Genomic DNA, 121,896 nt, shown 5'->3' with positions numbered 1-121,896 from the left:
TGAGACGAGTGCTAAAAAATGCAACCCGATATCACGGCAAGACGTGAACATGTGAAGATTTACCCTGCTGGGAGACGTGAAGACAAGATGTCACGATTTCGTCCCTTCAAACGTGACAGTTAAACGGCATTGTAAACCCATGTTAACCAGTGGAGAAATACCCGGAAATGCCAAGCAAATGCTACCTCGACGGTCGTTGTCATTATTAATATAATAGTGATTTATTTTAATAGTCACACTCGATTACGCCAATTTTCTTGTTGTCAAATTGTAATTAAGAAAGTCATGGTATGGTATGTCGGAAAATCATAACAAAACAGTATGGTAGGTCCAATTTGTTAAATATTGATTAAAGTTATTGCATGATATGTAAAACAAATATGAAAAAAGGCCAAAATGTAGTTAGTATGTTGGAATAAAAGTTATTGTATTGAATGTTGAAAAATATGACCAACTATTGTATCATATGTCAAATATAAAATATAATTTAAAAAATCATATTATATAGGCCTATCTCTAAAACTGTAATAGTAAAGTAATTTTAAAACACTATGAAAAAAAATCATATATATACTGTATATGATTAATATATATACATACAGACCTGTATTTAGTATATTATGTCGAAAAAGTTTCATAGTTGGTAAAAAAAATCAAAATCTGAATCAGGCTTATAGAGTGGCGTCCTAAAACCCGGAAGTAAGCGGCGCATGGGTTCCCTCGATAAAAAAGCAATGCAATTTCTCCATAGGATTTTGGAAAATAGCTTGAAATAAGGTCTGTGGTTGACACACATTTAAGAGACGGATCACGTTTTGTTCAGTCGGATAATCTCCACATGTCTACCCTACTTTTATAATCGTAAATCAAATCGCCGGAAGAAAAATGCTAACGTTATGCTATAAACGAACTACAGCCGTGTACAGCAGGGTCGCACTACTTCAACGTGACACCAACTTAAGATCCATATTAAAAAATACAGATTCTAAATGGTATGAGTTGAAGCGTTTGTTTTAACAGTTTGCAGGAGGCAGGTATTGCTTTCAAGCAGAACAGGGCAAACTAACTTAGAGGAGTGTTTACGTCTTCGGTGTAATGACGTACAACGGCCTCGACAACTTCTGTAGTCCTATTCAGCCACTTGTTAACAACCATCGTTTTTCAGACACGTAAACTCTTCAGAAATCACCATTGGGGTCACTGCTGATGTATTTAATGTCGTAGAACAAAACGTGATCCGTCTCTTAAATGTGTCTCAACCACAGACCTTATTTCCAGCTATTTTCCAAAATCCTATGGAGAAATCCCATACAACAAAATACAAGAATTATGCAAAAAAAATTAAAAGGCTTATAAGAGTTGAATACTTTATTGAGACCTCTAGATGAAATACACACGATGAGTAGTGAGGCGTATTCTAGAAAAACACTAAGTGTCTCACAATCTTTACCCTCAAAAGTTTTCAGGATGTCTCAGTGTGTAGAGAGCCAATCCAAGGGCAGCATTACATTCCAATTAGCAATAGATCATTGCAGAGACCCTGGTGAAAAACAAAAAACAATATAATAAGAAATGAAAACAAAATATGGTAAAATACAAATGCATGAAGACAAGCTTTAATACAATGTGTTTCTTCAAAAGGTATATTCAGAAATAACACTCACCAATCCTATATCAACCTTATGGCAACCTGAAAACATGGAGAGAAAAGAACAACACTGAAAATGTGGAGCTGCTAAAGGCTACATTAGCCACTACAAACAAATAAACATTCAAATGACTGATTTAACTCTGCGGCTGAGTTGCTTTGTGGGTAATGTAGGCAAGTGTTGACTGTGAATTTGATGGTGTCACTTGAGTACAAAGCCAAAACTGAAATTATCTTTGAAATAAATTGTTTTTGGGATTAAAGAGATCAACTTCATTTGCTTAAGCTAAACATAGCTAGCAGGGGTTAGCTTCTCTTAGCAGGAAGTCAACCGGGGTGGGAAGTAACTAAGTACATTTACTCAAGTACTGTACTTCAGTACAACTTTGAGATACTTTTACTCTCCTTGAGTATTTCCATTTTATGCTACTTTGTACTTCTACTCGACTACACATACAGGGTTATTTTGCGCCTCTTCTTCTCCCACATTCCACATCGCAGAATGTCAGCTCAAACATCAAAACGTTCAGCTCGTTCGGAAATCAATGGCTATTACTTTTATCATTCATAACTTTCAGAATTCCAGAGATACATCCCATAATACATCCCATTTTTAACATGGAAGTCAATGGAGAAACTCTCCAGACTTGAACAATCTTCATGAAACTTCAACTGCTAACTGCTCCTTCATACTTTCACTCAGAAACCTCATCCCAACTTTAAAATGTCACACATTTCTCTGACATTATTCGTGTAACACAACTTTTAAATCTGATTCTTACTTTTACAGATATTAAACATTGTTCAGACCTTGGTAAAGAGGCCTTCTTCAAATTTTAGAGTGTGTGATGTCACAGCTAGAGTGGAGGACAGATTTAATTTTGTCTTCATATTTTCTTTTAAACCTGCCATAATTCCCAAACCCTACATTCCTGAGACATCATTTTTTCATGAGAAACGTAGGAAAACATCTCGTAGCTTGAACAATTTAAAAATAATTAAAGGTGACCTTTCATGCAAAATGCACTTGTGTACGTCTTTTATACATGAATATGTGTCCCCGGTGTTCCAGGGAACTCACCAAGTGTCAGAAAACACAACCCTCTCTATTTTCCTCCATACCCAAATCTCTTAAAAAGGGGCTGCAACGGATCTGATACAGACTGATCCAGATTTAAACACTTCTATGACGTCACAGAAATGGCGCTACGGCTATTGGGCCAACTCCACCAATCAGGAGGAGACAGCCACGGACATTGCCGTAGGAAAGCGCTGGAGACGCTGTAGTACATATGCCAGGCCTGTAGATGGTGCTGTTCTCACAGAATCAGCCCATGATGCAAAGACAGTGTTAATTTGAGCGAAATGAGGAATGGCTAAAATGCATGATCTGTTTGGTATTTTGAAAAATAAAAAGTATAAATATGCCTTATATAGGTATGGTCCTACACTATATTATTTAAATATAGCATGATAGGTCCACTTTAAGCAAAAATAATCAAACAAAATGCCTCTTGAGGGCATGCAGTGACAAAAACCTTCAACATGTCTCCATTAAACTCCATTAGGCGCGTTCACACCAAGTACTTTTCCCACAAAGGTTCATGAGAACTCTTTAGTTCTCATGAACTAAGTACAGATCGCGTTCACACCGGAAATTAGTTCCTGGGGGAGGATTAGGCAAATGAAGCCGCTGACGTTACTTCATCTTCTTCTGCTTTGGGTTTACTGGCAGGCCGCAAACAACTTCACGGCGTATACTGCAACCCAAAATCCCCGGCCGGAAGTCCCCGGAGTAAGGGACTGGCTTCAGTAGAAGCTGCTGGGACTCCCAGCAGCTTCTACTGCTTCTTTTATACATGAATATGTGTCCCCGGTGTTCCAGGGAACTCACCAAGTGTCAGAAAACACAACCCTCTCTATTTTCCTCCTTAGTCAAATCTCTAAAAAAGGGGCTGCAACGGATCTGAAAAAAACGGATCCAGATTTCAACACTTTTCTACGTCACAAAGAGGTGCTCCGCTTATTGGTCAACTCTCCACCTATCAGGGGAATGAGCCACGGTCACGTGCATTGCCAAACCTTTCATTCGCATATACTGTAGGATGGATTTCCGTCCATTTGGCTATTCAAATGTTAACGTGCTAGTGGATCGACGGAGCTGTAAGATAAACATTAACATGCTTATTGTAGTTGTAAGTGCACTGCCTTGCGGCCTGTAGCACCGTCCTTGATGGAGCATATGTGTGGGCTGGACCTGGATTTTACAGGAAAGGAGTGAGCAGAGAGTAGAGTAGTTGTCGATTCTTGTTCTGTTTTCTGTGAATATCTGCCTCACCCTCTCAGACTTTGAGTTGCGCGCGCTACTAAAGAGACGTGTTACCATGGAAACCAAACAATGGTGTAGCTGTATTAAAGTCAGAGTGGAAACAGCCGTGAGTAAATCTGATTTTGTCAGAAATCGGGAGAAATGCGGGAGAAATATGACCCCGGGAGGAAACCGGGAGAGGGCAATGAAATCGGGAGTATCCCGCGAAAATCGGGAGGGTTGACAAGTATGTTGTCAACTAACCATTCAGAAACGTCCTGCTGCAACCGAGATGTTTGCACCTCCACCGAAACCTCCGCTGCTTCAAGGTCAGTTTCTGGATCAACTTGATAATATGCTTGAACACATGCATTGCTCTGAGATGACATGGTTATTCCACACTCGTAATCACAGCAAACATGGTAACGTGACTCTCGCCGGCTCATGCCCCCCTCTTCTGCAGGGGGGCGTGGTCAGCTGCTGCTCAGAATTTTCAAAGACAGGCTTGGAATAGAGTGAAAATGAGCGAAATGAGGCATGGCTAAAAAATGATCTGTTTGGTATTTTGAAAAATAAAATGTATAAATATACCTTATATAGGTATGGTCATACACTATATCATTTAAATATAGCATGATAGGTCTCCTTTAAGTTGGCGTGACATTGAAGCTGTAGTTCTGCTGTCGTTCGTTTATAGCATAACGTTAGCATTTTGCTTCTGGCGACTAGATTTATGATTCGAAAAGGATAAAAGTAGGGTAGACATGTGGAGATTATCCGGCTGAACAAAACGTGATCCGTCTCTTAAATGTGTGTCAACCACAGGCCTTATTTCCAGCTATTTCCTCAAATCCTAGCGTTTTTGTGGAGGGAACCAGAAGGAGTTTACTTCCGGGTTTGAGGACACGTCACTGTGGCACTCTATTGACTGCAGTATCTTTGGTGGTGTGGTCTTACTCGGGACTTGACCAAAAAGCAAAAAAACTGAGAAGCTGCTTGGGTATTCGACTAAATTACTTAGTTCTTACTTTCTGTAAGTTATGTCTTTTAAACAACAATGTTCAAAAATATTTTAATGGCATTGAATATGTAACAAGCTTTAAATTATACTTACATTCAGAAAGCTTAACTTTCCCACGAGAGCACCGGGCTTCAGAAAAATGATAAAAAAACCTGCCATGCCTGGAACATTCCAAATTCTCTTCTTCACCATCATTTATAAATCTGACTCCAACAGATTTTACGTGAGAAAGTCTATCAGTGTCCACAGAACAGAAGGTGGCTGGAAAAAGAAAAAGCACATTTATTTACACAGCCAAGTTCTCTGAATGTTAGAGTGGACTTGTTTTTACCTTTGCAGGTGGGTGCTTCGGACCACGTGCCATCGCTGTAACATTCCACCATCCTCGGACCCACTCGTTCGTAATGAGCAGCGCATTGGTAGCGCAAAATCCTTCCACTGTTTTTCACAACGTCACCGTTAGCAACCAGGGGGGGAGTTCCACAGATGTCGACTGAAATAGATTTAATTTTTTGGTTATTTCAGAAATACTTATTTCAAGATGTCATAGCAGAGTAAATCATCTCAAATGTAAAACCTTCTTTGTCATTTTAACTGTTGTTCATTTGTGTCAACCAGTACAATTGTAATTTCAAAAGTATTGTATATGAGGGTTATGTTATACTATAACAGTCCTATTACATTTCTCATACAAATCCAAGCCTACCTATGGAGACAGGTTTCCTCACAGTAGTGTCCCTCACACCTGCAGAACCACCATGTCCAGTAGAAGAAGAACAAAAAAAATACATACAACATGTTCACTTTTATGAATCACAAAATATGGTGGTTTTCTTTGAACAAAAGTTCCCTGGTCTCTCACCAAAATGCAGTTTTGGATTATTTATCTGTTATTGAAATTAAACATGTTTTTATAGTTCTTGGTCTTTTTTACTACTTGAGGGCAGCAGAACAGCACTGGCATATTATCACCTTATAAATTGAATATGGTGGATTTGTTAGAAAAAAGTGGCCTGTTTACACAGTCAGCTGACACAGAGCAACATGAGCATTCATCTCAACAATTCTTAGCAGAGTATTTTTATTGTAGTAGTTCAATAAGAAATAGCTAAATGCGCTAACAGTGAAAATAAAGAACTATTAGCAAGTTGACAAAAATGTGAAAAATGCTGATTTACATTTTTCACTACACACGTTCACAGATACTCACCAAGTATGGGGGGAATGAGTCCTAAAACATGGAAATGAGTTAGCATTTCACCAATTGATGGGTTAGATTTTCACGTTTTGTCCTTCGACAAAAAATATCTGATATTACCCCACTAGCAGGGAATATCCAAAGCTTTTTTGGCAGTTGATAACAAGAGGCTAAATACGACTACTGAACGCCATCCTGCCGGACATTAGCCGCCTTTAGCTTAGCGGTTGTGACACGCAGCTATGCAGTGATGGAGCTTGTAGTTATGAGGTGTGATTTGTGCCAAAGACTGAACTAACTGAGCAGCCAATCGTGTCGATCGTCGCCTACCATGCCGTGAACTATGCCGCGATAGAAGTAACGTGACACTCTCGTCGCCACCCCTCTCGTCTGAGAAGCTACGTGACGTCTGCGTCTTAAGTTACTTTACTTTGGTAGTTATCACCAAATAACCCAGTAATGTTACAGCTACGTAGCTGCTGTTCAAGCTAGACTCTATTTCAATATAGTTTTGGTATTAAAATAATGTTACACCTCTTGTATGCCCTGAACGCCAAAACAACCACAGACAAGAATATATATTTGTAATTATCAAAATGATAACAAAGGCTGAAAAAACAGGAGAAGCCTGTCTTGTGATGTGCTGCAATGTCTGTGTGTTTGTGAAGAATGCCAAGTAAAAGAAGAAAGTAATAACTCACACTGAGTCTTGATACATTACTTTATTTCATTTTTTCCCCCCTTCATTTGAGAAACACTAACGAATAATTTATTATGTTTGTGTTAGACACACACCATTACTGAATTAATTCTAAAACCAAGAATAACCTACATACAAAAATAGAGAGCCCTGGCTCAAGGACGGACAAAACAAGGACACCACACTTGATTTCCAATTACAGTATATTTACAACCATTGCGAATGTAATCAGTCCATTAAGAAGCCGTCATCAGCTGTTTCCAATGTAAGGCAGATGGGCAACTGTAGCTACGAGTGCGGTCTTCTTTCAACCTCAAGGTCGTGAGTTCGATCCAAGGCCATATAGTCAACATGTTGATTAATCCTTGAGCAAGATACTTGCAGTATAGACTGCAGTATCTTTAGGGGTGTGGTCTTGCTCGGTTAATGAATAATCATTATCAAAACATATCATATATATTATTCTGAAATGGACCAATCTGCAGAATGATTACTTTTACTTTTGGTACTTTAACTATATTTTAATGCTAACACCTTTGTACTTTTGCTTGATGAACATTTTGAATGCAGGACTTCTACTTTTACTCAAGTACAAGATTTGAGTACTTTCCCCACCTCTGGAAGTAAATACTATCTGCTTAAATGTCTGGCAACCATTGCGAATGTTATCAGGCCTTTAAGAAGCCGTCATCAGCTGTTTCCAATGTAAGGCTTCAACAGGGGCACACTTCACCCTCACACAGCCAACACTATGAACGTTTTACAGATGTATACATTTGAGCTTCATTAGATTGAGCAAGTTACCATTTTACCACTTCCGGTTCCTCAACCAAAAAGCAATTGGATTTCTCCACAGGATTTTGGAAAACAACTGGAAATAAGGTCTGTGGTTGACACACATTTAAGAGACGGATCACGTTTTGTTCTACGACATTAAATACATCAGCAGCAGTGGCGTAACTATCGACGGTACAGCCGGTGCACCAGGGCCCAGAGCCGGCAAGGGGCCCATGCAAAAAATAAATAAAAATAATAATAATTATATATATTTTTAAAATATTTTTTTTTTTTTTTTTTTTTGGGGCTCCAATAGAGAACCGCAGTGATGCGTCCTAAAACCCGGACGTAAGTTAGTATTTTTACCACTTCCGGTTCCTTCGACAAAAAGCAATGCAATTTCTCCATAGGATTTTGGAAAATAGCTCGAAATAAGGTCTGTGGTTGACACAAATTGAAGAGACAGATCGCGTTTTGTTCTACGACATTAAATACATCAGCAGTGACCCCACTGGTGATTTTTTAAGAGTTTACGTATCTGAAAAACGATGGTTGTTAACATGTGGCTGAAAAGCACTACAGAAGTTGTTGAGGCCGTTCTACGTCATTACACCGAACCATGGGCGTAGGAAGCATCCTGAATGTGGGGGGGACATTTTTAACGGGGGGTTTGGGGATCCCCCCACAAAAAAATAAAATAGATTTCCTGTATTCTGGTGCATTTTAACAGGTGGTTTGATACTTTTATGTGGCTATACTAGCATGAGGAAAATGATGGGTACATTTTGTAATTTCATCCATGTAGTAAAGAAAGGAAACATATTTGATTATTAATTCAGAGCCGTCTTTGAATGAATAAAGAGCAGTTCAAATGCCCATTTTTTGTAAATTTATATACAACAATAAATATTTGTGAGTGCATTGAGAGATATTGTTGTGGAGAGTCATTTATATATAAATCGCAAAATACATTTGTGAATCCTTCTGTGAGCATGTATTAATATTGAGACTGATCTGACTCCATAGGGATGTTAAGTTCACCTAGGAATGGTATCATTGACTAAAATGTTCAAATAGATGTTGCTCTTCTTCTGTCTATATTGGTCATATGATGCCCCTTGACTGAAATGTTTCCTGTTCAATATCCCCACTGATTTCCTTACAATTCTGGGATGAGAGTCCACATCACAATTTACTCTAAACTGTCATTTCCCTTTCATCACTCACCTCAGCAATGGACCTCTCTCCACTGTCCCTGTGTTCTGCCTCTGACTCACTCTCAAGCGCCTAGATGTCAAGAGAGGTGGTGAAGTGATCATTATTTATTGAGCAGTATACTCTTTCACATTGAATCATAACAAGTCATACTGAATGTAAATACAACTGACTCTAAAGTAAGTCCCAGTCTGTGACATTGGACATTTTGAAGACTCAAAGTCCCAAGCAGTAGGTAGAATATTAGCTAGTCTATGTAATGTGCACAGAAAATAAATAGTTAACTGAATATTGGGATGGAAATTGCCTATAAGAACTCAGTAAAACATAAACACACAAAAAAAGCTTCTTAATGATAAGAAGTATAATTAAAACATAACGCACATTACCATTTTGAGAGAGAGTACCTTAAAGAATTCAGAAAATAATCTCTTATCGAACTGAGGCTCCAGTAAAACACACTACATGGACATCAGTAAGCCGTTTATGAGTATTATCCCGGTTATGATCATTTTGGGAATATGGTGTTTACATGAGCACATAGAGATCGGGTTATTCATGTTCCCTGTTTACATGATAAATACTAGTAACCTGGCATTTCGATGCCTTTTCTCATCTAAACTATTCAGTATTTGTCTCTCTCTATCAGTGGTGGCTCAAGAGTATTTTTGTTGGGTAATCTATGGTAGGGCTAACCCATGCAGTGGTGGGGCTCAAGTCAGTATTTGCAGTGTGTAATTACATACACGGTATATCGCCCCCCTTGACAGTGAAACGCCACGCGTGAGGTTTAGATTATTTCCTGTCTCAATCCAAATTGAACTGTATGAAATAAGAAGGCACATTTGTCTTGTAGTAAATAAAAAGGGCGACCTGGAGCCAATCCTGCAATTTCTCCACAGGTGAAAGAGTTGAAAACCCAACCCCTGCAGGAGGGTGTGGGGGGATTCTCCCGCAGGAGATTTTTTGAAATACTAACATAAAATACACATTCTGGTACTCTCTTGAGAAGAAAAATAAATACATCTATTACTACTGATTTAAAAAAAAATGAATGGCATTTTAGTTTTTTGTTACTTTGTTCTGAAAGCTGAACCTGCTGCTCCTCACAGAGAGAAGAGGGAAGAGGCTGTGTGGATTACTTTACATTGTGGATAAGGGGGGATAGCCCCCATTGTTCTGTGTGTCAAAATGAAAGACAGCCCACACACCTATCAATCATCAAACCGTGGGGTCTTATTTCATATGTTGTATCGATGTAGGCCCAGTGCTTGAATTGGGCTGGTACTCACCGGTACGCAGTACCGGCACTTCTGATGTTTACCCATGTGGTACCGGCACTTCTTACTGAGTACCGGCAAGGTGCCGGTACTCAGTAAAATGCCGGTACTCAGCCGCCGGCAATATACGTATATATTGTAAACGCAACGCAGCGCAAATGTGGGTCTGACTCTGCCTCACAGAGGGTGACTGGCTGTCTACATGACGTGGCCTGCCGACATTGCCACTTTCATACAGATCATACTAATGCCCTCGATTGGTCTCTGTGTGTCATTCAAGCTCGGGAGGGTGTGTGTTGGTGTATGTGTGGCGCGAGCGAACGAGAAAGCGCGCGCACCGGTTACGTGTATTGTTGTTAGCATCTGGTGCTAGCTAGCTGCGCTAACGGATATAAGGAGCTGTTTCAACAACAAGGTGGAGGGAGAGTCCTTTGCTGTCAGACTTAGAGGCTGATAACTACAGCTCTGGTGAGGTAAATTACTCTCTGAGTCTTTAGATAGTTAACTTAGTTTAAGTTATCTCAGTGGGTCTCAAACGGTTCGGTCACCATTTATGTAAACACATATTTCCATTTGAGGGGGTAGTGATTAGTAAAATATGCATGAATAATACAAACAAAATGTTAACTAGGTGAAAAAAGGTAAGATAAACTTGTTGAGAGCTAAAACTAGTCTTTGCTGTTGCCTCAAAGAGGAGCAGGGGGGAGAGGAGGGAGACAGGAGAGGCCGATTCAGGAGCCCAGACACACTCACAACTATAAATGAACCAAAAACAAATAAATAAACAAGTTTCAATGTTTTTTCATATTGGATATTGTATGTTATTGGTTATGGCCATGTACTTATGATTTTATGATTATTTAAATGTATACATTTTTGTTTCATATGGGTGTAGTCTCTTTATTTCCCCCTCAAAATGCACCAGATTGATGCATTTAAGTCCAACATTTAAACAAAAATCTTACCGGGGGAGCATGCCCCCGGACCCCCCTATAGGATTTGAGGCCCGGCCCCACTGTTCCCAAATAGATTTGCAATTTTTTTTAAATAGTAACCCATCTCCATATGTTTCTTTTTGGGTAGTAGATTTAAACTAGAGGGCTATCACTTTGTGCAGCAACGCTATTGACAAATAAATCCAGCAAAATGGCACAAAAAACTGGTAGTGGCCTCAGGGACGAGGAGTCATTTAACCAGCCAGTAGGAGTCAAGCTTTACTTTCTTTTATATCCATAAAGAAAAAGTAAATCTGTTTACAGTTGTTTCATTATGGATGTTGAGAGGTATCCATATATCTCTTCATTTTGCTCTCAAAGTGCACCAGATTGATGCATCTAACTTCAATATTTTAAAAAGAGACAAACCCACCAGCATTATAGGATATACTATGACTTTGTGCCAAATACTTGTTGCTGATTTAGAGTACTGGCACCTTTTTTATTCCAATTCAAGCACTGTGTAGGCCTATATAGAGATGTACTACAGCAAAAGTATTCTCCGTCGGGACTTCCTGCAACAACACCACGTCTTTATCTTGATTCTGATTGGCAAGAAGACATTATCAAAGATGTTCTATTGAGAAGACGATCACTACGTGACAAAAGTTTTCAAAACCGTTTCTAGTCTTCGGTATTTCCAGACAAGTGGCTACTGAAATCAATCTTACTAACTGCTGTCTGTGCAATTTACTCCGCGCGATTTGGCGGACTTTATTTTGCTTACTTTAACATCATTTTTCATGGTGGGGCTAAGGTGGGGCTAAGCCGTTTGCATTTCTTGGTATGCCTGTAGCCTACCCCAGCCATACCCTGGAGCCGCCACTGCTCTCTATCATGACATAAAGACGAAACTCCTCTCAAGAAGTGAGACGCTTTTGCCGCCGCCATCACTGTTAACTGATTAACTACTACCAGCTGAAGACTTACTTTCCTCTTCTTTGAAAAAAATGTTGTCTGGGGGAGAAAACATATCAAACATATCAGCTTTGATTTTCGCTGTATTAACAATGTCCTGAACACTTGCTGTGTGTGCCTTACCTCTGCTACCGACATCGCTTCATACAACAGATCTGAGCTGTCCAACTATGGCAACACTCCTTGAACATGGCGCACTATGGGAGAATCTGCCTTGGTACAAAGTAGCAGTGAAAACATGGTACGGAGTTTCATTGATTTGGGCATTCTCTCAATAAGCAAATGGAATGGATTTGATAGTGAAGCACTGACACAGCGCTCTACAAAGTGCGGCAAGTGGATAGACCGATTCACAGACTTTCCACATGGTAGAAGTGGGGGGGTCTGAACTAATCATTTCAAAAAGTAGGGGGGAACTTGTCCCACCCTCATATAATGGCTGCGACGCCCATGCACCGAACACGTAAACACTCCCGCTAAGTTTGTTTGCCCTGTTCTGCTTGAAAGCAAGTACCTGCGCTGTTGCAAACTGTTAAAACAAACGCTTCAACTTGTACAATTTTGAATCTATAGTTTTGAATATAGATCTGAAGTTGGTGTGACGTTGAAGCAGCGACCTTGTTGTAGCTCGTTTATAGCATAACGTTAGCATTTTACTTCTGGCAACTAGATTTATGATTAGAAAATTATAAAAGTAGTGTAGACATGTGGATATTATCCGGCTGAACAAAATGTGATCCGTCTCTTAAATGTGTCTCAACCGCAGACCTTATTTCTAGCTATTTTCCAAAATCCCATGGAGAAATTGCATTGGTTTTTGACGAAGGAACCGGAAGGAGTTTACTTCCGGGTTTTAGGACGCGTCACTGTGGTTCTCTATGGCATTGACCGGTTCACACAGTCTTCAAAGTAACCAAGCAACCTAAATTAATTTGTAATTTGTCTGTCCAGACCTTGCTCCCTTTCATGTCATGTGATACCTTGCGTGACGAGCGAACCTGTATTGTTAATGTAGCTAGCAGGAGCAAGTTCGGCAGTATTATAAAAAATGTAATAGCTTGAATTTATAATGTACAGCAAACGAAAGCACAAGAGCAGTGCTCAAAAGAGAAAGGACAAGAGAGAACAAGGAGATGTAACAGCTAAACTGACAAAATTAGACCGTTTGTTTTTGTCATACATCGTCCTCGCTAACGTTAGCAAAGCTGACGTGCAGCAGCAGCCGGAGGCTAATGATATCTCACCTGCCTCACCACCATCATTGCCATCTAGCTCCACAAGTGAAGCTCTATCCGTGGCACTGCGACTTATCCAGCCAGCCAGGAGGAGAGGCTGGATTTGGCTTTGCCCGGCGGTGGTCCAACAGTTCCCCCAAGGGCCCCAATCGATAGGGGACTCTATGGCGCTATTGAGACCCCTGACGCCATGATCAAAAGCTATATTATAGCAACCGGTCCATGTAGGCCTACCGGCCCATTCCCCAGAGACAAACATCAAAGAAACAGGTTTAATCCTCTTCTTAGTTCGCTGTGCCGTTGTCAGGCTGTGGTGGTCTGAGGCCAGGGCAGGCTGTTGTTAATAGCCTACATGTGGCGCTTCTGAGTGGTTGTGTATGTCCGTGCGTGTGCGTGCGTGTGCGTGCGCTTATGTTTGGGGAGATGGGGGGGGGGGGGGCCTCAAAACAATATTTGCACCGGGGACAATCACAACCTTGTTACGCCACTGATCAGCAGTGACCCCACTGGTGATTTCTGAAGAGTTCACGTGTCTGAAAAACAATGGTTGTTAACAAGTAACACGTAAACACTCCCGCTAAGTTTGTTTTTCCCCGTGTTCTGCTTGAAAGCAAGTCCCTGCCTCCTGCAAACTGTTCAAACAAACGCTTCAACTTCTACCATTTTGAATCTGTATTTTTGAATAAGGGATCTTAAGCTGGCGTGACGTTGAAACAGCGACCCTGCTGTAGTTCCTTTGTAGCATAACGTTAGCATTTTGCTTCTGGCGACTAGATTTATGATTCGAAAATGATAGAAGTAGGGTAGTGTGGATATTATCCGGCTGAACAAAACGTGATCCGTCTCTTAAATGTGTGTCAACAACAGACCTTATTTCCAGCTATTTTCCCAAATCCTAGCGTTTTTGTCGAGGGAACCAGAAGGAGTTTACTTCCGGGTTTTAGGACACGTCATTGTGGCTCTCTATTGACTGCAGTATCTTTGGGGTTGTGGTCTTACTCGGGACTTGACCAAAAAGCAAACATACTGAGAAGTTGCTTGGGTATTCGGCTGAATTACAGCACTTTCACTATCCAACGTGTTTATGATGCGCCAGTGGAGGTCATAAATGTGCGTCTGCTGCTGTGGGGAAACTAGAAACTACAGTTTTCTATACAGCGGACTACAACATGGATGTATAATAAGAACGAGGGACTACTGTAAGCTCATCTAGAGACTCTGCACCGTGCTCTGATGCTGTTGTTTTATGCTTTATGAATGTGGACGACAGAGAAACATATTCTTCATGACCAAAGTTGGAATTGAAATAAAAAAGGAAATTGAAACTTATGCTCGTTGTCACCCTCTCCCTTCGGTCCACATTTATACAAATGATCCCAATACGTATGTTTGTATGAACTATGAAAAGATCTTAAAATCAATACAAATGTATTTATTATAAACGTTAGTCCTTAACATCTATCACTGTGTATATCACCATTCAAACATCTTTTAAAAGTTGAACAAACCCCACACAGCTCAGTAAAGACTGTGGAATGTTGACTTTATTTAATAATTTCAGTAAAAACTAACTTTCATATTTCTCTTTTTGATTATAATACTGATGAACGTTCAAAACAAAGCACTTTGGCAACTTACAACACACGTTTTAAAATGCTTAATAAGCACCGTAACTTTCATGATATCATTTCTCGGTCATAATCGGTTGTTTCCGTGAACGGCCGACTGTTGTGTGACGGCAAATGCCGCGGCTGCAAGGCATTGTGGGGCAGCATTTTCTCCTCTCCTTTCGTCAAGGGAGGTCCAGTGGTTCCTAAGCTAAAGGAGGTTATAAAGGAAGTTTGAAACCTCCTTTCCTATCATTCTAGAGAATTCGAACGGCACTTATCATGGCTGCCACTGAGGGACTTCCGGGTTATTTCACTCCGTTAGGAAGGCTCCTAAGCTAAATGGACTATTGGACTGCAGCCTAAGTCTTTTAAACAATAATGTTCACAAATATTTTAATAGCATTGAATATGTAACAAGCTTTAAATTATACTTACATTCAGAAAGCTTAACTTTCCCACGAGTGCACCGGGCTTCAGCAAAATGGAAAGCAGAACTGGAACATTCCAAATTCTCTTCTTCACCATCATTTATAAATCTGACTCCAACAGATTTTACGTGAGAAAGTCTATCAGTGTCCACAAAACAGTAGGTGGCTGGAAAAAGAAACAACACATTTATTTACACAGCCAAGTTCTCTGAATGTTAGAGTGGACTTGTTTTTACCTTTGCAGGTGGGTGCTTCGGACCACGTGCCATCGCTGTAACATTCCACCATCCTCGGACCCACTCGTTCGTAATGAGCAGCGCATTGGTACTGCAAATACCTTCTAGTGCTTTTCACAACTTCACCGTTAGCAACCAGGGGGGGAGTTCCACAGGTGTCGACTGAAATAGAAAAAAAGAACTGGTTATTTCAGAAATAATTATTTCAAGATGCCATAGCAGAGTAAATCATCTCAAATTAAAAACCTTCCTTGTCATTTTAACTGTTGTTCATTTGTGTCAACCAGTACAATCGTAATTTCAAACGTATTGTATATATGAGGGTTATTATAATATCTAAAAGGAGAAAGGAATAAAATGTTGCTTTCAATTTCTTCATCCTTTTTGGAGCTGCTCCTGAAATATAAAGCGACCATTTCGCATGGGATGTTGATTTTAAGCATTTATTTTAGAAAGCCTAAACATTTTAGCTTTCTCAATTTTAAGGTAATTTGTTGTCTTCACAAGCAGAATTATATATATATAGATATATATATATATATCTATATATATAGATATATATATAATTCTAATTGACATTTAACAGATATAACAGTCCTATTACATTTCTCATACAAATCAAAGCCTACCTCCGGAGACAGGTGTCCTCACAGTAGTGTGTCCCCCACCTGCAGATCCACCATGTCCAGAAGGAGAAAAAAAAATACATACAATATGTTCACTTTTAAGAATCACAAAATATGGTACAACAACAACACAGTCTCACTCCCTGAACGTCCAGGAGCAACGCTTGGTCAGGGTCCTTTGGCGTGCAGTTGTGACGCACTGAGTCTCCTTCAGCTTCATAAACGGACGCAAAGACCTTTCAACTGATTGCAATGTATTCCCATCGGCGGTGGTATTTGACGCTCACCCCTCGATTCCACCGGGTCCGTCTGCGTCGCGTCACGGCTGCGCCGCGGTTTTGGTCCGGCCTCCTCCGGCGTATACCCTACCGGGCGCATTTCAGAAGCGGAGCGTCTTGCCTGCCGGCTCGCAGTTTTTGTTGATTTGGGCATATTTCCTGGACAGGCTACTTTGTAAAGACAAAGTTAATAAAAATGGTAATATTCCAGTTATAAACGACATGAATCAAAGATGTGTTGCTGTATTTTAGTGGTAAAAAAATGCATTCATCATCATAATTATTCTATATATATAATGTATACAGTGCCTGTAAACCGGAGGAGAACGCTGGCATTTCTCCTCCTACTTGAAAGACTGCGGAGGGATAGGGTCTGCAAAATGTGTTTATTTTGGGGATGGGCCGGATGCTCTGACCGGTTCATTTCCTGCCCGACGCTATGCAACGCCTCGCGTCAAAAATAGTATTCATCCTATTTTTAGAGGAGCCCTGCGCCGAGACGCTTCTGGGACGCTTCTAGCCGTGACACGGCGCGTGTGGTGGAATAGCACCCATCTACTAGAGTGGCCGCGATTGCTGTGAACGCCACGGCGCAGCCGTAACGCGCCCGAAACGCGCCCGTAACGCGGCGCAGATGGACCCGGTGGAATCTAGGGGTCAGGGAAGCACCGCATCGGTCCATGTCGGCGGCAGTTAAAGGCAATGTGAGCGTCCATTCCCATTGGATAACGGAGGATTTTACACCCAGAAGTAAGAATTCTCCTTACTTTCGATTGATTTTACAGTGATATCTGCACTACTCATCAACTCAAAAACACCAGATTATCCTTACAACATTGATTGGTTTAAATTGTGTATAATGCTTTTGTATTTTTCCCCTTCGATTCGGAGAAACAAATATTTTTTCAGAGTTCAGGATGACCGAAGACACTACACTACCCAGAATCCTCAGCTATCGTTCCTCTTTGCTCGACAAACCCCGTGATTAGTCCTCAAGCTCTGTGATTGGTTGACCTCCAACTGCATTCCATATAAAAAAAAACGTTTCTTAAAAGACAAAATCATAATTTATTCAGCAGTGTTTCCTTTACTCTTTGAAAGTCATCACATGAATGCATCGTAATAAATGGTTCGGTTGCATTAAATATTACATATCTGTCGTAGTTCTTTATTTTTATTTATCTACAGAGATCGGGATCAGAATAGACCGGAAACTATTCTTTTACCGTTCTGTTTTAATTTCACAATAAAGTTAGTAGTAATAACTTGTTTTGATATTATTGTTTTTTATTAACTACTAGACCGCTGGGTCATGTTAAGACCATCTTTTCTGTGTTGCTGTGGGTTTTTTCCATCGCTTTTGGGTTACAAATGTCAAAACAATAACAAAATATATCCGTCGTAAACCAAACCAGAAACAGCAGTATATTTTATTTTGTTAACACTGTAAACTTGACAGCTTTTTAACCCAAACCACCTACTGGTTAAAAACGTTATTACACGTTTAGAGTAATGCAATGCAGGAAGATTGTGTTGCTTTTTAATGACTGTTTTAAAATGCCTTTTTCTTAATGTCTTTCATTTTTGTAAAGCACTTTTGAATGTGTTATATTTGATGAAAACATTTAAATATTAAGAGTAAATACAACATAATGGGAAAGTAGAACGTCAATGATATAAATATAGAATAGAAAATATCAAGAAGATACTGTAAGTGATCTCTACAATAAAACAGTTTAGTTCCTGATATCAAAAAATATATTAATAGGAGGAGGTGCAAAACAGACAAACTAATAAGGCTTTATTTAAACATTAAAGAATACTTTAGTTTAAGGTCTACTTTTAAATAAGAAAAAAGCTTTGGGGGTATCTACAGATAAATATTAAGCCTGACAAAGTACTTAAAGTCTAATATGTTGCATGGTTTGTTTTGGAACTTGACAATCAACTTTCCTGCAATGTTAACAATGTTGAAGCAATTATTTTAACCGATATTATACATATTTATTATACTCTTATAAGATGTATGTAGATAGAATAAGAAATGTGCAGAATACGACAGTTTAATGGTGGAGGTATACACACATATTGATAGATGTCTTGTAATGCACTGTTGAGGAACCTGTGACCCAAGTCTTTTATTCATTGCATAACTACACCGTAATTGTGTATATGATATGTCAATAAACCTTAGAAAATCTTGAAATATTGAAAGGGATGTGCAAAATAGTCATTATAGTATTTAATTAACTATTAGTAGAGAATAACGAGTAATGAAAATGCTTTATAGGCAGTGTTCGAATTACCCATTTGCTTTCGGGGGAGCCCTATGTTTGTTTTTTAAAGGTGCACTCCGGTGGATTTTTCTGTGAGCGGCAGGGAGATCAATATACTTTTTGCCTCTTTGCAAATCTCACATCCACATTTTTTATGAAAAGCCATGGATACCTTTCATTCCACTCACTCCATCTTTTCTGTGTCCAGTTAAAAGGCAGTTCATGAGCATCGTCAGGTTCGCTAGTGCAGGTGGCACCGGCGGCTGTGGCCGTTGTTGAAGCCTCTCTTCAGGCTCCGCATCGGCCGGCCTCTCCCTCGCTAAGAAGCTGTCAAACTCAAACCTAACGCCGCTTACAGCCGGCCAACTAAAAGTTGTTCCGTTCACGTTGTCATTTTTAGACTCCTTCGCTTCTTTGCTTGTGAATCCAAAAGCTGCAAAGATTGGCTGTTTTCGTTTCGCCATATTTTTTATTAAAAAGCCAGAGTTAAAAAAATATCAATATGAACATTTCAAATACCGCGCCGGCATCGCCACCATAACCATAGCAACGTAAGTAGCGTAAAAAATGCAGCGCCGCCACGTACAGATGGCAACACCCAGGCATATTCACAAATATAAAACAAATATTCAGAAACTGTAATGAACAATGACTATTATTTATTTACAGAAACTCAACATTTCTAATCTGTCTGACCCAAATATTGTCACAAGTTAGACACTTCTATTATTGTTTGTTTGGTGGCTCATCTAAACTCTCCTGTCATTTCAGATCCCGCCTTCCTCCAGGCCCTTGTAATCAGCTCACTTCCCTCACCTGGTCTCCCCAGCCCTTCCCCTCACTTACTTACTCATTCCCTCAGCACTCCACAGTATTTATACCACCTCACTATCACTTGTCCTTTGCCAGATTCTCTTGTCGTTTCCGCCAAGCTCTCCAGTGAGTGTTGTTCTCTAGCCTAGATTTTTGTCCTGCCCGGTTTTTGATCCCTGCCTGCCTGTTTACGGATCTCGAGTTCCTGCCTGCTCCCTGTCTGGTTTTGGTTGCCTGTCTGACGGATTTCCTGGTTTTGACCCTGCCTGTCCCTGACCGGAATAAACTGAAAATTGCTATACACTGGTTGTATCTGAGTCGTGCTATTGGGTTCTGATCTGTACCTGTGATCGTGACAAATATGCATGATTTTTTTGGGCTCCCCCTATTTATCTCAAAGTCGGCCTTCAGGCGAGCTCCCCCCCTCTTTAGGGGAGCCAAGCTCCCCCTGGCTACCCCCCATTTCGAACACTGTTTATAGGGATCTGCAGATAAATATTTAGTCTTCTCAAGCACCAACTACCAAATATCTCACCTGATTGTTGGCACTTGACAATCACCTTCACTGAATTTTACTCAGGTGTAAATAAAGTCGGATTTAATGGTTGTTTATATTTCACATCATTAATCCAAATCTGTAAAGTAACTAAAATAAATGTAGTGGAGTAAAAATACCACGTTAACCTTAAAGAAAGCCCTCAGGAATATAAAAGATGTAGGACACGTTCGATTCCTGTTTTGGATAGTGTGCCGTCAATGGGTTTCATTCCATTTCAAAGTGCTGTTTGATGCTCGGCGTAAACTTTGTGCACTGCCACTCCAACATCCAATCACAGAGCTTGAGGACTAATCACGGGGTTTGTTAAGCAAAGCACATGGTGTAGTCCCAAACGATAGCTGAGGATTCTGGGTAGTGTAGTGTCTTCTGCCATCCTAAACTCTGAACAAATATTTGTGTCTCCGAATCGAAGGGGGAAAATACAAAAGCATTGTACACAATTTAAACCAATCAATGTTGTGTAATTTACAAGGATAATCTGGTGTTTTTGAGTTGATGAGTAGTGCAGATATCACTGTCAAATCAATCAACAGTAAGGAGAATACTTACTTCCGGGTGTAAAATCCTCCGTTATCCAATGGGAATGGACGCTCACATTGCCTTTAACTGCCGCCGACATGGACCGATGCGGTGCTTCCCTGAGTGTCATACCGCCGCCGATGGGAATACATTGCAATCAGTTGAAAGCTCTTTGCGTCCGTTTATGAAGCTGAAGGAGACTCGGCGCGTCACAACTGCACGCCAAAGGACCCTGACCAAGCGTCGCTATTGGACTATCAGGGAGTGAGACTGTGTTGGATATAACAGTCCTATTACATTTCTCATACAAATCCAAGCCTACCTCCGGAGACAGGTTTCCTCACAGTGGTGTCTCCCCAACCTGCAGAACCACCATGTCCAGTGGAAGAAGAAAAAACAAATACATACAATATGTTCACTTTTATGAATCACAAAATATGGTGGTTTTCTTTGAACAAAAGTTCCCTGGTCTCTCACCAAAATGCAGTTTTGGATTATTTATCTGTTATTGAAATTAAACATGTTTTTATAGTTCTTGGTCTTTTTTTACTACTTGAGGGCAGCAGAACAGCACTGGCATATTATCACTTTATAAATTGAATATGGTGGATTTGTTAGAAAAAAGTGGCCTGTTTACACAGTCAGCTGACACAGAGCAACATGAGCATTCATCTCAACAATTCTTAGCAGAGTATTTTTATTGTGGTAGTTCCATAAGAAATAGATAAATGCGTTAACAGTGAAAATAAAGAACTATAAAAAAGTTGACAAAAATATGAAAAGTGCTGATTTACATTTTTCACTACACACGTTCACAGATACTCACCAAGTATGGGGGGAATGAGTCCTAAAACATGGAAATTAGTTCGCATTTTTCCACTTGATGGGTTAGATTTTCACGTTTTGTCCTTTGACAAAAAATGCATCTGATATTACCCCACTAGCAGGGAATATCCAAAGCTTTTTTGTGTCATAAAAATGGTGGTTGATAACAATAGGCTAAATGCGACTACTGAACGCCATCCCGCCGGACATTAGCCGCCTTTAGCTTAGCGGTTGTGACACGCAGCTATGCAGTGATGGAGCTTGTAGTTATGAGGTGTGATTTGTGCCAAAGACTGAACTAACTGAGCAGCCAATCGTGTCGATCGTCGCCTACCATGCCGTGAACTATGCCGCGAGAGAAGTAACGTGACATTCTCGTCGCCACCCCTCTCGTCTGAGAAGCTACGCGACGTCTGCGTCTGAAGTTAATTTACTTTGGTAGTTATCACCAAATAACCCAGTAATGTTACAGCTACGTAGCTGCTGTTCAAGCTAGACTCTATTTCAATATAGTTTTGGTATTAAAATAATGTTACACCTCTTGTATGCCCTGAACGCCAAAACAACCACAGACAAGAATATATATTTGTAATTATCAAAATGATAACAAAGGCTGAAAAAACAGGAGAAGCCTGTCTTCCCTTGGTCTCCAGCAGAACACGCCACTGTATCACCAAGTTTTCATATACTGCTGAGAAAGGCTGTTCAAAGACCTGAAACGATGTGCTGCAATGTCTGTGTGTTTGTGAAGAATGCCAAGTAAAAGAAGAAAGTAATAACTCGCACTGAGTCTTGATGCATTACTTAATTTCATTATTTTCACCCTTCATTTGAGAAACAATATCCAATCATTTATTATTTCTGTGTTAGACACACACCATTACTGAATTAATTCTAAAACCAAGAATAAACTACATACAAAAATAGGGAGCCCTGTCTCAAGGACGGACAAAACAAGGAAACCACACTTGATTTCCAATTACAGTATATTTATTTAAAGAGAGTAACTAAATTGTGATATCAGTTTAATCAGTAATGTGTTATGTGTCAGTCTATGGTGTACTGTATGGGTGTGTTATGTGTCAGTATATCAAGCAAAGAGAGAGAGAGGGTGAGAGAGAGAACACCTTGCGTTTTATGCAATAAAAAGAAGAATTCACATTAAAATTCCAAAGACACAGACCACATACAGCAACTGCAACAAGTTAATCTGTAGTACACATAGACCAGGGGTGTCCAAACTACAGCCCGTGGGCCAAATGCCCAATAACTTATTTACATAACAAGCTTTAAATAGACCCATATTTAACCTTAATATAATCCCCCTATGGCTTCTGTTTTAACACTAGAATCGCAAACGGGTACATTTTACCAGCAGCTTTTTCTTGATTGTATGTAACTTTTTTTCAACAAAATATTCAAGTCTCCCAGTCTGTGACTTTTCTTGAAAGTGTGTTATGTAGCACACTCTGTTGTTAAAAATGGTCAATATGAAGTCGGATTGAAGCACCGTCCTTGATGGAGCATATGTGTGGGCTGGACCTGTATTTTACAGGAAAGGAGTGAGCAGAGAGTAGAGTAGTTGTCGATTCTTGTTCTGTTTTCTGTGACTATCTGCCTCACCCTCTCAGACTTTGAGTTGCGCGCGCTACTAAAGAGACGTGTTACCAAGGAAACCAAACAATGGTGTAGCTGTATTAAAGTCCGAGTGGAAACAGTCCTGAGTAAATCTGATTTTGTCAGAAATCGGGAGAATGCGGGAGAAATATGAGCCCGGGAGGAAACCGGGAGAGGGCAATGAAATCGGGAGTCTCCCGCGAAAATCAGGAGGGTTGACAAGTATGCCCTGTACCGGACAAAACGACTGTAGGAGCGGAATCATCCGACCAATATAATACTAGGATAATGCTATACAATGCTGACGGAGACGAGACGTACGTTATTTACGCGCTTATCCACACGCACGCTATCAACACGCAAAGCATAAGATATCACTTTCTAAGCTACGCCGCCGCCACGTGAGCGCGTACTTTGAGCGCACCTATGATACGTCGCCGTGACGTCTAACGCCTGACATCGTCGTGACGTCGCCTGTATTCTACGTCAACCCAATCAAAATTGATGGAGGCGTTGGCACACGGTGACACGTTAGTTCTCCGCTCAGTTAGCTTAGTTGTCCGGTCTTTGGCACAAATCACACCTCATAAAAGTTCTAGATGTAGCTTGTTTTTCTCCTAGCAACAAAAACGTCATCATCTTAGTTTCTGCAATATTCCTAAATCCAATGGAAGAATTCCCATTGTTTTTGTTGAGGGAGCCCTTGCGATGTTACTTGCTTACAACAATACTTCATAACTGCACCCCTCTATTTGATGCAATGATAATTTAAAGCAAAAAGTGAATGTATCAGTACTCCACCCTGTCTCCTTTAATGACAGCATATTGCACTGTTTTCACTTACTGCATGTTGGGCCTTCAGTCCAGCTTCCTGAGATGCAAAAGATTGGTTTGGTGTCTGCATCCTTTGCAGCATATTCATCTTCACACTTATACCGCAGTTGTGAGTTTTCAGCAAACACCTCCTGGTATCCCTTACCAATGATGACTGCATGGGGGATTTTAGGGGGATCACCACATGATTCGGTACTCCCTGAGAATGAGGTTATTGTGTAAAGTGGATTTAAGATTTAGACACTGATTTGATTCTGGTAACTGATTTAAAAAAAAACTTAGACAGACTTACTTTCACAGATTGGCACAGTGGACCATGCTCCGTTTATACACTGCGCTGTGGCGTCATGGTCTTTGTGTTCATATCCTTCGTCACATTTTACCCTGATTTTTTCTCTATCCTTATACCAACCAACTGTGCTTGCATCGTAGTTTCCATTTGGGATTGTCAGTGGCACACAGGCTTTTTGCTCTAATGAAAAAAAGAACAAACATTAAGTGAAAATGTTCAAATATTAGTTTTGTTCTTTTCTAATATATATGATAGTTCCTGATTAGAAAAGCAAAAATAATTTGGACCCCTGATCTCTGGTTTAAAGTTGCGAACAGCTCAATTTGGCCCATTTCACACAACCCAGTCTCACGGCATTTCGTGTTATAGTCACGAAATGTAATCTATTGATTTGTGTTGACCGCGATTTCCCCCTTTTTTTTGTGTCACACAGAACTATTTTAAAAGCAATGTATTTATATTGGTAGTAGCCTATGTTTCGTGCCTGCACCACGTCTTTTTGTCCGGTCGGGTCTTGGAAGACCGGAAGCTGTGTGGTTCATAAAAACATGTTTTTACTCAATATCAAACCACGATTATTGTTTTTATTTTAAATTCTATAACGTCAAACTTTTTTTGCCGTCCGTGAGGAGAAGAAATGGGGCTCAGAATACTGAAATATGTATTTTTTAAATATTTGTTTCCTTCTAATTTGTTATTCTTTTCTAAATAACACACTCTTATTTACTCAACAATAACACACAATTATCCTTGTTTTTATTTATTTGTTTAATTCTATAATCTCGGGCTTTTTTGCCGTCCATCAGGAACTGAATTTCAACATAAAGTAATTTATCAGGCAACAGCTTGGGGTGAAAACAGTATTTCCGGTCTCTAAATGTTCATAGTAATCTGTAGTACTCATCTCATCAACTAAAAACATCAGTTCATCCTTGTTAATTACACAACATTGATTGGTTTAAATTACAATGCTTTTGTGTTTTTAACCTTCAATTCGGAGAAACAAATAGTTTTTTCAGAGTTTAGGATGGCCGAAGACACTACACTAACCATAATCCTCAACTATCGTTTGGGACTACAACATCCGCTTTGCTTGACAAATCCCGTGATTAGTCTTCAAGCTCTGTGATTGGATGTGGAGTGGCAGTACAGACTCGAACGGAACTACACATGCTGGCTACTAAGCTTGTTTGAGACAAGCGAGACCTGCGCAGACCTGCGCAATTTCGATCAACGTCTTGCTCGTGCGTTGCATGATGGTTAGTCATTTTGTCCGACTTGCTCTGGAGGCTCGCTCACATGAGAAGGTTGAAATCTCGCGGGAGAAAGAGGCCCGTAGCCTTGAGAGCGAGGCGCGGCGAGGCGCCGCAGTTCCTCTCCACGGGCTGCGGAGGCGAAATGCTTGATGGGAAACGACTCGCTGGTATCTCGAGCTGAGCGCTCATTGGTGGTTTTTACCCCGTGCTGCTGATGAAGCTCTCTATTGGCTCGGCAAAAGTTTGTTGTTGTTTTGTGTCAGTTTTACGTCGCCACTTCCATTCACATTTTTCATCATTGTTCCACAATGTTTATCATCATGAAATTAATATCTATATATGTTATACTATACTTGCACTGCTTACCGTTTTCATACTTTATATATCTTAGCATATTCATACACACTGTTCATACTGCTCACAGGCTGCTGTGTATATCTAGTGTATTCATACCCCTCACTGTTTATTCATCATTCAATTCATTCTATATTTTATTCTATAGATTGTGTACATTACTTTTCACTTTACTGCTTGTTGCACTCCTGGTTGGAAGCTAAACTGCATTTCGTTGTCTCAGTACCTGTAATATGTGCAATAACAATAAAATGTAATCTAATCATGAGCAGGAACAAATGTATTTACTTAGTACATATCTGACATTAACGATTAAACACATAAATGCAAACCGAGTCAAGCCGACTCCGGAGGTGGCGGTATGCACCGTAAAGTGGTTTGCAATCCGCCAAAAAACCGAAAGAGGAAGAAGAAGAAGGCGAAGAAGTAGAAGAAGAAGAAGAAGCCGACTCGGAGCTGTCCGACTTCAGGCGAGCTTTTTGAGACCTCCCCCGGCTGCGATCGGCTATTCTCGTCTACTTTCGAGGCGAGCCGCAACGCGTCTCAAACAAGTTTCGCAACGTGTTCTATGACACGTCTCTACTGGGAATTGTATTTTTAAAAGACGTTTTCGTATTTCCTATAATTAGAAGTTGCCATTGTTAAACTGTGTACATCCCTGGAGGTTTAGGGGACACATTGGTGTTATCAAATTTAAAACCTACATTTAATAAATGGGTGAAAATTGCTTGTGTCCATACTGGGCAGCGTTATACCCACATGACAGCTCAGGTCAGAAGAGCTTTATTTAATAGCTGGTCTTATGTCTGTGACCCCTCCTGTGGTTAATTGATAAGCCTGAAACATGCACTTGTCAAGGTTCAGAGGCTAATTTAGAAAATATGGCAGTAGCTATAGATCATCTTAAGATAAGATAAGATAAGATATACTTTATTGATCCCAAGTACACAGCAGTATGTAAAACATGAAATGTATTGTTACTTTGTAATTCTACTCCACTAATTCAAAGGTTAACCTGGTATTTTTACTCCACTACATTTATTTTAGCTACTTTGCATATTCTGATTAATGATGTGAAATATTAACAATCCTTAAATCAGACTTTAGTTACACCTGAGTAAAATTCAGGGAAGGTGATTGTCAAGTGCCAACAATCAGGCGAGATATTTGATAGTTGGTGCTTGAGAAGACGAAACATTTATCTGCAGATCCCTATAAAGTATATTCATTCATCGTTATTCTCTATTAATAGTTAATACAAACTGTATATAATTGCTATTTTTCACATCCCTTTCAAGATTTCAAGATTTTCAAAGGTTTATTGACATATCAATATGGTGTCTTGGGTCGCAGGTTCCTCAACAGTGCATAACAAGACATCTATCAATATGTTAAAATAATTGGGAAGGATGAAACCCTCTTTAATGGTCTCACATGCAGAGCACACAGCACACACAGTTAAATGTGGCCTCTGCTTTTAACCCATCCTAGTACCAGGAGTCTAGTACTAGGAGCAGTGGGCAGCTATTGTAGAGCGCCCGGGGAGCAATGGGAGTGAGGGGGGAAGGGGGATGTTGGGTGCCTTGCTCAAGGGCACCACGGCAGGGCAGGAGGTGAACTGGGACCTCTCCAAGTAGCAGTCCACATTCCATATATGTGTGTACCTCCACTGTCAAACTGTCAAATTCTGCACATTTCTTATTCTATCTACATACATAAGAGTATAATTAATGTGTATAATATCAGTTAAAATAAGTGCTTCATAGTTAACATTGCAGGAAAGCAATATATTAGACGTTAAGTACTTTGTCAGGCTTACTATTTATCTGTAGATACCCCCAAAGCCTTTTTCTTATTCAAAAGAAGACCTTAACCTAAAGTATTCTTTAATGTTTTAATAAAGGTTAATTCGTTTTTCTGTTTTGCACTTCCTCATATTAATATCTTTGTACATCCGGCACTAAACTGTTTATTGAGATCACTTACAGTATCTTCTTGATTTTTTATATTCTATATTTCTATCATTGACCTTCTACTTTCCCCCTATTTTGTATGTACTCTTTATATAGTTTTCATCAAACATAATTCAACAAAAATATGCAATAACATGCTTTAACCACTAAGCCAGGGGTTTCAAACTAAATGTAATCGCGGGCCACATTATTATTATGGTTGCACTCAAAGGGCCGGTTGTAACTTTAAGACTATATAAAAATAGGGGGAGTTTCTCTCCCGAACACTAATGACACCCCACCCTCCTGAAACACCTTCATTTGACTTCTTTGATTACTTCAGTAACATATAGACATCACTATGTAACATTTGCCCTTCTATTGCATAGCGCTCCAACACATTGTACATTATAGGCTAAGGGGCGACAGATCACTAATACCCCTTTCCAACCAAACCAGTTCCAGTTCTAGCTCCGCTAGTGCTGTTCTGGTTCTGAACCGGTTCTTCTTTTTAGCCCCAGTTGTGCCCCCAGAGCCCCATTGGTTCCGCATTAAAGCATGGAGACATGTCAGGGCGCCGTAAGGGGGTGAAAAGTTAGGACGATTCTAAGGGCCCGTGACTGACAGGGGCCCAAACAATTTTAGAACATTAAGGCAAGGCAAGGCAAGTTTATTTATATAGCACCTTTCAACATAAGGCAATTCAAAGTGCTTTACAAAAAATGAAAGACATTAAGAAAATGGCATTCAAAATCAGTCATTAAAAAGAAAGGATAATAAAATAAACATTAAAAGAAGAAATACATGGATAAAAGTTAGAGTGCAGAAAAAAATGTTTAAGTAACCAATGTGATATCTTTTCATGGGGCCCAAAATCTCTGGCCTCGCCCTGGTCACAGTAGAGGCACAGAATACAAATATGAATCTGAAAATGTGCGTAATATGTCCTCCTTGTATGATACAAAACATGTGGTCACTCCTTTGTGAGCATATTATTATTAGTTATTTTTTAAAGTTAGACACTGGCCCCTTGGAAAATCTAACTACGCAGCAACATAAAAACATTTTATTCTGATGATATATTCTGTATTTCATTGAATCCATCCATCTACTTCTTCTTGTAAGCGTTCAATTAATACATGTATTCCTTTCAAGCAGACAAATAATTTCAGGACCACTTTGACTAAAACTCAAGATATTAACCAAACTCTTACCTATGCATTGTGGTGTAGGAGACCATTGGTCATTTTGACATATGCTTGTCGCCCACCAGCCCTCCACTGCAGGTTTACGTCCGTTATCACAGGCGTAAGTGAGCGTTGTTTCATTAGGGTAAACTGAGTGTTCACGGACAAAATAACCTCCAGTCAGAATGGGATCATCACAGGACTGAACTGCACTTTGTGCTGAAATAAAACATCAGACAAAGGTACATATCAAAGGACAAAGAATTAGGGGTGCATCGAAGTGGCAGAATTGTATGTTCTTACCATTCAGCACTTGTGGAATCCAAACCAGGAGAACAAATCCAAGATATCTCCCACACATGGTGTCAGCAATGAAATCACAGAGACAAAACAGAGTGAAGTCTTTCAGTCCAGTTAATAATTGTTTAGGGCATTCCCCCAAAGAGAAGTGAAGAAATAGTAAACACTGATTTACCGTCACAGTACAGCATACATGCCAACCTTTCCAAATACAAAAGAGGTTTGCGCGCGGCAAATGTGCACGCCCAAATTAGGTAATCAGAAGAAATGGAACCCCAGTAGTTACATGTATAAACCATGTATTTAACATATATTGCATCATTTAAAGCATTTTTCAGAAAAAGTGGTAGTTTGGTAAACAGTGACATCAACGACATGTCTGTAAAATGCCCGAAAAGTAAAAGAATGGGAGATAAATATACCACAGTCTCCACATTTTATTATATTTGTAATGTGTTTCTGGTCCTCTTTCAGTTGAGACAGTGTAGATGAAGGATGTGTCAGGATGTAGAACTCTTGTGTGAACATTGGATAAAGCCAGGTTCATATTCTTGTTTTATGTTGATGACATATTAGAGTCAAAGGTTTGCACGGAGCGAAATATCTTTGTGTTGCGCCATAAATCAGAAAATTGTAGTGCCGAGGATATGGAGTCAGAGGCGGTGCAAGGAAGGTGCAGAAATAGTAATTTATTAACAAGCTGCAAGGGACATGTTGTCGGGTCGCAGCCTGGGTCGACAAGAGAGAGAGCCAAGAGGGCACACACTATATATAGGTAACCCCTAACATGTCCGTGTGGGAACAATAACCGCATCTGTAGTTCCTAGTTTGAATTGTGTCCCAGTGGTTAAATAGGTGGTCACCACAAAATACTGCATTAAAAAAGTCATTTCCTGCATGTTTCTACTGATAAAGTGTGATATAAATAATGTACAGGCTTTCAGATTGCTGTAGTTCACTAAACAGAGACATTAACGACAAGTGTTGAAAATGTCAGAAAAAGTGAAAGAATGGGAGATAAATATCCCCAAATCTCAAAATGGTATTATATTGTGTGTGTGTTTGTGGTCCTCTTTCAGTTGAGACACTGTAGGATGCTTCAGGAAAAGACCAAACACTGGATGTCTTTCAGTCACCAACATGTGTTTTCGAGACACTGATACTAACAGGGAAATCCTTCAGGACTCAAATGCCTCGTCTCAGTTCCCATACTCATTTGGGAGCGATTACCCATCAGCCCCGGGGGTAACACAGAGGAAAGTCAGCGTTACCCCCGGTCTGCACGTTGTTTCTCTTTCAGAAACACAGAGGACTGTTTGTATGATCTGATCACAGACACGCTGCAAACGGTGTCCGCCAAAAGTCGAGTCCAGTGTCTATGGAGAGTCATTTTGATTTGTTATAGTTTGGGCAGATTGAAAATCGGTAGGGAAAGCCAGCTAAGTCGGTAGGCGGTAGAAACATGTCAAAAGCGTTAGACTACCGCCCAAATCGGTAGAGTTGCCAGGTATGGACAGTAGGCTACTTACAAACAGGCTCTGTGTGCTGCAGTCAGATCAGTCACGTTTTACAAAAGCATCTTTAATAAGGATTGATATCAACAGTCTGTACAGCTTCATTTGTTTTTACTGCAATTGTACACACTGCAGTGAATGGATGTAAGAGGAGGGTGAATGTTCTACATAAAACACAGGTCTGTGTTTAGCCCCAAAATGATTAATTGGATTGCTCAAGACAATGTTTTCCACAAAGTCCATGAGATTGTTTACAGTCCACATTTCAAATTGATTACCCGGAAGACTGTGATCAGAGGTCCGTGTTGTGAAATAACAAAAACACAGACAGGTCAGGTAAGGACACATTTGTGGGGGACATTTCTGAAGCAATTGGGAGTCAGGACTCAGAGAGACACGAGGAGAGCTGGAGCTTTGATGGCAAACACTGAAGGTTTATTTGGAGCTTCGGCCGGAGAATAAACAAGACATGTCACGGGCCACGAGTTGACCACACGGTAGAGATGCCACAATCAAATCAAAAGAACCCTTCTGTAGTTTCAGGCTTTATAGTTCGGAGTGTAATAATCAACATTCTTTATCAGCGGGACTAAACAAATATGGACCCTGAATCTAACTAGAGCTGTCGTCCATAGAAAAGAATGTGCGCCAGGGAACCTACGTTCCTAAAAAGAAGGGCTTCTAGATGTCCCTGAACAGTAAACTCTCTTATGTCAGCTTGTGCCTGGTCATAAGCTGGCAACAACAATGCGTGCCGTGGGAAAGGAGACAGTGAGAGAATTATGATCTGTGTCAAAAGGTTGAATTCATATGAAGCAAACATAGATGGATAATCATGGTCCAGGTGAGCTCTTAGTCACGTGATCATGAAGTCACGGTCTTATAGTCTGCTTTTAGGTCCATCTTCAACTCTGGAAGGCTTCTGCTGGATCTCCATGTGCACAAATTCATTTTAAATGTGTAATTAGTTTGAAAGAATAAGGAAATTGAAATCAATAAAAAAATGCAAATCTGTAAGCTTTGAAGCAGAAAGCAAATGATTTGTGACATGGCATCTCACAGCACCTATAAGTTACTGTAAATCAATTGTTTTTATTATTTATTCATGGCTTGTTATTTAGTTATTAAATGTATTTTATTTTTAAATGTTTGTCATTTTTTTATGTATGCCCTGCAACAAAATCATTTCTTAAATTGCAAAGTGAGAGGAGGCCAGTTAAAACCTTGTCAGGGTTGAGTGAAGCAGGCAGGACCCAAACGCAGATTTAAACAGAACATACCTTTATTTCAAGGCTAATGAAACAACAGAACTCTTCCCAGTGAACACAGTCAAGACTAACAACAATCCAACAATGACAGACAGAAAAACCAGAACTTAAATGCACACAAGACTAATCACACAAACAAGACACAGGTGAGGAGGGAGGAGAAAACACAGGGGCACCAGGTGAACACAATCAGGAAATCAGACACAGGAGGGCAAACACAGGGACAGGAAGCAACAGACGAGACAGGGGGGTGAACACTTTTCAAAATAAAACAGGAAACCAGAGACAGACAAAACACAACACAGACAGACCGTGACAAACCTATAACATGGCGGCAGTGGCTCAGTCTGTAAGGACTTGGCCTTGGAACCGCAGGGTCACCGGTCCATGTCCCAGTTGGACCAAATAAAACACGGAGTGGACTGGTAGCTGGAGAGATGCCAGTTCACCTCCTGGGCCCTGCTGACGTGCCCTTGAGCAAGGCATCGAACCCCCAACTGCTCCCTGGCACAGGACCGACTTGCTGCTTCTCCTCTCTGGACCTCTCCAAAATGCATGCGCTTGTGTTCACCTGTGTGTATTTGTACTGCATCTTGTATAACACAAAAATGCATGCTCATGTGCACCTAAATACTTGTACTGTGTGTGTGTATGAAACATCTGAGTGGGGATAAATAAAGGGTCTTCTTCATCTTCTTCCTCTGTCGTTTAAGCAAAAAAACATTTAGCATCAAACACTTCTCCCTTTGTGTGCATGGATTTATTGTATGAGTAGAAATGTTCTTGAGTGAGCTTCTTCCGGTTGTCATGGTGTCACAACCAAACACATTTTCAAAACAGAAAACTCAACTTTCCAATGAATATTTACAGTGTTTCTGGCAAATTAGCATCTGAACTATGTGTTTTTGTGTTGATGGGCCCTCAGCTGCTTAGCCAACACGTACTGTATATAAAAGTGCACATCTTGAAGGTTTATTGACAGAATCATAACTTTACTTATTATTTAATCATAGCCAGTCACACCAGGAGCAGATGGAGGTAATTTAGTCATACCATACATTAGATGATACAATGTTCAACTTGAGTGTTTATAAAATGGGATTATCCTGTAAAGACAATGCTCCGGCCGATAATGGAAAATGTATATTATTATGTAATATTCGGATAATGAAGTTATAGTTGATAAACTCTTGGACCATAATACAAAGCCAAATTCCTTTTATTTACTTAACAAGCGCTTCATTCAACACTTTTAAAGTTGGTCTGACTGACAACACAATAGTAATATGTAATACTAAGTTTTAGATGAAGATACAAATGAATAAAACATGAGGTTGGGAGCATATGGCAGGCAGAAGAAGCTCAATACAGAATGTTTGTCAGCATAAAATGTGTCCTTGAACAGGAAATTGCAAAGAACTAGTGCTCACTTCAAATCATTTTTCACAAAATAAGTAAGGGGTATGATTCCAATGATATTTAGCATACATATTGGAGGAGGATTTAATTTGGTAAAAAAAAAGAAATGTGTTTGTTGATCTCAACAAAGCAAAGTGCTTTTGTAAAATGCGACTGATCTGACTGAAGTCCACGGAGGCTGTTTGTGTGTACAGCATGATGACCGTAACTCAGCTGAATGTTGACTATTTCTTAATTTCTTTGCTTTTTGGCTGATTGCCCTCAACAATTATTAACTGGTCCTGATCTAAGCTGAAACCCTTTTGGCATTATTATTTCATTCCTGACAAAATGTGTGTGAGATATCTTGGAGTTTTTCTCCTGGTTTGGAATCCACAAGTGCTGCATGGTAAGGGAATTCAACTCTGTTGCTTAGAAACTTCTGAATTTGTCTGGATATATATTATCTGAAAGTTATGTTTGTCGTTATATTTCAGCACAAAGTGCAGCTCAGCCTTGTCCTGCTCCCAGTCTGAATGGTGGGTTCTTTTCCCCTGGACAATCAGCTTATAATCATGAAGCCACGCTCAGTTATACCTGTCATGACGGACTTAAACCAGCAGTGAAGGGCTGGTGGGGGAGCAGCAGGTGTCAAAATGGCAATTGGTCTCCTAATCCCCAATGTATAGGTACGTTTTCTAGAGTTCTTCTGGTGGTTTGCTTAAATGAGTGTTTTTCAGTGTACAGTTTTATACTTTTTATTTTTTTATTATCCCTTTTGGAAAAACCTTTCAGTACTGCAAGATTGATTTTCATTTCATTCTGATTGGGATTTAAAGGATAATGTCCTGCTTGTACCTGTATGACACTTACTTGAGAGATTTCTTTTAACGAAACATTTGTTGTACATTAGTCAGCTTTTTGTTACATGTCACCAACAAACAGATATAAATTATACAAACACCAACACAACCCAGCGGCACACACATATTTTAGCATAACATTTAAAGAGTTGGCAAAGATTCCTTTTTATTTCAATTCTGAATGATGCTGGTTCATTTTGTGCCGAACTTATTTAATATAAAACTATGAAATAAATATAATATTGTGAGGGAGGGATGAAACCCTCTTTAATGGTCACACATGCAGAGCACACAGCACACACAGTGAAATGTGTTCTCTGCTTTTAACCCCCCCTAGTACCAGGAGTCTAGTGCTAGGAGCAGTGGGCAGCTATTGCACAGCGCCCGGGGAGCAATGGGAGTGGGGGGAAGGGGGGTGTCCGGTGCCTTGCTCAAGGGCACCACGGAACCACAGTTCTGGTTATATTTAACAATAATGTTTGGTTTAATAAAACCTTAGAGATATTGTTCACTCAAATAATGACATTTTAAAAATGAAAAGACTGTCAAGATGGTATAATGTCTTCTTCTTCATTGTTGATCTTGAAAAAGTTTTTGGGGGCCCTAAGGTCCACTGAATAAAGGACAATGCATCGGAGCTGTAGTGTGCTGCACTTTATTTCAAATTGTATTAATTTATTTTCCAACTCAGATGAAAAAGCCTGTGTGCCACTGACCATCCCAAATGGAAACCATGATGCAAGCACAGATGGTTGGTATCAGGATAGAGACAAAATCAGGGTAAGATGTGACGAAGGATATGAACACAAAGACCATGACGCCACAGCGCAGTGTATAAATGGAGCATGGTCCTCTGTGCCTATCTGTGAAAGTAAGCCCGATTTTTAAATCAGTTACCAGAATCAAATCAGTGTCTAAATCTTAAATCCACTTTACACAATAACCTCATTCTCAGGGAGTACCGAATCATGTGGTGATCCCCCTAAAATCCCCCATGCAGTCATCATTGGTAAGGGATACCAGGAGGTGTTTGCTGAAAACTCACAACTGCAGTATAAGTGTGAAGATGGATATGCTGCAGAGGAAGCAGACACAAAAACAATCATTTGCATCTCAGGAAACTGGACTGAAGGCCCAACATGCAGTAAGTGAAAACAGTGCAATATGCTGTCATTAAAGGAGACAGGGTGGAGTACTGATACATTCACTTTTTGCTTTAAATTATCATTGCATCAAATAGAGGGGTGCAGTTATGAAGTATTGTTGTTAGTAAGTAACATCGCAAGGGCTCCCTCAACAAAAACAATGGGAATTCTTCCATTGGATTTAGGAATATTGCAGAAAATAAGATGATGACGTTTTTGTTCAGCAGGATAATCTCCACATATGAACACCACTTTGTGATTTTGGAAGCCTAGATGTAATCACCAGAAGTAAAAAGCTAACGGTGAAAAACAAACTACATCTAGAACTACAAGCTCCATCACTGCATAGCTGCGTGTCACAACCGCTGAGCTAAAGGCAGCTAATGTTCGGCGGGATGGCGTTCAGTAGTCGCATTTAGCCTCTTGTTATCAACCACCATTTTTATGACACAAACAAGCTTTGGATATTCCCTGCTAGTGGGGTAATATCAGATGCATTTTTTGTCGAAGGACAAAATGATAAAAATCTAACCCATCAAGTGGAGAAATGCTAACTCATTTCCATGTTTTAGGACTCATTCGCCCCATACTTGGTGAGTATCTGTGAACGTGTGTAGTGAAAAATTCAAATCAGCACTGTTCGCATTTTTGTCAACTTACTAATAGTTCTTTATTTTCACTGTTAACGCATTTATCTATTTCTTATTGAGTTACCACAATAAAAATACTCTGCTAAGAATTTATGAAATGAATGCTCATGTTGCTCTGTGTCAGCTGACTGTGTAAACAGGCCACTTTTTTCTAACAAATCCACCATATTCAATTTATAAGGTGATAATATGCCAGTGCTGTTCTGCTGCCCTCAAGTAGTAAAAAAGACCAAGAACTATAAAAACATGTTTAATTTCAATCACAGATAAATAATCCAAAACTGCATTTTGGTGAGAGACCAGGACATTTTGTTCAAAGAAAACCACCATATTTTGTGATTCATAAAAGTGAACCTATTGTATGTATTTTTTTCTCCTTCTGCTGGACATGGTGGATCTGCAGGTGGGGGACACACTACTGTGAGGACACCTGTCTCCGGAGGTAGGCTTGGATTTGTATGAGAAATGTAATAGGACTGTTATATCTGTTAAATGTCGAATAGAATTATATATATATATATATAATTCTGCTTGTGAAGACAACAAATTACCTTAAAATTGAGAAAGCTAAAATGTTTAGGCTTTCTAAAATAAATGCTTAAAACCAACATCCCATGCGAAATGGTCGCTTTATATTTCAGGATCTTAGCAGCTCCAAAAAGGATGAAGAAATTGAAAGCAACATTTTATTCCTTTCTCCTTTTAGATATTATAATAACCCTCATATATACAATACGTTTGAAATTACAATTGTACTGGTTGACACAAATGAACAACAGTTAAAATGACAGAGAAGGTTTTACATTTGAGATGATTTACTCTGCTATGGCATCTTGAAAGAATTATTTCTGAAATAACAATTTATCTTTTTCTATTTCAGTCGACACCTGTGGAACTCCCCCCCTGGTTGCTAACGGTGACGTTGTGGAAAACACTGGAAGGAGTTTGCGGTACCAATGCGCTACTCATTCCGAACTAGTGGGTCCGAGGATGGTGGAATGTTACAGCGATGGCACGTGGTCCGAAGCACCCACCTGCAAAGGTAAAAACAAGTCCACTCTAACATTCAGAGAACTTGGCTGTGTAAATAAATGTGTTGTTTCTTTTTCCAGCCACCTACTGTTCTGTGGACACTGATGAACTTTCTCACGTAAAATCTGTTGGAGTCAGATTTATAAATGATGGTGAAGAAGAGAATTTGGAATGTTCCAGGCATAGCGGGTTTTTTTATCATTTTTCTGAAGCCCGGTGCACTCGTGGGAAAGTTAAGCTTTCTGAATGTAAGTATAATTTAAAGCTTGTTACATATTCAATGCCATTAAAATATTTTTGAACATTGTTGTTTAAAAGACGTTTGGCACTTTCACTTTTTTTTTTTACTTTTCCCACTTTAGTTCCGATATAGTTCTGAAAATGTGCGTTCACACCAAAAAAATCCGGAACTAGAACTTAGTTCTACTGAAGCCAGTCCCTAACTCCGGGGACTTCGCTCGGGGACTTTGGGTGGCAGTATACGCCGTGAAGTTGTTTGCGACCTGCCAGTAAACCCAAAGCAGAACAAGAAAAAGTGCCGTCAGCGGCTTCATTTGCCTAATCCTCCCCCAGGGACTTAATCCGGTGTGAACACGATCTGTACTTAGTTCATGAGAACTAAAGAGTTCTGATTAACTAAGTACGGCAAAGTACTAGGAGTGAAAGCTCCTATAACTTACGGAGAGCAAGAACTAAGTAATTTAGTCGAATACCCAAGCAAGTTTTTTTGCTTTTTGGTCAAGTCCCGAGTAAGACCACACCCCCAAATATACTGCACTCTATACTGCAGGTATACAGTCTCATAAACACAAAAAACATAAAATATTTTTGAATTATCAAAAATGTAATTCATTCATTTAGACATGCATCAATTCAGGTCACAATTCTTTAACAAGTCCAACTCGAGTCCATGTCACAATGTTTTCTATGCACATTTCTAAACCAAATCAACCTCACAGAGATGATTTACATAAAGTACGTAATAGTTATGTATATAAAATCAAGGCACACTTATTTGAACCCAAAACATGATGTTTTTCCTAAACATAACCACATACTTGTGGTCCCTCAATCTAACGTAGCTAAAATGTATACATCTGTAAAACGTTCATAGTGTTGGCTGTGTGAGGGTGAAGTGTGCCCCTGTTGAAGCCTTACATTGGAAACAGCTGATGACGGCTTCTTAAAGGCCTGATAACATTCGCAATGGTTGCCAGACAGTTAAGCAGATAGTATTGACTTCCAGAGGTGGGAGAAGTAGCAGATCTTGAGTAAAAGTAGAAATACCAGAGTGTTTCTAGTCATGCATTCAAAATGTTCTTCAAGCAAAAGTAAAAAGGTGTTGGCATCAAATATAGTTAAAGTACCAAAAGTAAAAGTAATCATTCTGCAGATTGGTCCATTTCAGAATAATATATATGATGTGTTTTGATTGTAATTATTCATTAACCGAGCAAGACCACACCCCTAAAGATACTGCAGTCTATACTGCAAGTATCTTGCTCAAGGATTCATCGACATGTTGACTACATGGGCTGGGATCGAACTCACGACCTTCTGGTTGAAAGAAGACCGCACTCCCTCGTAGCTACAGTCGCCCATCTGCCTTACATTGGAAACAGCTGATGACGGCTTCTTAATGGCCTGATTACATTCGCAATGGTTTCCAGACAGTTAAGCAGATAGTATAGACTTCCAGAGGTGGGAGAAGTACTTAAATCTTGTACTTGAGTAAAAGTAGAAGTACCAGAGTGTAGGAATACTCTGTTACAGTAAAAGTCCTGCTTTCAAAATGTTCCTCAAGTAAAAGTAGAAAAGTATTCTCATCAAAATATAGAGAAAGTAGCGACAGTAAAAGTAGTCATTGTGCAGATTGGTCCATTTCAGAATAATATGATATGTTTTATAATGATTGATCATGAAAGTGTTCTCAAAGCTGGTAAAGGTGCAGCTAGTTTGAATGACTTTGTATACTGCAGGGTACTAAACAAAATGACTCAGGGTGCATCTGAGATTAGACGGGGTGCCGTGGTAAAGTGCTATTTTTATAAGTGGGGAGTGGACCAGTCACCCTCTAGGGGGGTCCAGGGGCATGCTCCCCCGGGAAGATTATTTTTTAAATATTTAAATTCGATGCATCAATCTGGTGCACTTTGAGAGCAAAATGAAGAGATATATGGATACCTCTCATCATCCATATGAAACAACTGTAAACAGATTTACTTTTTCTTTATGGATATAAAAGAAAGTAAAGCATGACTCCTACTGGCGGCTGGTTAAATGGCTCCTCGTCCCTGAGTACACTCACCATCTTTCAGCAGGAAAGGAGAGAGGGAATCGCTGTCCGGCGACAACCGCTGTCTTTTCGTACTATTATTAAGCCACGCTAACATTTTCGAAATGCTAACGTTATGTGATGTCTTTTCTGCTCTAGTCTATCGCTGCGGCGCGTCATAGATGCGTCATGAGATGCCGCCGGCTGGGCATATTTGCCGGCCGCTGGCTGGGCATATTTGCCGGCCGCCGGCTGGGCATATTTGCCGGCCGCCGGCTGGGCATATTTGTTGTCATGCGTCATGACGTGCCGCCGGCGGCTGAGTACCGGCATTTCACTGAGCACCGGCACCTTGGAGCAAGTTTCATGAATGTGAGACTTTTATTTTGTAAGATAGCAAGGGGTGCATAACGTGGCAAAAATATGCTGACAAAGACTAACATTTGTAAACATATATAATTTTTTATTATACGACAAATATGCAAGACAATAAATGGCAAAGATATGTAGAAAATAAACCTATTTAAAGGTCCCATGTCATGGCCATTTCCACTGATCATAATTCCATTGTTGAGGTCTACTAGAATAGATTTATATTGTGCAATTTTCCAAACTCACATTGGTTTCTCAAACAGCATCTCTGTAAACTACGTGTATTCACTGAATTTCACTCTCTGCCTTTAACGGCTCGTTGTAGCTCCAGTAGCTCCAGCCCCCACCCTCCCTGTGAGCACAGTTTGCTCTGATTGGTCGGGACGTTGTGAATCGCGCTAAGCTCCGTGGAGGTGTGGTTTCCTTGTTTAGCGATAACACAGCCAAACTCATCCTGAGCACACACAAAGTCACAGCCGAAGTAAAAACAATAAGTGTGGCTTGATATTGAGTAAGAGAAAGGTTGATAAACGCTGTGAGAATGGGTCTGCAGAGAGAATTTCACCGCGATCCCAACTGTCTGTTATCAGCCTGCAGCCAGGTAGGAGAAATCAGCAGAGCTGCCTGCACTGAGTGTGTGTGTGAGGAAGCCCGTGGATTGGTCAATTTGGACCAATCAGCGGGGGCTTAACGTATCGGCTCTGCGGATTGGTCCATTTCGTTCCGGGTAAGGTTGACATCCTGCGTACCCTGAAGAATCAAATGGACAATGACGTATCTCCAACGAGGCGTTTTGGGGAGGTATTTGCTGTGTTAGAGTTTTACTCCCTACAGGGTGTACTTTGAGGGTTTGTGACTCCTTCATAACACAGAAGGGGACGGGTAATAACCAGAAAAGCATGACATGGGACCTTTAAGATACGTTCATAACTAACGTAACGTGGGAGAGAATATGTTTCTAGAAGATATGTAGAAAATAAACGTATTTGAGATACGTTGATAACAAACGTAACGTGGGAGAAAATACGTTTCTAGCTAAACGTAATTGAGAATGCATTTTAGTTCTGTGGGAACGTAAAATAAGTGACGAATGAATGAAAAATCCAGGATTCGACACCACTACCATCAAAATACGGAGCGAAAAGTTTAACCACAAGAATCAAGACTATATGAGCTACCACTAAGCGACTCACAGTCTGTAAATTGCCATTAAAAAAAAGCCTGGACGTTTAGTTTCCATTTAAACCATCGTTTTAAGGTCTTAACGTTTAATTTACAAATGCGCTTTCCCGTGACAAGGGGTGTATTTCATGATGGGGGTGCATAATTTCACACAACACCGGTACCACATGGGTAAAAATCAGAAGTGCCGGTACTGCGTACCGTTGAGTACCGGCTCAATTGAAGCACTGCCAAAAATGTATTTCAAAGATAATTTCACAGTTTTGGCTTTGTACTCAAGTGACACCATCAAATTCACAGTCAACACTTGCCTACATTACCCACAAAGCCACTCAGCCACAGAGTTGAATCAGTCATTTTAATGTTAATGTTAATGTAGCCTGGAGCCTTTAGCAGCTCCACATTTTCAGTGTTGTTCTTTTCTCTCCATGTTTTCAGGTTGCCATAAGATTGATATAGGATTGGTGAGTGTTATTTATACCTTTTGAAGAAACACATTGTATTAAAGCTTGTCTTCATGCATTTGTATTTTACCATATTTTGTTTTCATTTCTTATTATATTGTTTTCTGTTTTTCACCAGGGTCTCTGCAATGATCTATTGCTAATTTGAATGTAATGCTGCCCTTGGATTGGCTCTCTACACACTGAGACATCCTGGAAACTTTTGAGGGTTAAGATTGTGAGACACTTTGTGTTTTCTAGAATATACAGTATGTCTGGCTTTTCATATGGTTCTGTGAATGCCTCACTATTGTAGGAGGAAATGACTGTGTGCTTAAAGGTGCAAAAATAACTCAAAAAATACAGTGTGTATTTCATCTAGAGGTCTCAATAAAGTATTCAACTCTTAGATGCCTTTTTAATTTTCTTGCAGGATTCTTGTATTTTGTTACTTCTTTCATGAAATGTTTGACATAGCCTACTGTAATTTCTTTCACACTTGCCTTATCAGACATACCATACTATTGTTTTACATTTATACATGCCCCACCAGAAGAAATATTTGAAAAATAACCCCAGATGATGACTTCTAGTAGTTGCATCTAAATAGATGAGAGCAACGATCTGGGTACTTTCCCTCTATGCAAGACCACGCCCCTTTTGGGTGAAAACACTCGCTGTCATTTGAATGGATTTTACATCAAAAATATTTATAATACCAGCCCTTTTTTTAATCTACAAGGAGCCCAGTTATGATGGTCAGTTAGGCAAACTATTAAATAATGTTATTAGAGATCGTTGATCGGCCTTTTTATGGTTCTATTTAAATCAATAGTGTGATCGATATCTGGTCGGTTTGCCGCTGGACGAGTGGCAGGCAGCAGTAAGACACTGAGACTGTGATTTCTGAATTAGATCCTTTGTTTTACAGTCCTTTAGTAAAGTAAAGTAAAGAGACCGTGACTCAGGATGTATTTGTGGTTTGGGGTGCAATATATGACCCAGCAGATTTTAGGCACAAAGAAACTAATGTTTTCCTCTTCACTCTGATGCCTTGTTTGCACCAGAAAGTGGGCGCTCCAGACTAGAGAGGGTAATGAAACATACTGTAATAATAGTTTAGGTATAATATATGAACATTATTGTTCATTTAGACACATTCATTCTGAGGATAATTAGTTCATTTTTATTTTAAATATATAGAAAATTAATTTGAAAAAAACAAACACTTTCCACCGAGGAGGAGGGGGGGAGTTGGGGGGGGGGCGCCGCCCTAGCGCCCTATACTGAACAGCCGCCACTGTTAATATTATAACGTTCTTATATGGGTGTTTCAACACACTGGAATGGACGATAGCCATGATATTTAAGGTATAACAAAAAAAAACACTTTGGATAATATTGTTTGAGTATAACTGTGCCTCTTTAAAGGGGACCTATCATGCAAAATGCACTTTGTGATGGCTTTTATACATAAATATGTGTCCCCGGTGTGTCGGGGAACTCACGCAGCGTCAGAAAATAAAACCCTCTCTGTTTTCCTCCGTACCCAAATCTTTTAAAAAACGGGTGTACAACGAGCGGATACAGATTTGCTGCCGATCTGACGTCAAAATCGGCAGTGGACCAACAGAAAGTTGCTATCAGAAACAATGCCTGACGTGTTTTGGACTTAATCTCGTCTTTGTTTACATTAGCAAGCCTCGCTAACACTCAGAGCTAACCTGCACTGTAGAGCACATGTGTTTAAAAAGCAGGAAATAAAAAAGGAACTCACCTTGTGATAAACCCGCAAGAAGAAAAGCATTTGAGCTCCATACTGTTTCAGAAATATTCTTTAATGTGATTTGGAACAGAAGGGCGTTTTATCATAGCAGAATTTAACTTTATCTACGGTAGAATTCTGATCAGGCATTAGCTCAGCCTCCTCTTTTTTCAAGCTAAGGACCCAAAATCCGCGTTACTCTAACAGGGCTGCAAAAGAGGGGTATGAGCAATATGAGGCATGACTACAATGGATGAACTGTTTGGTATTTGAAGCAAAAAACTTCACAGACATGTTTTGTATACACACACACACACACACACACACACGCACACACACTTCCTCCAGTTATGTCAGGGTAATCTGGTTCAAAGCGTGAAGCTGGATTCAGCAGTGGGGGGGGGGGGGGGGGGTGGGGGGGGGGGGGGGGGGGGTTCCACTGTGTGTCTGTGAGCGCTCATGCATGATTCTTATTTTTTGACCAATTATTCCCATTCACTCCTCTGTGTGATGGAGGGGTGTTACTGGAGGTGGTGGACAGAAACTAATTACATTTACTCAAGTTCTGAACTTAGGTACACATTTACTTTAGCGTTACTTGTGAATTAAAATGTATTTGTTCTGAGTGTTTTAACATATATATCTTTATACAACTTGTGTTTATATATCACATACTGATAGTGCTCCTTGGAGTTTCTTAGATACGGTCATTTTGGTATCATACCATATTAAGTCTTTAGCCACACAGACACGTTATAATGGGTACATTAAGGAATTCATAAAGAAATTAAATAATAAAGACATAAATCTAGAGATGTTTGCATTTTATTGCATTAGCGTGCAATTTCATTGGGAAATACAGTTGCACAGTGGATGATTGCATTTACATTTTGGTTTTCTTCTATTCTTTTCCCTTTATTTGGGCTCTTGGTGTGACGTAGAGAAAAACCCCTAAAACAAGGTGTAAATAATAGGAATAAAATTACGGCAAAAGTGTTTAAGGATTTGTAAACTAATGTTGTAATGTAAAGTGAGATATATTACATCTGTATATATAATACCTTGCTTTATATCTTGTTATTTTTCATTTGTAAATTCAACATGTATATTTTCTACTTTCTTGTTTATTTATTGTCTTTTAATTTGTATTGTACAATGCCATGTCTTTGTATACGGCTGCAACCCAAACATTTCCCAAATTGGGATCAATAAAGTACTTCCTATCTTACACTTATTATATTTACTCCACACGTTTTAAGTTAGTAAGTTGTATCTGGGAAAGACCAAAATACATGTACCAGCAATTCTCTCAGCTCCCAGCAAATGTTAAAACTTAATGTTTTACTTAATTTCTGCAAAATATGATTGGTTGGATGTAAGCATAGAGACTGTATAACTATACAAATATATAAAGATGTAACCTGTGAGGCATTTTAAAGAAAACATATTTGACGTTGTAACTATGTATTATTATTCACACAGTTTGGTATCAATGCTTTATTTAAGATATGTTTAATTCATCCGCTGATTTATTATATTTCATAAGCTTTAAATACAAAATAAATAAAAACATTCCTAAACGGATCTGAGATCAGCTAGAAGGAGCCGGAAGTCTTGAAGAGCACACTTCCGGTGTCAGACTCCATCCACCACCAAAATGGCGAAGATCGCCAAAACCCACGAAGGTAAATTACTTCCAAAAAAATCAATAACACGCTTCTTTGTAACATTGCTTCTCAATATATTATGTTTTAAGAAGTTATCTCACGACTGTTGCCGTGTCTGTATTCCATTTTGGTGTCTTAATTGTGTTCAAACGCGATGAAAACTAGGCCTTTTTGCAACGCAACGCGGACGGTTTAGATAATGGCGCTGGTTGCTAGTTAGCATGTTAGCTTCTTTTTAGCAACCGACAACATGCAAGATTTAACACTTTATTTGAGATATTCAGTCAACTTCCCCACCAGACTTACCGGCATAATTGCATCAGTAAATAAACACATGTTTTACTGAAATGGTACATCCAGCTAATTGCTATATATATCGTTGTTTAATGTTAAATACAAATAATAGCGCAGTTAGCATTAGCTTCATTTAACAACACAACACGCTACACATAAGGCCTGCATCCAGTAGAATCAGAATCAAGTTTATTCGCACATTGCAAAGTACGTTTGTACATACAAGGAATTTGCTTTTGTGTAGAATAGTGCAAACGTAAACAATCGAAGGAAATGTGTTGTAAGAGTAGGTCAAACGTATAGCTATAATAAAAGTAAGTATTTAAAACTTGTTGGCATTAAAAACGAATAAAGACAATTGTTTACACAACATTCAAATGTAAAAAATAACCTAAAAAAATTAGGACAATCAATATATACCAAACTACAGTGTATTAGTGCAAGGCTGTGCAGTTATAGGCTCTATCATTGTACGGTTGGTTACTTTGATTAAGATATGTACCGCATCTGCTTCCTGTTGAATTGTTATCTTAATCTATAACAATAAATCCTCTATGGTGCTATTATTTATCGAAGTGTATAAAGTAACTACAACTAACAAATACATGTTGTGAAGTAGAAATAGGCATAAACAAAAGTACTATAAATGTTATTTGAGTTAAAAGCAGTGATGTAAAGTAACTGTACTTAAGTAAAATGTTGAGGTACTTGTACAAGATCTTATTTTTCCAACTCTGCATGTTACTTTAGTATTTATACAACATTGTTATATGAAAAAGTCCTGCATTCAAATCCTTATTTAAGCTACCAGGAACATCTAAAACTAAGATACATTTGTACTGTAGATTGGGAATTTGTCAATTTCTCACTCTTTTTTTATTTATTTCCACGTAGACATCGAGGCCCAGATCCTCGAGATCCAGGGGATGAAGGCCAATCTCCTGGAGGAAGGCGACCAAGGAGTGGGCCTCGACTCCACTGGCTTTTTTGACCAGGAGATTTATGGAGGCAGCGACAGTCGCTTTGCTGGATATGTCACTTCCATTGCTGCCAATGAACAGGAGGATGTAAGTATTTTCAGAGCCAGTGTAAAAAAGATCTCTTGTTACCTAACACTAGGGATGGGTATTGAGAACCGGTACTAAGTCAGTACCGGTACCTGATTAGACGGTATTGATATACCGTTAAGCCGCTGAACAAATGATGCTGCTATCGGTATATGAATTACGCTACTTCCTTAGTTTAAACAATTCTGGTTGGTTGAGAACCCTCATCCCGTGTGACGTATCCGGTTTGAGTACCACTCTGATTGGCCACTTTGAATGCCACTCGTCATCTCTTCCAATAGCGCTCTTATTATTGTGAGACTCCCGGGGGCAGACGCAACATCTTGCTAGAAACGGCGTCTCAAGGCTTCTTAAAATTTAACAACCTATTAATGATGCATACCCACTTAATGGGAAGAAACTCAGCTAACAGACGATATTAACCATTTTACCTACACGGAACAGAAGTCCAACACCAAGAGTCTAAATCAACACTTAGCAAAACGGGCTAACGGCTACTTTAGCACATAACTGGCAAAAGCGATCTTTTCTACGTCATTTAATCATAAAAATCGTAAATCCAATGTCCCTGTGTAACTTTAAAATGATAACTGATAATCCATCATTACAATTATAAATAGTAAACGCAATAAATTGATTATAATGGTTAGCCGACCGGAGCTTCCGGTTTAGGAGGTGCGCACGCAGCGCCTCGTTTTAACTGAATAATGGTCATCTTTACATGGATGTATGAACTGCCCCTAATTCCCGCCCCCCTTCCAGAGACGCACTGTCAAACACACCCATACCTGCTTGGTATGACATTGAAAAAGTTACATTAAATACAAATAAATTACAATAAACTGACTGTTTATTCTTCACATCTTGTAATCATGTCTATAATTTTGAGCACCAAATTATTGAAAAGTATCGATCAAATCCTAAACGATACCCATCCCTACCTAACACTGAAAATTGTAACCACAAGTAAACGTTCTGCATTCAGAAGTTGACTTGACTTTTTACTGTTCCTCTTCAATTCCACAGTGTTTTGGGAGCTTGACTGCCCCCCCGCTTTGCCTATTGTGTATGAGCTAGGAGAGTCTTGCCTTTTTGGTGAGATTTGACTAGACTCTTGTTTCTTTGTCTTTCCTCAGGACGATGAAGAGGATTCATCAACAAGCTTGTTGGGACAAAAGAAGCCAGGGTACCACGCGCCGGTGGCGATACTCAATGCCATTCCTCAGTCAGACGAGCAAGTATGTGTTAAGAAACTCTCTCAAATATTCATTTTCATCCCTGTCTTCTTGTGATCAAATAGGATTTGTGTGGTTTCAACGTGGGATTTATTATATCCCAGAAAAAAAGCAGAATTTGTGCAGTTTTCCTTTTTTAAATGTCAGGGTTCTTACGGTCATTAAAAACGTGGAAAAGTCATGGAAATTCCAAATGCTAATTCCAGGCCCTGGAAAAGTTATGGAAAACAATATTTTTTTTCTCCAAAGTCATGGAAATGTAACTAAAGTTGCATCAAATATAATTTATATTTTATCTAATCCCCAAAATAGTAATACTATAATGATAATAAATACTGAAACGTAAAATGGCATTTAACAGTCCAGGTGTTTTGCTGGTGAGAGATTTTACTTGCTTTAGCGGGAAGAAGCTAGTAAGCCTGTTTTATTTGTTTTAGAGGAACAACATGTTTCATATGCAGACCTTATTTTCCTGTTCCATGTTAAAATAAACTATTGTCAGTGGTACCGCTGAGAAAGAGTCATGTTTTTGGTCATGGTAGGGCTGTGCAATTAATCATATTTTAATCTTGATTACGATTTTGGCTTGCAGCGATTACGGAAACAACATAATCGCAATGAAACAATTATTATTTTTAATTAACACATTTTTTAAAATAATTGTATTTATTTGTACCGGTTTTTCCGTTGAGTTGTACTTAAAGTTCAGGGTAATCTACTGTTAAAAACATTCTGTTACAATTTTTTTTTTTCAATAAATGGATGTTTTCAAAGTAAATGGATAATCGTTTTTAATAATCGTGATATCAATTATTAACCAAAATAATCGTGATCATGATTTTTGCCTTAATCGCACAGCCCTCCTATGAACCCTGAATGTGTTCCTTTTTGGTTCAGACATACACTGACTCTCTCTTGTCTTTGCTTTGCAGTATGACCCATTTGCAGAGCATCGTCCGGCGAAGATCGCAGACCGGGAAGATGAATACAAAGGCCGGCGCAGAATGATGATCATCTCCCCCGAGCGTCTCGATCCTTTTGCAGATGGTAAATTCATCTACTTTTTGACTTCATTACACCTTCCCCATTTTCTCCCCCTTTTCATGGTTCACTTTTTTTGTGACCCCCATGACTACCAATGGTTTCGCACCCATAGTTTTACCGTTTTAACCCTTCGACCACAATGCAACAGCTTGCTTCCCAGACTTCATTCCTTCCCCGTGGTCAATCCTCTGTGGTTCAGAGAACATTTTGTGTTGTTTGTTTTTTTCCTAATGTATATAGGATCTGCATTTGTATCAACTTTGCAGCAAATGTCAGTATGGGCTCTTAATGTGCAAATTGAAATAGTTGCGTCCAGTAAAAGACAGTGAAGGGTTGCCATGCTTTTCAGTGGAAAGGTGGTTAGGTGTTAAATATTCAAAAGGTTTTTTTGCACCTAACGAAACGTGGGTCGCAGATAGATTGTGTGTGAGTCGAAGGGTTAACAATCCCATGTGAGCATCAGCCTAAATTAGGATCGGTGAAGTGTCCACTTGAGAATAAAATGTTATGTTTGAGGGTTATCTACGGTGTAACTTACCAACTGCTATGCAGAGCTCAGTAACTGATGGAGAACAACAACCAGCTCGCTCGTAGCTCATTTTAGATCCCAAGCCAGGCAGTGGAGAGAAACACGCGTGGTCACTTAAGCGCAGTCACGTTCAGATCATTAGACTTCTATCAGGGTTAAATAATCATTATTGTCTCTGTTGTAATTTAAGAGACTTGTGGTAACTGAACCACCTCTTGGGCTTGAGAAACTTCGTAGATAGGCAAGGTCTTAACCGATTTAAACGTGGCCAGTTTCTCCTATTCATTTGAGGAAAGGGGTTTAGTTAATCTATTTAGTCATTCATTAAACCATTTGATAAGTTAGTTTGCACCTAAAGAAGGCAATGTACAGTTTAATGTGTAAACAATTCAACAATCAGGGAGCTAGTATATATTCCTTCCCATTTTTATTGCATCTTCACATTGACTATATAAAATGGCCTGAGTGCTTCAGGTTCAGTCTCAGTAGGTCTTATCTGAAGCCTGCATGTAGACATAGCTCTTTGTACAAAGTTGTTGTGTAAATATATTTTTATTTTACTCTCTGTAAAATATAAATATGTTATCAAGAAAAATTGTATACCACAATACCACAGGCCCATACTAACTGTCCTTAATTTCTCTCCTACAGCAGTACTGCTATGCCAGTCCTGTACTGCACTCTGTTAAGGGTGCAGCAACTCCTCCTGTGTAGGTTATGGGGATCACAGAGACATGTGCACTTGTCAGTTTGGTCAGGGTCCTCTGGCTACTTGTTTGGGGAGAATCAGATGCTACAACACACCTCAACCCCCAAGAGCCACTTAGCTTTTTTTATTTGGCTTATCATTTTTCTACAAATGTATAATTTCCCATGCATTCATGATGGAAAAGTACTGCCCAAATATTTACCTACAGTTTTTACCCTTATTTGATCAGGTACTTTAGTTAAGGCTGTGCAATTAATCGTATATTCATCTCGATTTTGGCTTGCAACGATTATGAAAACCACATAATCGAAATAAAGCAATTATTATTTTTATAAAAAAAATTTTTTTAAATTATTTTTATTAAAAAAAAAAATTTAATTATTTTTTTTTTGAAATTATTTTTGAATTATTTTTTTTTCAGTTGAATTATACTTAAAGTTCATGGTAATCAATTGTTAAAAACATGCTATTCACATTTTCTTCTTCAATAAATGGATGTTTTCAAAGTTTTTAATAATCGCGATATCAATTATTGACAAATGATCGTGATTATGATTTTTGCCATAATCGCACAGCCCTAACTCTAGTCCTGAAAAGCAAGTCAAGATTTAGATGTACAATGCTTCATTTTCACATTTGAATGTCAGAGTAGATTCTCATATTTTGTGGTAATGTTATTCCTAGATGTAGCCTTGGCATCTTGACTTCATTTTGATATGCTAGTATAGACATTCTGGACCTGGCCCACTAGATAAAGCTTCTTTTTTATTTGTTTTGTGGTTATGCCCCCAAGAAGATACGTTGTTTTTTTTTTGCCATAAATCAATGCAACACAGGTGGTATACTGTTGTGTGTGAGTGAGTTCAAACCCTTTTCCAAAGTGTTACTAATGGTAAAGAGACATTTTCTAGGCTTCTATTCTGCCGGTTGAAGTCTGACTGCAGAAGGACCCTTGGCATTGAAAGTGTACGTATTCTGAAGAGCACAGCCCAGGACCCCTGCATCAGTGATGGCTATAACGTCTGAATCCACTTAAAAGATCACACCACAACCTCAGCTCTTCTCTCTCTATGTATCTGCTTGTTTTTCAATAGAATGCTATGACTGTATGTAAGAAGAAAGACAATTGTGTATAATTTGTATGTAGGAATGTTTTGTGAATCAGCTCTTACTAAGAACAGGAACGTAAGTTAATCTGTTGGTAAAGAGAGTCAAGGTTAGCTGGCTGTGTTTGTGCTTGCTGTGTTTTGTAATCACTCGGGTCCCGAGAGCGTCTACTAATGAGTGTCCTATGTTCTTGTTCGTGCTCTTTCGCGCAGGGGGCAAAACGCCGGACCCCAAGCTGCAAGTCAGGTCGTATGTGGACGTCATGTTGGAGCAGAACCTCTCCAAAGAAGAGGTGAGCGGCTACTTCGTTAAAGGTCACCTATTATACAAAATCCACTTCCTCATGTCTCTTCTACATCAACATGTGTCCCCTCTTCTTCATGTCTCTTCTACATCAACATGTGTCCCCTCTTCTCCATGTCTCTTCTACATCAACATGTGTCCCCTCTTCTCCATGTCTCTTCTACATCAACATGTGTCCCCTCTTCTTCATGTCTCTTCTACATCAACATGTGTCCCCTCTTCTTCATGTCTCTTCTACATCAACATGTGTCCCCTCTTCTCCATGTCTCTTCTACATCAACATGTGTCCCCTCTTCTCCATGTCTCTTCTACATCAACATGTGTCCCCTCTTCTTCATGTCTCTTCTACATCAACATGTGTCCCCTCTTCTTCATGTCTCTTCTACATCAACATGTGTCCCCTCTTCTTCATGTCTCTTCTACATCAACATGTGTCCCCTCTTCTCCATGTCTCTTCTACATCAACATGTGTCCCCTCTTCTCCATGTCTCTTCTACATCAACATGTGTCCCCTCTTCTTCATGTCTCTTCTACATCAACATGTGTTCCCTCTTCTTCATGTCTCTTCTACATCAACATGTGTCCCCTCTTCTTCATGTCTCTTCTACATCAACATGTGTCCCCTCTTCTTCATGTCTCTTCTACATCAACATGGGTCCCCTCTTCTCCATGTCTCTTCTACATCAACATGTGTCCCCTCTTCTTCATGTCTCTTCTACATCACCATGTGTCCCCTCTTCTCCATGTCTCTTCTACATCAACATGTGTCCCCTCTTCTTCATGTCTCTTCTACATCAACATGTGTCCCCTCTTCTTCATGTCTCTTCTACATCAACATGTGTCCCCTCTTCTTCATGTCTCTTCTCCATCAACATGTGTCCCCTCTTCTTCATGTCTCTTCTACATCAACATGTGTCCCCTCTTCTCCATGTCTCCTCTACATCAACATGTGTCCCCTCTTCTTCATGTCTCTTCTACATCAACATGTGTCCCCTCTTCTCCATGTCTCTTCTACATCAACATGTGTCCCCTCTTCTTCATGTCTCTTCTACATCAACATGTGTCCCCTCTTCTTCATGTCTCTTCTACATCAACATGTGTCCCCTCTTCTTCATGTCTCTTCTACATCAACATGTGTCCCCTCTTCTTCATGTCTCTTCTACATCAACATGTGTCCCCTCTTCTTCATGTCTCTTCTTCATCAACATGTGTCCCCTCTTCTTCATGTCTCTTCTTCATCAACATGTGTCTCCTCTTCTTCATGTCTCTTCTTCATCAACATGTGTCTCCTCTTCTTCATGTCTCTTCTAAATCAACATGTGTCCCCTCTTCTTCATGTCTCTTCTAAATCAACATGTGTCCCCTCTGTGGAAAGAGACTCTGAAAGTTTCAGGAACAAAGATTCTCTCTCTTTTTTATCCATTTCTATAAAAACCTGTCTGAAAATGAGCTGATCAGATTTTGGCCACTTTATGATGTCATAACAATGTTTTGTCTTGTGTAACCATTAGCCAATCAGCAACCAAGGTAACCCCCCCCCCCCCCCCTTATCACCTGAATATCCTCCTAGAGCACCATTGAGTTCTTTGTAACCAAATCTCTCTCTGAGGGGCGTGGGGAGGGGCTCCTTATTTTTCATCTAAAGTAACAGACAGAGAATCAGCACTTTGGAAACAGGACTGAAACAGAGGGGATTATGGGTAATGCTGCAATGATCCGTTTTTTTTTTCAGCCAATCAGAGACAGGCTCTGTATATATCTGAGACCTACAATGTATTGATGAAAAAGAGTTTAATGGAGGAACATAAACATTTTTGCTTTGTTTTGCTTGCAGAGAGAGATTCGTCAGCAGATGGTAGAGAAGGCCAAAGCTGGGGAGCTGAAAGTTGTCAACGGGTCCGCTGCCTCACAAGCTGCCGCCGCCGCTAAACGTAAACGTCGTTGGGACCAGACAGCCGACCAAACCCCCACAAATACTACACCCAAAAAAGTGTCCAGTTGGGATCAGGCAGACAACTCTGCTGAGGTAAGTCCTTCATGTTTCAGACTCTTACTGCTTGATGAATAATTGAATCTGCTGACTGTGGGTATGCCTATTTTTGGTTGATTCCTCTTTAAGTACTTGGTACGAATCCAGACATAAAGGCAAGTGGTTTTTAAAATGGTGTAAGAATAGACTTGTGATATTGTGGTTATAAAATGTAATTTATGGTCCTGTTATATTGCTGCTAAACCTCCCTGTTTATCCAGGTGTGGGGCTTCCTTTGTGCTGCAAGTAAGAAGGCAAACTGTATTTTGGCATATTTTATATTGAGGGATATAGCTAACCCTCAATATATTTTAAAATTGATGTTATTTTAAAGGGGACCTATCATGCTAAATGCACTTTGTGATGTCTTTTATACATAAACATGTGTCCCTGGTGTGTCGGGGAACTCACGCAGCGTCAGAAAATAAAACCCTCTCTCTTTTCCCCCGTACCCAAATCTCTAAAAACGGGGGAACAACGGAGCTGATCCAGATTTGCGTCCGTTATGACGTAATATCTGAAATGTGGACCCACGGGCCAATCAGAAACGTTGCTATCAGAAACAATGCCCGACTGTTTTGGACGTAATATGGTCGGTGTTTACATTAGCATCGCTAACACTCAGAGCTAACCTGTACTGGAGAGCATGTGTGTGAAGAAGCAGGAAGTAAAAAGGAACTCACCTTGTGGTATAACCGGCAAGAGAGAAAGCCTTTGAGCTCCATACTGTTTCAGAAAGAATCCTTGATAATCCATGATATGGCGTTTCATCACGGCAGCATTTAGTTTAGACAGTAGCTGCCGGGTCCCGCATGAGCTCAGACCCCTACTTTTTTTATTTGTATCAAAAAAAATCTTTTTAAGCTTTATACCCAAAATCAGCACTTTAGAAACAGGAAGTGAAATAGAGGGATATGAGGCATGGCTGGAATGGGTGATCTGTTTGGTGTTTTGAGCAAAACACTTTATAGACATATTTTTTTATATATCTGAGACCTATGCTACTGCCTAAAAATAGCATGATAGGTGACCTTTAGGGCTAAGCGCAGGCAAAAATGGAAGACTTAGTAAGATGGAAAAAACATGGACGTTTTTGCAAAGTCACAGCCTTGGTCTAACTCACTTTGTAAATCCCATATTGTCTATAGACCCCAGGACACACACCAGGACACACCCCTGCACACACACCTTCAAACAGCCGATGGGATGAAACCCCCGGCCGCCCCAAAGGCAGCGAGACCCCCGGGGCGACTCCCAGTAACCGCATGTGGGACCCCACTCCCAGCCACACCCCCGCAGGTGCTGCCACCCCAGGCAGGGGCGACACACCGGGCCACGCCACACCCGGACATGGAGGAGCCACGGGAAGCGTACGAAAGAACCGCTGGGACGAAACCCCAAAGACGGAGAGGGAGACCCCGGGACACGGGAGCGGCTGGGCTGAGACCCCACGCACAGACAGAGGAGACGAGTCGGTGGAAGAGACTCCCACACCAGGGGCCAGTAAGAGGAAGTCTCGCTGGGACGAAACCCCCGCCAGTCAGATGGGATCCTCAACTCCAACATTCACCCCGGGAAAAACCCCCATCGGAACGCCAGCTATGAACATGGCTACCCCATCACCCGGTAAATACGCATGAATGTTTGTTCTTGTTTTATGTCTCTGGGCATCTGACACCAGGAGCGTACTGGAGATAATAATAATATTAAAATGTTATTTATATAGCACTTTTCATAAAACACATGCAGCTCAAAGTGCTTCACAAAAACCCCTTTTTTTTTTTTCACGAAAATGTGTTTCAGTGCTTAACATTCAATAAACCATTAACGTGTCGTACTCACTTAACGAGAAGAAACTCGGCTAACTGACGATACGAACCATTTTTTCCAAAACAAAACACAAGTCTCACAAGAAGCGTCTAAATGAGCCCTGAGCACTTAGTCAGAACTCACGGTAGAAAGAGTTTATTACTTATCGGGTCTGCACAAACAAGATATCGATTAGCAAGCTGAGATTCCACAGATTCTATAAGTATCAAAACTCGCGCCAGGGGAAGAACCCAGACATCACAACACGTAGCGTTACGGAGGAAAAACCGGAGGATTGTCTCACCTATGCTGTTCTGATCAAAAGTTGAGTTCAATGACATTTAAAACGATAAAAACGCTGATGAAGGTTAATCCAATGTGTCTGTGTCACTTTGAAATGATTACTGATAACCCATCTTCATATTTATGTCAATAACAGAGATTTCATATTAGCTGCTACGATAGTGTATTACAGCTTCCGGTTTTGGGCATCATCACTCATTCACCAATGGGTAATGTGTAGATGGATTGTAGGAACCTCCCCTCGATCCTATTGGCTCTAACGGTTTAAAAGAGGTGTCAATCATCAAAATCAAACAATGGGTTCCAGAGATATGGAAAATCCACCCAAATGACCCCAGAAGTGTTTTTTTTTTCTAAATCTCTCTAAAAAGGTCAAATGTCACTTGTTTTGCATCAATCTTGATTCAGGGAACTTATTATATGTTATAGTTTGGATTCCTAAAGCTTTTAGTCGACTATCCCATCATCCAAGGGTGGTTTTCACTATAAGTAATGTTTTTTTTTTTGGACGGACACTATAATTTACATTTTTTTTACTATGTTCAATCTGAATTTACTTTAAAATAAAAACATCTATATTGATTCTGACTTTTCTACATCCAACTCACAGGTTTATCATTACTTTGAGAACAAAGATTATTAATTGGCCCCTTTTTTAGAAGTGTAGTTATGGTCATTTGTTCTGGGAATGTCATTTTCGAGCCTGAGAACTGGAAAACAGGCTCGGGGCTTAACAGGCTAAGATATGCGCAATTGCATTCATACTAACAATGTAGATGTGAGGATTGAAGGTTTATACTCTGTCGTTGAATCAGTTCCCTCTTCGGTTTCCCTCAGGTCACCTGATGAGCATGACTCCAGAGCAGCTGCAGGCGTGGAGGTGGGAGCGTGAGATCGACGAGAGGAACCGTCCTCTCACAGACGATGAGCTCGATGCCATGTTCCCAGAGGGATACAAGGTAAATAACCCCTACTTGCATCTCATTTTCAAAAATAAAGTACAAGTAAACATAATTCAAAGGTCCATACGAACAAATTCAAAACTTCATTTCATCACAACAAAAGGTGTTGATCTGTGGAATAACAGTAATGATGAGCTGAAACTATTATTTAGAAACCAAATCCTGAATGGTTATGAGCTGGTCCTGTGAACTCATACATTTATTTCTTGTAACTGTAAAAGCTAACACAGTAGCACAGAACTCATGGTATAAATAGTTTATTACTTATCGGATCTGCACAAAAAAGATATCTAGTAGGGCTGCTCAATTAATCGTATTTTAATTGCAATTACGATTATGGCTTGCAACGATTACGAAAACAACGTAATCGAAATAAAACGATTATTTTTTTTATTACTTTTTTTTTACATTGGTTTTTCAGTTGAATTATACTTAAAGTTCAGGGTAATCAACTGTTAAAAACATTCTGTTCAAAAAAATGTTCTCCAATAAATTGATGTTTTCAAAGTAAATGGATAATCGTTTTTAATAATCGTAATATCAATTATTGACCCAAATAATCGAGATTATGATTTTTGCCATAATCGAGCAGCCCTAATATCTAGCAAGCTGAGATTCCCCAGATTCTATAAATATAAGTATCATCACTGTGCGATCAAAACTCGCGCCAGGGGAAGCAAACCCAGACATCACACCTCGTAGCTTTACGGAGGAAAAACGGGAGACATGTTTTACCTTTTGCTGTTTCTGATCAAAAGTTGTGTTCAATGGAATTAACGGCGAAAGTTATTTATTTTGATTGTTTTGTAAAAATAATAGAAGTGTTTACAACATGATGCTGATGACCTAAACCTTTATTTTCAAGAACAATGTACGCTAGAGGGGGATAGTAACGTTTTTTAAGCTTCTTCTTGCCCCTGTCGAACATGACGGAGATTATTTGAGCATTATTAATTTTTTTGTACCTTGAAGTTATTTTTTCTCTTTGTTATAATTATTATAAAAAAAAGATTGACTCCTGTAGCTAACTTCCTGCGACTCATTCTCGCCTGTTCAGTCCCCACATGGCTGCGTCAGGGCTAGTATGTCGCTAGATGAACACCAGCACGAGAATCATCAGAGAGGATCTCCTTGCCTCTCTGTTCTCACCCTGCACCCGTTGGTTACATCTGATTTATTTATGGACTAAAATATTTTTTTAAAGGTAGCCAAAGTACTGACAGTTTGTTCCTCTCTCCAGGTCTTGCCTCCACCAGCTGGCTACGTGCCGATCCGTACTCCAGCTCGTAAACTATCCGCCACCCCGACCCCCATGGGAGGCATGACAGGCTTCCACATGCAGGTGGAGGACCGAACCACCAAACAGATGAACGACCAGCCCTCAGGAAACCTGCCCTTCCTCAAACCTGACGACATCCAGTACTTTGACAAACTTCTGGTGAGCACAACACATAAATACATATATATATGTAATGTTTGTCCTGTCTGAAGTTCAGATGATGATTGTGGTTCTTGTTTTGTTTTAGGTGGAGGTCGATGAGTCCACTCTGAGCCCCGAGGAGCAGAAAGAGAGGAAGATCATGAAGCTGCTGCTGAAGATTAAAAATGGAACACCGCCCATGAGAAAGGTTTGTCGCTGTTGTGATCTTACGAGTCCTTTACATAATAATAAATAAACGCAAACTTCAACACCGTATTAAATAATACTAGCAGAAAGAAAAAAAACATCCCAAAACCAACAACAGTGTATTTGAAACATTGTATTGAAAGAGAAGAAAAAGGTGAATGCATTTACACTATATAGATCTATTTACTCAAGCATTCATTGCAAAGGGATATGACAGGAAATAAAAGACACATACAAATTAAATTAGACGAGCGCCCGTTCAAGGGACAAGTGATTCCTTTTTTTAAAGGAAAGAATGAAAGTGTTTCTCCAGAACTAGTAGGATTTTATGAATTTCATAGTTAATTGATTAAGATATTTGGTGTGTGTGTTTTTATATATATGTCCTTTATTTAACCAGGTAAAGAACTCAAGAGTGACCTGGCCAAGAAGGGCAGCATGAACAAAGTTACAACAGATAAAATGCAGGCACACAAATACAGCTGTAAAACACACTAATTGCACATTAGCCAGTCAATATGACAAATAAAAATCATTAAAAACTGGCAACATTTAAAACGACTTCAATGTTTGTACATACGAGCACTCACATCCACCAATGGAGTCGTGTCCTGTCCTCTAAGATGGACCTGAATTCCCAAAGGTGATAAAGTGATCGTTTCAGCTCCTTCTGCACATTATTCCAAGCAGTGGGGGGGCAGCATATTTAAAAGCTGTTTCACCCAGTTCTGTTCTTACTTTAGGAACCAGCATCTGAATAAAGTCTTGGGAGCATGTATGAAAAACTATTACGGTTTCCTGAGAGTTTAGTTCAGGTAAAACAAAGACTCAGTAAAAAGTTGACCTTTACCATCCTAGAGCGCGCAATGAACCTCTTTCCACATTAAATGACATTTAGATAAATGTGTGCTTTCTTTGTTTTACTTATATCAATATCCCTTTTTTTAAAACCTCACCAAATGTCCTCCTTGAGCCATCCTGTGTATCTGTTCTCATGTCACGACCAAGGACGTCATATCATAAAACTCAACAGTGGTACCTACTGCAAGATCCACACCCAGCGCTCAGCCTCTCCGTGGCTGCAGTGTGAATATTTGCTTGCTAAAGAATCTCCTCTCTGAGGGGCTGCTGCTCTCAGTGGAGGTCGAAGTGTCGGCCATCGCTCTGCTGGGAGTAGCAGACAGGAACCAGCATGAGACTGAAGCCTGTCTGTCTCACTGTCTCTCTGAATGATTAAAGATCGTCTCCTCTCGCTTGTCTTTAGGCCGCTCTGCGTCAGATCACAGATAAAGCTCGTGAGTTTGGAGCGGGTCCTCTGTTCAATCAGATCCTGCCGCTCCTCATGTCTCCCACCCTGGAGGACCAGGAGCGCCATCTGCTGGTCAAAGTCATCGACCGCATCCTCTACAAACTGGACGACCTGGTCCGACCATATGTACACAAGGTAAGACTCGGTAAAGATAAGATCAGTGCTTCATTTAGTGTTTGAGCAACTTGATATTGTGGGAAACGGTATTTCGATCTCTGTCTACACACAAACTGAAAGATTGGCAATAAAGCATACTTTGATCTATGATATAGACTCCTCCCACAAAGCGTTACATTAATGTTTGCATTAACATTAGGTACATATTTGTGACTCCCTCTTAGGGCTGCTCGATTATGGCAAAAATCATAATCTCGATTATTAAAAACGATGATCCATTTACTTTGAAAACTTCCATTTATTGAAAAAACAATTGAACGGTATGTTTTGAACAGTTGATTACCCTGAACTTTAAGTATAAATCAACTGAAAAACCAATTAAAAAATAAATAATTAAATGTTTTCATAATCGTTGCAAGCCAAAATCCTAATTGCAATTTAAAATAGGATTGATTGAGCAGCCCTGCTCCCTCTTACGCCATCGTGTGAAGCTTTGCACATCTCCTGCCAGACAAGTGCAGCTGCTGTGCTTTGTGCCACGCAGCTGTTGTTTCAAAAACATCTGGCCAAATGAAAGCCAGGGTACGAGCCCCGTCGTCTAACTGTGGCGTCTGGGGTCCCTAAGAATGGCAACAAATAGTAAACAAAAAAGAATTACACATCTCATCCACTTTATATTTGTGCTGTTATTTTACATTTGAATGTCTCCTACTGTGTTCAGGGTAATACACCAAAGCAATCCCTTGTGAATGAAAGCAACTTGTGTATATACCAGATTCTGAAACTAACTGTCCTCCTCGTGTCCAGATCCTGGTGGTGATCGAGCCGCTGCTGATTGATGAGGACTACTATGCCAGAGTAGAAGGCAGAGAAATCATCTCCAACTTGGCAAAGGTAATGGAAGCCTTTTTATTTATTGTTTTGTCACGCACACTCTGCCGGGCTTCCTGCGAACTATTCTCGCCTGTTCAACCTTTCCATGGTCAGATCAGGGCTAGTCGTTCGCTAGATGAAACTCCAACACGAGAGCTATCAGACGTGACGTTCAGTTCTCGTCTGTTCTCAACCTGCACCCGTTGGTTACAAACAGACATTTTCATAAAATAGATGGATTTGAATTATAAACACTGTAATTACGGACAACAATTTCAACATATGCAGATGCGTATCTCTGACTCCATCTGATCCCTAATATCAGGAGATATTTAACACTTATCTCCTTCCCGTCTCTCTCAGGCTGCCGGTTTGGCTACGATGATTTCCACGATGAGACCCGATATCGACAACATGGACGAGTACGTGAGAAACACGACAGCCCGAGCCTTCGCCGTGGTGGCCTCTGCTCTCGGTATCCCCTCCCTGCTGCCTTTCCTCAAAGCTGTGTGTAAGAGCAAGAAGTCGTGGCAGGCCAGACACACGGGCATCAAGATCGTGCAGCAGATCGCCATCCTCATGGGCTGCGCCATCTTGCCCCACCTCCGCAGTTTGGTGGAGATTATCGAACACGGTGAGTCATGGTTTGCACATAAATGGGTTTGCGGGTCTTTTTAAACGGCAACAAACACCGTCATGTCTGGACTAGGTTGTGTTCACGCTCTGACTTTTGGTTTTATCTGATTCTGCAGGTCTTGTGGACGAGCAGCAGAAGGTCAGGACCATCAGCGCTCTGGCTATCGCTGCCCTCGCTGAAGCCGCCACACCGTACGGTATCGAGTCCTTTGACTCTGTCCTCAAGCCCCTCTGGAAGGGTATCAGACAGCACAGAGGAAAGGTGAGAAGAAGAAACGAAATTAAATTGATTCCACAACACAATTTATATTTGACAGCAAACAATTAGTGTTTTTTCAAGACGTAGTAATTGTACATCTTGAGTTTGTCTGTCCGGAATGCCTTTTTTTACACAAAGATAAATCAAAACAGTAAAAAGTACGAACATTAGGGAGTGATCAGGACTTCATAGTAAAATCATACGTTTGTAAAAATAAAATCACTGCACACTAAGCCTGCATGTTGCTGCAGTGACGCGTCCTAAGACCCGGAAGTAAACTCCTTCCGGTTCCTTCGACAAAAACGCAAAGCAAAAGTGATCCGTCTCTTTAATGTGTTTCAACCACAAACCTTATTTCCACCTATTTTCCGAAATCCTGGAGAAATTGCAGTGCTTTTTGGTAGAGATGTCCCGATCCGATCACGTGATCGGGGATCGGAGCCGATCACGTGATTTTCAAAAGATCGGAATCGGGAGGAAAAAAAATCAGGGATCGGGATTTTTTTTTTTTTTTTTTAAACTTTTTCTTTTTGTTTAATGTTACAAAACAAAATTGACCATGTTCAAGTCTTAAAGTCATCCTGAGGCCTTAGTTTTAGTTTCAAATGACAGAACATCATGTATGTGTTGCTTCTTTGGGGCTTGTTTTCATAGACCTGCTTATTTCTCTCAAATCTGGCAACAGAGTGGGCAGGGCGCAGTGTCTAATTGTAGCAGTAAGCTAACGAGTACTGAAAGCTTTATTTAGTTTTGATCCAATGCTGCACAACTGAACTGATCCAATGCTGCTGTGAAAGAAAGAAGCTATATCCATGTTGGATAGAATATCCAATTTAAATAAAAAAATTACCTTAAGGGACAACTTGAATGCTTTTTTTTCTCTTAATGCATTGCATAAAGATCGGATCGGGAAAAATCGGTATCGGCAAATTGTCAAAATCAAATGATCGGAATCGGATCGGGAGCAAAAAAAGGTGATCGGGACATCCCTACCCTACTTTTTGGTTTAAGGAACCGGAAGTGGTCAAATGCTGACTTACTTGCGGGTTTTAGGACGCGTCACTGCTGCACTCCATGTGGGTTCAAACTAAGGGCTAGACTTTGGAAAAGCTATAGGAACCCTGTTCATCATATATTTAGGTACAAAAGACACGCTTTCATTCACAGCTTATTTCCCCCTCCTTGCCACCAGGGTCTGGCTGCGTTCCTCAAAGCTATCGGTTACCTGATCCCACTGATGGACGCCGAGTACGCCAACTACTACACCAGAGAGGTGATGCTGATCCTCATCAGAGAGTTCCAGTCCCCCGACGAGGAGATGAAGAAGATTGTACTCAAGGTAAGAGATGAATAACTTTGTGAACCTCCTCCTGGAGCTAACTTCCTGCGACTCATTCTCGCCTGTTCAGTCCCCACATGGCTGCGTCAGGGCTAGTATGTCGCTAGATGAACACCAGCACGAGAATTATCAGAGAGGATCTCCTTGCCTCTCTGTTCTCACCCTGCACCCGTTGGTTACATCTGAGTCATCTGCTTTTTCTCTGAACTGACAGAACAGATCCTCAGTTCCCTTCTCTGACCGTCTCTTTTGTTTCTGTCTCATGAAAGGTGGTGAAGCAGTGTTGTGGCACTGATGGTGTGGAAGCAAACTACATTAAGACTGAGATCCTGCCGCCCTTCTTCAAACACTTCTGGCAGCACAGGATGGCTCTGGACAGACGCAACTACAGACAGGTTAGTCAACACTCTGTAGGCTGAGATGTCTTCAGTCTTTTCAAGGAATCCAAGATACCTTAAATAAGCAGATTTTGCATCCCCCTCACCAACATGATGGCTGCTTCTTTTACAATATGTCAGCCCGTGTAATCAAAAGATAAAAATGTAAGCTGCGAACTATTCTCGCCTGTTCAACCTTTCCATGGTCAGATCAGGGCTAGTCGTTCGCTAGATGAAACTCCAACACGAGAGCTATCAGACGTGACGTTCAGTTCTCGTCTGTTCTCAACCTGCACCCGTTGGTTACAAACAGACATTCCACTTATAGGATTGTATTTATCGCTTTGATTTATATTAATCACTGCCATTTTTATGACACATGTGTACAGTCTCAACGCACACCGGTTGACAGGGCAATACGGTGCCCTCAACATGAAAGGATAACACGGAGAGAGATCAATACAACACAGATATAGTTGATTAATTATTATTTCGCTGCACAACAAACTAATAATGGGAACACTACCTGCTTCAAGCATTTCAATCGTGTAGTTGCCCCCAGACAGAAAAGTCTAACGCACTATAGGTTTTCAATCATACACAAACATTTTTAACACACATGAACACACGAACATTTTTAACACATCAACATACGAACATTTTTAACACACATGAACACACGAACATTTTTAACACATGAACACACGAACATTTTTAACACACATGAACACACGAACATTTTTAACACACTTGAACACACGAACATTTTTAACACACATGAACACACAAACATTTTTAACACACATGAACACACGAACATTTTTAACACACATGAACACACGAACATTTTTAAACACACACGAACTTACGAACATTTTTAAACACACACGAACTTACGAACATTTTTAACACTCATGAACACACGAACATTTTTAACACTCATGAACACACGAACATTTTTAAACACACACGAACTTACGAACATTTGTAACACACTTGAACACACGAACATTTTTAACACACATGAACACACAAACATTTCTTGAACACACGAACATTTGTCAAACATACGGACATTTTTAACACACATGAACACACGAACATTTTTTTAACAGACATGAACACACGAACATTTCTAAAACTTCCAGTGAGACGACACATTCCAATCCCCAGCGTCATGGTGTAGTTATGCGTCTGAACCAGGTGAAGCAGACGCAATACACTTTAAATGAAAATTGTAAAAGGGTGTGTTCTTGTCAAGATGTAACGATGATATGATGTTGCCGTTTTTGGGAACTTCTGAAACTCACATGATGTTTTTTTTTTAACCGTCGTTCTCCCTCTGCACAGTTGGTGGACACCACAGTGGAGCTGGCCAACAAAGTGGGAGCAGCGGAGATCATTTCTCGTATCGTTGATGACCTGAAAGACGAGGCGGAGCAGTACAGGAAGATGGTGATGGAGACCATCGAGAAGATCATGGGCAACCTGGGCGCCGCCGACATCGACCACAAGCTGGAGGAGCAGCTGATCGACGGCATCCTGTACGCCTTCCAGGAACAGACCACCGAGGTGAGAGCCATGATGTGTCAGAGACATCTTTCAACAGCTTGCAAAGTCAAACAAGTGGAGCTGCAGAAAGATATATTGGCCTACAATATTCATATTTCTTCCACTGATTACTAGATAGGGAATCCAAAAGTTGGTGAAGACTGTAAGTGCCGTATATACATATGACAATAAAGGCTTTGGAATCTTGAATAAGTGCCAATGATCAAAAAACATGGCGAACAGACGCTAATTGACATCTCCGACATTACCTCGTCCAATAATCCGCTCAGTGCGTCAGGGTCTTATCTTTCCAGAATGTTTTTATGAACTCCATCCCTTCTCGTGTTCCTCCAGGACTCTGTGATGCTGAACGGTTTCGGCACGGTGGTGAACGCCCTCGGGAAGCGAGTGAAGCCGTACCTGCCTCAGATCTGCGGTACGGTGCTGTGGCGTCTCAACAACAAGTCGGCTAAAGTCCGTCAGCAGGCTGCAGATCTGATCTCACGCACAGCTGTCGTCATGAAGACCTGCCAAGAGGTACGCTATGAGACACACAGATCTAAGAGACAACTTTCTTTTATTTATTCTAATTTTTCTACAATTTAGACTGTAGAACGTTTATACATCCGAAAAACAAACACAATGAGTAGAAGAGGGAGGGCAGAAAGCAGCTTATACAGAGGCAGCCCTTTGGATGATTCCATAATTAAATACTCACACAGATAAACAAAAGTATATATATCCATACATATGTACACGTATACACACCCAATTCCAGTGTTAAAATAATAAAGTAAAACATAAATTCCTACAAGTCCATGTTCAGAAAACAGACGGTTTCATTTCTCCTCCTCTTTTTATGTAAATTGATACTAAGATAATTATGATAATAGTCATTATAATTGTTATAGTATTAATTATTATCATGTAATCATATACACTTTTTTTAATCTATTTTGAAGTTAATCCAAAAACACAATAACCGGATCAAGATAAAAAAAAAAAAGAACAAAAAACATTAGAAGACAAAAATAACAGCAGCTAGGTTTTAGGCGCTTTCACACCGGAGAATAGCTCCGATAGTTCCTGGGATTTTGCGTTCACACCAAAAAGATCTGGAACTAGAACTTTTTTTTGCGAACCATTTCCCCCCCTTTTCAGTCCCTGCTAGAGAGGTGGTACTTTCCAGGGGAGGAAAAGGGTTCTCATTTCTGATTGGCTGGGCGGATTGCAAACCACGCCCCGTAAAACTCAGAAAAGTTTTGTGAAGCCGCCATTTTTTGTCGTTGCTGGCATTAGCATTATTAGCATTAGCCCCGGAGAGAGACTAACTTATGGCAACACCAAAAAACATGCGTTCTGGCGATTTACTCAAAAGGCTTCAGTAGAAGCTGCTGGGAGTCCCAGCAGCTTCTACTGAAGCCAGTCCCCAACTCCGGGGACTCCGGGTGGCAGTATACGCCGTGATGTTGTTTGCGGCCTGCCAGTAAACCCAAAGCAGAAGAAGAAGACGTGACGTCAGCGGCTTCATTTGCCTAATCCACCCTCAGGGACTTATTCCGGTGTGAACGCGAGTTACCAGATAGTTCCCGGAACTAAAGATTTCCTTGGAAACTATTCCTGGGGAAAGTACTTGGTGTGAAAGCACCTATTGCCATTTTTTAACTATAAAAGTTATTTCAGATACTAATGCATGCTCTGTTTCTCTGTCCCTGCAGGAGAAGCTGATGGGTCATTTGGGAGTTGTGCTGTACGAGTATCTGGGAGAAGAATACCCCGAAGTGCTGGGTAGCATCCTGGGAGCTCTGAAGGCCATCGTTAACGTTATCGGTAAGTTTCCTCACAATATCAACAATCACTGCTTTTTTTTTAATTGGGTTTCGCGTGAATACACAAATGTGAATCTAGAACATGTAAAAATACAATATTTTCTTCATACAAACGCATTATAAAAAGGGACAATTCACACATTTCTAAAAACTAAATCTGCTTAAAAACTCAAATAAAGCAACCATTAACGGATAAAGGGAAAAACACCAGTAATCTAGATCTTTACAGACGCTAATAGTCATTACTACATCACACAATGTATACTTATAAACCAAAAAAGTTGCTTTAATCAGGAATAACATGGAAGGGTTGTTACAAAATGGTCACCTTAAAGGGGACCTATCATGCAAAATGCCCTTTTTGATGTCTTTTATACATGTGTCCCCGTGTGTCAGGGAACTCTCAAAGGAATGAATAACTTTGTGAACCTCCTCCTGTAGCTAACTTCCTGCGACTCATTCTCGCCTGTTCAGTCCCCACATGGCTGCGTCAGGGCTAGTATGTCGCTAGATGAACACCAGCACGAGAATTATCAGAGAGGGTCTCCTTGCCTCTCTGTTCTCACCCTGCACCCGTTGGTTACATCTGAGTCATCTGCTTTTTCTCTGAACTGACAGAAAAGATCCTCAGTTTCCTTCTCTGACCGTCTCTTGTGTTTACAGACACTAATAGTCATTACTACACCACACAATGTATACTTAAAAAACACAAGAGTTGCTTTAATCAGGAAAAACATGGAACGTTTGTTACAAAATTGTCACCTTTAAAGGGGACCTATCATGCAAAATGCACTTTTTGATGTCTTTTATACATAAAGATGTGTCCCCGGTGTGTCGGGGAACTCACGCAGCGTCAGAGAATAAAACCATCTCTCTTTCCCTCCGTACCCAAATCTCTAAAATCGGGGGAACAACGGAGCTGATCCAGATTTGTGTCCGATATGACGTAATATCTGAAATGTGGACCCACGGGCCAATCAGAAACGTTGCTATCAGAAACAATGCCCGACTGTTTTGGACGTAATATGGTCGGTGTTTACATTAGCATGGCTAACACTCAGAGCTAACCTGTACTGGAGAGCATGTGTGTGAAGAAGCAGGAAGTAAAAAGGAACTCACCTTGTGGTATAACCGGCAAGAGAGAAAGCCTTTGAGCTCCATACTCTTTCAGAGATAATCCTTGATGTGGTTTAGAACATGATGGCGTTTAATCACGGCAGCATTTAGCTGAGTATCTGCCGGTTAAAGCTTTATACCCAGAATCAGCACTTTAGTAACGGGGCTGAAATAGAGGGATATGAGGCTAGAATGGGTGTTTTTGTATTTTGAGCAAAACACTTCATAGACGTGTTTTTAATATATCTGAGACCTGTAATATAGGCCTAAAGATAACATTATAGAAGACTTTTAACTCTTAAGGCGAGACACGGCAGGCAAAACATCGTTTTTCATGCACTGGTCAATTTTTGAGATTTTGTGCTATTTTGATTCCATAACATGTTTTCTTTCAGGCTTTTGGAAGGAAAACGTACAAAATACACATTTAAGTGTTTATTTTACTATAGTTTGTCTATTTGCGTCTGTAGATTTCTCCTAAATTCACCAAAAGTTAGCATTCTAACGTAACATAAAGTACCGCGACCGCTGTGTGCACCATGTCAACAGAGATATCGTTAGAAAGCTGTGTCTCTCCTGCAGAATCTCATCGGATCCAAATATGGTCATTTCCTTTGTATCAGCAACCAATCGTGAAAGCACAAAGGGGTCTTAAACCAAGAAACAAAATCTTATTGGCTGGTGTCTATTTCTGACAACGTGATTCGTTCAGATGCGTCACGTGGTGTGCTAAAACACTTCCTGGTTAGCTTTCCGCTAGAAATTAAAATCTCAAAATGGCAAAAGGACGGCGAATAAAACGTTCACAGAGAAGACGAAAACAATTGTCACTTGCACGAAGCAAGATTATACAAATAACAAATGACCCCGAACATGAAATACCTTCACGGAGTGCGTCGATGCGCAGGCTGTCATCCAAAGAACAGGAGGGCTTAGCTAGCGCCTCACTGCAATCTTTAAAGGTCGTTTTCTCAATGAGTTTTTTCTCCTACTCTGAGTCCGACATTTCCACTTCAGTTTCACGTACATACACCAAACTTTCCAGTTATATTCCTATCAATATTATGAAGGCTTTTACAGAAGGGTTTGTTCATATGTCATTCATAGCCTGAATTATATAAGATTTTATACCTAAAAACATGGCGCAAATCGATATTTTAGGTCTGTTTTTATTTTATTTATTTATTTATGGAGTGATGAAAAGAGATATCCAAAATCCCTTCTGTAAAAACTTTAGATTCTAATATGACTAAAAAATGAAACAAGAATTTTGAACCTAGCTTTATCCAATGTTCAGATTTTTGTTCCTGAAATGCATTAAAATATGCGCATATTTAATGAGTATGGCTCATTTGCATATTTAAACATGCTATTTCAAAAAACTTGTAATACAAAAACAATTTGTCTTAATGTAAGTAATTAACTGGAGAGATTTCTAGCTGATATCTTTAAGTTCAAAAAATTACCCTATTCACCTGTAGTCTCTCGCCTTAAGTAATTGATATCATTTTTTCTTACATTTGCCATTGTGAAGCTGGTACATTTCATGCCAAGATATATATAAAAAAATCTTTATATCTGAATTTGATCAAACCTAAGGAACCCCTTAACGTGAAGATCTGTTAAGCTCTCTATCAAATGTCAGGGTTTAGAATAGTAAACACCTGGATAGCTGCTAAGTAATGCCTCTCCTCATTGCAGGAATGCACAAGATGACTCCACCAATCAAAGACCTGCTTCCTCGTCTGACTCCCATCCTGAAGAACAGACACGAGAAGGTGCAGGAGAACTGCATCGACCTGGTGGGCAGAATCGCTGACAGGTCAGTCGGATAAACCCGTTGTGTTTTATTAAAGGTCACCTATTATGCAAAATGCACTTGTTGATGTCTTTTATACATAAACTCACACAGGAATGAATAACTTTGTGAACCTCCTCCTGGAGCTAACTTCCTGCGACTCATTCTCGCCTGTTCAGTCCCCACATGGCTGCGTCAGGGCTAGTATGTCGCTAGATGAAACCCAGCACGAGAATTATCAGAGAGGATCTCCTTGCCTCTCTGTTCTCACCCTGCACCCGTTGGTTACATCTGAGTCATCTGCTTTTTCTCTGAACTGACAGAAAAGATCCTCAGTTTCCTTCTCTGACCGTCTCTTGTGTTTACAGACACTAATAGTCATTACTGCATCACACAATGTATACTTAAAAACCACAAGAGTTGCTTTAATCAGGAATAACATGGAACAAAATTCTCTCTTTTTGTCCTGATCCATTTCTATAAAAACCTGAAAATGAGCTGATCAGATTTTGGCCACTTTATGATGTCATAACGATGTGTTGTCTTGTGTAACCATTAGCCAATCAGCAACCAAGGTAACCCCCCCCCCCCTTATCACCTGAATCTCCTCCTAGAGCACCATTGAGTTATTTGTAACCAAATGTCTCTCAGAGGGGCGTGGGGAGGGGCTCCTTATTGTCATCTAAAGTAACAGACAGAGAATCAGCACTTTTGAAACAGGGCTGAAACAGAGGGGATTATGGGTAATGCTGCAATGATCTGTTTGGTGTTTCAGCCAATCAGAGACAGGCTCTGGATACATCTGAGACCTGTGATATATTGATGCTGAAGAGGATGATAGGGGACCTTTAAGAGATGTTACTAACTTGTGGTGTTTCTTGTAGGGGTGCTGAGTACGTGTCGGCCAGAGAGTGGATGAGGATTTGCTTCGAGCTGCTGGAGCTGCTGAAGGCTCACAAGAAAGCGATCCGCAGAGCGACTGTGAACACGTTCGGTTACATCGCCAAAGCTATCGGGTGAGTCTCAACAAGACTTTCATCACTTTTTATTTTGTATTTATTAGTTTATTTATATAGTTTTATTGTATCTGAAGCCTTTTTTATAACTTTCATAAAAGACAAAGTCTAAATGTATTAAAAAAAACGTAAGCTGAATTAATTTACAAAAATCTTAAATGTCTCCTTCTAGCTTTCAAATATCCTTGAGTTGAATTAATGAATTAACACTCAAATGTGCACTATGCTTGGTTTGCATGCATATAGTAAAGTATTAGTATTCCCTCACATGTCAATACTTAGTTTGATCATTAAACCGTTTATAAAATGCATTATAAAAACTTAAATTGATCGTTCTGACGCCTGCAGATGCTCCGTGTTGATTTCCATGATCAGGGGTCTTGAATGTATTGAAAACCTTTTTTACGAAATGAGTGTTTCCCTTTTCCATCTCAAGACAGTAATGCTAGCTATCAAATGTTTTTATTTATTAAACTAAAGTGAGGGAAATGTACTTTATACTTTCATTTATATAATATAATGAGAAACCAGAGTTTATCCACCCTTGTTTTGGTTTGACTACTAAAAACTGATTTATTCTTATTAATTGTCGGCCATATCTCCCCTGCTAAAATCCCCTTACATTATCGTACTTTATTTGATCGTAAAACACATTTATTTTGAATTCTACGTGCCAATAAATCTTTCATTCAACTTGCTGCAGAAACCCTATGATGCTCTGTGTTGATTATTTCAACCAAACTGTTCTCAGACATATCTCTCCTAACACTCCCCCCTCCTCTCCCCTGCAGCCCTCACGATGTGTTAGCCACTCTGCTGAACAACCTGAAGGTTCAGGAGCGTCAGAACAGAGTTTGTACGACGGTAGCCATCGCCATCGTGGCTGAGACCTGCTCTCCGTTCACCGTGCTGCCGGCGCTCATGAACGAGTACCGCGTGCCGGAGCTGAACGTGCAGAACGGCGTCCTGAAGTCCCTCTCCTTCCTGTTCGAGTACATCGGAGAGATGGGCAAAGATTACATCTACGCCGTCACCCCGCTGCTGGAAGACGCTCTCATGGACAGGTGAGATTCATACCGGAACACATTTTTCCATGAACTCAATTTTAAGAGCTTGGTTTAGTTACTTTTCAGAACGTTTCTTATTTCAGACCAGTGGAAAGACGTTCAAACAATACATTTCAGGACGCTTGTAATACAAAAAAAATAGTCTTAATGAACTGGGAACGTTTCATGTTGATCTATTGGTTAAGATGTTTTAACTGTTACCTGTAGTGTCTGCACAATGTATGAGTTTAATAATGAATATCTTTAAAAGCTGTTTCCGCAAAATTAGTTGAGTTGGAAATGCATACACCAAACTGTCCAGCTTTTTCAGAGGGCTTTGCAGACATTAGGGCTTTACCCGAATATCCGAATATTGGTTCGTTGGAGTACTATTCAGGTTTCAATTTCGTTATTCGTTTTGTTGGTTTTCCCCCCGTTTTTTTTTTTGAATTTATTGAAATCTCCAATATCAACATATAAAGAGCTTGTGCCTCTTCAGGGGGTGCTAACACTTAACCATAAACGTTATTGTTTACTTTCTCCGTCTTTATATGTAGATATTACTTTTCTCTGTTAATCTCCATCACGTTGTTTCCATAGCAACAACAACTTCCTGTCAACAGCGCTACCTCTCCTTCAAAATAAAAGCATGTCCATAAATAGAAAGCCAAATTACACTTAGGACATATAGGCCTACAACTGCATCAAAAGTAACAAACACAATGCGATATCCTTTTCAATTTCAAAGAACAGAAATTGGGTTATATACATTAACAAATAACTATAAAACAATACTGTAGAATAACAAAATGAATTTTGCTTACTACTGAATATCCGGAACCCGGAAAATGGTATTCGGGACAGCCCTAGCATACATATCATTCACGACCTGAATGAATGTCTGTTTATGATATATGTTATGGAGAAAGAGATTTTCAAAATCCCCTCTTCAACAAAACCTTTGACTAATATGTCAACAAATAGATATCTGTATTACTGTATTCAGATGTACCTGTTGTGTCTCTCCCCTTTAACTAAACATGGAGCTCCTGGTTTCTAAAGACACTAACCTGTCCTCCTGGTCCTCCTCCCGCAGAGATCTGGTCCACCGACAGACGGCCAGTGCAGTGGTGCAGCACATGTCTCTGGGGGTCTATGGGTTCGGGTGTGAGGATTCTCTGAACCACCTCCTGAACTACGTGTGGCCCAACGTGTTCGAGACGTCCCCTCACGTCATCCAGGCGGTGATGGGGGCCCTCGAGGGTCTCCGGGTCGCCATCGGGCCCTGCCGCATGCTGCAGTACTGCTTACAGGTGAGGAGGGAGAAATGTTCAACACGGCTAGATTGTTATCAACTGTGTTTGTAATAATACTGTCCTGCTGACATATTTTTTTTAACCACTATATTAGCCTCAAAGCGGAATGACACATTAAATTAACAAATTAAAAACTAAGAGGAAGAAAAGTATGGATTTGTCAAATACATCCCTTTTTAGTAGATATAACTACTAATCAATTATCCACTAGCTTTTCTTGTAATGGGTTGTCAACATTTCTATATTTGTATACTATTAAATCAAACATAAACTAACCTGATTGGACAAAATAACCTTATATTGAGTCACTTTTAGAGAGATCTGGTCTCTTGTAATTTATTTGTAGCATTGATAGAATAAACAACGAAAAAAGGGATTTATTGTTAACAGAAATAATTGTAGTTGCAGCCATAAACGTGGCTTGCATAAGAACAGATATTGTTGCACTCAAACAATAACTAAAAGTGGTTACGGTTGCAGAAGCCAGTGAGAGTAAACCAAATGTATTAAACTCTGTTCCAGTGAAAGTAGCGAGCAAGGAAGTGGCCATGTTACCTCTTCAGTTTCCTAAGAAAGCCACACATAATAATTAATGCTGTCAAAATTATCGCGTTAATGGCGGTAATGAATTTTTTGAATTAATTGCGTTAAAATATTTAACGCATGCGCAGAAGGGCCCGCCCCATACATCCCACCAGTGGCAGCAACAGGGTGGCTGGGGTAGCCTACAGCCATACCAAGAAATGGCTTAGCCCCACCATGAAAAATGATGTTAAAGTAAGCAAAATAAAGTCCGCCAACTCGCGCCGAGTAAATTGCACAGACAGCAGTTAGTAAGATTGATTTCAGTAGCCACTTGTCTGGAAATACCGAAGACTAGAAACGGTTTTGAAAACTTTTGTCACGTAGTGATCGTCTTCTCAATAGAACATCTTTGATAATGTCTTCTGGCCAATCAGAATCAAGATAACGGCGTGGTGTTGTTGCAGGAAGTCCCGACGGAGAATACTTTTGCTGTAGTACATCTCTATATACATCGATACAACATTACGTGATGATAGAAATCAACACGTAATGAAATAAGACCCCACGGTTTGATGATTGATAGGTGTGTGGGCTGTCTTTCATGTTGACACACAGAACAATTTTATAATAAACATACATACATACTATATGTTAAATGGATATGTCCGCCTTCTTTCATTTATCTTTCTATTCCCACAACAATATACATAAAGAAATGGCGTATTTTGGACATAGTTCGAATGGTGATTAATCATGATTAATTATTTTTTAAGGTGTGATTAATCTGATTAAAATTTGTAATCGTTTGACAGCCCTAATAATAATATTTCATCATTGGGTCCCAGGGAGTAAGATTTGACAGCGAACACTTCGATTCAAAGTTATAATTGTTACAGAAATGATTTAAAAACTAACTGAATAATGCGTCGTTTTGTCTTCAGGGTTTGTTCCACCCGGCCAGGAAGGTGCGAGACGTCTACTGGAAGATCTACAACTCCATTTACATCGGCTCGCAGGACGCCCTGATCGCTCACTACCCCCAGGTCTACAACGACGAGAAGAACGCGTACGTCCGCTACGAGCTGGACTACGCCTTGTAAATAAATATAAATCACATGACCTGCCCCCCCCCCTTCTCTCCCACACTGTTAATGTCCAATATCGTCTCTACTCTCGGTTCAGAACTGAGTCGGTTTTAATTTAGCAACTGTCATATTTCCCAACATTCAGCCGCTGCTTCGTGCAACTCTCCATCGTCTGATCTGAAAAGCTAGCATGAACCTAGAGAAATAAAAGGAACAACGTAGAGTCTGTTTGTTTCATTGATCTGTTTTTTTGAGTGTTCCTTGTGAGGAATGTCCGAGGTCGGACGAGCCTTGATTTGGGGAAGTCATCACGATGTTTTAAATATTTCCATTTGTTTTGTGTGTGTAATGAAAGGCTTCTGAACGGCCTGCTCTCTTTACACACAGCCCCCTCTCCTCCTTTCACAACTCTGTCTTTATTAGATTGTTGCTTTATTTAACCGATTAAAATGTTTGTGTATAAAACTTCAATTTCTGTGTCAACAAGTTTTTATTGTTTTATAACTGAAGCTGCACATTCATTACATTTAGATTATACAAAAGGGAATGGAAACTAATTACTAAAATCACTATCGGTTTTGTACAAAAGTATTATCAAAATATAGTTCAAGTAGCGACAGTAGAAGTACTCAGAGTGTAGTATTACTCTGTTACAGTAAAAGTCCTGCATTCAAAATGTTACTCAAGTCAGTGTGCGAAAAAGTACACGTCCCACCGTCCGGGACGTGTTATTTACAATATCGGACAAGTAGATATTTCAATTGACTTGTCCGGCGGACAAGTGACGTTTTTCGCCCTGATTTATTGATAAATTCAGTTTACAAAAGGCAGAAGTCATTCGCAAATTGTCAGTGTCCGCCATTGTTTGTTTAGAAATGTTAGTTTCGGTTCTGCTTGTCGATTCCTAAGGGAATGCATCTCGCCGCTTTCTACAGTTAGGGCGGGGCGGGGCAGCGCTGGAAGTGTAGCACAGTGGCAGGGTCGGGAAGCAAAACTATGTTCCGAGTAGGAACAAATAACAATTGTCCGGTACCGGGATTAATAAGAGTTGTGGGGACAGGAGGCGAGGCCGAGCCCCGCGGACCACAGCTCTCTCTCTCTCTATTCTCCGGATCAGCTGTTCGCTGCATGGTGCAGCTCAGCGTCTCTCTCTCTTTCTACACACAGCGGATCCGCTGCCCGTTTAACAGCCTCATCTTTTTCATACTTTCTTATGTTCTTTCTCTAATACGTAATGAAGGTTATTAAGCGTTTTAGCTCCTGTGTTGTTAATATTGACCGCCATTTCCTTTATGAAGTGAAGCAGCCTCCCTGTGTCCTCGCGCTGTCCTCACATCCCCGGACCCCCAGACTCGGAGGAGCACAGGGATGTCAGTATTGTTTATGAAGCAGGGTATAGAAAGTACATTATTGAAATGAAAATACTATTTATTTACTTTTACAAACAGTGAGCAGCTGGGCAGCTGCAGCATGTAATACACATGCGTCTTTGAGTTGTAGAAAAGCGCTAGGCCTTATTATTAGGCTACTAATAAGTAGCCTAATAATAAATTATTACTTATTATTATAAGCTATTATTATTAGCCTATTATCATTATATTTAAGGCCTAGCGCAGGTTGCAGTGTAACATCAGAGGAGACTGGGCCAATTGTACATTCTCAAACTGCACCACTTAGAACTAACTAAACAATGCAGAGATTATTTTTATATAATTGTATTCAATAACCATAAGAAATTAAACAGTATGAAGTGATTTGTAAATAGGAATACAGATTTGACTTAATGTTTTCATAAATATATTTTTCTCCCACTTTATCATGGGACTTATTTTTACCCTCTCAAAGAACCGAAAATAACCAGAATCGAAAAGCAGAACCGGAATCGTTCGAATCCAAACTATACCCAACCCTATGTGTGAAAATGTAAAATACAATGGCGAAGAAGAAGATTCCAGTGGCCCCAATTTTTGTCCATTTTGGACAAGTGAAAAATGTATTCGGACAAGTAAATTGCCAAACTCACTTGTCCATGGACAAGTACTCTCTAAAAACTTTTTCTCACACTGTCAAGTAAAAGTAGAAGTACTCAGATCTTGTACTTGAGTAAAAGTAGAAGTACTCAGAGCTTGTACTTGAGTAAAAGTAGAAGTACTCAGAGCTTGTACTTGAGTATAAGTATAAGTACTCAGATCTTGTACTCGAGTAAAAGTAGAAGTACGCAGAGCTTGTAGTTGAGTAACAGTAGAAGTACTCAGAGCTTGTACTTGAGTATAAGTACTCAGATCTTGTACTTGAGTAAAAGTAGAAGTACTCAGATCTTGTACTTGAGTAAAAGTATAAGTACTCAGAGCTTGTACTTGAGTATAAGTATAAGTACTCAGATCTTGTACTTGAGTAAAAGTAGAAGTACTCAGATCTTGTACTCAAGTAAAAGTAGAAGTACTCAGAGCTTGTACTCAAGTAAAAGTAGAAGTACTCAGATCTTGTACTTGAGTAAAAGTAGAACTACTCAGATCTTGTACTTGAGTAAAAGTAGAAGTACTCAGATCTTGTACTCAAGTAAAAGTAGAAGTACTCAGAGCTTGTACTCAAGTAAAAGTAGAAGTACTCAGATCTTGTACTTGAGTAAAAGTATAAGTACTCAGAGCTTGTACTTGAGTATAAGTATAAGTACTCAGATCTTGTACTTGAGTAAAAGTAAAAGTACTCAGATCTTGTACTCAAGTAAAAGTAGAAGTACTCAGAGCTTGTACTCAAGTAAAAGTAGAAGTACTCAGATCTTGTACTTGAGTAAAAGTAGAACTACTCAGATCTTGTACTTGAGTAAAAGTAGAAGTACTCAGATCTTGTACTCAAGTAAAAGTAGAAGTACTCAGAGCTTGTACTCAAGTAAAAGTAGAAGTACTCAGATCTTGTACTTGAGTAAAAGTATAAGTACTCAGAGCTTGTACTTGAGTATAAGTATAAGTACTCAGATCTTGTACTTGAGTAAAAGTAAAAGTACTCAGATCTTGTACTCAAGTAAAAGTAGAAGTACTCAGAGCTTGTACTCAAGTAAAAGTAGAAGTACTTGAGTAAAAGTAGAAGTACTCAGAGCTTGTACTCAAGTAAAAGTAGAAGTACTCAGATCTTGTACTTGAGTAAAAGTAGAAGTACCAGAGTGTAGGAATACTCAGTAAAAGTCCTGCATTCAAAATGTTCCTCAAGTGAAAGTAGAAAAGTATTATCAAAATCTAGTGAAAGTATTGACAGTAAAAGTAGTGATTGTTTGATTGGTCCATTTCAGAATAATAGATATGATATGTTTTATAATGATTGATCATGAAAGTGTTCTCAAAGCTGGTAAAGGTGCAGCTAGTTTGAATGACTTTGTATACTGCAGGGTAGCTGGTGGATTTACTCCAGGTGGAACTAAAGTCTGATTTAACACTTGGTTATATTTCACATCATTCATCCACATCTGTGAAGTAACTAAAGGTATTAAATACATGTAGTGGAGTAAAAGTACACCATGTACCTCTGAACTGTAGTGGAGTAGAAGAACAAAGCAGTTAAAATGGAAATGCTCAAGTTATAAAAAGTGGCACAATGTTAAAACGACTTAAATTAGGGGATAAGAGCAATCACATGGACCAAGAGTATTCTGTTCTCTGTCCTTTTCAAATTGACTTTAACGATCGATCTGATTATTCCAGGCAGAAGGGGAAGCATATTTAAAGACTTTTTTCCCTAGTTCTGTTCTAACTTTGGGAACCAACTTCTGAATAATATCATGGGAGTGCCGGCCATATAGATTGTGTTTTTTTACACGTGCACAGACAAGAGGGACGTTTTCTAATTTAATCAATTGTTTATTTGGTTTGTATTCATTCTATAAACTGTGATTAAGTCCATCGCAATTATCAAAGGTGATACCTTCACATTGTTTCAAACCTCAAAATGTTTTAGAGAATATATGAAACAATAAAAGCCAAAGACTCAAATCTTAACATTGGAGAAGGTCGAACCATGAAATGTGTTGGCATAAAAAATACTAAAACAAGTTCCCAATCATTCTTAGTTTGTAAAGTAACTAAAGCGTTCAATTAATTATATTGCAGTAAAAAAAAAAATACATATTTAATTAGCCATTTCACAAACACACAGCGAGAGCAAGCTAGCATTCAATGTTCATAACTGGAAACTACTTCAGACAAACTGGAATCTTTAGGGTTAACTTGTGTTAGGCAGGATCCTTCTTATCTTCGTGCAGAGACACAACAACCCGATGTGTGTGTGTGTGTGTGTGTGTGTGTGTGTGTGTGTGTGTGTGTGTGTGTGTGTGTGTGTGTGGGGCCTCCTTTAGCATGAACTCATTCCTCACATCATGCGCTGAACTCAGTCTGACATAATGGAGGCACATCTCTTGAGTTCAGTTCAGTTTCCTGCCACAGACTGCTTGTAGAAACTGATGTGTGCTTCAAGCTTAATTCATTTCACATTTTAAATAAACTACTTTTTTTTTTTAAACAACGAAACCAAAGAAAGAAACGGAAGGAGGAGAGTGAGGGGTTCTCACCAAAAGGAGACTTACAGGTGAACATGACAATGGCATTTTGATGTTGTACAACTGTTTTTACAACAACCAATCCCACTTACCTATATTAAATGTAACACACGCCCACCTTATGTGAAATTGTCCATTTGACTCGGAGACAGTTTCGTCCCACAGCCTATTAGACACCGATATCTACACTGTAGCTAATGTGCACATGACAATCAAGCCTTGAATCTGTTTAAGTCTCTTACGAATATTCAAATGTATTTTTAAACATATGGGACTTCAAAAAGTAACAATGTATTTCGTTGTATTAAAAATAACATTTCTACCATGTGGCTAAAGACTAAATATGGTATGATACCAAAATGACCGTATGTAAGAAACTCCAAGGAGCGAAATCAAGTTTGTGATATAAAAACACAAGCTGTATAAAGATATATATGTTAAAACACTCAGAACAAAGACATTTTAATACACAAGCAAAGCTAAAGTACCTTAAATGTGTTCAGAACTTGAGTACATGTAATTCGTTTCTGTCCACCACCTCGAGTGTCACCCCTCCATCACACAGAGGAGGAATGAATGGGAGCCACTGGCAGAAGCATGCATGAGCGCTCACAGACACACAGTGGAAAAAAACCTCCCCCCCCCTCCCCCCACACTGCTGCAGCCAGCTTCACGCTTTGACCCAGATTACCCCTGACATAACTGGAGGGTGTGTGTGTGTGTGTGTGTGTGTGTGTGTGTGTGTGTGTGTGTGTGTGTGTGTGTGTGTGTGTGTGTGTGTGTGTGTGTGTGTGTGTGTGTGTGTGTGTGTGTGTGTGTGTGTGTGTGTGTGTGTGTGTGTGTGTGTGTGTGTGTGTGTGGTTAAGGTTGAAGCAGAGGGGAATCCTTTTTAGATAAATCACATAGCTATTAATATCTCACACTGGGCGTTTTCTACTTTAGCTTGTTTTAATGAGTATTAACTTTGATTTTTTAAATGTATTTCAATGTGATTTTATAACGTGTTTCTTTTGTACTATGTCCTAATGATTTACATTTTTTATTGTAAAGCACTTTGAATTGCCTTGTTGTTGAAATGTGTATACAAATATACTTGTGTTGCCTTCAAAACCAGAAGCTTATTCGTCTACTTACGGTGTGTGTGTGTGTGTGTGTGTGTGTGTGTGTGTGTGTGTGTGTGTGTGTGTGTGTGTGTGTGTGTGTGTGTGTGTGTGTGTGTGTTTAATAGATAGTTTACTCTACAGCCTGTAAAGTATTTATGGCTCAGCATTACTCACATTTGGTTGAGCTGCAGCTCTTCTGACCCGGGTCAAATGTTCTGCTGCTGGGAGGCTCATTTGTTGAATGCATCAATTTATCATATGATGATGGTAGCTGTGAGAGGCTAACATGTTAACATGCTAACAAGCTAACATGCTGATGTTTAGCAGGTATAATGTTTGTACACCAACTCAGTTTCATATCTGTAACTCAGGACAAACACTAGACTATATTCATCCTGGGGGAAAGTCATTTTTGTGACAGTGACATTGCAATAGAAATAATTTTCACATTAGCTGATAGAGCCATAGAAAGAATAAAAACATGTAAAATCTTCCTGAAAGTCAGCAGAATTCATCCTATCTTTAATATCTCGACTCAATATCATAGCAATAGTTGTTTAGGATATTTCAGTCTGACCTACAGTGGTGAGCTTGTGGATAAAAAGCATCTTGAAGGTTTTTTTGTATCTTTCCATCTCCAAGACACAACGAGGAGCCTCTTTGGTTTCCCTCCCTTATGATCTTTGGAATGCGTCTCCATGAAATATACAGTGTGTGTGTGTGTGTGTGTGTGTGTGTGTGTGTGTGTGTGTGTGTGTGTGTGTGTGTGTGTGTCTGCTGAAAAAAACAGCTTAGACCAACTTAGCTGGTCAACCAGCCTGACCAGCTAAGGTGACCACCCTGGCTGGGTTAGAGGGGTTTTGGACACTTTAGCTAAACCAGCTAAACCAGCCATCCTGGCCAGCTAAAAAACACAGCATACACCAGAATAGTATGCTGGTATGCTGGGCTGGTCACCAGCATCCATCAATCACCAGTTTATGTTCAATAATAGTATTAAATATACCATGCTGGAAGCTTACCAGGATTCCAGGTGACCAGTATACATTATTTAAATACTGGTATGATTATTTAAACTAGAGAATATAAATATATTCCAAAGATAGGTGCCTTCTCCTAAAGCCCCTCTTACCTGTGGGGTTCCCCAAGGCTCTATCCTGGGCCCCATACTCTTTTTACTGTACATACTGCCCCTAGGTTAAATTCTCACTAAACACAATATTCCCTTCCGCTGCTACCCCGACGATGTACAGATCTATCTGCCTTTCAAAGCAAATGTCAAACACTCACTACAGCAGTTGATGGACTGCTTGATAGAGATAAAATCCTGGCTGAGCAAAAACTTCCACAATCTCAACGAGAGCAAGACTGAGGTCATCTTTTTTACCCTAGGGGTTTTTAAATCCTCACTAAAGACTCACTTCTTCTCTCTGGCCTTCTAGTCAGAGCGGAGCGTGACACCTGACTATTCCCTTTGTTTTAGTTTTTTATATTTCTGTTGTAAATTATTGTCTTTTATTGTGATTGTAGTAATGTGTTTTTATTACATTGTACAGCACTTTGGCTCGACCAAAAATCGCTTTTAAATGTGCTATATAAATGAAACTTGATTTGATTTGTTTCAACCACTGACGTCTCGCCGTTCCCCCGTGTACCGCCCTCTCTGTCTGTCTGTTTCAGCTTTGCCTGCAAGACTGCAGGTAGACCAGCATAAATACCAGCTTCACCAACATAGACCAGCATGACATCCATGCTGGTCTATGCTGGTTTAGCTGACCAGGCTGGTCTTGAACCAGCAAGACCAGCCTGGCCAGCTTGTCCAGCCTGGTAAACCAACTAAACCAGCCTAACACCAGCTAAAACCAGCTAAAACCAGCAACCATCTTAGGCTGGTCTATGCTGTTTTTTTCAGCAGAGTTATGATATTTGGAATGCGTCTCCATGAAAAATACATGGTGTGTGTGTGTGTGTGTGTGTGTGTGTGTGTGTGTGTGTGTGTGTGTGTGTGTGTGTGTGTGTGTGTGTGTGTGTGTGTGTGTGTGTGTGTGTGTGTGTGTGTGTGTGTGTGTGTGTGTGTGTGTGGGAGATGACTGTGAATAGATCGTTTCCACAGTGAATCATTATGGACGCTACATGAAGTGACAAGAGCTGGAGATTGTGGACAATAATTTCCATTTGGTGAAAGGAAACAACAAACAAAGCATTATTTAATACAGTTTCTTTACATTTCTTGTGATTTTGCATGTTTTCTTTGCTCTAATTTACATAACATCTACTTTGAATTTGACAAAATCCCTAATAAACCACACATAATAAAGAAAGTGTCTGACCTAATATAATTTTTTTATTATTATTATAGTGTTTAAGCTACCCTTAATTTGTCAATGAAAATCTAATGATTAACAAAAGGTTGTGTCAAAAGGTTTTTAATGATACAAGAAAATACAATTTCCAATTAATTTTTTTACATCATGTAGCTTTAGTGTAAAAATAATAAATAAAACACATTTTCATGCATTTTGTTGTATTCCTTCTGTAGGCTGTAGTTGTTTAACTAAATATTTCCTCCCTGGTTGTCCAGAGGAGGGCAGCAGGAGGAGCTGCTTGTTGATGCTGAGGAAGCTGCTCCTCGCTTCTGCATCTGAGGGGAGGAAGAGGAGGAGGAGGAAGAGGCTCCAACTTCCTGTATGTCTCAGCTGAGTTCAGCCTCTCTCTCCGGGAGGCTTGTGGCTCTGCAGACCGGGGAGGAGGAGGCTTCTGTGGGGGGTGTCTGAAGGGGGAGCTCCGTGCACCAGCAGCCCGTAAATGTGGATTATTTTGGGGTTAAATCGTTCCTGCTTCACCCGCTTCGGCGCAGCAGCTTCCCCGCGGATAGAGTGAGAAGAGCCGGGTTGCTGGCCCTGGTTCTCGGCCTTCAGCACCATCACTCTCCGCCTGCCTGAGTGTGATAGAGAAGCCGCTAAAAGGCTGCAGGAGCACCGGTAGTCTGCTGCACCGACCCTCGCTGCAGAGAGACCCGGGGGGAGGACCGGAGACCCGGGGAGAGCAGAGGAGAGGAGCCGTGCATGGTGCTCCGAGCACCGGGGAGAGGAGGACCCAGAGATGGCTGTCCTCAAACTGGCCGAGCAGGTAGAGCTGTTAGCTTAGCATCAAAACAGGCATCAGAACCACAGTCAGAATTCCTTTATTCTGCCCAGAAAGGGGACATGTACGTTGTTACAGCAAAGCATAGATACAGCAGGAGAAGAACATAGAACAGTATTGTATAAAAAGGCATGCATACAGTATTTAAAAATGATTAGAAGTACACATTCAAGTCCATAGTCAGTAGCAGCAGTATTTCTCAAATTAAAGAAGTCTAGCACTGTGGAGGGAAGTGTTGTTTATAACATTGGTAAGATTATTATTGCATTTAACGCTTCATCATCACACTTGATATACATGTATTTGTTATGTCTTTGTGTGTGGATACTCTGGGAACAACTGAGAATAATCAGCATATGTATCCACTGCCTGGGATACAGTAATACAGCTTCACAAACTGCACGTTAATAATGTGATTTATGTTGCCTTAAAAAGGTTCGGTGTTCCGTTAAAATGAGGACAGCCCACTTCACTTCCTGCTCGGTCTGCTTCCGCAAAGCATCACAGCTGCACACCACAAATACCCTCACTTATGAAGATGCAGATTTATCTTTCAAAGTGCAAACATTCATGCAGCAGACCTCCAAACGCATGCATTTCTGATAAGATGTCATGCCAAGGAGACATATTTGAGAACCTCAAGGTCTATTTATCTGCTCTGTAGCTTTGGCTTGTGTCACATGATACTTCTCAGCAGTTTCAATCTCCCTTTTGCACTGGAAAGACCGCACAGTGTGCACAAAAAGAAACATTTCAATCTGTTGAAAAAGATGGCGTGACACAGTGTGAAGCTCCAAAGCAGCTACTAAAGGAATATTATTGCACATTTTGTTCACGCCATTTCAAAAGTGGAATGTAAAACTGCATATCTAGCAGATCCTGATTAGACAGTATATTATTTATTTATAGAATCAATGATTGCTTTGTTTCTAACGTGTGAGAAAATAGTGAAAACTAGGATTAGACTAATTATAACTAGTAAAATACTACTCTATTAGACAAAGTCCTGTATTTCAGGTCTGCAACTAACAATTATTTTGAAGGTGATGTCTATAAATGTCCCGTTGTGTTCTTCAGAACAGATATATATTACTTTAATCTGATTCTAAACAAAGAAAAGCAGGAAATCTCTGTATTTGAGAGGCGAAATAATAGCATTTTCTGGCTTTTTTGCATGAAAAACAACTAAATCATTGTTATTATTTGTAAAAAAATCAACTTATCGATTAGTCCACTTATCAATGCAGCTATCCTGTATTTAGATAAGCAAAATGTACTTACTCCATGATAAGTAAAAGTAATCATAGCAATTATTTATCTTGCATTTGTCCCTTTCAGTGTTTTTCTGTATAATAAATATGATGTTTTGGGTGCACCATATTCCATTGGATCATCATATGTTTGTAGCTTTGTCCGGTGAGAACCACGTATCTCTAAAAAGTCCACTTATCATGAGTTTCTCAGAAGAACAGCCCTGTTTCCAGCTTTGAGACGATGCATTTCCAGCTGATCCAAGAGGCTTTTAAAGACTTCACTCAACTTATAAAAGAGGAGAGTCGACCTAACATATAGAGAAACACTTCAGACATTCACAAAGCTTCACAAACTACAGTATACTTCTCTGAGATGTGGTGGAGTTGAAGTATAACGTTGCACAAAATGGAAAGTACCTTCAAATACTTGAGAACAGTACTTGAGCTCTGCGCCCTGATTTGATGGAGCTTCTTCACTGCAGTCCTATCAGATGTGTCGTTGACTTCAAGGAAGGACAGACGTTATTTTATGAAACTGAGATGTGGGACTTCCTGTTATTTTCAGACAACATGCTGATGAGGATGATAAGTGGATGCCTCAGCTCACCGTTCATCATGTGCTCGTCCAGAGAGGGTCACATGGAAGTCTGCTATCATGTTATAGTGTTTGTGTTTGTCCCGTTACGTGAAAGGTAAACATGTTAGAAACACATATTTTTGCAGCTCTGACAGTCTTTTTAAAAAAGCTAATATTATGATTTACTTTGTTTACCTGCATTCACTCAAGTACTGCACTTTTGCACAATTCTGGGGTGATTATTGATACTTTACTTAGTATTAGTATTGTCCTTATTTTGCTACTTCATGATTCTTATCCACAGTATTGTCTGAAATTAAGAAGAGCAAAGGGAAAAAATGCCCCAAATAACAACAAAGTGCATCTAAAAATCACAAGGTTTTTGTTGATTTTTAGTTATTTATATATTCCAATATGCTTACCCTAAATGAAGACATGTGTTTGTATACATGCTATACACTAATTAGTACTTTTATAAAAGCCACTCCCAGATAAGGAATGTTTTTAAGACGGTACATTCGGTGGCAAACACTGCATGTGTTTGACAGCATAGTTTAAACGCAGATTCAGATTGTCAGCACATAAAAACATCTCCTTGAATGAATTACTTTTAGTTTTAAATAAAGTCTGATTACCTTTTTAGCTTTTGCTTAAGTAAGCATTTGAATTCAGGACAGAGTACTTCCTGATTCCTGATGTTTACATGCATGATACTGACGTGTTGCTGGGTAGGAACCTCATATTTTCCGCTATACAGAAACCAGAGGAAGCACAGGAAGTTGTTGACTTTTGACTTTCCGGACGCGAGTGTCTCTCAGTGGATCAGCCCGTAGACGCTTATCCGATCTCCTGCGTTTTCTCTCTTTCCTCCTGCTGTTTCAATGGTTTCCTCTATTGTCTCCTGTCTGCTAACACAGGTTGAATAGTGTTTTTATTTTATGAAGCACTGCACTGTTAGGAGTTCGTCAGAAGTGTGTCGCTGACCCCGAGGGGAAGGAGATGAGCCGGTTAGAGCGAGGCCTCGGTGTGTGTGTGTGTGTGTGTGTGTGTGTGTGTGTGTGTGTGTGTGTGTGTGTGTGTGTGTGTGTGTGTGTGTGTGTGTGTGTGTGTGTGTGTGTGTGTGTGTGTGTGTGTGTGTGTGTGTGTGTGTGTGTGTGTGTGTGTGTGTGTGTGTGTGTGTGTGTGTGTGTGTGTGTGTGTGTGTGTGTGTGTGTGTGTGTGTGTGTGTGTGTGTGTGTGTGTGTGTGTATAACTTAAAGCTTCAGGAATGCAGTCTAATGTATACAAAATGCATCTTAAAACCAAGAAGGATTTTTTTTCTACCATGAAACTCACTTCCTACATGAAGACAGGAACAAAATATGTCCCCCCCCAAAACAAAGAGAATGTTGTTGGAGAAGATTCTTTGTAGATAGAAATCATACAAATAAAATGTCTGTGCAGAGAAAAGGCTTTAATGAAGGTCATGTCTCTGAAACCCGTATTTTCTATACCAGATTACAGGGATGGAAGGACGCTGAGTCAGAATGCAATGTGTAATGGCTGAAGAAAGATTAGACTTTATTTAATGCAGTAAAACATATGTAACTAAAAGATATTAAATAATTGAATACAAAATAAAACTGGAAAATATGACATTGTGTGGAAGAAGTAGTAGTTTTTGACCTGTGTTGACTTCAGTTTGACCAGTATTCTGTTAATGATATGTTCAATTGTTAATTTAGTAGACAATATGCAGTACAGACTTAGTGTGTGTGTGTGTGTGTGTGTGTGTGTGTGTGTGTGTGTGTGTGTGTGTGTGTGTGTGTGTGTGTGTGTGTCAGCTATCGCACCCTGTCTGACGTTAAGAGACATAATGTATTATTGATATTTCATGTCATATTCAATGCATAACAATAACAGTGCAGAATAAATGATACACTATGCACTTACCCCAACTGCAATAACTGCAGGAAGTTTGTGTGAAACAAGCCGTTTGGATGATTTATGAGCAGATTATATCCTGTGTATATTGCATGAAGGAGATTTTCCTGTTCTTTTTTTAGGAACTTTAAATTCAATTCTGTGTTTATTATGTATTGTCTTATTTTACAAGAACTTCTTCTCACTGTTATTGTTTTTTATGAGGTTTGGGAGACACTGGTTGTGTTAAGGATACACATGTATCAGAGTTTCTATGAGGAAATATGCATGTGAGATCTATAATGTTTGAGATGCATTTAGATAGCAGGCAGGAGTGTTGGGTTAATATTAGAAGTGTACAGAGCTGAGGTCATGATGTCACTTCCTGTTAGCTGCTGCTCCGCTAGCTGCTGTGACTCAATGCAACTTCTCCTTCAGCATTTCACTTATCTGTCTTTTCTGAAAAGTGAAGCCTGTTCTTTGCAGTTTCTTTCCATACTCTGAGCACCTGCTTAATTAGAAATCTTCTTGTTTTAGTTAACACTAGTTAGTTTGTTGATTCTAACAGGATTGTAACTTGGTTTTGTCATCATCCATAAAACTCTACATCGCGGTTCTGAATCAATTGTTCTACTTTCTTTCTGGTTGTATTAGAGAGGCGAAGTCCCGCCCATCAACTTCCCCCCCAGGGAACCTTATATCGGAAAAATTATGTATTGAAGTCAATGGAGAGAGAGATTACATTTCGATCCCGTTTGAATTGTGCCACGAGTTACACATATGATGTTTGTCAATCTTAAAAAATAATTTCCATGTCAAAAAAAGTCACAGTTTGTCTTAAAACTGTTGAAATATAAGACTATGGAAAATACGCAACTAAAGACTACAAATGCTGTCTCTTACGAACTGACTCACTCCCCTTGTGTGTATGTACAGCTCTCAACATGCCCAGACTTGGAGTGATTTTCACCTCTTTTAATACTTTTCGCCTCGTTCTGAAAGAAAGAAGTGAAATGTGCCAACGTGACGGCCGTCTTGGTGTGTGGTGCGAGACGGGAGATGTAGTTCATTGAGCGGTTTCACACAAAGTGTTACTTCACAGTTTTACCACACATTTACATTTTTTTGACTTGAAATTGACAAACATGATATGTGTAATTCGTGGCACATTTCAAACGGGATCGAAAGATAATCTTTCTCTCTCCATTGACTTCAATACATACTTTTTCAGAAATAAGGTCCCATGGAGGAAGGGGAGGGACTTCGCCTCTACTTGTGGCTTGCTAACTTCTAAGACTTGTTATGGGGAATTGTGTTTATTGGTAAATGCAATACAACATACAGTGGATATTGTGGATATAGTCCCTAAATATAAAGATGTAAAGAAAGCCACACGACACACTGTTGCGTATGAAGTTTGTTATAATCAAAGGGGCAGTTTTAAGGCTCGAAATCCAAAGAAACGTATTAAACTTTGATTTTAAGACCGTTGTAGACACAATTTAGCAAACTAATATTGGCAGATATGCAAAAAGAAATGGTAGCCTATTGAATTGCAGACATACAGGCTGAATCTTTATGACGATATATTTGATTGATTGGATAATATATTTGGTCATGTAGTGTTTTTGATTAAACGTTGCTCAGTAATTCCTGTTCATTTTAATCTCTGTCATTGCAACATTTATTTCTCAAATGGGAACTACACCAGCCCCGAGGGAATTCTTATTATAGTTTTAAAAATCTTTGATAGAGTATCGCCAAGTTCCGTCTGATATTTCCGATTTCTAGTCCTCTTAAATATTTATCGGCCTTGTTCGGTCTGTAAGTGCTGGAATGAGTTTGAGCAAATCTTCCCATAGATGCTCCCTAAATCTCTTTTCCTTTTCTCTTGCCAGCACCACTCTCCCCCCGGCTCTCACACACACTCTGCTGCCAGCTGAGTGTTAATGTGTGTGTGTGTGTGTGTGTGTGTACGTGAATGTGTGTGTGCAGCACTTAGAGAGAAAGCATAGCTAAAAGAGAACATATGCTGCCAAGCGTCAGCTGCTTCTTTAAAGACACAGTCCCCCACTTTTCTACTCTCTCTACCCTAAATGTGATTCCTTTCTCATCTTAAAGAAGCCATATTGTGCTTGTTCTGGTTTTTCATTCCCTGTAGTTTGTTATAGAGGTTTTTCGTGCATGTAAATGGTCTGCAAAGGCTAAAATCCCAAATGTCCAGGACATAATGACATCACTATGTAACACTCGTGCTTCTATTGGCTAGCGCTCCAACACATTGTACATAAAAGGCTAAGGGGCGGGACATCTCAAAGCATTTGACCAATCACAACAGAGCCGGCCAGCTAACCAATCACAGCAGACTGGGCTCTGGTTTCAGACAGAGGGTGAAAATAGGTGCTGCAGCACAGACAAAGAAAAATAAAGAGCTTTTTGAACATTAAAGCATGGAGACATGTAGAGACACTACATACTGATATACACCTGAACATCAGCAGGAGAGGACTCTTTAAAGTAGAGACACTACATACTGATATACACCTGAACATCAGCAGGAGAGGACTCTTTAAAGTAGAGACACTACATACTGATATACACCTGAACATCAGCAGGAGAGGACTCTTTAAAGTAGAGACACTACATACTGATATACACCTGAACATCAGCAGGAGAGGACTCTTTAAAGTAGAGACACTACATACTGATATACACCTGAACATCAGCAGGAGAGGACTCTTTAAAGTAGAGACACTACACACTGATATACACCTGAACATCAGCAGGAGAGAACTCTTTAAAGTAGAGACACTACATACTGATATACACCTGAACATCAGCAGGAGAGGACTCTTTAAAGTAGAGACACTACATACTGATATACACCTGAACATCAGCAGGAGAGGACTCTTTAAAGTAGAGACACTACATACTGATATACACCTGAACATCAGCAGGAGAGGACTCTTTAAATAACTCATGTAGCTCTAGTTGTGACACTACAGCAGCAAACATATAAAAATGAGAAGCAGAAAGCAGAGGAAGTGTGAGCTGTGTTTCTTAAAGCAGAAGTGAAACGCTGCTCTGTGGTTCCTCTCTTGTTTCTGAGAAGGAGAGGCTGTACAACAGGAAGTGAGGCAGGCGGCACACAGGAAGTGAAGTGAGTTCTCTGTTAGATCTGAATCATCATCAGGAGCACATCGAACCGGCAGCCCACATTTCTGCAGAGCTCTGACATCGACTTTTACTCTTTAAATAATCAATGGAGCTGCTGAACTCTATCGGTCGCTGTTAAAGGACCATGCAGGGATTTAGATCGTGTCACTTTTGTGTAAAGAATGAATAAAATCCATCCCATCTGTGATCGCCGCTACATGTAAGATGTCCTGCATTGTAGGGCTGCAACTAAAGGTAATAGTGACAGTTATCCCTTAAACTCCCATGTGATATCTTTAAATGTTTTGGCTTTCAGTCCAAACCTCAAAATATGATCTATTTTAGGAATTGTCTTCATATTTGAGAGGCTGAAACGGCATTTCTTTATTTTTATTTTGCATGAAAAATGACTTTAATAATTACAGGGTTCCTGCCGGTTTCCCGCCAACTTTTTACTACTAAAGTACAAAAACAACATAATCGAAAAAACCGATTATTTAGCTTTGCTAGGTTGTGACAGTGCACTACAACATATTTGACCTAATTAATTTTAGTCTAATTTATTTATCATATTTATATATGTTTAGTAGCTTGTGGAAGTGCGCTCCAAAATATTTGTTGATCTTGTTTATTGGTATTTATTATTTTTGATATCATTTATTTAAATATATCATTTATTTAATTAATTTTTGTATTGGTTTTTCAGTTGAATTATAAGTTCAGGGTAATCAACAGTTAAAAAGATACTGTTCAAATTATTATTTGTTTTAAAGTTCAATAAATGGATGTTTTCAAAGTCAATGAATAATCGTATTTAATAATCATGATATTAATTATTGACCAACATAATCGAGCTGTGTGTGTGTGTGTGTGTGTGTGTGTGTGTGTGTGTGTGTGTGTGTGTGTGTGTGTGTGTGTGTGTGTGTGTGTGTGTGTGTGTGTGTGTGTGTGTGTGTGTGTGTGTGTGTGTGTGTGTGTGTGTGTGTGTGTGTGTGTGTGTGTGTGTGTGTGTGTGTGTGTGTGTGTGTGTGTGTGTGTGTGTGTGTGTGTGTGTGTGTGTGTGGCCTCTATTTACCTCCTATCTGTAATCTGGTATAGAAAATACGGGTTTCAGAGACATGACCTTCATTAAAGCCTTTTCTCTGCACAGACATTTTATTTTTATGATTTCTATCTACAAAGAATCTTCTCCAACAACATTCTCTTTGTTTTGGGGAGAACATATTTTGTTCCTGTCTTCATGTAGGAAGTGAGTTTCATGGTAGAAAATAAATCCCTCTTGTTTTTAAGATGCCTTTTGTGTACATTAGACTGCATTCCTGAAGCTTCTGTAAACAGCTTTAAGTTAAGCAGCTGCACACACACACACACACACACACACACACACACACACACACACACACACACACACACACACACACTACACATACACACACACATACCATGTATACATCACTTCAGGGGACATTACATTGACTTACATGCATTTCCTGGAGACTTATCCTAACCACACACACACACACACACACACACACACACACACACACACACACACACACACACACACACACACACACACACACACACACACACACACACACACACACACACACACCTATATACCGTGGGAAGCATCATGCTCTTGTGTAACATGCGGTAAATCGCCCCACGAACACTTCATCTGGTCACGTCTGCTCTCTGATGAATTCCTTCACTGTTAAAATGCTCCGTGTGTGTTTCTGCATGTCGGCTATGTTGCATCTGGTCATGTGATTAACGTTTTCTCTCCTCCCTCCCTCCCCCCTCCCCCTCCTCTCCCCAGCCTCCTCTCATCCAGGCGATCTTCAGCGGAGACCCTGAGGAGATCCGCATGCTCATCTATAAATCTGAAGACATCAACGCTCTGGTGAGGAAACACAAACACAAACAAAGTGTAAACATCAACACTGTGAGGTCACTTGTTAATCACAGCCCTCTGACACATTTCTCCCAGTCTTTTTACTTTTAAAACCTTGTTAAGAATATATATTTTATTATTAACGGTAGGGTAGGTAAGAATGGAGAAACCAGCTCGAGTAAACTAGAATTTGAAAATACACAACCGGAAAAAATCTGCCCCTTCCTTCAGACTTCCTCACAGAGCCCCTCCTCCAAGACACACGAACGCGCACATGGCCAATGAGGGCACGAGATAAGTTTGTGCACAGATGGAAGGCTGACAGGCAGGTAGGCCATCCAGTTACTTTAGCCGGGCCGGCTCAGATGATTGGTCGTGCTTTTTACAGCGCCACGGCTTCCACAGATGATATTTTTTAATGTATTTATTATCAAAGCATTTCAGATATTCATTGCTATCGGGATGTTAAGAGCATTTCTGAAGTGAATTACCTACCCCACCTTCAAGGGGCCCAAGAAAGTTCTCGATCTCTTGCAAAATTGAACATTCAGTTAAAAAGTCGCCGTCTAATTTCTTGGAAACGGACACAATGTTTGTTAACGGGCCCTAAACAACATACTGAGTGCCCTTCCTTCCTTATTTCCTTATAAAACATCTGCAAAGCTGATATTTTAACATACACTGAACAAAAATATAAACGCAACACTTTTGTTTTTGCTCCCATTTTTCATGAGATGAACTCAAAGATCTAAAACATTTTCTACAAACACAAAATAACCATTTCTCTCAAATATTGTTCACAAATCTGAAAAAATCTGTGATAGTGAGCACTTCTCCTTTGCCGAGATAATCCATCCCACCTCACAGGTGTGGCATATCAAGATGCTGATTAGACAGCATGATTATTGCACAGGTGTGCCTTAGGCTGGCCACAATAAAAGGCCACTCTGAAACGTGCAGTTTTGCTTTATTGGGGGGGTCTGGGGGGGTCCAAAAACCAGTCAGTATCTAGTGTGAGGGTTAGGGTTAAGGTAATGTTGTGAATCGAGTGGCCCATGGTGGTGGTGGGGTTATGGTATGGGCAGGCGTATGTTATGGACGATGAACACAGGCCACTCGATTCACAACATTACCCTAACCCTAACCCTCACACCAGATACTGACTGGTTTTCGGACCCCCCCAGACCCCCCCAATAAAGCAAAACTGCACGTTTCAGAGTGGCCTTTTATTGTGGCCAGCCTAAGGCACACCTGTGCAATAATCATGCTGTCTAATCAGCATCTTTATCGGCCCAATCCCAAACCACGCCCTACGCCCTACACACTCCGTGGAGTGACACTCGCAGCTCAACGAGGCTCCCTCCTGTCAGATGGAGGGAGTAAATACAGCGGCAAGCTTTGGGACAAACTCCCCTCTCTCTGGCAGAAACAGGAAATGCCGTAACTGTATGGTTTCAAATCAGCATCTAGACAACACATTTAAATTAATTACATTACATTACATGTTACTTGTTAGACACTTTTATCCAAAGCGACTTACATACATTCAATACCGTGGACAATCCCCACAGGAGCAATTTGGGGTGAAGTGTCTCAGGGACACAACGACATGCTGACTGCAGTGGGACTCAAACTTGCTATCCCCGGATTCAAAGTTCGAGAAATTAAAATGAATTACTCAAATAAAACTCCAAACATCTTTCATTGTAAAGCTCTTTTAGTTTTAAACCTGATGTTTATAAGCTTCTTAGTTTTTGCAACAGTCTGTAAATATATAATGTAATAATATATATATAACTTTATAATAAAATGCACACATTTACCTTGTTCTAGACTAAACACAGGTATGATCCTAAGTTAAAACATGAGGTTATCATGAGGTTGTTAACATCGCAGTTTATCAGTGGATGTTTGCTGGAACTACTTGTAAACAGCGTGTTTCCTGACGGACACACACAGCGTGACCCCGGTCAGGTAGAGACCGGTCTCCAGTCAGCACCGCTGCAGACTCGCTGTTTGAGGGCTTGATAGCCCACTCCCCCTCCACACCGCTCCACACTCGTTGGTTTGGAACAGCCCTTGATGTAGCGGACCCTTCGCGTGAAAGGAGGGTTAGTGTGTAGGGTTAGTGTGTAGGGTTAGTGTGTAGGGTTAGTGTGTAGGGTTAGTGTGTAGGGGTAGGGTTAGTGTGTAGGGTTAGTGTGTTGGGTTAGTGTGTAGGGGTAGGGTTAGTGTGTAGGGGTAGCGTGTAGGGTTAGTGTGTAGGGTTAGTGTGTTGGGTTAGTGTGTAGGGTTAGTGTGTAGGGTTAGTGTGTAGGGTTAGTGTGTAGGGGTAGGGTTAGTGTGTAGGGTTAGTGTGTAGGGTTAGTGTGTAGGGGTAGGGTTAGTGTGTAGGGGTAGCGTGTAGGGTTAGTGTGTAGGGTTAGTGTGTAGGGGTAGGGTTAGTGTGTAGGGGTAGTGTGTAGGGGTAGTGTGTAGGGGTAGTGTGTAGGGTTAGTGTGTAGGGGTAGTGTGTAGGGTTATTGTGTAGGGTTAGTGTGTAGGGGTAATGTGTAGGGGTAGTGTGTAGGGCGTGGTTTGGGATTGGGTGTGAAGGAACAATGGAGGGTTTGACACTGAAAGCCCTGAGCTCATCAACTGTGAACTGATATCAATCCTCCTCTGTGGACCGTCATGGAGGAGTCACAGATTATTATAAGGGACATTAAGTGTGTGTGTGTGTGTGTGTGTGTGTGTGTGTGTGTGTGTGTGTGTGTGTGTGTGTGTGTGTGTGTGTGTGTGTGTGTGTGTGTGTGTGTGTGTGTGTGTGTGTGTGTGTGTGTGTGTGTGTGTGTGTGTGTGTGTGTGTGTGTGTGTGTGTGTGTGTGTGTGTGTGTGTGTGTGTGTGTGTGTGATGGCTGACTGATTTAGAAAATAATAATAATTAAAACAGAAAACTGTGAAATTGCAATTTACATTTAATTTTAAATTGCTCTCTAGATTCCTAAAGTGTCGGTACCCTTCTTATTTTTTACACCCCTGCTCCTAAGACACCTTAAATTGAGATATCTAAACGGTTGCTTTGGTGGCGTATCCTATTGGTACCTGTAAACATGTATATATTATTATTATGTCTTTTTAAAACAAGAAACATGTATTGAAATCCATTTATCTTGAAAAGGGTTCCATCTGTAGTCATAATGTTCACCTCCGCTCTCTTAGACCACGGCACCTTAGAATAGGTGCAGCTTATTAATGAAGGTTAGACTCTCATCATTTTACATTATTACAATATTTGTATCCTCCTCCTCCTCCTCCTCCTCCTCCTCCTCCTCCTCCTCCTCAGGATTCAGAGAAGCGCACCCCGCTGCACGCTGCCGCCTTCCTGGGAGATGCAGAGATCACCGAGCTCCTCATCCTCTCTGGTAAAATCATTTCACCTTCTCTGAGTTCTATCTTCCATCTTTCTGTTAAAGGTCACCTATTATACAAAATCCACTTCTTCATGTCCTTTCTACACAAACAGGAACAAAGATTCTCTCTCTTTTTGATCCATTTCTATAAAAACCTGTCTGAAAATGAGCTGATCAGATTTCGGCCACTTTATGATGTCATAACGATGTTTTGTCTTGTGTAACCATTAGCCAATCAGCAACCAAGGTAACCCCCCCCCCCCCCCCTTATTACCTGAATCTCCTCCTAGAGCACCATTGAGTTCTTTGTAACCAAATCTCTCTCAGAGGGGCGTGGGGTGGGGCTCCTTATTTTCATCTAAAGTAACAGACAGAGAATCAGCACTTTGGAAACAGGGCTGAAACAGAGGGGATTATGGGCAATGATCTGATTAGTGTTTCAGCCAATCAGAGACAGGCTCTGTATATATCTGAGACCTGTGATAGATTGATGAAAAACATTATAATAGGGGACCTTTAAAACTGCTCTCACAATGCCTGCAACTGTGCTTCTTTTTCACCATATCTGAATACAAGTGAACAGTGTATCTGCATAACACGTATTAAAATGCCAGATCATAAAAAAAGCTTTATTTAAAGGCCTTAGTCGCTTCCTCTTCTTTTCTGATTACACCTCAAGGTAATTTTTTCCTACAGAGGAAGTACATATTTATAAAAACTCATTAACATATTTAGACATATATTTAAAATAGTTCTCAAAAAGCTGGGCACTGTAGTTCCTACCATTAGCCGCTTTCACACCGCAGGACTTGCCGTACTTTAGTGCCGGCACTAAAGTACCACGGCACTGAATCCGCCAGGGGGCTAGTGCCAATCGCATTCACACCGCAGTACTTTCCCTGAGGCAAGATTACGCTGACGTCACTTCGTCTTCTTCTTCTCTGGGTTTACTGGCAGGCCGCAAAACCACTTCACGGCGAGTACAAAAAAAAACGAGAGAAGAAGAACTACACTGGGGACGGGGTATAAAGCCCACCCGCTGTACATGAGGCATTTGTTTACTTTCCGACCTCAGACATGATGGAGTTCACTGAGCTTGTTGTCTTTGTGCTCATGTTATACAGCTTTGTAACTGGGTTATTGCAGCCAACTAGGGATTTGACCCACTCGTCGGATGCTATAAGTGCAATGCTGGTTCGGAATCAGAGTCTAACGGGGCGTGGTTTGCAATTCGCCCAGCCAATAGAAATAGAATAGAAATTGGCACTCTTTTATCACCAGGTTCGTACGACCTCTCTAGCAGGGACTGAAAATGGCCAAAAGAGTTCCCGACACTGAGTAGTCCCGGCGGTGTGAACGCGACATTATTGGTACTAACGGAACTAAAGAACCAAAGTACCAGGGAAAGTCCTGCGGTGTGAACGTGACATTGTTGGTACTAACGGAACTAAAGAACCAAAGTACCAGGGAAAGTCCTGCGGTGTGAATGCGGCTATTATTGGTACTAACGGAACTAAAGAACCAAAGTACCAGGGAAAGTCCCGGTGGTGTGAACGCAACATTATTGGTACTAATGGAACTAAAGAACCAAAGTACCAGGGAAAGTCCTGCGGTGTGAACGTGACATTGTTGGTACTAACGGAACTAAAGAACCAAAGTACCAGGGAAAGTCCTGCGGTGTGAATGCGGCTATTATTGGTACTAACGGAACTAAAGAACCAAAGTACCAGGGAAAGTCCCGGTGGTGTGAACGCAACATTATTGGTACTAATGGAACTAAAGAACCAAAGTACCAGGGAAAGTCCTGCGGTGTGAACATGACATTATTGGTACCAACGGAACTAAAGAACCAAAGTACCAGGGAAAGTCCCGGCGGTGTGAACGCGACATTATTGGTACTAACGGAACTAAAGAACCAAAGTACCAGGGAAAGTCCTGCGGTGTGAACGAGACATTATTGGTACTAACGGAACTAAAGAACCAAAGTACCAGGGGAAGTCCTGGCGGTGTGAACGCGACATTATTGGTACTAACGGAACTAAAGAACCAAAGTACCAGGGAAAGTCCCGGCGGTGTGAACGCGACATTATTGGTACTAACGGAACTAAAGAACCAAAGTACCAGGCAAACTCCCGGCGGTGTGAACGCGACAATATTGGTACTAACGGAACTAAAGAACCAAAGTACCAGGGGAAGACCTGCGGTGTGAACGCGACATTATTGGTACTAACGGAACTAAAGAACCAGGGAAAGTCCTGCGGTGTGAATGCGGCTATTATCTAAACAGGAATACATTGTGCATATGTTTAGGACTATTTTCTGCGGCGGATGAATACACATTCGGCGTAATAGAGAGTTTTTGTGGCAGCAGGACGGTGTGTGTGGGATTGGCCTCCAGCAGCACCTGTGTGTCATTGATGTGTTAATATATCTATTTTATTAACATTTATTTTCTGCACAACAATGGAGCGCTGCGGCTCAGAGGAGAACGCCTCATTACGCTCTGCATTAGGCCGGCGTGATATTAGGGAATTATGGGGAAACATGTTTGAATATCGGGATAATGAGACAGAAAGCGTCGGCCTTTCTGCAAACTGCTATGGGCACGAAATTACTTGTTTAATTATTGAAAAAAATTGAAGAAATTGAACTTACAACAATGGGCACAAATAAACAAATAAAATACTTAATAATAAAAAGTATCTTTCAAAGTTCAACATAGCAGTGTTTCGCAATGTGTTTATTGCAATAAGCATGACAAATGTTAAAGAGTGTTGGGTTTGTAAACTGGAATCTTTCTGCTTCATCTTTTTTTTTTCTGCAGGGGCTCGGGTTAATGCCAAAGACAACATGTGGCTCACCCCCCTCCATCGGGCGGTGGCATCCCGGAGCGAGGTGAACACACACACACACACACACACACACACACACACACACACACACACACACACACACACACACACACACACACACACACACACACACACACACACACACACACACACACACACACACACACACACACACACACACACACACACACAAATAATTATCTTTGACTAACCACATCAGATACTTAATGTAACAATGGGATTATTAACGAGAAATACAACTGTGCCATTTATCGTATGTGCTTGAAAACAATCAAAGTGAAATGAACACTGAAAATTAGGTTTTTTATCGACCCTACATGAAGGAATTGTTTTTGTTACAGCACCATGTAAGCAAGAAGGTGTTGAACAAATGAAAAACTAAATACAATTAAACAGTAAATACATAAATATCAACACAAGAAGGATATCTAAAGCGTATCTATAGAATAAATTAAGGAAGAGGTTTTTTTACACTCTTGCTTTGCCACCATGACTCAGGTACCTCGTGATATTTACCTGAAAACATGCCGGCGTCTTTCATTGTCCTCTAAACACATCTCACACACAGAGCGTTACCTCAGAGAATGTGAGTTGGACCAGTTAGTGTGTCACCATCACTCCCATCACAAACTGGATATTCAACATGGCTAGAATAACTGCAGCGCTCTCCCCTTCATTTACATACACAGACTCTACGAGGCTAAATACCAAAGACTTAAAGAATCTGTCTGAAGTCATGACTCTGAGTCTTCATTCATTCACAAAACGGTATGTTACAGGTTTAGGCAAAGCAGCTGTACACATGCTTTGGATAAAATCCCTTTCAGTCCATGTGGGGTATGTTTACACTCAGCACAAGGTATGAGGGCATTTACAGCCCGTAGCTTTATTTACAACATTGATATAACAAGATCTTACAGTGTATTGAAATTGAATTAAGTCGATTATAATGCCTGTTACAATACCTCAGAGAAACACGTGATTTTTTAAATATACATTCATGTGCCTTTTCAGAAACACAGTTATGTTAGCTTACCTTATTCATTCGTTTGATTTTGACCTAGTTTTTCCCTTTAATTCATTCAGAATAACCCGGAAGCTAATCCTTATAGTAAATAAATAGCTTGATATTCTGGTTTTGTTTAGCCTGCTCATTAGGTAGTTGATAATAGGCGTTGTTTGTTTGCTGATGTACCTTGTGGTCATGTTTTCTACCACAATAAACATATACAACATCAAATAATGACAAACAAAATTGCTGTTTCGGAAATGAATTCACATTTTAACATAATTTCTAAAGTCACGTTGATGGATTTATTGCAGCATCAGGTTCATTTTCACATATTACTTCTAGTTGCGCTTCATGTGTCAGTTTCTCCATTACTTCTATTTCAATCTCTCTCATGCCTTATGCTGCCCACATATTCTCACTCTCAGTTTCACTGTGAAGTACGTCTCATTTCAGGATCTAAAGATAACTTCGAAAACATCCCTCAGTAATTATCTCTGGTGGTCGCAGTGTGAAGATAAATAAGACATGAATACTGTTCATTCAAAGAGCTGATAGATTCGTAGCACATGAGTGAGTTACAGAGGGGGGAAGTAATGGAGTACAAATACTTTGTTACTGTACTTAAGTACATTTTTCTGGTATCAGTACTTTACTCCACTACTTATTTTTCTGATGACTTTTTACTTTCTACTTCTTACATTTTGAACCCAAATACCTGTACTTTCTACTTCTTACATTTTGAACACAAATACCTGTACTTTCTACTTCTTACATGTTGAACTCAAATACCTGTACTTTTTACTTCTTACATTTTGAACCCAAATACCTGTACTTTCTACTTCTTACATGTTGAACACAAATACCTGTACTTTCTACTTCTTACATGTTGAACACAAATACCTGTACTTTCTACTTCTTACATGTTGAACACAAATACCTGTACTTTCTACTTCTTACATGTTGAACACAAATACCTGTACTTTCTACTTCTTACATTTTGAACCCAAATACCTGTACTTTCTACTTCTTACATGTTGAACACAAATACCTGTACTTTCTACTTCTTACATTTTGAACTCAAATACCTGTACTTTCTACTTCTTACATGTTGAACACAAATACCTGTACTTTCTACTTCTTACATTTTGAACCCAAATACCTGTACTTTCTACTTCTTACATGTTGAACACAAATACCTGTACTTTTTACTTCTTACATTTTGAACACAAATACCTGTACTTTCTACTTCTTACATGTTGAACACAAATACCTGTACTTTCTACTTCTTACATGTTGAACTCAAATACCTGTACTTTCTACTTCTTACATGTTGAACTCAAATACCTGTACTTTCTACTTCTTACATGTTGAACTCAAATACCTGTACTTTCTACTTCTCACATTTTCCAAACAGGCTGGTTCCTTTAGTCTGAATGTGTGTTTGGTGGCGTGATCATTATTATTTAGAGTCATTGCGTGCCTATTGATTTGAACACGATCCGTGTATCCATCATTTCCTGGTCTTCTCTAAAGAAGAGGGACCAATGAAAACGTTGTCATGTTGCCGTCGGTCACCATGGAAACATTCATTAGCTAACAATGACATTATTGTTCTATTAATATAAAGGGAGGTCAGGTACTCTTTAAAACAGCTGCTAGTTATGGGTACTTTTTACTGAAGTACATTTCAAAGCCTCTTTACTTTGACTTGAGTAAAGAAGTTTAGTCAGTACTTCTACTTTCACCAGAGTATTTTTAAACACGAGTATGGTGGGTTATTCATCTCTTAAAATAAACCCTATCTTCCTCCTCAGGAGTCGGTGAGGGTTCTGATCCGTCACTCGGCTGATGTGAACGCTCGGGATAAGAACTGGCAGACGCCGCTTCACGTCGCTGCAGCAAATAACGCTCTGCGATGCGCCGAGGTCATCATCCCCCTGCTGAGCAGCGTCAACGTGTCGGACCGCGGCGGACGAACCGCGCTGCATCACGCTGCGCTCAACGGACACACAGAGGTAATGCAGACAATCATTTATGTTTTGTTTTATCAGTTAGATTTAAAGAGTCCTCTCCTGCTAATGTTAAGGTGTATATCAGTATGTAGTGTCTCTACTTTAAAGAGTCCTCTCCTGTTGATGTTCAGGTGTATATCAGTATGTAGTGTCTCTACTTTAAAGAGTCCTCTCCTGCTGATGTTCAGGTGTATATCAGTATGTAGTGTCTCTACTTTAAAGAGTCCTCTCCTGCTGATGTTCAGGTGTATATCAGTATGTAGTGTCTCTACTTTAAAGAGTCCTCTCCTGCTGATGTTCAGGTGTATATCAGTATGTAGTGTCTCTACTTTAAAGAGTCCTCTCCTGTTGATGTTCAGGTGTATATCAGTATGTAGTGTCTCTACTTTAAAGAGTCCTCTCCTGCTGATGTTCAGGTGTATATCAGTAAGTAGTGTCTCTACTTTAAAGAGTCCTCTCCTGCTGATGTTCAGGTGTATATCAGTATGTAGTGTCTCTACTTTAAAGAGTCCTCTCCTGCTGATGTTCAGGTGCATATCAGTAAGTAGTGTCTCTACTTTAAAGAGTCCTCTCCTGCTGATGTTCAGGTGTATATCAGTATGTAGTGTCTCTACTTTAAAGAGTCCTCTCCTGCTGATGTTCAGGTGTATATCAGTATGTAGTGTCTCTACTTTAAAGAGTCCTCTCCTGCTGATGTTCAGGTGTATATCAGTATGTAGTGTCTCTACTTTAAAGAGTCCTCTCCTGCTGATGTTCAGGTGTATATCAGTATGTAGTGTCTCTACTTTAAAGAGTCCTCTCCTGCTGATGTTCAGGTGTATATCAGTATGTAGTGTCTCTACTTTAAAGAGTCCTCTCCTGCTGATGTTCAGGTGTATATCAGTATGTAGTGTCTCTACTTTAAAGAGTCCTCTCCTGCTGATGTTCAGGTGTATATCAGTATGTAGTGTCTCTACTTTAAAGAGTCCTCTCCTGCTGATGTTGAGGTGTATATCAGTATGTAGTGTCTCTACTTTAAAGAGTCCTCTCCTGCTGATGAACAGGTGTATACCAGTATGTAGTGTCTCTACTTTAAAGAGTCCTCTCCTGCTGATGTTCAGGTGTATATCAGTATGTAGTGTCTCTACTTTAAAGAGTCCTCTCCTACTGATGTTCAGGTGTATATCAGTATGTAGTGTCTCTACTTTAAAGAGTCCTCTCCTGCTGATGTTCAGGTGTATATCAGTATGTAGTGTCTCTACTTTAAAGAGTCCTCTCCTGCTGATGTTCAGGTGTATATCAGTATGTAGTGTCTCTACTTTAAAGAGTCCTCTCCTGCTGATGTTCAGGTGTATATCAGTATGTAGTGTCTCTACTTTAAAGAGTCCTCTCCTGTTGATGTTCAGGTGTATATCAGTATGTAGTGTCTCTACTTTAAAGAGTCCTCTCCTGCTGATGTTCAGGTGTATATCAGTAAGTAGTGTCTCTACTTTAAAGAGTCCTCTCCTGCTGATGTTCAGGTGTATATCAGTATGTAGTGTCTCTACTTTAAAGAGTCCTCTCCTGCTGATGTTCAGGTGCATATCAGTCAGTAGTGTCTCTACTTTAAAGAGTCCTCTCCTGCTGATGTTCAGGTGTATATCAGTATGTAGTGTCTCTACTTTAAAGAGTCCTCTCCTGCTGATGTTCAGGTGTATATCAGTATGTAGTGTCTCTACTTTAAAGAGTCCTCTCCTGCTGATGTTCAGGTGTATATCAGTATGTAGTGTCTCTACTTTAAAGAGTCCTCTCCTGCTGATGTTCAGGTGTATATCAGTATGTAGTGTCTCTACTTTAAAGAGTCCTCTCCTGCTGATGTTCAGGTGTATATCAGTATGTAGTGTCTCTACTTTAAAGAGTCCTCTCCTGCTGATGTTCAGGTGTATATCAGTATGTAGTGTCTCTACTTTAAAGAGTCCTCTCCTGCTGATGTTCAGGTGTATATCAGTATGTAGTGTCTCTACTTTAAAGAGTCCTCTCCTGCTGATGTTCAGGTGTATATCAGTATGTAGTGTCTCTACTTTAAAGAGTCCTCTCCTGCTGATGTTGAGGTGTATATCAGTATGTAGTGTCTCTACTTTAAAGAGTCCTCTCCTGCTGATGTTCAGGTGTATATCAGTATGTAGTGTCTCTACTTTAAAGAGTCCTCTCCTACTGATGTTCAGGTGTATATCAGTATGTAGTGTCTCTACTTTAAAGAGTCCTCTCCTGCTGATGTTCAGGTGTATATCAGTATGTAGTGTCTCTACTTTAAAGAGTCCTCTCCTGCTGATGTTCAGGTGTATATCAGTATGTAGTGTCTCTACTTTAAAGAGTCCTCTCCTGCTGATGTTCAGGTGTATATCAGTATGTAGTGTCTCTACTTTAAAGAGTCCTCTCCTGCTGATGTTCAGGTGTATATCAGTATGTAGTGTCTCTACTTTAAAGAGTCCTCTCCTGCTGATGTTCAGGTGTATATCAGTATGTAGTGTCTCTACTTTAAAGAGTCCTCTACTGCTGATGTTCAGGTGTATATCAGTATTTAGTGTCTCTACATGTCTCCATGCTTCAATGTTCTAAAAGCTCTTTATGTTTCTCATACTGCCTGTGCTGCAGCACCTCTTTTCACCCTCTGTCTGAAACCAGAGCCCAGTCTGCTCTGATTGGTTAGCTGGCCGGCTCTGTTGTGATTGGTCAACCGCTTAGAGATGTCCTGCCCCTTAGCCTATCACTTACAATGTGTTGGAGCGCTAGCTAACTTTGGGATTTTAGCCGTTGCAGATCGTTTACAAGCACACAAACCTATATAACTCACTGTAGGGAAAAGAAAACCCCCCAAAACTAAAATGATTGTTGTTTCCACTAAGAAATGTAAATGTGACGCACCTCGCTGCATCACGCTGCCCTCAATGGAAACACCAAGGTGATACATCTTCCATCGCAGACTGAAAACCCACCTGTGTTGCTTGTACCTTAGCTATTAGACCTAACACACACACACACACACACACACACACACACACACACACACACACACACACACACACACACACACACACACACACACACACACACACACACACACACACACACACACACACACACACACACACACACACACACACACACAGACCATGTATACATCACTTCAGGGGACATTACATTGACTTACATGCATTTCCTGGAGACTTACCCTAACCAAGTCTTCACCCTAACATTAATGATTCCCCTCATGGGGACCTCCATTTTGTCCCCATAAGGGAGGCGAGTCCCCACACGTGACTGTGTAAACATATTTAGGTCCCCACAAGTATAGTAATGCTAGGCCACACACACACACACACACACACACACACACACACACACACACACACACACACACACACACACACACACACACACACACACACACACACACACACACACACACACACACACACACACACACACACACACACACACAGTGTTGCACTTAATGGGATTAGCACATTTGAAGCTAATGCAACAGCAATTCTAATGGCTTGGCTTATTTTCCTTCTTGTTCTGAGTTTGTATCTTCATGGTTTCTTGCACTGTGGATAAAAGCCTCAGCTAAATGTAATGAAACACAGACACTCACAGACTCCGTGTTTTATCAGTACAATGACAACCAAAATCCACTTTCCTGCAGCACCATATCCACCAATAAACAGGCAGTGATGTAACCGGCCTTTGTGCTATTCTGGTTGGATCACTTCTGGTTAGAGCAAACAGGTGGGCGGCTGCAGCTGTGTCATTGAGGTTATTAAGTGGGCTGTTCACTTTGAAACGCTCCTTTTGTTTCAGGGAATCATTCACAAATATGTTGAGTCTAAAATAACCGAGGAGAGGCGGCACATTTCTGAACGGCTCCTTCTGTTTCTGTCTCTGAAAAACAGTGTTTATGCAACGAACTGCCCAGTGATGTGTTTACAGTGCTGTTATATAAAGACCAACACACACACACACACACACACACACACACACACACACACACACACACACACACACACACACACACACACACACACACACACACACACACACACACACACACACACACACACACACACAGTGGGACAGTTTCATCCCACAGGCCATAAGACTGTTAAACACCTGAACTTTTGAAAGAACATCCACAACATTCATCTGTTTGCAACTTATATATCCATATTCCAATTACTTGTATATAGACTATTCTACACAATTTGGGTTGTATTCAATTTTATTGTATTTACTTATCTGTTGACCTAATCATTTCATTGTCATAACTACACTGTAGCTATGCACACATGCCAATAAAAGCCTTGAACCTTGAAACTAGTTTTCCTCTGTGTTTGCCAGATGGTGAACCTGCTCCTGGCTAAAGGAGCGAACATCAACGCCTTCGATAAGAAGGACGGCCGGGCGCTGCACTGGGCGGCGTTCATGGGTGAGACTCAAAGACTTTCATTTCCTCGAAGTAGATTAGTGTCGGAATGAGTCATCTAATAAATAAAGGAGATTTTCATTACGTTTTAGATGTAAACAAACATGTGGGTAACTCCGGTTACTCCGAGTGTTTCATATTTATACAAAATCTTTAACAAAAATTTGAATATTTTTTACACAATAATTGGAAAAAGCATGTCCTGAGGCATTTCTGAGCAGAAGACATTGCACAAGTATATATCCCCACGAAGAAGAAGCAAAAACATAATCCAAGAAAATACAAGAAAGAAAGTAAGAAAAAAAGAAAGAAATTTATATAACCACGCCCCTTAGCTGTGATATAATGAGCATATACCACGGCCTGTCGTGAGCTATTGCTTAAATATATATATATATACAGACAGTAAACAATAGTTCGAAATGAAAATCTCAAAACAACATAGATGATTAACAATAATGTAAGTGGACATGTGATGAATATGTAATATTTAAAACAATTAAGTTAAAAAAAGGGTGTAACTTATCACAATTTTACCGAAATAAAACGTTTCATAAAAAGCAGTTTTGAGTCCATTAATTGATTAAATCAGCTGACCCGAAGATCTCACCTTGGGTTCTGGACGTTACGAAGCGTGAACAAATAACCAATGAGTGTTTCTCCTCTCTCTGCGGCGCCACCTGCAGGTCACCTGGACGTGGCGTGTCTACTGGTGAGTCAGGGGGCGGAGATCAGCTGTAAAGACAAACGAGGATACACCCCCCTCCACACAGCCGCCTCCAGCGGGCAGATCGCTGTCGTCAAACACCTGCTCAACCTCTCTGTGGAGGTAACACACACACACACACACACACACACACACACACACACACACACACACACACACAAAAATCTTCACCCTAAAATTAATGATTCCCCTTATGGGGACCTTCATTATGTCCCCATAAGGGGGGCGAGTCCCCACACGTAACTGTGTAAACAGATTTAGGTCCCCATAAGGATAGTAATGCTTGGCCACACACACACACACACACACACACACACACACACACACACACACACACACACACACACACACACACACACACTCAGGTCAAAATGTACTCAAAACATTTCCTCAATCCCATAGCCTAAAATGACAAATTGGTCCTCACAATGATACATATACAGGTGGACACACACACACACACACACACACACACACACACACACACACACAAGTTTTCACACTAAAATGAATGATTCCCCTCATGGGGACCTCCATTATGTCCCCATAAGGGAGGCGAGTCCCCACATGTGACTGTGTAAACAGATTTAGGTCCCCACAAGGATATTAATGCTAGGCTACACACACACACACACACACACACACACACACACACACACACACACACACACACACACACACACACACACACACACACACACACACACACACACACACTCTCAGGTCAAAATGTACTCAAAACATTTCCTCAATCCCATAGCCTAAAATGACAAATTGGTCCTCACAATGATACATATACAGGTGGACACACACACACACACTCTGACAGTTTTAGTTCGCCTACACTTGAAGACTTCAAATTTAACCAACACTTATTAAGAACACATTTTCAACACACACTGCGGTCACACCTTTCCTCGGCCCAGTATATAACAAGTCTTATTTTCCGTGACAACAGATCGATGAGTCGAATGCGTTTGGGAACACGGCGCTGCACGTGGCGTGTTTTAACGGACAGGATGCTGTTGTCAGTGAGCTCATCGATTACGGAGCTAATGTGAGTCAGGCCAACAACAAGGGCTTCACGCCGCTGCACTTCGCTGCTGCGTCCACTCACGGAGCGCTGTGTCTGGAGTTCCTGGTCAACAACGGGGCCGACGTCAACGTGCAGGTACACCGAATGTCTCACATGACAAGCCAAAACACCCAGGAGTTATGGAACAACAATATCTTTCATTAAGAGTAAAGTTTGTGTTCACCTGATGAAAGTTAGTCCAATATTCTCCCTCTTTCTGCTCAGTTTTCTACCAACTCCTGGGGGAAATATCTGGCCTTCTATCTGCTAAATACTCAAATATAAGCTTGGTACTTTGGTACAAAACAAAACTGAACAAGGATTTCGGATTTACATTTGCCAGACACAATATTTTAAATGCTACTGTTGTGAGACAAGCCCACCCTTTCCAGTTCGCTAACCATTATTTTATACTCTACTTGTTTCTGAAAAGGACATTTATTTGACAAATGAAACCATAAACCTGTTGTTTTATTTCTCCTTCTTCAGAGTCGTGACGGGAAGAGTCCTCTTCACATGACGGCGGTTCACGGACGCTTCACTCGCTCACAGACCCTCATCCAGAACGGTTAGACCTCCTTGTTTTAGTATCTCAAACTTACACCTGTTGCATGTTCTCTGTTAGAACAATGTCCCCGGCTTGAGCTTCAATCTCAGGATCCATGTGTTTGTGATGCTCTCCAGAATGGAAGTAGTCATCACATACAGAGCATCAACTAGTTCCTGAACAGTGTCCTTCACATGCTGATATCCAAGAGAGGGAGTTCCACAGTCACAAGATGGAGGAATAGAAAGCAGTATTCAATGTTTACTTCAGATTAGCTCCACGTCAGAAATGATCATTCTCAAGTTCCTCAAGAGTTGTTAGCTTTTTTTCTGACTTTATCTCAAAATCAAAAAATTCTGACTTTTCTCAAAACTCTGAAAATCAAAAAATTCTGACTTTCTTAAAAATCAAAAAAAAATCTTACTTTCTCTCAAAATCAAAAAATTCTGACTTTCTCTCAAAATTCTGAAAATCAAAAAAAATTCTGACTTTCTCTGAAAATCAAAAAAATCTGACTTTTTTCTCCAAATCAAAAGAATCTGACTTTTTCTCAAAGTTCTGACTTTTTTCTCAAAACCTAAAAATTAAATGTTTACTTCAGATTAGCTCCACGTCAGAAATGAGCATGCTTGTCACATGTCTCTCTCCATAGAGGCTGAATCATCATGTTAATCACATAGCTATCATATGCCTCAAACAGTCCTGATGCTCTTCTAGGTAATCACACATCCTGTCATGTTCACAGCTACAGTTGGGATACCTTTGATATCATGTGACTCTCATATTGGAAGAGAACATTCACTATTTTCCCAACAATGTCCCTTACATTTTTGTATATTATGTGTCAGGTGGGGAGATCGACTGTGTGGACAAAGATGGAAACACTCCTCTGCACATCGCCGCCCGATACGGTCATGAACTCCTCATCAACACGCTCATCACCAGCGGAGCAGACTGCACCAGGTCTGATGGTTCACAGATGTTTGTTAATTATTACAATGAGGGAAAGCCGGTATGTGTTGTTTACTTTCTGCATCTCTCTCTCTAGGCGAGGAGTCCACGACATGTTCCCTCTGCACCTGGCGGCTCTGAACGCTCACTCTGACTGCTGCAGGAAGCTGCTCTCCTCAGGTGAACCACGAGGACACATTGAGTTTCCTGATTTACAGTGACTGACCCCGAGTTAAGACCCCAAAAAAGTCATGTCAGCGTAGAATACATAAATAATAACTATTAAAAGAGCCGTGAGATAAAAAATGTAGGCGTTTAAGGTTAAATCTAATGCTTGAAACATGCAAGTATGATTTTGAATTGTTATTTAAACCTTGACTGCCCTAATTGTAATGGACGGTTAATTCTTCACACACACACACACACACACACACACACACACACACACACACACACACACACACACACACACACACACACACACACACACACACAGACACACACACAGACACACACAGACACACACACACACACACAGACACACAGACACACAGACACACACACACACAGACACACACACACACACACACACACACACACACACACACACACACACACACACACACACACACACACACACACACACACACACACACACACACACACACACACACACACACACACACACAGGCTATATTCAGTTGTATTCTAGTTGTTGTTCTTAACTTATTTTACAGTGACTTTTTGTAAAATAACGTAACACTGATATCTTAATTTCTCCTGGTTGTGTTCTGATTCAGAGCCTGTTTTATCTCTCAGTGTAACTTTCACAGAGTTTGGTTCTGTTTTTTTTTTAATTCTTTACGCCCAGTGGTGAATTCCTGCACAAACACACATATTCAGCTCGGGCCAAATTCAAGTCACAATGTTCCAGAAACACAACCAGACCCCAGAGTTTAAGGACTCACTGATGAATCGTCCTCAGCATCACACTGACGCATGCTCTCTGATTAAAGTTGACTCAGTGTTGTGTTCTGAGGAGAAATGAGATCAACAGAGAAAACTAGAGGCAGTGGTGGACACTATTTCTAATGTCATGCTTGATCTTTTTCTACTTCACCTTATTTTAAGTAAGATTCGTTGGATACGTATCAGACTGTTTACTCCAATACATTTAAAGAAAAGTCATAGTAGCTTTTTACATATGAAAAACACGTGATATTCTATATAATGAATGCAGTACTGTACTACTAATGCAAACAGTACTTTTGTAAGTATTGAACATTGGCTCCACGTTGACAATATATCACTTAAAAGGCTCCAAGTTAGTGATCAAAATAGAATAATATAATATCCTATAATACTAAAATACTGTGAAAGAGTCATTCTGCATACGTTACATTTGTATACTTTAAGTACATATACGTTTGTACTTCTACTATTAACAATCTGAATTCAGGATTTATTTGTAAACAAGCATTTTAAGACCATATTCAATTTATATTTTTTTATTCTAAGTAGTTTTACCCACACAATGTGTTTTTAGTGTATATTAGTGCATGCAAAAACAGTGTAAGGGGAATTCAATAATAACAATATATAAGAATTAGAGATATTGCAGTATATGTGAATTCAAAATGGAGAGGGTCCGAGGGTCCTCTGGGAGAAGCAACAGGGAAAGGCAACAATCGTCTTCTTGATCATTTGAGTCTGCAGGCGAGCAGCAGGAAACTCCTCATGAGTCTCTGCTGAGTCGCTGCTTTCTGTTTCAACAAAGAAGTCATTTACGTGTGTGTGTGTGTGTGTGTGTGTGTGTGTGTGTGTGTGTGTGTGTGTGTGTGTGTGTGTGTGTGTGTGTGTGTGTGTGTGTGTGTGTGTGTGTGTGTGTGTGTGTGTGTGTGTGTGTGTGTGTGTGTGTGTGTGTGTGTGTGTGTGTGTGTGTGTGTGTGTGTGTGTGAGACTGTGTGTGAGACTGTGTGTGTGTGTGTGACTGTGTGTGTGTGAGAGAGACTGTGTGTGTGTGTGAGAGAGACTGTGTGTGTGTGTGTGTGTGTGTGTGAGACTGTGTGTGTGTGTGTGAGACTGTGTGTGTGTGTGAGAGAGACTGTGTGTGTGTGTGAGAGAGACTGTGTGTGTGTGTGTGTGTGGGAGACTGTGTGTGTGTGTGTGGGAGACTGTGTGTGTGGGAGACTGTGTGTGTGTGTGTGTGTGTGTGTGTGTGTGTGTGTGTGTGTGTGTGTGTGTGTGTGTGTGTGTGTGTGTGTGTGTGTGTGTGTGTGTGTGTGTGTGTGTGTGTGTGTGTGAGAGACTGTGTGTGTGAGAGAGACTGTGTGTGTGTGTGTGGGAGACTGTGTGTGTGTGTGAGACTGTGTGTGTGTGAGAGACTGTGTGTGTGTGTGTGTGTGTGTGTGTGTGTGTGTGTGTGTGTGTGTGTGTGTGTGTGTGTGTGTGTGTGTGTGTGTGTGTGTGTGTGTGTGTGTGTGTGTGTGTGTGTGTGTGTGTGTGTGTGTGTGTGTGTGTGTGTGTGTGTGTGTGTGTGTGTGTGTGTGTGTGTGCAGAAGTGCTGCTGAGCTTTTGTCTTTGTTAAACCCAGAGATAAATCAGATGCCAAAAGTCTCTTTTATTTCTGCAGAAAGCGTGAAAATTAGGCACATTTTTAACGAGAGAGTTTAAAAAGCCAAGACACGAAACGACAACACACTGATTTAATGTCGGGCAACAGTGATGCTACAATTCCCTCATGTGGTCGATACTTTTAACCAAAGAGCAACTTAGAAAAACTGAATTCAACCTTCAGAAAACCCAAAATCCAAATTTGCATCAAACCCACAGTTCAACAGTGTTCTTTATAGATACATATATATACACTTACTTACTTAGACACTTGCTCACTTACTTCCTTACTAGCTTATCATATACTTTCCTACTTAGTAACCCTCTTACTCACCTACTAACTAACTACTAACTAACATTAACGTCCTTTCTTAATTCTTTATATCTTACTTACTTACACTTTTTAAACGTACCTACATACTGTACTTACTTCCTTCCTTTCTTACTTCCTCATTTCCTATTTACTTATCCTTACCCCTTACTGGCTTTCTTACACATCTTACGTATCCTTACTTACTTTCTGACTTATCCACTTACTCACTTGCCTACCTATTTACTTACTTGCATACATACTTACTTGTGTACTTGATTACTTATTTGATGATCTGGAACGTATGTTTGTCAATAGCTTAAACAAACTGACTTGACGGGAAGAAATAAAAACACAAAAGTCAAGGGCTCTTTGAAAAGTCCTTGTTGCCTAAAAGGGTTGTGATCATTTAAAAATATTGTTTTATATATTAGGTCGGAGCTGTCTTTGTTTCTGTGATTCCTTCCTTCCTAGACGTTTTCCTGTTTCCTTGTTTGCACGTCCAGTCTCACCTAACTTCCCCCCCACCTGTCTCTCTCTCTCCTCCTGTCTCTCTCTCTCTCCTGCCGCTGCTGTGTGTTTCCTCCTCGTCTCCCTGCACTGCCCCCTTCAGGCCGGAGGTTTAGCTTAATGTGTAACGACTCGGTCCTGTGTGCAGGCTTCCAGATCGACACTCCTGACAGCCTGGGGAGGAGCTGCCTGCACGCGGCCGCCGCCGGGGGGTGAGACACCGCCTGCACTCTATAACAACGTATATGTTACTTTTGGGGTAATAAAAGGAAGGTTTAAAAGGCCTTGAAGTATTAGGAATAAAGTCTAAATGTCAGACGATCAGAAAAAAATTGTAATCCTCGTAGAAAGTTATTTTTTATTGGGTTTTTTCAACAGCATACAATTATTCTATCAGAGCATGTATCAAAAGTAGGTAAACAAATATTCACTTTATAGAAAAATAGGTAGAGTAACAATGAAAATACTGCTTAACCTAGAAAGTTTACTCTGAACAATAAACCCACTTTATTTAGAGGTGAAACAGAAAGTGAGCTCACAATACATGTGTATCCAAGGCAGAGAACACTTGAGTCTTATTTGTGATTCATTTTTAAGTCTGGACAGTAAATTCACTTTTTGCCATTTTTTATTCTATTCCAATTGTATTTATTAGTCTGATTGTCCGTTGCTCGTCCGACCTATACACACAACAATTAAAACTAGTTCTGCTAAATCCTTCAATATTCAGTTTATAGAAAAGTTTAAGCAACATTTGATTAGTCACTTTGGCTTATTTGAGACCAAATGTATTTGTTTTAACCCATAAAAAGAGTAAATAAATGTATGTAATGTTATACAGTCAATGTTATTCCTGCAGTATTTCTAATGGTGTTACCTGTTTCCGCAGTAATGTGGAGTGTGTGAAGCTGCTGCTGAGCAGCGGGGGAGATCACAACAAGAGGGATAAGTGCGGCAGGTGAGAGAGTAAACACTGATCAGTTACCAGCAGATTGATAATTCAAACCGAACAGTTAATTGACGATGGTTAGTGCTTTTTTATGCATATCAATTAAGTGTCCTCAAATCAATCTTGCACCTGACACATACAGTAATTATAAAATCTGTCTTAATGGCTCAATTGTTTATCTCCCAGTGTGTCAGGAGGGTTCTAGAACATGTCTGTGTTTAGCAATATGATAAAGATGCCAGCAGTATTTTATAGTAGCCTTTCCGTGTATATTTTCTACATGTATATGTTTTACCTTTTTAATGCTATTTTATTTGTATTGCAGAAATATTTTGGATTGTTTATTTCTAGCGTCTTCATTTCTCTTAATTGCCTTGTTTTTCATGCTGCAGCGCAAACATTTCCCAAATCGGGATCAATAAAGTACTTATCTATCTATCTATCTATCCATCCATCTATCCATCTATCTATTTATCTATCTATCCATCCTTCTATCCATCTATCTATCCATCTATCCATCTATCTATCTATCTATCTATCCATCCATCTATCCATCTATCTATCCATCTATCCATCTATCTATCTATCTATCTATCCATCCATTTATCCATCCATCCATCCATCCATCTATCTATCTATCTATCTATCTATCTATCTATCTATCTATCTATCTATCTATCTATCTATCTATCTATCTATCTATCTATCTATCTCTCTCTCTCTCTCTCTCTCTCTCTCTCTCTCTCTCTCTCTCTCTCTCCATCCATCCCTCTCTCTCTTTCTCTCTCTATCTCTCTATATATCTATATATCTATCTATTACCCAGAACCCCCCTGCACTACGCGGCGGCTAGTCGTCACTATCAGTGTCTGGAGACGCTGGCGGCCTGCGGCACCGCGGTCAACGCCACGGACCAATGGGGGCGCTCCGCCCTGCACTACGCTGCTGCATCAGACCTGGACCGCAGGTGAGGGGGGGGGGAACCAGATACTCTATATTGACTTCATGCCAATTCGCACAAGTATATGTATACAAAATAGTGATGGGAATTATGGCTCTTTTCTGGGAGCCGGTTCCTTTCAAACAGCTGTTCAAAAGAGCCGTTTTTTTAAAGGGGGCGGGGTTACTAGGTTTATCTGCGAAATAATCAGCAGGATAATTATTGACTGTATTGCCTGTACTAATGTCAATTATCTGCATTGTGACACAAGGTGGCGCCATATCCATGTCCCTCATGTCAGTGAATGTACTACTTTGAATTGACCCTCCTTATGTGTTAAATAAATAAAGTTGCCTTGCCTTGAATGAAATTAATTAATATTAGATACTGTGTTCGGGGGGTGGGGGGTGCTAGTGAATTAATTTCAGTTTTTCATGAAAAAGTTTGAGAAACATTGCGCTAGTGGATTGTCAAAGGGGGAGCCTCGTTGCGGGGAAATTATACAGATGGCTAGTCCGCCCTTGAAAATGTCTATGCAGACGTTATTATGAATAATAATTAAAAATAAAAAATTATAAAAAAAAATAATCAATTTTTTTTTATAATTTTTTTTTTAAAATTTTCCATTTTTATTTTGTAATCATCTCGCGACCCCCACTTCTCACTTTGGGAACCCCTGCTGTAAAGGATATGGTGCCTTTACAAATGGTGCGCTTTATCACTGCCTGGGTTTTGGTTGAAGTGCTGCTGCGTTATCTCGTTCCATCTGAAGAACACGTCGTCTACCTGTCTTGTACAACTTGACTTCTCTCTCTCGCGTATTCCCTTAAGACCCACCCCATCTCACTCCTCGAGCTGAAACCTACCAATCAGAGTGGGGGCGGGTCTTCAAAGAATACGTTTGGGGAACAAAATCAAGCTTTTTAACAGGCGAGTGGATTTTGGCAGGCAGTGAGTTTACGGACCAACGATGGAACGATAACAAGTACGGCTCGGTTCCCCTCGTTGGTTCAAAAGAATCGGCTCGTTCGCGACCGACACATCACTAATACAGAAATGTAGCAGGACTTAAGGACAAAGCTAAGAAAACATATTTGATCATGTTTATTGATGTCTTCGTCCTTTTTATATAATATATTTCTATCTCATCCTGTTGTGTCCACCTCTTCAGGCGGCGTGTGAATCTGGAGCCGGAGAGTGAAGGCGTTCAGGCGGAGAGAGAGAAAGAGGCCGCGCTGTGAGTCTACACTGAGAAATATGTGACATGACAAACATGCAGCTTTCTGTACGAAAAAACACATGTGATCAAATTAGGTATAGTTTAAAGAGCTGGAAGCGTGCTGTAACATGAATATTTTCAGTGTGTTTTTTAATGCATTTTGCTCTTAAATACATTTTAATTTGACCCTTTATATGTAAAGTAGCTTTGAGTGCCTTGAACAGAACTTTTGTGAATAAAATATTGAATATTCTTAATTTTGTGAGAGTTAGTATGAACACAATCTAATAAAAAAACAACCTATTTAAAATAATTAAAAATTGAAAAGTAAGAACAAATGTACACATGTTTTAAGAAAGGCATAGCTAGTTAGAGCCTGATTGACTAAGAATTAAACATTTACTTATGTGACACCGGTTGAGATGAAACGAAAAGGCAGCATTACCCGCAGAAGTTTTTATTTCCCCCCCAGATGTGTATCTGTGTTGTGTCCTGAATAATAACAGAGGTGTGTTTATGTTTCCAGATGTTTGGAGTTCCTGCTGCAGAGCGGAGCGACGGCCTCTCTGAGAGACAAGCAGGGATACAGCTCCGTGCACTACGCTGCTGCATACGGTCACAGGCACTGTCTGGAGCTGGTCAGCACACACACACACACACACACACACACACACACACACACACACACACACACACACACACACACACACACACACACACACACACACACACACACACACACACACACACACACACACACACACACACACACACACACACACACACACACACACACACACACACACACACACACACACACACACACACACACACACACACACACACACACACACACACACACACACACACACACACACACACACACACACACGTGAACTTATAAACGTACATAATCCACGAGACACAGAAGTACCAGCTGAGTGTGACATACAGAATAAAGTGTGTGTTATCTGAGTGTACAGTATGTTTGATGTTGATGTGTGTGTGACCTGCAGCTGCTGGACAGAGACGACAATCACCAAGACGACCCAGAGTCTCTCAACGCTAAGAGCCCTCTGCACCTCGCTGTGAGACACACACACACACACACACACACACACACACACACACACACACACACACACACACACACACACACACACACACACACACACACACACACACACACACACACACACACACACACACACACACACACACACACACACACACACACACACACACACACACACACACACACACACACACACACACACACACACACACACACACACACACACGTTGAACATGAAAGTGACGTAGATTAAATATATTCATTAACAACTGTGTGTTGAATATAGAACTATTCATCAAGCAGTTGCATTGTTATTGACTTCCTGTTCCAGGTTGTGCGTTAATGAATGATGATTTAAATAAGTTGTTACTCTAACATGTCATTAGCAAATGGTAATCAAAGCAGCTCTGATAACATATATTTGACTTTAAGGTCTGAGTGTTTAAAGTGTTCATTAAACCCTCTCTGCAGGCGTACCACGGGCACGCCCAGGCTCTGGAGGTGCTGCTGCAGGGGGAGAGGGAGGTGGACCAGGGGGACGAGGGGGGGCGGACCCCCCTGGCCCTCGCCGCCCTGAGGGGCCACGCAGAGTGTGTTCACACACTCCTCAGCCAGGGGGCGTCGCCACGCCTCACAGACAGCCAATACGGACGCAGCGCTGTGCATCTGGCAGGTGGGAGCAGAGTTAGACACTGAATACACTTTTACACTAATATGCACTTTTTGATCTGTGTTTGTTTTCTGTCCTATAATATATTCATGTTGCTCTGTTGGAGGAGGACCTTTTCACTGCCACATCTACACTGTACTTTAGCTAATGTGCCAATGACGCCTTGAAACTTGAATACACGCTTCTGTTTGTGTTTCTGGCACCTTAACATCAACTGTAATCTTTTAAAACAGATCAATGACTGCCGATCAATACCAGAACATAGAATAATGTTTGGAGGTGTGTGTGTTGATGGAATCCTATAGAGTTGATACAGAAGAGACATTATGAAGCTTTGCAGTTTGTTGATGATCAAACGGTTATTGTGAATATTTTAACGATGATTATCTACTTCCTGTACTAATCATAATTTAACTTCTGTCTCTTCTTCCTCTCCCGCTGCAGTGATGAACGGCCACACCACGTGTGTGCGCCTCCTGCTGGATGAAGTGGACGGTGCAGACCTGGTGGACTCTGCTGACGCTCAGGGACAGTGAGTGGATTTATTTCAACTCTCAATAAATCCTTTCTTTGTTTTGACCTGAAAAGTCTGAGGAGGAACAGGAAGGTATAGTTTTTAATTATCCCCCCCCCTCCTTTAGGACCCCTCTGATGCTGGCGGTGTCCGGCGGTCACGTGGACGCCGTGTCTCTGCTACTGGAGAGAGAGGCCAACGTGAACGCAGCGAGCAAACACGGACTCACCGCTCTGCACCTCGGGGTGAGCATCACTGTTCTCCTGCACCCTTTTCAAAAATATATATAAACACCTTTGTTTATATATTTATCAATATATATACAATTTGTTTTACAAATGTAACCTTATAAATAAAGAAAAGACAGAACATGCTAGAGTTTGCCATCAGAACAAATATAGACTTTATCCAAGTTTCAATATGAACATTGAGGATGGATGTTCTCTGAGGGTTGGACTGTGAATGGTTGTTCTTCTTACAAATCTCAATGTACTCAAAATGGCATTTGCAACACACTTAAGTCTTTAACATTTGAATGTAATTGTATCGGTTGGATCTGTTCTTGTATATACTGAGCTAATATCCTTACCTGTAAACTAGGTAAGCATGAAACCAGAAAAAAAGCTCAATCCTGATTTTATCCCAGATTCAATATACGGTACATGAAAGGTTCTTGAAAAGATGTTCTAATGTTATATTAAATGTCTGTGTCCATGTTTCTTTGTATCATACTATCTCACAGCTTGATTTAATAACCCCCCCCCCCCCCCCCCCCAGCTGCTGTGTGGGCAGGAGGAGTGTATCCAGTGTCTCCTGGAGCAGGAAGCCTCTGTTCTGATTGGAGACTCTCGGGGGCGGACCCCCATCCACCTGGCGGCCGCTCGAGGCCACGCCTCCTGGCTGAGCGAGCTGCTGAGCATCGCCTGCTCCGAGCCCCCCATGCCCCCCCCGCTGAGGGACGGACGGGGGTACACCCCCCTGCACTGGGCCTGCTACTACGGTCAGACTTTATATACAAATATATATATGTATAAAAAAATAATGTTATGTATAGATACTTCAGTCTGTATCCAACTTCTTTTATGCATTTCTACTTTGTGAATGAATTTCGTTGATTCTTTGTCAAACTGATTTTTGATGTTTTCAATATAAATGTATTTAAAGTATTTTCTTACTACACTTGCAGATTATAATTATGAATACAAAATATAATCTACAAATACATTGTTTTTATTTTATTAACTATCTACTTGCTACTTTTGTATCAGAGTATTTTTACACTGTGGTATTGATATTACTACTCAAGTTAAATATCTGTGTGTGTGTGTGTGTGTGTGTGTGTGTGTGTGTGTGTGTGTGTGTGTGTGTGTGTGTGTGTGTGTGTGTGTGTGTGTGTGTGTGTGTGTGTGTGTGTGTGTGTGTGTGTGTGTGTGTGTGTGTGTGTGTGTGTGTGTGTGTGTGTGTGTGTGTGTGTGTGTGTGTGTGTGTGTGTGTGTGTGTGTGTGTGTGTTCAGGTCATGAGGGGTGTGTGGAGGTTCTTCTGGAGCAGAAAGGTTGTCGCTGTATTGAAGGAAACCCGTTCACACCTCTGCACTGTGCTGTGTGAGTATTCAATAATACATTAAACCTCATCAAATATCAATAACTATCATCTTTTTGACTGATTTAATTGAATTACTGAATGATCTAGAGTACACAATGTTAAATCATGCCCATCGGAAACTTGTTTGTTTTGTGGGATAACACTTTGTGTGTGTAACAGAGTGAATGATCACGAGCCGTGTGCTGCTCTGCTGCTGGAGGCCATGGGGTCGGACATCGCTGGCTGCAAAGATGCTAAAGACAGGTGTGTGTGTGTGTGTGTGTGTGTGTGTGTGTGTGTGTGTGTGTGTGTGTGTGTGTGTGTGTGTGTGTGTGTGTGTGTGTGTGTGTGTGTGTGTGTGTGTGTGTGTGTGTGTGTGTGTGTGTGTGTGTGTGTGTGTGTGTGTGTGTGTGTGTGTGTGTGTGTGTGTGTGTGTGTGTGTGTGTGTGTGTGTGTACTTGCTGTGGTGTTAGCACCCTCACTGAAGTCTCTTCCTCTCCTGCAGGACTCCTCTTCACGCCGCAGCGTTCTCGGGTCACGTCGACTGCGTGCAGCTGATCCTTTCCCATGATGCACCTGTGGATACTGTGGACCAATCAGGTCGCAGTGCGCTGATGATGGCGGCGGAGAAAGGCAGAGTCGGAGCGCTCGGTACACAAACGATTCACACTTTGCCTTTTGAGTCCCGCAGAGGGATTTAGCTCTAGTCATGTGATGATTCTTTTAAATGTAATTTGTGTGTGTGTGTGTGTGTGTGTGTGTGTGTGTGTGTGTGTGTGTGTGTGTGTGTGTGTGTGTGTGTGTGTGTGTGTGTGTGTGTGTGTGTGTGTGTGTGTGTGTGTGTGTGTGTGTGTGTGTGTGTGTGTGTGTGTGTGTGTGTGTGTGTGTGTGTGTGTGTGTGTGTGTGTGTGTGTGTGTGTACATGAATCAGAGGTGCTGTTGAGCAGCGCCACCCTCAGTCAGACGGACAGAGATGGAAACACCGCTCTGCATCTAGCCTGCAGTAACGTGAGTGACCCCCCAGCCTCAGATCAAGAATACTTTATTTATCTAAATGGGTTTCGACACAGGTGCTTAATGTTAGAATGAGCTCTCCATAAAGTGACCCCGCCTCTTCACAGGGAAAGGAGGACTGTGTGATGATGATTCTGGAGAAGCTGTCGGACACTGCTCTCATTAATGCAACAAATGCAGCGCTGCAGACGTGAGTATCTAAAACCTCTGAACATTACAAAAGCAGAGTGCTGCAGGAAATAGTCCTAAAATCTGAAAATGGGTCAGCATGTCGGAACTTCCGGTTCCCTTGTCGGGAAGTCTGTTGTTTTTATTTGCCTGAAATAAGCTCTGTGGAAGAGATTTTCACATTTTGTTTTATGACATTAAATACTCAGTAAATACTCCATTTTGAAACACTAAGCTAATTGTGTGGTGTTTCAAAAACCATTCCAGGAGATTATCCTGCTGAACGAGAGCAGCATAAATCACATTACATGACATGTCACTTGTCGTGGCTTCCTTCCTTGTTTTTCCATCAAGCCACTAGACGCCTTAAACAGACAGTTCTAACTCGTTTCTTTCCTTTACACAGTTTGAAGAGTTGCTTGGCCTCCGATGGTTAAGAAGATGTTGCGATGTGTTTGCTCAAGATAACATAACAAACATTTGCACATGCAACAAAGAATATAAGCCTTTACAATATTCAAAAGAAATAGGCAAAACTCAAAGTAAAATAACAAAACAACTTCGGTATTCTTTTTGTCTTGATAATGCTTATAACTTAAAGGGTACTTGTACGGTAAGAGTACGGTATGTTACGGTAAGATAAGATAAGTACGGTTAAAAACTGTTCCTCGACGGCGTCTCTCAACAGGTTGCCCATCACTGTGGCTTTAGCACCGCCTCCGTGGGAATTGTAGTCCTTTTATAGTGCGTTGACTACAGACGGCACAATTAGGTGGCCTTTCTTATCAAATCAAAATACTGGCTCTAACATCACTTGTTAGACGCTTTTCTCCAAATCCTTACATACTCAATACTGTGGGCAATCCCCACGGGAGCAATTTGGGGTGAAGTGTTTCAGGGACACAACGACATGCTGACTGCAGCGGGGTTTGAACCTGTTCCCAACACCAACGCACGCCTCCAAATATTTTTTAGAACACATTTTTTGCAAAATATTACAAAACCCACTGGAAAAAGTCCCACAGGCTTTCCGTAGAAGGAAACAGGGCGATGTTAACTTCAAGGCCAGACACAAATAATATGTAAATATGAATATATAAATACAATGGATGTGTATATGATCGTTTGCTAATGAATTAATCATGATAGTTTACAATTTTGATGATGATAATAAACTCAGGCTCACATTTTTGTTTCCTATTTTGGACATTTCCGTCAAATAACCCACACGTGAATTTTGAAACACGAACCACTATGCTAATTCAGTCAGACAACTCGCGTGTTTCTTAATATGTTTATTAGAAGCAGCATATAGTTTGAGTTTGGCGTCTAGGCTCGGGCCTCATCACTCCACAGATTTACAAAGAACATTAAGTGATGATTAGATAACTATCCCCGAGCCTACAGGTGGAAGCTGGGGTGGAAGCTGGGGTGGAAGCTGGGGTTGAAGCTGGGGTGGAAGCTGGGGTGGAAGCTGGGGTGGAAGCTGGGGTGGAAGCTGGGGTGGAAGCTGGGATGGGAGCTGGGGTGGAGCTGGGGTGGTGGTGGGGTGGTGGTGGGGTGGAAGCTGGGGTGGGAGCTGGGGTGGAGCTGGGGTGGAGCTGGGGTGGAAGCTGGGGTGGAGCTGGGGTGGTGGTGGGGTGGTGGTGGGGTGGAAGCTGGGGTGGAAGCTGGGGCGGA

General features: G+C 40.4%; 4 protein-coding genes across 17 annotated transcripts in view; 3 read left to right on the top strand and 1 right to left on the bottom strand.

The window, feature by feature from the left end:
* Positions 1 to 1,350: 1,350 nt before the first annotated feature.
* LOC307028719 (complement factor H-related protein 1-like) lies at positions 1,351 to 29,416 on the bottom strand. 3 transcript variants are annotated; one of them, XM_079663979.1, is made up of 13 exons: positions 29,261 to 29,416; positions 28,985 to 29,176; positions 24,209 to 24,388; positions 23,927 to 24,115; positions 20,963 to 21,001; positions 16,199 to 16,237; positions 15,570 to 15,731; positions 15,341 to 15,499; positions 5,684 to 5,722; positions 5,309 to 5,470; positions 5,071 to 5,238; positions 1,665 to 1,690; positions 1,351 to 1,540 (listed from the first exon to the last, which is right to left on the bottom strand). In XM_079663979.1, the coding sequence occupies exons 1-13, from the start codon at positions 29,316 to 29,318 to the stop codon at positions 1,505 to 1,507; spliced, it is 1,449 nt and encodes a 482-aa protein (XP_079520105.1). In that variant the 5' UTR covers positions 29,319 to 29,416; the 3' UTR covers positions 1,351 to 1,504. The 3 variants fall into 3 exon arrangements, with proteins under 3 accessions (XP_079520105.1, XP_079520106.1, XP_079520107.1); XM_079663980.1 differs by lacking the exon at positions 20,963 to 21,001; XM_079663981.1 differs by lacking the exons at positions 5,071 to 5,238; positions 5,309 to 5,470; positions 5,684 to 5,722.
* Positions 29,417 to 33,657: 4,241 nt separating this feature from the next.
* On the top strand, positions 33,658 to 41,808 carry LOC307030436 (complement factor H-related protein 1-like). Of its 3 annotated transcripts, none has more exons than XM_079666859.1 (9): positions 33,658 to 33,846; positions 33,935 to 34,126; positions 34,992 to 35,171; positions 35,256 to 35,445; positions 36,482 to 36,537; positions 36,976 to 37,137; positions 37,208 to 37,375; positions 41,395 to 41,420; positions 41,539 to 41,808. In XM_079666859.1, exons 1-9 carry the CDS (start codon positions 33,789 to 33,791, stop codon positions 41,566 to 41,568), a joined length of 1,062 nt encoding a protein of 353 aa, XP_079522985.1. In that variant the 5' UTR covers positions 33,658 to 33,788; the 3' UTR covers positions 41,569 to 41,808. The 3 variants fall into 3 exon arrangements, with proteins under 3 accessions (XP_079522985.1, XP_079522987.1, XP_079522986.1); XM_079666860.1 differs by having other exon boundaries at positions 33,662 to 33,846; positions 35,256 to 35,444; positions 36,499 to 36,537; XM_079666861.1 differs by lacking the exon at positions 36,482 to 36,537 and having other exon boundaries at positions 33,660 to 33,846; positions 35,256 to 35,444.
* A 2,950-nt stretch (positions 41,809 to 44,758) lies between these two features.
* On the top strand, positions 44,759 to 74,512 carry sf3b1 (splicing factor 3b, subunit 1). 5 transcript variants are annotated; one of them, XM_079666321.1, is made up of 24 exons: positions 44,759 to 44,849; positions 46,020 to 46,192; positions 47,329 to 47,430; positions 48,360 to 48,474; positions 51,029 to 51,108; positions 52,954 to 53,145; positions 54,297 to 54,774; positions 56,098 to 56,219; positions 57,463 to 57,660; positions 57,749 to 57,850; positions 59,114 to 59,293; positions 60,083 to 60,169; positions 60,512 to 60,782; positions 60,901 to 61,046; positions 62,236 to 62,382; positions 62,652 to 62,777; positions 64,110 to 64,331; positions 64,665 to 64,847; positions 66,029 to 66,140; positions 68,957 to 69,077; positions 69,938 to 70,069; positions 70,861 to 71,133; positions 72,212 to 72,428; positions 73,898 to 74,512. In XM_079666321.1, exons 1-24 carry the CDS (start codon positions 44,822 to 44,824, stop codon positions 74,054 to 74,056), a joined length of 3,966 nt encoding a protein of 1,321 aa, XP_079522447.1. In that variant the 5' UTR covers positions 44,759 to 44,821; the 3' UTR covers positions 74,057 to 74,512. The 5 variants fall into 5 exon arrangements, 4 of the variants coding, with proteins under 4 accessions (XP_079522447.1, XP_079522450.1, XP_079522449.1 ...); XM_079666322.1 differs by lacking the exons at positions 44,759 to 44,849; positions 46,020 to 46,192; positions 47,329 to 47,430; positions 48,360 to 48,474 and adding an exon at positions 50,126 to 50,675; XR_013805538.1 differs by lacking the exons at positions 54,297 to 54,774; positions 56,098 to 56,219; positions 57,463 to 57,660; ... (13 more) ...; positions 72,212 to 72,428; positions 73,898 to 74,512 and adding an exon at positions 50,621 to 50,675 and having other exon boundaries at positions 52,954 to 53,013.
* A 7,768-nt stretch (positions 74,513 to 82,280) lies between these two features.
* Positions 82,281 to 121,896, top strand: part of ankrd44 (ankyrin repeat domain 44) — a 47,459-nt gene continuing 7,843 nt past the window's right edge. For 3 of the 6 annotated variants that reach the window (XM_079666330.1, XM_079666325.1, XM_079666329.1), the window contains exons 1-26: positions 89,768 to 89,977; positions 91,545 to 91,628; positions 94,945 to 95,023; positions 97,836 to 97,906; positions 100,711 to 100,911; positions 105,268 to 105,355; positions 106,039 to 106,181; positions 107,038 to 107,250; positions 107,644 to 107,722; positions 108,550 to 108,664; positions 108,750 to 108,832; positions 112,189 to 112,297; positions 112,975 to 113,043; positions 113,861 to 114,001; positions 115,146 to 115,211; positions 115,720 to 115,831; positions 116,210 to 116,281; positions 116,740 to 116,941; positions 117,383 to 117,470; positions 117,580 to 117,697; positions 118,230 to 118,452; positions 118,967 to 119,054; positions 119,215 to 119,298; positions 119,540 to 119,685; positions 119,966 to 120,042; positions 120,156 to 120,238. In XM_079666330.1, coding sequence (XP_079522456.1) covers positions 89,948 to 89,977; positions 91,545 to 91,628; positions 94,945 to 95,023; positions 97,836 to 97,906; positions 100,711 to 100,911; positions 105,268 to 105,355; positions 106,039 to 106,181; positions 107,038 to 107,250; positions 107,644 to 107,722; positions 108,550 to 108,664; positions 108,750 to 108,832; positions 112,189 to 112,297; positions 112,975 to 113,043; positions 113,861 to 114,001; positions 115,146 to 115,211; positions 115,720 to 115,831; positions 116,210 to 116,281; positions 116,740 to 116,941; positions 117,383 to 117,470; positions 117,580 to 117,697; positions 118,230 to 118,452; positions 118,967 to 119,054; positions 119,215 to 119,298; positions 119,540 to 119,685; positions 119,966 to 120,042; positions 120,156 to 120,238 — 2,864 coding nt within the window. In that variant the 5' untranslated portion in view covers positions 89,768 to 89,947. Of the gene's footprint in view, positions 82,820 to 89,767; positions 89,978 to 91,544; positions 91,629 to 94,944; positions 95,024 to 97,835; positions 97,907 to 100,710; positions 100,912 to 105,267; positions 105,356 to 106,038; positions 106,182 to 107,037; positions 107,251 to 107,643; positions 107,723 to 108,549; positions 108,665 to 108,749; positions 108,833 to 112,188; positions 112,298 to 112,974; positions 113,044 to 113,860; positions 114,002 to 115,145; positions 115,212 to 115,719; positions 115,832 to 116,209; positions 116,282 to 116,739; positions 116,942 to 117,382; positions 117,471 to 117,579; positions 117,698 to 118,229; positions 118,453 to 118,966; positions 119,055 to 119,214; positions 119,299 to 119,539; positions 119,686 to 119,965; positions 120,043 to 120,155; positions 120,239 to 121,896 lie in introns of those variants that run through there. The other 3 variants (XM_079666328.1, XM_079666326.1, XM_079666327.1) reach the window with 3 other exon arrangements.

Source organism: Notothenia rossii (assembly GCF_949606895.1).
Source record: "Notothenia rossii genome assembly, chromosome: 2".
NCBI lineage: Eukaryota > Metazoa > Chordata > Actinopteri > Perciformes > Nototheniidae > Notothenia > Notothenia rossii.
The sequence above is the reverse complement of the archived record's forward strand: the minus strand, read 5'-3'. Positions and strand labels throughout refer to the sequence as shown.

Excerpts from the sequence above, each read along its gene's own strand:
- LOC307028719 (XM_079663979.1), bottom strand. The coding sequence starts at position 29,318 with ATGTGTGGGAGATATCTTGGATTTGTTCTCCTGGTTTGGATTCCACAA. Across the intron at positions 24,116-24,208 it reads CACTGTGCCAATCTGTGAAA|GGAGTACCGAATCATGTGGT; the intron begins GTAAGTCTGTCT and ends CCTCATTCTCAG. Across the intron at positions 15,732-16,198 it reads GAGGACACCTGTCTCCGGAG|TCGACACCTGTGGAACTCCC; the intron begins GTAGGCTTTGAT and ends TTTCTATTTCAG.
- LOC307030436 (XM_079666859.1), top strand. The coding sequence starts at position 33,789 with ATGTGTGTGAGATATCTTGGAGTTTTTCTCCTGGTTTGGAATCCACAA. Across the intron at positions 33,847-33,934 it reads GAATCCACAAGTGCTGCATG|CACAAAGTGCAGCTCAGCCT; the intron begins GTAAGGGAATTC and ends GTTATATTTCAG. Across the intron at positions 35,172-35,255 it reads CTCTGTGCCTATCTGTGAAA|GGAGTACCGAATCATGTGGT; the intron begins GTAAGCCCGATT and ends CCTCATTCTCAG.
- sf3b1 (XM_079666321.1), top strand. The coding sequence starts at position 44,822 with ATGGCGAAGATCGCCAAAACCCACGAAG. Across the intron at positions 56,220-57,462 it reads TGTTCCCAGAGGGATACAAG|GTCTTGCCTCCACCAGCTGG; the intron begins GTAAATAACCCC and ends TCCTCTCTCCAG. Across the intron at positions 57,661-57,748 it reads AGTACTTTGACAAACTTCTG|GTGGAGGTCGATGAGTCCAC; the intron begins GTGAGCACAACA and ends GTTTTGTTTTAG.